This window comes from Bufo bufo, chromosome 1, assembly GCF_905171765.1.
Source record: "Bufo bufo chromosome 1, aBufBuf1.1, whole genome shotgun sequence".
Taxonomy (NCBI): Eukaryota; Metazoa; Chordata; class Amphibia; order Anura; family Bufonidae; genus Bufo; species Bufo bufo.
The window spans coordinates 645872456-646016634 of NC_053389.1; the positions used below are offsets into that span (position 1 = coordinate 645872456).

The following is a 144179-nucleotide window of genomic DNA, read 5'->3' on the forward strand; positions in this document are numbered from 1 at the left end:
AAGATAACTGATTTAAGCTCATTACATAGATATGGTACCAAAACCTAGGTAGCCACATGAATAGGATTACAGTCCCAGGTTTAAAGAGCTCCTGCTACAGTCAAATTATATGACATAACAGCATCAACAGAAGCCATGCACAACATTTTGGGCATAAAGTTTAATGTTGCCTGCCTTTCCCCGTGATTAGATGCAGCATGAGTCAGATGTCTAAGGCTAGTTTCACATTAGTGCTAGGGACCCGGCAGGGTGTTCCGCCGATCCCCATTATAGTTAATTGGGCTGGATGGAGACTTTCAATGACAGAATGCAGAGAGATCCAGCAGGCTGTTTCCTGCCAGAATAGCCTGCCGGATCCCTAGCGCTAATGTGAAACTAGCCTAAGGCCAATACTCCATGGTGATTTTAAGCAAGACCATCATTGCACTTGGTAATAGATTGGATTGCTATGGTGTACATTATTAGCACTCACTAACCAGTTCCCAACTGCCCATAGACTATAAATGTGTGGGGGCGGTCAGGACATCTTTCTGCACTGCCGTTTTAAAACGAAAGTGCAGAGATGGCAGCTGCACGCTAATCATGCTGCTGGAGTGGGGAGTCCGCTGTCAGTGACAGAAGAGCTCCCCATAGAGAAGGCAGGGGCATTTTTTCGCCTTCCCTATTGCTGTATACACAGCGGTGAACGAGCGCTGTGTATGCAGATCAGGATTCACTATGACGCTTCCTGGATCGGGTCATGTAACCTGAGCCAGGAGTCTGCAAGACCCAGATCGGCTCTGCATTGAGGCTGTACAACACCGTATAGAGCTGTACAACCTCTCTGGGGGTTGTATTCCCCATGTAATGGGGAATACTATGTCGGTAAATGCCCCCCAAAAGGTCTTGTATGACCTTATCAGGGGCATAAAGTGTAAATAAAAAAATTAAATATTAGTATTTTATAAAAAAAATATAAAAAATTAGTTTCAAGTGTAAAAAAAAAAATGCCCTGCCCGCATCAAGCTATTTATTATTGTAAAAAAAATATATACAAATTAGGTTTTGTCTGTAACAACCAGCTCTACAAAAATAGCACATTACCTACTTCTTCGGGTGAATGCCATAAAATATGTCTCAAAAATGGCAAAAAAACATGATTTTTTTCTTCAAAAATGCTTGTATTGAGCAAAACTAACAAAAAAAACATATTTGGTATCGCCATGTCCTTAATGACCTGCTTTAAAAAAATATCACATGATCTACCCGATCAAGTGAAAAAATAAAGTTACGCCAGAACAGCCATTTTTTGGATACCTCACGTCCATAAAAAACATACTACCAATAAAAACATTAACTCATCCCACAAAAAAAACGAGCCAGAGTAATAAAAAAAAAATATTGCTCTCAGAAAATGGTGATGTAAAATCTATAAAAAAAATGCTTTTATTGTGTAAAAGTAACAAAACTAGAAAAAAAATATATAAAATTGGTAGTTTTGTAATGGTACTGACTGGCAGAATAAAATTAACGTTATTTTTCTTGCGCAGTGCACGCAGCAATAACAAAATCCAAAAAGTTATGGCAAAATTGCTGCCTTCCCAAAAAGTGATAAAAAAGTTGTATGTACACCAAAATAGAAGAAATTATAACAGCAACAAAAGATAAGCCCTCACACAGCTCCATAAAGAGAAAAATTAAAAACATATGGTTCTCAGACAATGGCTGTACTGGTGCCCCAGAGGCTGATCAAGAGCAACATGGCACCCCCAAAATCCAATCCATCAAAATCTGCGCTGCAAAAGCCAAAAGGTGGTCTTTTCATTCTGAACTTTTCAACATAGCTAAACAGCAGTTTATATTCATATTTATGGCATCAAGTACCATAAGATACAGGGCTCCAAATGCACTCTCGCTACTAGAGCCGCTGCCTACATGCTTCAATAAGACACAGGTCTCCTGAAGCACTCTCGATGCTGGAGCCGCTGCATGCGCTACATTCGAACTTGGGATAGGTGACTCGCTGCCTTGGAAATACAGTATGCGAAACGTCTGATGCACACTCGCTAGCCGATAGATGTTTCCATCCTTGACTGTTAATGCGGGCAACCTACTGCGCTCCCGCCAGACTGATTCCTAGTTCCACTGCCTCAACTGTATGCAGGACACCTTAGAATGTAAGAAATGAAAATCAGGCATCATATAGTATTTTACAATCTCTTTCTAACAAAGCTAGAACCATCCCTGTACCTCACATGGATCCAGAGATCTCTCCATTCATTGCTCTGCTAGATTTCTATCAAGCTGACAGCTCAAGGGGAGTGTCTTTTCTGCTTTACCTAATGAGGCGTGTCTCAGCTCTCCCTATCACAGCTCAGGAGGCAGTTGAAGGATGAAACTGAGCATGTGCGGCCATCTCCGTGAGCAGGACAAAGAAATAAGAAAAAAAAAAAACAGCAGGTGGCGCTATACCGATACAGTTTATTGAATAACTCAGTGGCTATGCAAAATTTTTAATTACATGCAATTACAAAAGTATTCAGATCCAGGTGCTGGTTTGAAAACTGTAGAATATTTTTTGTGGGACAACCCCTTTAATATGACAAGCAGTGGACTCCACCTACGCTGCTTGTGGATCAAGATCAGGTGGGTCTGACATCACGACCATTTGGCTGGTGATTCTGAAGGAAGGCACCATGGGAGGCCTTGTCGAAGGCATCAGAGGAAATCCAGTTTCAACAGAGGGCATAGTCACATGACCATTCTCCCTGTCTCCAGAGCGAGACCGAAAAAGTAGCACAAGTACATAAAATGATGCCAACATAATGAATGTCAATTAATAACTATTTTGTGAGGTAATACTATCTGTCTAAAAACCAGAGAAATTCAAGAAACAGAGAAATTCATCGGAGCCTTGGGCTCCTATGACCAGTTTTAAAGACAGGCAGAGACACAACAAAGTCACTTCAATACAGTTTATTGCTTGTTCCAGCAAACTTACAGTTCAGTTCAGCCGGATCGCAGCCGGGACAAGTAATCAGTTCATGTCATCCACAATAAAGTCATGCAGGCTCGGAGCTCCTTTAGAAGCATCCACAGGCTAGTGTTTGCTTCAAACGCGGCTTGCAGGTAGGGATGAGCGAATCGACTTCGGATGAAACAACCGAAGTCGATTCGCATAAATCTTTGTTCTAATACTATCCGGAGCAGGAGCTCCGTACAGTATTAGAATGTATTGGCTCCAATAAGCCGAAGTTATTGCTTCGCAAAGTCTCGCGAGACTTTGTGCAATAACTTCTTAAATTAATTTGTACTGTAAAAAAAACATTTTCCGAACTCGGGTTCGGTTCCAAGGTACCACTTTTGTCCCCATTGAAAATAAATGTATTTATAAATATGCCTTCTGTTTTAGGCTACTTTCACATTAGCGTTTTGAATTCTGCTATTGAGATCCGTCATAGGATCTCAATAGCGGAAGAAAACGCTTCAGTTTTGTCCCCATTCATTGTCAATGGGGACAAAACTGAATTGAACAAAACGGAATGCACCAAAATGCATTCCGTTCCGTTTGGTTGCGTCCGCATCGCGGACAGAAAAAAACGCTGCAAGAAGCATTTTTCTGTCCGCGATCTGGTGCGGAGAAAGACGGATCCTGACACACAATGTAAGTCAATGGGGACGGATCCGTTTTCTTCTGCCACAATAGAAAACTGATCCGTCCCCCATTGACTTTCAATGGTGTTCAAGACGGATCCATCATGGCTATAGAAGACATAATACAACCGGATCCGTTCATGACGGATGCATGCGGTTATATTATTGTAACAGAAGTGTTTTTGCAGATCCATGACAGATCCGCCAAAAAACGCTAATGTGAAAGTAGCCTTAGTACTTGCTTCATTTGCACAAATGCATTCATTTTAATGGCAAAGAACACAGATGTAATAGCTATTATGGCAGCATCCATCCTCTGTGTACAAAGTGTGGAGGGTGGCACCAGCAGCTCTCTCTACCCGCCTCTGATAGCCACATCCCCATAACAGTGGTTGCTAGTGAAGGGGGTAGCGACATTGTCCTTCCTGTGTACAGAGGGGCACATCTGTCCTCTATCACATTTCTCTTCAGTCACCATTCAACCTTAAGTCCTCATGATCAGTCACAGTGTGTTTTTAGTGCTCTACCCAATTATTGAAGCATCAATAACTTTTCAACAAACTTTGCACTAACCAATAGCACAGTGTGTGTACACAAGGAGTAACACATATCTGGCCATTACATCACTTGTATCTGGCATTTGTAGCCATCTGTTTTCCTCTGTGCATGGTGAATGTCTAGTTTGCAGTTCTCTCAGGCATAGTGGGTGGAGACTAGCTGTCATCCACTGCACACAGAAAGTAGAGAAGAATCTGCTTCCTAACCTTCTCGTATGCACTCAAAAGCAGCACTAGGATCATGAACTACATTACAGAGAGGTAAACTTAGGTAGCACTTAGGAAGTCTCTATCTCAGCCCATGTAGCACCAGCAGCCTGCTCGTCTGTGTGATGCTGCTCACTCCCCCCTCTCCATAGAGTTACATTGACATGTGTAATATGATCCTCCTGTTGAGCTGGTCCATTTTGGACAGGATAAAGGCAATTTTCCAAGTTAAAAGCAATTAACAAAGGGGGGAAGGAGAGGTAAACATCTGATGACTGATAAGACTTATTACACAGTTTATTGTGGTCACTTGTACTATTGATTTATGCAAACTTGAGTGAAAAGTTACTGACCATTTAACCACCTCCCGACCGCCTAACGCAGGGATGCGTCCTGCAGGCGGCCGGGTTATTCCTCCTGGACGCATCGGCGTGTCATCTCGCGAGACGCGAGATTTCCTGTGAACGCGCGCACACAGGAGCGCGCGATCACAGGATCGGAAGGTAAACGAGCTGATCTACAGCCTGCCAGCGGCGATCATTCGCTGGCAGGCTGTAGATGCGATTTTTTTAACCCCTGAAAGGTATATCAGACGCTGTTTTGTTAACAGCATCTGATATACCTGCTACCTGGTCCTCTGGTGGTCCCTTTTGCTTGGATCGACCACCAGAGGACACAGGCAGCTCTGTAAGTAGCACCAAGCACCACACTACACTACACCCCCCCTGTCACTTATTAACCCCTTATTAACCCCTGATCACCCCATATAGACTCCCTGATCACCCCCCTGTCATTGATCACCCCCCTGTAAGGCTCCATTCAGACGTCCGTATGTGTTTTACGGATCCGCAAAACACGGACACCGCGGATCCGCAAAACACGGACACCGGCAATGTGCTTTCTGCATTTTGCGGATCAGCACATTGCCAGAACTATAGAGAAAATGCCTTTTCTTGTCTGCAATTGCGGACAAGAATAGGACATGTTCTATAGGCTCTACAAAAAACGCAGTGTTCGCCCGATCAGGCCTGATCTTGTGCGCACACTTGCTTTCAGTCCGCCCCACCGCAGTGACAGAATATATATTTTTTCTGATCACTGCAAAAACACAGCAAAATCGCTGCGGCGCTATAACGATCACTTTTAAGGGGCACAGCGAGTTCATAGAAGATTTTTTTTTTTTTTGACACAAGTTAGCGGAAATGTTTTTTTTGTTTTTTTGTTTTTTCTTACAAAGTCTCATATTCCACTAACTTGTGACAAAAAATCTCACATGAACTCACCATACCCCTCACGGAATCCAAATGTGTAAAATTTTTTAGACATTTATATTCCAGACTTCTTCTCACGCTTTAGGGCCCCTAAAATGCCAGGGCAGTATAAATACCCCACATGTGACCCCATTTTGGAAAGAAGGCACCCCAAGGTATTTCGTGAGGGGCATGTCGAGTTCATGTAAAATTTTATTTTTGTCACAAGTTAGTGGAATATGAGACTTTGTAAGGGTACTTTCACACTTGCGGCAGGACGGATCCGACAGGCTGTTAACCATGTTGGATCCGTCCTTCCGCTATTTTGCCGTGCCGCCGGACCGCCGCTCCGTCCCCATTGACTATAATGGGGACGGGGCGGATCTCCGGAGCAGCACAGTGGTGCACAGCGAAAGCCGCCGGTCTAAAAAGTCCTGCATGTCCGACTTTTTAGTCCGGCGGATTTCGCCGTGCACCGCCGTGCTGCGTCGGAGCTCCGCCCCGTCCCCATTATAGTCAATGGGGACGGAGCGGCGGTCCGGCGGCACGGCGAAATAGCGGAAGGACGGATCCGACATGGTGAACATCCTGCCGCAAGTGTGAAAGTAGCCTTAGAGGAAAAAAAATAAATAAAAACATCATTTTCCGCTAACTTGTGCCAAAAAAATAAAAATATTCTAGGAACTCGCCATGCCCCTCATGGAATACCTTGGGGAGTCTTCTTTCCAAAATGGGGTCACTTGTGGGGTATTTATACTGCCCTGGTATTTTAGGGGCCCTAAAGCGTGAGAAGTAGTTTGGAATCCAAATGCGTAAAAAAGGCCTGTGAAATCCTAAAAATACTCATTGGAATTTGGGCCCCTTTGCGCACCTCGGCTGCAAAAAAGTGTCACACATGTGGTATCGCCGTACTCAGGAGAAGTAGGGCAATGTGTTTTGGGGTGTATTTTTACATATACCCATACTGTGTGTGAGAAATATCTCTGTAAATGACAACTTTTTAATTTTTTTTATACAAAGTTGTCAATTTACAGAGATATTTCTCTCACCCAGCATGGGTATATGTAAAAATACACCCCAAAACACATTGCCCTACTTCTCCTGAGTACGGCGATACCACATGTGTGACACTTTTTTGCAGCCTAGGTGCGTAAAGAGGCCGAAAGTCCAACGAGTACCTTTAGGCTTTACAGGGTTGCTCACAATTTAGCCCCGCCCAAAATGCTAGAACAGTAAACACACCCCACAAATGACCCCATTTCGGAAAGTAGACACCCCAAGGTATTCGCTGAGGGGCATATTGAGTCCATGAAAGATTGAACTTTTTCTCAGCGGAAGTTAGCGAAAAGGGAGACTTTGTGAGAAAAAAATAAAATAAATCAATTTCCGCTAACTTGTGCCAAAAAAAAAAACTTCTATGAGCTCGCCATGCCCCTCACGGAATACCTTGGGGTGTCTTCTTTCCAAAATGGTGTCACATGTGGGGTATTTATACTGCCCTGGCATTTTAGGGGCCTTAAAGTGTGAGATGAAGTCTGGAATCCAAATGCCTAAAAATGCCCTCCTAAAAGGTACTCATTGGAATTTGGGCCCCTTTGCGCATCTTGGCTGCAAAAAAGTGTCACATGTGGTATCGCCGTACTCAGGAGAAGTAGGGCAATGTGTTTTGGGGTGTATGTTTACATATACCCATGCTGGGTGAGAGAAATATCTCTGTAAAATGACAACTTTGTATAAAAAAAATTGGAAAAGTTGTCTTTTACAGAGATATTTCTCTCACCCAGCATGGGTATATGTAAAAATACACCCCAAAACACATTGCCCTACTTCTCCTGAGTACGTCGATACCACATGTGTGACACTTTTTTGCAGCCTAGGTGCGCAAAGGGGCCCAAATTCCAATGAGTATCTTTACGATTTCACAGGGCATTTTTTACGCATTTGGAGTCCAAACTACTTCTCACGCTTTAGGTCCCCTAAAATGCCAGGGCAGTATAAACATCCCACAAGTGACCCCATTTTGGAAAGAAGACACCCCAAGGTATTTCATGAGGGGCATGGCGAGTTCATGTAAAAAAAAAATATTTTTTGTCACAAGTTAGTGGAATATGAGACTTTGTAAGAAAACAAATAATAATAATAATCATTTTCCGCTAACTTGTGACAAAAAATAAAAACTTCCATGAACTCACTATGCCCATCAGCGAATACCTTAGGGTGTTTATTTTCCGAAATGGGGTCATTTGTGGGGTGTTTCTACTGTCTGGGCATTGTAGAACCTCAGGAAACATGACAGGTGCTCAGAAAGTCAGAGCTGCTTCAAAATGCGGAAATTCACATTTTTGTACCATAGTTTGTAAACGCTATAACTTTTGCGCAAACCAATAAATATACACTTATTGCATTTTTTTTTATCAAAGACATGTAGAACAATAAATTTATAGAAAAATTTATATAGAGATGTAGTTTTATTTGAAAAATTTTGCAACAGAAAGTGAAAAATGTCATTTTTTTGCAAAAATGTCGGTCAATTTTGATTAATATCAAAAAAAGTAAAAATGGCAGCAGCAATGAAATACCACCAAATGAAAGCTTTATTAGTGAGAAGAAAAGGAGGTAAAATTCATTTGGGTGGTAAGTTGTATGACCGAGCAATAAACCGTGAAAGTAGTGTAGTGCAGAATTGTAAAAAGTGGTCTGGTCATTAAGGGGGTTTAAGCTAGGGGAGCTGAGGTGGTTAAGTAAGTGGTTGGGGGAGGAGTCTAGTGCTGCTGGACCCCTTATGACTGTGTACTTGCTAAAAAGTGTGTTTTATAGTCCAAAAAATAGAGCATAGATACATTTCACACACACATACAGTATATAAATACTGTATATATACAGTCTAAATGCATATACACATCACACTCATATATGCATATAAGGCGATGTCTCAACTTGTGTCAGAAGCTCTGTTTGGCCACGAATTCTGCTCTCGATCAGAAAATCCTTATTGTTCTCCTATAAGTTTGTGATCTAAAGCTCAATTGCAACTGGGTTGGGCCTCATCCACATAAACGTATATTCTTTCCGTGTCTGTTCCGTTTTTTTGCGGACCGTATACGGAACCATTCATTTCAATGGGTCCGCAAAAAAAAAGGAAGTTACTCTGTGTGCATTCTGTTTCCGTATGTCCGTATTTCCGTCCGCATTACGGACATCGATAGTACTGTTCTATCAGGGTCCAGCTGCTCCGTTCCGCAAAATACGAATGCTCATGGATGTCATCCGCATTTTTTGCGGATCCGTTTTTTGCGGACCGCAAAATACATACGGTCGTGTGCAAGAGGCCTTATGTAGTAGGACAATGATCCAAAGAGGCTAAGCAACTCCAACTCTGAGTAGCTCCAGCGAAAAAAGTTAAAGGTTTTGAAGTGTCTGAGTCAAAGTCCTCACTTAAATCCCATTGAGATGCACTGGTAAGACCTTAAAGGGGTATTCCCAGACAATGGAGGCATATTGCTAGGATATGTCCCCATTGTCACCTAGGGACCCACACTTTTATCGTACCTACAGTTGCAAGAAAAAGTATGTGAACCCTTTGGAATGATATGGATTTCTGCACAAATTGGTCATAAAATGTGATCTGATCTTCATCTAAGTCACAACAATAGACAATCACAGTCTGATTAAACTACTAACACAAAGAATTTAATGTTACCATGTTTTTATTGAACACACCATGTAAACATTCACAGTGCAGGTGGAAAAAGTATGTGAACCCCTAGACTAATGACATCTCCAAGAGCTAATTGGAGTGAGGTGTCAGCCAACTGGAGTCCAATCAATGAGATGAGATTGGAGGTGTTGGTTACAGCTGCCCTGCCCTATAAAAAACACACACCAGTTCTGGGTTTGCTTTTCACAAGAAGCATTGCCTTATGTGAATAATGCCTCGCACAAAAGAGCTCTCAGAAGACCTACGATTAAGAATTGTTGACTTCCATAAAGCTGGAAAGGGTTATAAAAGTATCTCCAAAAGCCTTGCTGTTCATCAATCCACGGTAAGACAAATTGTCTATAAATGGAGAAAGTTCAGTACTGCTGCTACTCTCCCTAGGAGTGGCCGTCCTGTAAAGATGACTGCAAGAGCACAGCACAGACTGATCAATGAGATGAAGAAGAATCCTAGAGTGTCAGCTAAAGACTTACAAAAGTCTCTGGCATATGCTAACATCCCTGTTAGCAAATCTACGATACGTAAAACACTAAACAAGAATGGATTTCATGGGAGGATACCACAGAGGAAGCCACTGCTGTCCAAAAAAAACCATTGCTGCACTTTTACAGTTTGCACAAGAGCACCTGGATGTTCCACAGCAGTACTGGCAAAATATTCTGTGGACAGATGAAACCAAAGTTGAGTTGTTTGGAAGAAACAAACAACACTATGTGTGGAGAAAAAGAGGCACAGCACACCAACATCAAAACCTCATCCTAACTGTGAAGTATGGTGGTGGAGGCATCATGGTTTGGGGCTGCTTTGCTGCGCCAGGGCCTTGACAGATTGCTATCATCGAAGGAAAAATGAATTCCCAAGTTTATTAAGATATTTTGCAGGAGAACTTAAGGCCATCTGTCCACCAGCTGAAGCTCAACAGAAGATGGGTGTTGCAACAGGACAACGACCCAAAGCATAGAAGTAAATCAACAACAGAATGGCTTAAACAGAAGAAAATATGCCTTCTGGAGTGGCCCAGAGGCCTGACCTCAACCCGATTGAGATGCTGTGGCATGACCTCAAGAAAGCGATTCACACCAGACATCCCAAGAATATTGCTGAACTGAAACAGTTCTGTAAATAGGAATGGTCAAGAATTACTCCTGACCGTTGTGCACGTCTGATCTGCAACTACAGGAAACGTTTGGTTGAAGTTATTGCTGCCAAAGGAGGTTCAACCAGTTATTAAATCCAAGGGTTCACATACTTTTTCCACCTGCACTGTGAATGTTTACATGGTGTGTTCAATAAAAACATGGTAACATTTAATTCTTTGTGTGTTAGTAGTTTAAGCAGACTGTGATTGTCTATTGTTGTGACTTAGATGAAGATCAGATCACATTTTATGACCAATTTGTGCCGAAATCCATATCATTCCAAAGGGTTCACATACTTTTTATTGCAACTGTATATCGAGAGCGGAGCGGGAAAAGTGATGGCTGGAGAACAGCAGGTTTCCCCAGTTCCAGCCACCAGCAGGCACTCTCCCCATAGAAAAGAATGGGAGCGCATTCGGGACCCCAACCGATAAGCTGTTTTGAGGGCTGCTGCCTTCTCCAAGCACAGCGCTGTACATTGTATAGCGGCTGTGCTTGGTATCGCAACTCAGCCCCATTCACTTTAATGGAGTTGAACTGCTCCTAGGCAACGTGACCGATGAACGTGTCGTCACTCAGCCTTGGAAAAGCAGAGAAAAGGCCGCGGCGCTACTGAGAGTGCCAGTGCCTTTTCAAACAGCTGATCGGTGGGGGTCACAGGTGTTGGACCCCCACAGATCAGATACTGATGACCTATCCAAAGGCTAGATCATCAATATAAAAATCTCAGAAAACCCATTTAATTTCTCCACAATGGGGCCATCAATGGAAATAGTACCAACATCATTAGAATATATTGACAACTGCGTATCTGGCATGTACCATATTATTCAGACTATAAGACGCACTCCCCCTTCCCCCTTAAAATTGGGATAAAGTGGCAGTGCGTCTTTGGAAGCGGTATGTGTCCTGACCGCGCACAGTGGCAGGATGTAGTACAGGTAGGCGCGCACTATGACCTGATGCTGTGCAATGTCAGGTCACTGTGCAGTGCGGGTGTCACCGCCAGTTCTGTGAGAAGATCTGGCAGACGTTCTTCTCTACCTCTTGTATGATGTTCTTTGTTTGGTTTCACTTTCTCATCTCCTTTCCTTCTGCCAGGTGTCACTTATTTCGACTAATCGTCTTCCTTTATAATCCCTCCCATACTGCCTCACTTTGCGGTTTATACTACTTCCTGGATGAGGTGTTCACTGCTGGAGGCTGCTTCTGCTGTTTGTTCAGCTGCTGAGTCTAATGGGGGCTGGAGGGTCTGATCTGAAGCTGATGGAGGCTGGGGTCTCTGATGGGAGACTGATCTGAGGCTGATCGAGGTTGGGGGGGTTTGATCTGAGGCTGATGGACGTTGGGGGGGTCAGATGTGAGGCTGATGGAACGTAAGGGTCCGATTTTGGGGTCTGCTCCGAGGTCTGATGGAAAATAATTTTTTCCTTATTTTCCCCCTAAAATCGTAGTCCAGTGCGTCTTATAGTCCAAAAAATACAGTAAGATGGTTTCATAGTGAGCTATGTGGTGACAGATACCATTTTCTTTTCTGACTGCATATTTTTTTTAATTCTGTTTTCTGTGCATGATTATGATGGCTGGTATCTTATATAAGCTGTTAACAACTTAACCATTAGCTATTTTGAATGGAGGATCCTATTTTTTCTATTTTGGGGGGTTAGCTCTTCTCCGGACACAAGTATCTTTGCCAGACACCATCGCTTTATTTGGCAGCTCAGCAAAACAAAACAAACATAAAAGATACAAAATAACATGCGGCTTACCCAGCCCAATGTCCATCAGCCTCCTGGCTGTACAGAGCACCGTTCACAGACGGTCTAAAGTCCAGTGCCTTTATGGGGGAGTGTGGCCCAGTAGTCCTTCCGAATGTAGCCTGGTGACCACTTGCGCCCAAGCGTCACGGTGTCCCCCAACAATCTGGCTAGCACCTAGGCCTGTGCCCCCTCAGCCAGCCCAGCTGAGACCACTCTTCCAGAGCCTCCAGCAGGACTGTGTTTCACAAAAACTCTGTCTCCTTCCCCAGACTGGGAGCCACACCCAAGTCCAGCAACAGGATTAAATACCATCCCTGGACATGGGCAAATTCCCAGACTGGAGCATTGGGAACAGGCACCCACCCAACACATTGCCTGTTCCAATTAAAAGCCTGCCCCGGACTTGCTGGAGCCAGCTAAGCTAAATGTCTTGGTGTCCACCAACTAACTTGGTGGCCACCTATATCTAGGGTCTCTACTCCACCAAGGCCGGGCCCCTTGGTGACACACTCCTTGTGCAAACAACACCCCTTTTTCATGCTTCCCCGGGACTTTACTGCACCATCACAATTCACATTGCCACACTATACACTGGTGATATCTGTCACTGCAATTCTGCCTGTCATAATAAGGAGATGACAGCAGTAAAGTGATCTGTACAGACCAAGAAGTGATGCCTATTATTAGGCTTAGTGGCCAATGCAAAATCTTCAGGATTTGGGGGTCTTTTTAAAATATAGATAGTCACATGGAAAATTAAAAATAACATACCGTATTTTTCGCCCTATAAGATGCACTTTCCCCCCCCCCAAAAGTGTGGGAAAATAGCAGTGCGTCTTATGGGGCGAATGCTGCATTTTTCAGAATTTTCAATGATACGCCGTGCCGCGATGCCGCGCGGCGCATGCATCAGCTGAGAGGGAGGAGGGGCTGGGGGCCGGCATCTGCTTTTATAATGACAGCGGGGCCCGTGCAGTGACTGTATTCTACTACACGGGCCCCGCTCACTGTATATAATCTTATCTATAATTGTAGGCATTGTTAATATATAAAAGTTCAAGGTAATCAGCGCCTGTATACCGTACTTACAAGCGCTCGTAGCAGAGAGGAGGGAGGAGGCAGGCCGGGAGGACGGGCGCTGGCAGCGTGAGTCACTACGTCACGCGCCTGCGCCGCCCACTTTATGAATGAAGCAGGCGGCGTGGGGCGCATGATGTAGTGACTAACGCTGCCAGCGCCCGTCCTCCCGGCCTGCCTCCTCCCTCCTCTCTGCTACGAGCGCTTGTAAGTACGGTATACAGGCGCTGATTACCTTGAACTTTTATATATTAACAATGCCTACAATTATAGATAAGATTATATACAGTGAGCGGGCCCGTGTAGTAGAATACAGTCACGGGCCCCGCTGTCATTATAAAACCAGATGCGACCCCCACCCCCTGTATTGGGGGTCATTCACACCGCAGGGACACTATTATGGGGGGATCTGTGGATGACACATAGCATAAGATGCTATATATGTGTCATCCACAGATTCCCCCCCCCATAACAGTGTCACCCACAGATTCCCCATAACAGTGTCACCCACAGATCCCCCATAACAGTGTCCTCAACAGATCCCCCATAATAGTGTCATCCACAGACCACCATCAGTTCAAAACCCACCAAAAGCACACATTTTGGTTCAAATTTTTTTTTTTCTTATTATTTTCCTCCTCAAAAACCTAGGTGCGTCTTATGGGTCGGTGCGTCTTATAGGGTGAAAAATAAGGTAATCAAAAATTCTTTAAAAAATGTTCAACATAAAAACTTAAAGGGGTTCTACAGTTTGTTTTAACTGATATGATCTATCCTCTGGATAGATCATCGGCATCTGATCGGCGGGGGTTCGACACCCGGGACTCCCGCCGATCAGCAGTTTGAGAAGGCAGCGGCACTCCAGCAGCGCCGCGGCCTTCTCACTGTTTACCGCTGGCCCAGTGACGTCACCACTAGTATCAACTGGCGTGGGCGGGGCTAAGCTCCATTCAAGTGAACAGAGTTTATGTCGGACACCCGCCGATCAGATGCTGATGATCTATCCAGATGATAGATCTTCAGTTAAGGGTCCATTCACACGTCCGCATCCATTCCGCAATTTTGTGGAACGGGTGCAGACCCATTCATTTTCAATGGGGCCGGAATGTGCTGTCCACATCCGTATTTGCGGATCCGCACTTCCACATCCGTGCTTCCGTTTCTGCAAAAAAATAGAACATGTCCTATTCTTGTCCGCAATTGCGGACAAGATTAGGCATTTTCTATTAGGGTCCATTCACACGTCCGCATTTTCGATCCGCACTTCCGGGTCCTCAATTCCGATCCCGAAAAAAATAGAACATGTCCTATTCTTGCCTTCATCGGGCTTTTCTCGGAACTGCCTACTCCCGGTGACCGCATTTGTTTCAGACCGGCTCGCGGCGCAGGCACAGGTAAGGGCTTACCTGTGCATCGCCGGACTTGTGAGTTAAGATGGCAGCCCGCATGTGTTCGCGGGCGAACATGGCGAACTGGCCATCACTGCTGCTGGAGGATGCTCCTAATTTATGACGAGGCCTGCGCCTTGTCATAAATTAGGTATGTCCTCCGGTGGTGCAGGGGATATCAAGACCAATGCAAAAAGCCTTGATAAATCTCCCTCTATGTGTTTACTTGTGTTGGCTTTATAAGACATCAAGTGTGGGGCACATACATTTTCAGCAATCAGAATTGCTAATAAACCATGCAACAGACCATTTCCCCAGTGTTGGTCTTCTGGAAGGGACAAGGATCTGGTGGCAGGAGTGGAGAGAGAGATAGTTGGGGGCTCAAGACCCACCACAAGCCAACTCTTTCACCATCAGATGGGTTCAATCAAGCACCAGGTGTCAATCCCTTAGGCCTCTTTTATACGAACGTGTGATGGCCGTGCCCGTGCTGCGGACCGCAAATTGCGGTCCACAATGCACGGGCACTGACCGTGGGCCAGCCGCATGCGGATCGCGGACCCATTCACTTGAATGGGGTCTGCGATCCCTCCGTTCCACAAAAAGATAGAACAAGTTCTATCTTTTTGTGGAACGGAACCTCACGAAAGCACTCCGTAGTGCTTCCGTTCCGTGGTTCCGTTCTGCACTGCATCACCGGATTTGCGGACCCATTCAAGTGAATGGGTCAGCATCCATGATGCGGAATGCACACGGCCTGTTCCCCTGTGTATTGCGGACCCGCCGTATACGGGCCGCAATACGGCCACAGGGGACACACGGTCATGTGCAAGAGGCCTTAAAGGGAACCTGTCACCGGGATTTTGTGTATAGAGCTGAGGACATGGGTTGCTAGATGGCCGCTAACACATCCGCAATACCCAGTCCCCATAGCTGTGTGTGCTTTTATTGTGTAAAAAAATGATTTGATACAATGCAAATTAACCTGAGATGAGTCCTGTCCCTGACTCATCTAACATACAGGACTCATCTCAGGTTAATTTGCATATGCATCAAATCAGTTTTTTTACAGAATAAAAGCACACAGAGCTATGGGGACTGGGTATTGCAGATGTGCTAGCGGTCATCTAGCAACCCATGTCCTCAGCTCTATACATTAAATCCCGGTGACAGGTTCCCTTTAAAGTTGGGTGTGGAGGAGGCAGAAGGAGTTGTGTCTGAAAACTGAGTGGAGAAGTCTATGAAAAAGGCGGCTTTAGTATACTAATTGAAGAAAAAAATAACGAACCCAGATAGAAATGTCAGATTTCTGCAAAACTTGGCATGCACATATGTCTCAGGCAGATAGGTAAATGATTACAGGTGTGGTCTGATAAAACACTGGTTACAAGAGGGCGTAAAAGTGCTTCTCCTGCTGCCCTATAAAAATGCTCTCAGGGGCTACTTTTGGGTAGTGTACTTGAATGTGACTGAGCTCCACATAGGTCACATGACTGATGAACGTGACATCACTAGCCTAGGAAGAGGCTCACCTGAACACTAGAGCCTCTTCAAACAGCTGACGGGCGGGGATCCTGAGAGTCAGACCCCCATGGATCTGATATCGATCACCTATTCTGACCCCTCGTGACCTCCAAGTATAGCATAATTGACATAACTGAATCTACACAGATTTGGGATCTGTATCCCACGGATGTATAAACATATAGGGATGAATGCAAGTGTCCTAACTCTAGGGCAGGCAGAGGTAGCAGTCACAGGCCCATCACCCCTCTGCCACATGAGGGAACATCTGGTATCAGGGATTCTGTGTGGTATTATTATTATTCCATGGAGCTGTACATCTAAGAAGGGGTATACTAAATGATATAAAATGAGTGTAGATATTTTTGTCATGTAGGTTATTCCATTTCCTTAAGATTTTATAAAATGTAGAAATGTCTAAGCATGTGGCCAGCACACTGCCGGTAATGATGGAGGTTTCATGTCAGTGCTGCATGATGTGTGTAGTAGTTGTTGTCAGGAGCAGTGCGCCTGCGCAGTCCGGGCGCAGCCTCCGCTCCTCTCCAGTGAGCGCCGTGCGGGCTGCTGGCGGCTGCGGTGGGACCAGGTGTTGGATTTAGCCGGAGCGCTGCTGTGAAGGGGCAGTTCTGCCTTCTGTACCTTAATGCCCCCGTCCCCAGCTGCCCTCCTTGCCAGCTCCCATCCTGCTACTAGCACCTAGCCCTATCCCGTCTTCCTGCCTTACCATGCCCCTCACTCCGCTCCACGCCGCTGTACGGCACTAGCTGCCCTCCCTCCACCCCTCCCCGACCGAGCTGCCCCCGTCATGTCCCTCCAGCAAAGGGAGGCGATATACTCGAGGTCGGGGTAAAGGCCTAGTCTGCAGAGCTCCTTCCGTCCTCCTGCTTCACCCCTCCCCACTGCCTCACACACTTACACACACCGAGCCCAGCATCAGCAATCATCATGGCAGAGGAGCAACAACAACAACAAGCGGCGAAGAAGCAGCGGCCCGAGCAGCCTCAGCTGCCCTCCTCTTCTCCATTGCCAACCCTGGTGACAGGACTGCAAGGGACAGAGGCCAATGCACTGCAACAGAAAATCAAGAACTCCATCTGGTGAGAACCATTCATTCATCTACCATTTTACTTCTCTGCTCCTCACATTTCTTCATCTGGTACATGCAACTGACTTGTGCAGCAATGTCATCAACAACATACATGTGTGGTGCAGTGATGTCATCGACAACATACCTGTGTGGTGCAGTGATGTCATCAGCTCCAGGTATATGTCATCAACAACATACCTGTGCGGTGCTCTGATGTCATCAACAACATACCTGTGTGGTGCTCTGATGTCATCAACTCTCATGTCAATGCATGTATAAAATGGTGATACCTGTCATTATATATGGGTGTGCTTGCTCATGTATGGTGCACCCCCCCATGCGTATGTGTATAAAAAGCTACTTAGATGTATATATGCATATGTTTGCTACACACATTTATATATATAATAATTTTCTGTATACATATGATGAAAAACATGATTACTGTAAATATGCCATCCCAAGTAAGCACCCATGCTCTGCACATACTTTATCTCATACATGTATCTAGAGCAGGTGTGCACAACCTGCGGCCCAGGGGCCACATGCGGCCCTTGATACCATTCTGTGCGGCCTCCAACCAGACATGTATGTCTGTCTTGTGGCTACTCACATATATTTTTCATGTATTCTCTCATTAGATGGGAATACTAGAAATGTAATCAATTATAGTATATACTGTATGTACAATATGTACATAAATTACAGTACTTCAGTTGTTAATACCCTTTTAAATTTTATTTTCGGCCCTTGTCGTTGTTTCAGTCTGACAACGTGGCCCCCAAGCAGAAAAATGTTGTGCAACCCTGATCTATAGTTTCTTACACATAGATATTTCATGTCACTTGTACATACATATGACATGTACTAATGTACTCTATACATTGGGTCACAACCACCATTGTCCTCTCATACATGTGAACATTAGGTGGGCCTGCATCAGTTTCCTCATCATACATGTGAACATTAGGTGGGCCTGCATCAGTTTCCTCATCATACATGTGAACATTAGGTGACCTGAACTGGTGTCCTCATTCATGCATGCATTAAGTGACATGCACCAATGTGCTCTCATACAGTATGTAAATATCATGTGACCTGCATTGGCATCCTCTCATACATGCAAAGGACATATGACCTGCATTTATGTCCTCTTATACATGTATAGATTAGTTGACCTACATGGTGTTCTCATACATGTATACATTAGGTGACCTCTACTAGTATCCTCATACATGTACACATTAGGTGACATGCTCCAGTGTCCTCTCATACATGTATATATTAGGTGACATGCTCCAGTGTCCTCTCATACATGTATATATTAGGTGACATGCTCCAGTGTCCTCTCATACATGTACACATTAGGTGACATGCTCCAGTGTCCTCTCATACATGTACACATTAGGTGACATGCTACAGTGTCCTCTCATACATGTATATATTAGGTGACATGCTTCAGTGTCCTCTCATACATGTATATATTAGGTGACATGCTCCAGTGTCCTCTCATACATGTATATATTAGGTGACATGCTCCAGTGTCCTCTCATACATGTATACATTAGGTGACATGCTCCAGTGTCCTCTCATACATGTAAATATCATGTGACTTGCATTGGCACCCTCTCAAACATGCAAAGGCCATGTGATCTGTATTTGTGTCCTCTCATACATGTACACATTAGGTGACATGCTCCAGTGTCCTCTCATACATGCACACATTAGGTGACATGCTCCAGTGTCCTCTCATACATGTACACATTAGGTGACATGCTCCAGTGTCCTCTCATACATGTACACATTAGGTGACATGTTTCAGTGTCCTCTCATACATGTATACATTAGGTGACATGTTTCAGTGTCCTCTCATACATGTATACATTAGGTGACATGTTTCAGTGTCCTCTCATACATGTATACATTAGGTGACATGCTTCAGTGTCCTCTCATACATGTATACATTAGGTGACATGTTTCAGTGTCCTCTCATACATGTATACATTAGGTGACATGCTCCAGTGTCCTCTCATACATGTATATATTAGGTGACATGCTCCAGTGTCCTCTCATACATGTATATATTAGGTGACATGCTCCAGTGTCCTCTCATACATGTATATATTAGGTGACATGCTCCAGTGTCCTCTCATACATGTATACATTAGGTGACATGCTCCAGTGTCCTCTCATACATGTATACATTAGGTGACATGCTCCAATGTCCTCTCATACATGTATACATTAGGTGACATGCTCCAGTGTCCTCTCATACATGTACACATTAGGTGACATGCTCCAGTGTCCTCTCATACATGTATACATTAGGTGACATGCTCCAGTGTCCTCTCATACATGTACACATTAGGTGACATGCTCCAGTGTCCTCTCATACATGTATACATTAGGTGACATGCTCCAGTGTCCTCTCATACATGTACATATTAGGTGACATGCTCCAGTGTCCTCTCATACATGTATACATTAGGTGACATGCTCCAGTGTCCTCTCATACATGTACACATTAGGTGACATGCTCCAGTGTCCTCTCATACATGTACACAATAGGTGACATGTTCCAGTGTCCTCTCATACATGTACACAATAGGTGACATGCTCCAGTGTCCTCTCATACATGTACACATTAGGTGACATGCTCCAGTGTCCTCTCATACATGTATACATTAGTTGACATGCTCCAGTGTCCTCTCATACATGTACACATTAGGTGACATGCTCCAGTGTCCTCTCATACATGTACACATTAGTTGACATGCTCCAGTGTCCTCTCATACATGTACACATTAGGTGACATGCTCTAGTGTCCTCTCATACATGTACACATTAGGTGACCTGCTTCAGTGACCTCTCATACATGTACACATTAGGTGACATGCTCCAGTGTCCTCTCATACATGTACACATTAGGTGACATGCTCCAGTGTCCTCTCATACATGTATACATTAGGTGACATGCTCCAGTGTCCTCTCATACATGTACACATTAGGTGACATGCTTCAGTGACCTCTCATACATGTACACATTAGGTGACATGCTCCAGTGTCCTCTCATACATGTATACATTAGGTGACATGCTCCAGTGTCCTCTCATACATGTACACATTAGGTGACATGCTCCAGTGTCCTCTCATACATGTACACATTAGGTGACATGCTCCAGTGTCCTCTCATACATGTACACATTAGGTGACATGTTTCAGTGTCCTCTCATACATGTACACATTAGGTGACATGCTCCAGTGTCCTCTCATACATGTACACATTAGGTGACATGCTCCAGTGTCCTCTCATACATGTATACATTAAGTGACATGCTCCAGTGTCCTCTCATACATGTACACATTAGGTGACATGCTCCAGTGTCCTCTCATACATGTACACATTAGGTGACATGCTCCAGTGTCCTCTCATACATGTACACATTAGGTGACATGCTCCAGTGTCCTCTCATACATGTACACATTAGGTGACATGCTCCAGTGTCCTCTCATACATGTACACATTAGGTGACATGCTCCAGTGTCCTCTCATACATGTACACATTAGGTGACATGCTCCAGTGTCCTCTCATACATGTATACATTAAGTGACATGCTCCAGTGTCCTCTCATACATGTATACATTAGGTGACATGCTCCAGTGTCCTCTCATACTTGTATACATTAGGTGACATGCTCCAGTGTCCTCTCATACATGTATACATTAGGTGACATGCTCCAGTGTCCTCTCATACATGTACACATTAGGTGACATGCTCCAGTGTCCTCTCATACATGTATACATTAGGTGACATGCTCCAGTGTCCTCTCATACATGTCCACATTAGGTGACATGCTCCAGTGTCCTCTCATACATGTATACATTAGGTGACATGCTCCAGTGTCCTCTCATACATGTACATATTAGGTGACATGCTCCAGTGTCCTCTCATACATGTATACATTAGGTGACATGCTCCAGTGTCCTCTCATACATGTACACATTAGGTGACATGCTCCAGTGTCCTCTCATACATGTACACAATAGGTGACATGTTCCAGTGTCCTCTCATACATGTATACATTAGTTGACATGCTCCAGTGTCCTCTCATACATGTACACATTAGGTGACATGCTCTAGTGTCCTCTCATACATGTACACATTAGGTGACATGCTCCAGTGTCCTCTCATACATGTACACATTAGGTGACATGCTCCAGTGTCCTCTCATACATGTACACATTAGGTGACATGCTCCAGTGTCCTCTCATACATGTACACATTAGGTGACATGCTCCAGTGTCCTCTCATACATGTATACATTAGGTGACATGCTCCAGTGTCCTCTCATACATGTACACATTAGGTGACATGCTCCAGTGTCCTCTCATACATGTACACATTAGGTGACATGCTCCAGTGTCCTCTCATACATGTACACATTAGGTGACATGCTCCAGTGTCCTCTCATACATGTACACATTAGGTGACATGCTCCAGTGTCCTCTCATACATGTATACATTAGGTGACATGCTCCAGTGTCCTCTCATACATGTACACATTAGGTGACATGCTCCAGTGTCCTCTCATACATGTACACATTAGGTGACATGCTCCAGTGTCCTCTCATACATGTACACATTAGGTGACATGCTCCAGTGTCCTCTCATACATGTACACGTTAGGTGACATGCTACAGTGTCCTCTCATACATGTATACATTAAGTGACATGCTCCAGTGTCCTCTCATACATGTACACGTTAGGTGACATGCTCCAGTGTCCTCTCATACATGTACACGTTAGGTGACATGCTCCAGTGTCCTCTCATACATGTACATGTCATGTGACCTGCATTGGCATCCTCTGATACATGTAAGGGTCATGTGACCTTCCTTTGAGCCCTCTCATACATGTACACGTCACGTGATGGCGCTTGCTTGTCCCTGAGCAGACATTGTCGGTGTGCAGCCTGGTGCAGTGTAAAAATAGAGGTTGGTAGTGGCAGCTCTGGATGTTTTATATGAGGAGGGGGGAGGGGCGGGCAGGGGAGATCTTTATTTTGTAGCTAGGAGGCTGCCTGGTCTCCTCCATGCACACAGTGTGTACAATGCCCTCTCCCTGCTAGAATGGATGTGCCCATGCCTCTCCTCGAGGATGAGCTATTTCTACAAGAATAAAAGGTGGTCAGATGTGGTCTCCTCCGCTGAATGGCTGGCTGCTGTTTTTTTCCAGCATCAGGTCACTAGACTGATGCATTGTGGGAGTGTCTGATACTGACGGATAAAAATCCCACCTGTTTAGATGGGATTGGCACGATCTGCACCCGTACCCTGCACATCATGTTTCTTCATGATGAATGGGGCTCATGAAGCCGGAATATGGAGATGTGGTTGTTTTTTCCCCTCCGCTGCACTGGGTTGGGGAGAAATGGTGGACGCTGGCTGCTTACATTCCCCTGCAGCTGGTATCATGTCATATTCCCGACAAAATGGCTACGGAGTGCAGCCCTTGACTTAATACATCCCTGCATCCTAGCAGGTTTTCCAAGCTGTCCGTGTCCGCTGATCCAGGACTATTGTGTGTAATGGAAACATGCTAGATTTCTTGCAGGCACTGACAATTGTGCCAGTAACAGACCTATGCATTGTGTGCGGTGCCAGCCGTGCGGCACGGGGCAGTCACTGCAGATCTGCTCCCACCAGCTTTTCATGATGGAGGTGTTTGTATGCGAAGAATAAATCCGTAGTCTGCATTTTTAGTAGGCTGGAAATAAAGGGGGGGGGGGGGGGGGGCTCTGTTCATGGAAGCGAACGGGTTAAACCCATGTTGACAAGATTAGTGGTGATGGGAGGACTTGATCCCGTGACCTTGTAGATTCAAGTGCAACGGCTCTTAACACCAGATCACACGCCCGCACCCATTTAATAATTAATAACCGTAATCTGGCCGGGCTGCGCAGCTCTGGACGCTCGCCGTGGTGTGATGTGCAGTCTGCAGCCTTCTAACGTAATAAAGGCACATTCACTTGGATGTCACCAAATTGGCGTGACAAATAGCAATTGTTGTACTCTGTGTTTTGGTAGCTAGCCTCCGCACCACTGTGACTGATTCCAGCTATGTCAAGGTCATATAAGGTGCATGCAATGAAGAACACATGTTGTCTTGAGAGGTTCCCACCAAGAGCTGGCTTCTGGAGAGCATGCTGTGTGTGTGCGCACTTTAGGATATTCCACCAAACCTTCTATTTTTAAGCTTGGGGGTTTCAGATTGTTGGGGTTTGTCTTCATTTTTGCAGTCTTTTGGTCTGTTTCCACAGGTAGTCGGCTGAATATTGATGTTGGTGCTATAAGTGCTTATAAGACGGGCATCACACATAATGATTTTGATTACCATACTTTCTATCTGTGTCCGTTCCGTATTATTAGTTTTTTTGCAGCCCGTATGCGGAATCAGTCACTTCAATGGGTCCGCAAAAAAACCCGAAATGTCTCTGTGTGCATTCTGTTTCTGTTGGTCCGCAAGTCTGTTCCACAAAGAAATAGAACATGTCCTATTCTTGTCCGTTTTGTGGACCAGGAAAGGCATTGTTACAATGGATCTGCAAAAAAAAAACGGATGCAGCATGGATGTCACAGGGATGTTATAGGTTTTTTATTTTTTGGATTCGTGTTTTGGGAACCGCAAAATACATACGGTCGTGTGCATGAGCCCTAAGGCTACTTACGGGTCACACAGCGCACATATCCATTGACTGGATATCTGCAGACCATATATATTGATGACCTATCATCAGGACAACAGGCAGTGTAATGAGCAGGAAGCAGCGCTCGCTTGAAGCGCTGCCTCCTCTTAAAACAGCTGATCGGCGGGGCCAAACAGATATTGATGACCAATCCCGACGACAGGTCATCAGCTGATCAGCAGGGTTGTCGGACCCCCGCCAAACAGATATTGATGACCAATCCCGACGACAGGTCATCAGCTGATCAACAGGGTTGTCGGACCCCCGCGAAACAGATATTGATGACCTATCCTGACGACAGGTCATCAGTAGGGATGAGTGAATCAGCTTTGTTTTTTTACAGTAATAATTCACAAAGTTATTACAAAGTTAATCACTTCGGCTCATCGGAGCCAATACATTCTAATACTGTACGGAGCTCCCGCTCCGTACAGTATTACAACGAAGTCATCAGTATTAACAGACTTCACGACCCCTTTTAGGGTCCATTCACACGTCCGCAAGTGTTTTGCAGTCCACAACACGGACACCAGCGGACCGCACATGTCAGGCACTTTAAATAGAAATGCCTTTTTCCCCTCCCCTCCATGACGGCACCTTACTTGGAGATTATCCTCCTCCTCCAGCCAGGCAGGGACAGGAAGGTTCAAAAGGGCCCGCCTCCTCACTTATCTTCAGTGTCTTCTGGACTTGACAGGCCCTAAACTTACACACATAGCAATAGGAGAACGACCCCCGGTAAATATCAAGGCTCATTCTACAAGGGCAGTATCGACTTCATGGGCAGAAGAAGCATCCGCTTCCTTGGATCAGATCTGTAGCTCAGCAACCTGGTCGAGTCCTCATACCTTTGTAAAACACTATAGGCTAGATATTGATTCTAAAAGAGACCTATCCTACGGTAGGAAAGTTTTACAAGCAGTTGTCCCTCCCTAATTCATTAATCTGTTAGCTCTCCAAGTCAGGTGCCGTCATGGAGGGGAAAAGTTGAATTAGTCTTACCGGTAATTCCTTTTTCGCGAATCCTCCATGACGGCACCACTTATATACCCCCCCCCCCCCCCCCCCCAAAAAAAAAGACTAGTTATGAAAATAAATAATTGGTCTAGAGTTATATGTATGCAATTTTATAAGAGTAAAGCTACTTTCACACTTGCGTTAGGAGCTGATCCGTCTGGTGTCTGTACAGACGGATCCGCTCCTATAATGCAAACGCTTGCATCCGTTCAGAACGGATCCGTCTGCATAACCAGATCTGATTTTTCACTTCGTGAAAACTCAGATCCGACAGTATATTCTAACACAGAGGCGTTCCCATGGTGATGGGGACGCTTCAAGTTAGAATATACTAAAAGAACTGTGTACATGACTGCCCCCTGCTTTTTAACTCATTGGTGGCCAGTGCGGCCCCCCCTCCCTCCCCCCCTATATTTAACTCATTGGTGGCCAGTGCGGCCGCCCCCCCCTGTTTTTAACTCATTGGTGGCCAGTGCGGCCGCCCCCCCCCCCCCCCCCTGTTTTTAACTCATTGGTGGCCAGTGCGGCCGGCCCCCCTCCCCCCCTAATTAAAATGTCCGACCCCCCCATCATTGGTGGCAGCGGAGAGTTCCGATCGGAGTCCCAGTTTAATCTCTGGGACTCTGATCGGTGACCATGGCAACCAGGACGCTACTGCATTCCTGGCTGCCATGGTTACTTAGCAATTTTAGAAGCATTATACTTACCTACGATGTCTGTGACCGGCCCGGCGCTTCTCCAACTGGTAAGTGAAAGGTCTGTGCTATAGGCAATGCGCCGCACAGACCTTATGTATACCTTAAGTATAATGCTTCTAAAATTGCTAAGTAACCATGGCAGCCAGGAATGCAGTAGCGCCATGGTTACCGATCGGAGTCCCCGCAATTAAACTGGGACTCCGATCGGAACTCTCCGCTGCCACCAATGATGGGGGAAGGTGATTTTAATTAGGGGGGGAGGGGGGGGGGGGGGGCGGCCGCACTGGCCACCAATGAGTTAAAAACAGGGGAGGGAGGGGGTTTCGGCCGCACTGGCCACCAATGAGTTAAAAACAGGGGAGGGAGGGGGGGCCGCACTGGCCACTAATGACTTAAAAACAGGGGGGGAGGGAGGGGAGGCCGCACTGGCCACCAATGACTTAAAAACGGGGGGGGAGGGAGGGGGGGCCGCACTGGCCACCAATGAGTTAAAAACAGGGGGGGAGGGAGGGGGGCCGCACTGGCCACCAATTAGTTAAAAACGGATGGGGCGGCCGCACTGGCCACCAATGAGTTAAATATAGGGGGGGGGGAGTCTGCCCCCTGCTGCCTGGCAGCACCTGCCAGGCAGCAGGGGGCAGTTATGTACACAGTTCTTTTAGTATATTCTAACTTGAAGCATCCCCATCACCATGGGAACGGCTCTGTGTTAGAATATACTGTCTGATCTGAGTTTTACGATCTAACTCAAATCCGATGGTATATTCTAACATAGAGGCGTTCCCATGGTGATGGGGACGCTTTAAGTTAAAATATACCATTGTATTGGAGAAAACTCCGATCTGATGGTATATTAATAGGGACTCCTGACTTTACATTGAAAGTCAATGGGGGACGGATCCGTTTGCAATTGCACCATATTGTGTCAACGTCAAACGGATCCGTCCCCATTGACTTGCATTGTAAGTCTGGACTGATCCGTTTGGCTCTGCACGGCCAGGCGGACACGAAAACGCTGCAAGCTGCATTCGGGTGTGCGCCTGCTGAGCGGAACGGAGGCCAAACGGTGCCAATCTGATGCATTCTGAGCGGATTCGCATCCACTCAGAATGCATTGGGGCTGTACGGATCCGTTCGGGGCCGCTTGTGAGAGCCTTCAAACGGAGCTCACAAGCGGAACCTCGAAGTGTGAAAGTAGCCTAATTCAACTTTCTTGTCCGTGTCTGCGGACAAGAATAGGACATGTTCTATTTTTTTGCGGAACAGAAGTGCGGATGCGGATAGCACACTGTGTGCTGTCCGCATCTTTTCCGGCCCCATTGAAAATGAATGGGTCCGCACCCTTTCCGCAAAATTCCACGTTCCGCAGACCCATTCATGCGGACCTGTGAGTGGACCCTTAATGAATGCTCACAGATCAGTGGTTTTCCACAGACCTCGGGTCTGTGGTGAGACCACAGAAGTATGCCCTATGTTTGTCTATGATTACAGATCCCTCACGCATATTTTAATTTATGGGTCCATGAAAACCACAGACACAACATGGATGCTAGAATATGCCCTGGAAAGAAATTTTCAGCCTATCATTGTCTGTGGAATATGAACGACATACAGAGCAAAAAAAACGGAGACTCAGATTCTTCACAAACATTTTCATGGATGAACTACTGATCACACGGTCAGTATTTGGTCAGTGTTTTGTAGTCAGTGTCCATTCACTTTAATGGGGCTGCTCTGTGTCTAGGCCATGTGACCGATGAAAGTGACATCACATGGCCTAGGGAAAGCTGAGAGAACTACTACGAGCGCCCCTGGCTTCTCAAACAACTGATCAGTGGGGGTCCCAGGTGTCAGAACCTCACCAATCAGATATTGAGATCCAGAGCATAGGTCATCAGTAGGGATGAGCGAATCGACTTCAGATGAAACAAGTGGATTCGCATAATACTTAGTTTAAGTACTGTATGGAGCGAGCGCTCCATACAGTATTAGAATTTATTGGCTCAGATGAGGCGAAGTCTCGTGAGATCTCCCATAATAACTTCATAAATTAATTTCTACTGTAAAACACCATTTCCCGAACTCTGGTTCAGTTCCTTGGTACCACTTTAAAAAAAAAATTTGCCAGTTTCCCCCAAATGAAACAAAAAATAATAATTATAAAGTTCTAAGTGTCACGTAAAAAATGTTGCAAAAATTATTTTGGTAGTGCAACAAATATAAAGGTGACAACCGTATGAACCACCACTTGCGCTAAATCACAAAAAAGTGTCTGATCATTAAAGGGTTTCTGTCATGGGAAAAATCGTTATGTAGCTGACTGACATTAGCGATGTGCTAATGTCATCACTACATAACAGTGTGCTTTATATCTCCCTGCCTGCCGCCGTTCTCTTAAAAAAGAGACTTTTATAATATGCTAATGAAGCCTCGAGGTGCTATGAGAGCGTTGCTGCAGCACCTAGAGGTTCAGTCTACTCTCCTTTTGGCACGCCCACGTCCACTTGATTGACGTCCTTCTCTGCATCGTCCTCATAATCCCGCGTCTGCACCGTCCCATTTACGCTGCATTCAGACCTGAGCGTACGGGATGGAGCGCTCTGTATGCACGATTTTATGCGCGTTTACAGACGCGGCTCCGGAACAAGCGAACACCCATTGTCGCGCTTTCCCGTCAGTCTATGTACGGGAACGCGCGACAAGACGCCCCAAAGAAGCTCCTGTACTTCTTGGGGCGTCGGGCGTTTTACAGCGCGATCGTACGCGCTGTGAAACGCTCAGGTGAGAACCATTCCCATAGGGAAACATTGGTTCTTGCCTGTTGAGCGTTTTACAGCGCGTAGGAACGCGCTGTAAAACGCTCAGGTCTGAACCCAGCCTAAGTATTCGGCGCAGGCGCAGTGAGTGAAGGATGCTCGGCTGCTGCCAGGCGCAGGCAGGAAGCTGGCAGCAGCCGAGCGTTCCTTCACTCAATGCGCCTGCGCCGAATACTAAACGGAACGGCGCAGGCACGGGATTATGAGGACGATGCAGAGAAGGAGGACGTCAATCAAGTGGGTGTGTCAAAAGGCGAGTAGACCGAGCCTCTAGGTGCTGCAGCAACGCCCTCATAGCACCTTGAGGCTTCATTAGCATATTATAAATGTCTGTTTTTTAAGAGAACGGCGGCAGGCAGGGAGTTATAAAGCACAATGTTATGTACTGCTGACATTAGCACATCGCTAATGTCAGTCAGCTACATAACCATTTTTCCCATGACTGAAACCCTTTAAGGTCTTTTCAGGCCTGGTCAATAAAGTGTTAACCAATGAATGCTTTCCACGCTAGTAAGGTAGAGTGCTTACTGGTTATTGCATGGCGCCTGTAACCGGATTGGCAGGAGGTGGTAATAACCAGTGAGCTCCGTCCTCTGCAGTGAAGGAAAGTGCTGATTTATGAATAGGCGGCAGATTGGAAGGAAATTTTGCAGTTTTTCTGGTAAAAATGATTTTTTAACAAGTTCTTGCAGCATCGCCCCTGAAACAGAAGATTCACACTTACCTGCTCCCCGCCGCTCCGTTCCTCTGCACTGCCCCTGCTGCCTCCATCTTCCGTTTCCTGTGCTGTGTACACCTGGCAGTACATGGACATGGTCACATACACCGCTCCAGCCAATAACTGGCTTTAGCGGTGATGTGGCCACAAGCCGCATGTCACAGATGAAGCCAGTCATTGACTGGAGCGGTGTATGTGACCATGCCCATGTACTGCCAGGTGTAAACAGCACAGGAACCGGAAGATGGAGGCAGCAGGGGCAGTGCAGAGGACCGGAGCGGCGGGGAGCAGGTAAGTATAACTCTTCGACTTCAGGAGCCACCCTGCAGCAAGTTGTTAAAGGGATTTCCTGCTAAAAAATATTTTTTAAGCCCCTATTACACTGTACAATATTAGACCAACTAGTGGAAACAGTAACAGGAATGCTTATTCCTTATATCTGGCCGGTATAAGGGTCCATTCACACGTCCGTATGTGTATTGCGGATCTGCAAAACACGAACACCGACAATGTGCGTTGTGCATTTTGCGGACCGCACATCGCCGGCACTCTCATAGAAAATGCAATTGCGGACAAGAATAGGACATGTTCTATTTTTTTTCGGATCCGAAAGTGTGGATGCGGGAACACATTTCAGCCCCATTGAAAATGAATGGGTCCGCACCTGTTCCGCAAAATTGCGGAACGGATGCGGACCCGTTTTGCGGACGTGTGAATGGAACCCTAACCGTGATGCTGATCAGCTGGTAAACGAGGAATTTCTCGTTTGTCGGCTGATTTGCCTATTTTATCAGGATGATAGATGTACAGTTATCGTCAGCACATCTCCCTGTGTAAAAGTAAGAATGACTGTCATAGCGATCATTCCTTCCCATTCACTTTGCATTGGCTCGTGTAATAGGCTGATGCAAATGAGCACCAATCGACTTTTTTTTTTAAATTTGCGACCCCTTGAAAGGTTGTGCCCCGGTGTAAAAGTAGGCTTATGATATATACACACGGTAGACACACTGTACATGTAGGAGAAATAAAACGTGTGTTTTTGCTGTGGAACCCATGGCAGGTATCTGGGGCTGACCTTTGGATTTATTCTGCGGTTTGCAACAATGTGAAATCATTCAATGGAGCTATCTACTTGTGGTTTCTGCACATAAATCTTAAGAATGGACATGCTTATTTTTTTGCCTGTAACACAGATTTCAAACCAACTAATGGAAAAATCCATGCCGTATGAGCTACAGGGCAGAATTCCAATAAAAACAGTGGGAAACTAACCTTAAAGGGGTTCTCTCACTTCAGTAAGTGGCATTTATCATGTAGAAAAAGTTAATACAAGCAATGTACTAATGTATTGTTATTATCCATATTGCTTCCTTTGATGGCTTGATTCATTTTCCCATCGCATTATACACTGCTCATTTCCATGGTTCTGACCAACCTGCAATCCATCAGTGGTGGTCGTGCTTGCACATTACAGGAAAAAGCACTGGCCTCTCTGGGGCCTGGGACTGTGGGAGCTCGCATAGGCTGGTGCTTTTTCCTATAGTGTGCAAGCACGACCACCGCTGTGGTATTGCAGGGTGGTCGTAACCATGGAAAAGAGCAGTGTATAATGTGATGGAAATAGCAAATGCTATTTGCTAAAGTGAGACAACCCCTTTAAAGGCTCTGAACCCGGACATATGCCCTTCTTCCCCCGCGCAGCCCCTCTGAGATGAACATCAGAGCATTATATGCTCCGATGCTCTCCCTTGCCTTTTGCTGAATCGCACAGGGCAAGGGCTTTTTCATTACATCAGGTGAAGTATCGGCTCTCTGCTAGGTGGAGGCTTCTGTCTAGCAGTGTTCCTGGTGACGTCATCAGCAGTAATGGGCGGGCTTTAACGCTGCCCTAGCCTGTAAAACATCTAGGGAAGCGCTAAAGCCTGCCCATTAGTGCCAGTGACATCACCGGCATCTCTGCTAGGTTGAAGCCTCCGCCTAGTAGTGTAAGTATATAAACAAAAAAGCCTTTGCCCTGCGCGATGTGAAAAAGGGGATTTGTCGGACAACCCCTTTAATCGGCTTTTGATAGTTTAGAGTCTACTATGTGAGCACACTCTAAGACTACCTGCACACATGCGGGTTTCAAAACATAAAATTCCACACAGATTTTCGTGAGGATTTGGTGCGGAAATCCAATGTGAGTGTTACTTGTGGCTTTTGGTAAGGATTTTGCGGATTTTCCGCAGATCTCGCTCTTACATTGGAAAAGTTGAAACCACTGCGGATTTCCAAATCTACACAGCGGATCAACTTCTGTATGGAAAAAAAGCTAAGTGTACATGAGATTTGTCTAAACCCATTTACTTTGCCGATACTGTTTTATGCGCCGGTTTTTCTGCTCGAGAATCCATGTGGAAAAACTGCGTGTAATCTGCAGCGTGTTCAGGTAGTCTAAAAGTACTTTCACACTAGCGTTTTTCTTTTCCGGCACTTAGTTCCGTCAAAAGAGCTCAATGCCGGAAAAGAACTGATCAGGTATATCCTCATGCATTCTGAATGGAGAGTAATCCATTCAGGATGTCTTCTGTTCAGTCATTTTGACTGATCAGGCAAAAGATAAAACCGCAGCATGCTACGGTTTTATCTCCGGCCCAAAAAAATGAAGACTTGTCTGAATGCCGGATCCGGCATTTTTTTCCATAGGAATGTATTAATGCTGGATCCGGCATTCAAAATGCTGGATCCGTCCTTCCGGTCTGCACATGCGCAGACCGAAAAAAAGGCAAAAAAAATAAATGCAGGATCCGTTTTGCCGGATGACACCGGAAAGAAGGATCCGGCAGTTTAATGCATTTTTCTGACTGATCAGGCATTTTTAAGACTGATCAGGATCCTGATCAGTCTTACAAATGCTATCAGTTGGCATACGTTTTGCCGGATCACTCTGCCGCAAGTGTGAAAGCAGCGTGCATTACGCATTTTATGGAATGTCCGGCGCATAATAGAACAGTCCTATCCTATTGTTTGGGGGGATAAGGTGACTAAAAAATGGCGAATCACGCAGGTTTTATTTATTTGTTTTCTGTTCCGGCATTCACCGCATAGAAGATATTTTTTTATATTTTAATAGTTTGGACTTTTTGGACATGGCGATATGTAATATGTTTATTTAAATATTTTATATGTAAAATTGGGAAAGGGGGTGATTTATACTTAATATTTTGGTGGTGTTTTTTTTTGAAAACTTTTTTTATTTACTACTTATTTAATAACTATTTCCCCCCTTGGGGGCTAGAACCTGGGATCTTTTAATCCATTTTTCTATTCACCCTAATAGAAATCTATTAGGGTGAATGGGACTTTACACTGTACCTGCTGCCTTGTGCACACAGCAGCAGGGAGATTACCATGGCTGCCAGGGCTTCAGTAGCGTCCTGGCTGCCATGGTAACTGATCGGAGCCCCAGGATTACACTACTGGGGCTCCGATCACAACTGCCACTGCACCACCAATGAGGAGGAGGGGACCCTGTTTTTAAGCCATTAATACAAATACAGGAGACGGGTGCCAGCTGTAGAAACACAAGGTCGGCACCCGACCTCTATGACAGGGAGCTGCGATCAGCAGCAGTTAACTCCTCAGGTGCCGCACTGCTCAATCTGTTTTGAGTGAAGCATTAAATGCTGACATATCTGCAGGAGGATCTGACTGAGGCAATCATATTTCTGAGGAAGAATTCATAGACCTTTTACAACTATTAGGCCCCTTTCACACGGGCGAGTATTCCGCGCGGATGCGATGCGTGAGGTGAACGCATTGCACCCGCACTGAATACCGACCCATTCATTTCAGATGAGCGGTGATTTTCACGCATCACTTATGCGTTGCGTGAAAATCGCAGCATGCTCTATATTCAGCGTTTTTCACGCAACGCAGGCCCCATAGAAGTGAATGGGGTTGCGTGAAAATCGCAAGCATCCGCAAGCAAGTGCGGATGCGGTGCGATTTTCGCGCATGGTTGCTAGATGACAGTCTATTCACTGTATTATTTTCCCTTATAACATGGTTATAAGGGAAAATAATAGCATTCTGAATACAGAATGCTTAGTAGGTGATCAATTGAGGGTTAAAAAAATAAATAAAATTAACTCACCTTCTCCTCTTGTTCGCATAGTTCCCGGTCTCTTCTTTACTTCTTTAATGATGAACTACCGGCTAGGACCTGTGGTGATGTCAGATCACATGCTCCAATCACATGGTCCATCACCACAGTGATGGACCATGTGATTGGAGCATGTGATCTGACGTCACCAAAGGTCCTTTAGCCCACAGCTCATCATTAAAGAAGTAAAGAAGAGACCGGGAACTACGCGAACAAGAGGAGAGTTAATTGATCACCTACTAAGCATTCTGTATTCAGAATGCTATTATTTTCCCTTATAACCATGTTATAAGGGAAAATAATACAATCTACAGAACACCGATCCCAAGCCCGAACTTCTGTGAAGAAGTTCGGGTTTGGGTACCAAACATGCGTGATTTTTCTCACGCGAGTGCAAAACCCATTACAATGTTTTGCACTCGCGCGGAAAAATCGCGGGTGTTCCACAACGCACCCGGACCTTTTCCCGCAACGCCCATGTGAAAGAGGCCTTAAAGGGTTTTAGGATAGGCCATGAATGTTAGTTTGGAGTCTGACTCCCTGTACCCCCACCTATCAGCTGTATGAAGAGGCCGTGGCCCTCTGATGGGTGCTGTGGCCTCCTCACATCATACCAAACACAGCACTGTACATTGTATAGTAGCCGTATTTGGTATTGCAGCCAAGACCCATTCATTTGAATGGGACTGAGATGCACGTAGGCCATGTGACCGATGAACATGATGTCACTGGCCTAAGAAGTGGCTGATAGGTGGGTGCAGGGTGTCATACCGCCACTGACCAGATATTAATGACCTGTTCTAAGGATATGTCATCACTAGCGTCACCCACGAGATGCTGGGGAGACTTGTTCCCGTCCCGGCCTGCTATCAGCTGATCACCCATCAGCCCCTGATTCCTCCATTACAGAATATAAACAGCAATCTAATGATTTCTTGTTATAGTCACCTAGGGTGACTTAAAAAAAAAGTTTTTAAAGATATATAAAAAAAATAGAAAATACAGTTCAAATCACCCCCTTTCCCCAAAATTAAAATAATATAAAAACATTGTCGCTATCGCCCTGTCCGGAAATGCCTGTATTATAAAAAACATTATCCCATACAGTGAAGGGCGTAACATAAAAAAAATTCTAAATGGCCAATCGACAATTTTTTTTCGTCATTTCACCACCTCAAAAAAATGTAATAAAAAGTGATCAAAGTCATGCATACCCCACAGATCGCCTGCAAAAAATGAGCCCCCCACAGAGCTCTATAGACGTAACTGTAAAAAAGCTATGGGGGTTAGAAAATGGCGATAAAAATATTAAAAAGTATTAAAATACAATGAAAACTATACAAGTGTGGTATCACTGTAATTGTATTGACCCAGAGAATGACGGGCACAGGTCAGTTTGACTTTCCATGGAATGCTTTGAAACCCATAAAACTGCGGCGAAATTGTGTGTACAACTTGTCCTGCAAAAAACAACCTCTCAAATGGCTATGTGAATGGAAAAATAAAAAAGTTATTGCTTCGGGAAGGCCGAAAAAAAAAATGAAAAATCACCCGCTAAGGAAGTGGTTAAACAGCGGGGGCCCCCCACCAATTTAAAATTGCTGACTTATCCTGACATTTCTAAAAGTAACCGGAGAGATGAACGTGCAAACACCATGCAGATGTTGCCCTACTTGGATTTAAACCAAGGCAGTAGTCCTAACCACTTCGCCACCATGCTGCCCCATAATATTATTTTACATGATCGTTAATGTCTACATGCTTTTTGCAGTTACTCAACCTCTTAGTGGCCGCTGCATACAAAATTCAAGTTATTTGAGCCATTAGGATCCCAACACACTTGAATTTGGCTCTGGCATTTTTAGCACTTAAAAAAAACAACTGAAGATCTTCATGCATTTGTAGTTTGGCCACCAGTGTTTTTTCTTGCAATTTTTGTGGCAGTTTTTTTTATCACCCCTTAGGGCTGTATTACACCAACACATTATCTGACAGATTTTCTGCCCAATCATTGGTCAGATGGTCATTTACACACACAGATATTTTGTTATACACCAACTATTGGTTTGATTGCACAGAAATTGGTCAGATAATCTGTTGGTGTAATACAGCACTTACGCTAGTTTTTTGGAATAAAAAAAGCATCCATGCCCCTAAATTTATGCGCACTTAATGTTTACACCTCCTTTGCTAGTGGGTCGGGGCCACAGGCCCCACCAAATTCACTAATATGCCTGTTTCCAGGTGGAAATTACGATTTAAATCTGCTCCAGTCATACATAAATTAGGCTCCATTCAGACGACCGTAGTGCATTGCGGATCCACAATACACACGGCCGGCACCCCCCATAGAAATGCCCATAGAGAATTCTTGTACAGTCACTCAGAATTGAGAAAGCTCGTTGGAAGAACGAGTGAAACGTTTTCAAGAAATCTACAGTATGTCCAGTTGCCTTGATTTATTCTTTACAGATAAAATTACCCTAAGGCCTCATTCATGCGTCCATGTCTGTGGAATGTCCTCAACAGCAACCTCCATGTTTTATCCGTTTGACTGTGTGTGATCCATTAGTCTGTGATTTCCAGTCCGTGTATCATCCATGTTTCACTGACACTGCTAGGCTAAAAATTGGTTTCCAGAGCTTCTTCTAGCAATGATCCATGAAAACCATGGACCTATCACATACCCATGTATTATAATGTGTGTAAATGCTGTGGTATCACCTGAATGGATATGTGAGCCATCCGAGACCACAGACGGCACACATACATGAATCACTGATGTGTGAAGAAGACAGAACAGTATTTTTTGCTACACTAGTAGGGATGAGCAAACTTGCATTTTTCAAGTTCGGGTTTGGCATTTGGGTATTTTTGCAATTCCGTTATCACAGAATATAAAGGAATGCACCTGGAAGCCAATAGGCAGCATAACGGATCCGGACAGTTTCCGTTATGCAGGAGTCAGCAATTCACTTTAATACGCTGTGTCTCTCTGAAGAGAACCAGCTTATTAGAACTGCAATTGTTATATTGGCCAGCAGGTGGCAGGCCAACATAAGAAATCAGCAATTCACATATTACTATGCTCCTGTAAGGAGTGTGGTAATATTGAATAAAAAAATGTTGTAGCCTTCTACACTGGAAGAATAAAAAAAAATATAAACATCGTGGGCATCTCCATGTCCAAAAAAAAGCCCATAGTATTAAAATATAAAAATATTTTTCCAATACGGCGAATGGCGTTAAGGAAAAAAGTATCAAAATGGCTGCTTTTTCATTGCTTCTGTTATGCAAGAAAATTACGGTAAATAAAATGGCATCAAAAGGTTACACACTCAAAAATGGTATTTAGTAAAAACTAAAAGTAAAAACGACTGAGCCCCCCACACAGCTCAGTAGACATAACTATAAAAAAGTTTGGTGATTGTAAAACATATTTTTTTTTACAGTAGACATTTAAAACCTGTACATATGTGGTATTGTTGTAATTGTACTGACCCAGGGAATGAAGGGCACAGGTCAGTTTTGCCGCAAAGGGAACTCCGTAGGGACAAAACCCGTAAAATGGTGGAGAAATTGTTTTGTTTTTTTCAATTGCACTCCATTTGGAATTTTTTTCCTGCTTCCCGCTATATTGTATTAGGCTACTTTCACACTAGCGTTCGGGGCTCCGCTTGTGAGTTCCGTTTGAAGGCTCTCACAAACGGCCCCGAACGGATCCGTCCAGCCCTAATGCATTCTGAGTGGATGCGGATCCGCTCAGAATGCATCAGTCTGGCACCGTTTGTCCTCCGCTCAGCAGGCGGACCCCTGAACGCAGCTTGCAGCGTTCGGGTGTCCGCCTGGCCGTGCGGAGGCAAACGGATCCGTCCAGACTTACAATGTAAGTCAATGGGGACGGATCCGTTTGAAGTTGACACAGTGTGGCTCAATTTTCAAACGGATCCGTTCCCCATTGACTTTCAATGTAAAGTCAAAACGGATCCGTTTGCATTATCATGAACAAAAAAAAAAAAAAAAATTTTTATTTTTATTTTTTTTTTGTTCATGGTAATGCAAACGGATCCGTTCTGAACGGATCTAAGCGTTTGCATTATAGGTGCGGATCCGTCTGTGCAGATACCAGACGGATCCGCACCTAACGCAAGTGTGAAAGTAGCCTTACATATTAAATGATGGCTGTAGAAAGTACAACTTGCCCTGCGAAAAAAAATCAAGCCCTTATATGGATATGTGAACATAAAATTCAAAAAGTTAGTTAAAGGTGGTGTTCCACTAATATAAATGTATCCCTCCCAGCATTCCCCAAATATCACCATTTATCAAAGCTGCTCTTTTTAAAAGTTATTGGCCTACTTTTGCACCCTGTGGCAAATCTGTTTTCATTTGCTGTTGCTTGTCCTAGGGAGCGTCATTGGTAAGAACAAGTGGTGTGGTTAGTGTCACATGATCTGCTGATGTCAGGACCCATGCCCTAAGGCATGATGAGACCGCAGCCTCATGACAACATAGGGGGTAAGAGAAAACTGCAAATGAGATAAATTTGAAAAAAATCCAAGGAGAAATGGGGGCTAGAGTATTTGATGATGATATACTTTAGAGTGAAAAGCAGTTTATAGCACAAACCCTTTAGTGCACTGAAGACTGGCCTGAGCTGCTCCGTGCACCCTAGCTCCTCGCTCTTTCACCAAACTTATAACAATAAGTGCACAAAATAGTACTTGGGGATCCGTTTTCTTTTGTGTCAGAGAAAACTGATCCGTCCCCATTGACTTAGGCCTCTTTCACACGGCCGTTTTTTTTTTTTCCGTTTACTGGCCGTTTTTTGCGGTCCGTATACGGTCCGTATACGGAACCATTGATTTCAATGGGTCCGCAAAAAAAACGGAATGTGTTCCGTATGCATTCCGTTTCCGTTTTTCCGTTTTTCCGTTCCGTTTTAACATAGAACATGTCCTATATTTGGCCGCAAATCACGTTCCGTTGCTCCATTAAAGTCTATGGGTCCGCAAAAAAACGGAATGCATACGGAAGTGCATCCGTATGTCTTCCGTATCCGTTCCGTTTTTTGCGGATCCATCTATTGAAAATGTTATGCCCAGCCCAATTTTTTCTATTAAATTACTGTATACTGTATTTGCCATACGGAAAAACGGAAACGGACAAACGGAACGGAAACGGAACCACAACGGAAACAAAAAACGGAACAACGGATCCGTTTAAAACGGACCGCAAAACACTGGAAAAGACATACTGTCGTGTGAAAGAGGCCTTACATTGTATTGTGTGTCATGATGGATCTGTCTTGTCCACTGCTTGCAGCGTTATTCTGTCCGCGATGAGGACGCAACCAAACGGAACAGAATGCATTTTGGGAGTTCCGTTTCATTCAGTTCAGTTTTGTCCCCATTGACAATGAATGGGGGCAAAACGGAAGCTGAACTGCCGATTGGTAGCATATCCTAGCTTTATGTCACCTCTTTCTGTCCTGTGTCAGCCAGAGCAGTCATTTTCCAGTGCCTGAAAGCTGATACCATCTGGAGGGATACTTCAGGTCTTTGGGCAAGAAGCACCATGGTATTGTGCCTCTGCATATAACTCACAAAGTGTGCCTGATACATTTTTCTGTTAGGTTGACCAGTGTTTTAGCGTTATGTGTCTGTATGTGATGGAATATCCAGTTTGCCTGACAGACATCAAGATTGTTCCCATGTTTTTCAGTAAATTGGGAACTGCATCTAATCTGGGCTTTTTATTGCCAGCTCTGAGCTGTTTATTTGTCTAGTCCAAATATATCTTGCTTGACACTTGGATGCGATCCCCAGCCTTGATAGGAAAAAAATATACAGGAATAACATCAGGCGTCTTTACCCATGGATGAAGTAGCAGTCTAGACTTGGAAGAGCACATCACTGTGCTACTAACACCCTCTTACTGACTTTATTCAGGTGTTTTTATTCCTCTTCTTAATTCCTTAAGACCCTGGAAATATTCCTTTATTTTGTTTTTTTTACTTCCTGCCTTCTAGGAGCCTTTACATTCATATAGACACATGAGGGCGTGTTTTTTTTTTTTGCTGGGCAAGTAATACCGTACTTTCTAATGACACCATTTTATACCTGACCTGTTAGGCCTGTTTCACATTTGTGTTTAAGAGCCTGCTGGATCTCTGCATTCCGGCTTTGCTGGAGGCAAACGCATCGCCATCTGGCCCCATTCACTATAATTGGAAAAATATTATATAAACTTTAAAAAAAAGACTATTTTCTTTACATTGCAATAGTCTGACCCCCATAACTTTTTATAGTTAAATCTATGGAACTGTGTGAGGGCTCATTTTTTGCTGGATGATCTGTAGTTTTTCTTGATACCATTTTGGGATGTGTATGACTTTGATAATTTTGATTCAATTTCATTTTTTAAGGTGAAGCAGGGAAAAAATAGCGAATCGGCTACTTTTTTTTTTTTTTTTTTCTTCCATGTTCTGAAATTCACCATACAAGATAAATACATACCGTACGTATTTTAATAGTTCGGGCGTTTTGGGATGTGACGATGATTAAATTATTTTTTTTAACCCCTAGGCCGAGTTCACACGAACGTGTGTGACCCGTGCCCTTGCTGCGGGCCGCAAGGCACGATCTCCGGCCGTAGGTCAGCCACATCGGATCGCGGACCCATTCACTTTAATGGGTCCGCGATCTGCCCGTTCCGCAAAAAGATAGGACATGTTCTATCTTTTTGCGGAACGGAAGTACGGGACGCAACCCCACGGAAGCACTCCGTAGTGCTTCCGAGGGGTCCCGTTCCGTGCGGCCGTTCCGCTATTCTGGATTTGCGGACCCATTGAAGTGAATAGGTTCGCATCCGTGATGCGGAATGCACACGGAACTGTGGCCGTGTATTGCGGCCCGCAATACGGCCACGGATCACAAACGTTCATGTGAACTAGGCCTTAGGATACCGAAGGTTTTTGTGTTTTAATTTTTCTTCCCTATCTTCCTTGAGCCATAACTTTTTTACTTTTCCGTTCACATAGCTTATTTATAGAGGGCTTATTTTTTGTGGGACAAGTTGTACTTTCCAATGCCACCATTTAATATGGCATACAGTGTAGTGTGAAGTGGGGAAAAAAATTCCAAATGGGGTGGAATTGGAAAAACAAAACACAATTCCTCCACTGTTTTACGAGTTTTGTTCCCACGGCGTTCTGTTTGCGGCAAAATTGACCTGTGCCCTTCATTTTTTGGGTCAGTACGATTACAACGATACAACATATGTATAGGTTTTTATGCCTAAATAGTGTGAAAATAAATGTAAACTTTGAGAAAAAATATTTTTTTTTTGACATTACCATATTCTGACCCCCATAACTTTTTTTTTTTTATAGTTATGTCTACTGAGCTGTATGGGGGATGATTTTTTGTGAGAATCTGTAGTTTCTATTGATACCATTTTGGAGTGTGTGTGACTTTTTGATTGCATTTTATTAAATTTTTATGGGTAAGAGAATCAATGAAAAAAAGGCAAATTGGCCATTTTAACCCATTTTTCCATTCACCGTATTGGAAAAATATTTTTATATTTTAATAGTACCCATGATGTTTTATATTTTTTTGTAATTTATGAGGTATTTTAACTTTTTTTTAAATGATTTTGAAGCTCGTATTTGAGCCTACAAAATCCAATTTTTTTTTAAAAAAAGGAACAATCATGGATTTTTTAGATGCATTAGGCTACTTTCACACTAGCGTTCGGGGCTCTGCTTGTGAGTTCCGTTTGAAGGCTCTCACAAGCGGCCCCGAACGGATCCGTCCAGCTCTAATGCATTCTGAGTGGATGCGGATCCGCTCAGAATGCATCAGTTTGTCACCGTTTGTCCTCCGCTCCGCTCAGCAGACGGACACCTGAACGCAGCTTGCAGCGTTCGGGTGTCCGCCTGGCTGTGCGGAGGCAAACGGATCCGTCCAGACTTACAATGTAAGTCAATGGGGACGGATCCGTTTGAAGTTGACACAGTATGGCTCAATTTTCAAACGGATCCGTCTCCCATTGACTTTCAATGTAAAGTCAAAACGGATCCGTTTGCATTACCATGAACAAAAAAAAAAAATAAAATTATTATTTTTTTTTTGTTCATGGTAATGCAAACGGATCCGTTCTGAACGGATCTAAGCGTTTGCATTATAGGTGCGGATCCGTCTGGGCACATACCAGACGGATCCGACCTAAACGCAGGTGTGAAAGTAGCCTTAATTGTTCAGAATTGCTAATTTCTTATGTTGGCCTGCCACCTGCTGGCCAAAATAAGAATTGCAGCTTAAATGCCCTGGGTCTCTTCAGCGAGACCCAGCACATTAAAATCAATTACCAGCATCCTCATTGGTCTCAGAGGATGCCAGTAAGAAACCCGGAAGCACTAGCTTCCTGGTTTTTTAACCTTTTAGATGCCGTGATCTCACTTGATTACGGCATCTAAAGGCTTTAATGACCGCGATCGGCATTATTGCCGGTCACAGTCATTAGCCACTGGTCTCTGTTGTTGGAAACAGAGGAGACCCGCCGGCAATGACGCTGTGTTTGTACTTCTCTCCAACGCCGTACATGTACGGAGCTGGTAGCGAATAGGTTTTCTGGGATTTTTTTATTTTTTTTTGTCAAATCTTTATTTTATTTCTTGTCATCATTTCAGCAAATGTTAAGACATTAATGAGTGGTAACATTTAACAATAAACTACTCCATAGTCAATGCTGGTCATATAATCATCATTTTCAGTATTACATGCAAGGATAGGCATACGTAGAAAAGTTGTAGAAATAGGCACACATAAGCCAGAAACTTTCCTTTGACTTAGTACATGGCTCAATGATGTAAATCAAACATTCCATATTATACCTGCTATAGAATAAATAACCGTGAATCTTGTCTTTGACAATATCAGCCGAGAATAAACAGGGTGTATATGTTCCTTAAGAAGGTCCACTATATAGGGTACACATGTATCACTCTCTAACTGGATCATTGGATATAGATTTATACCACTCCAACCATTTACCCCTTGGGATTTTAATATTGATGACCTATCCTCAGAATAGGTCATCAATATAAGATCAGTTGGAGTCTAACACCCGGCACCCCCGCGGATCAGCTGTTTGAAGAGAACTCTGCGGATGCAGCCTTCCCTTCATTGTTTACCTGTTCCAGGCAGGAGCGCCGCGGCCTTCTCACTGTTTACCGCAGGCCCAGTGACGTCACGACCAGTATCACTGGCCTGGGCGCGGCTAAGCTCTGTTCACTTGAATGGAGCTTAGCCCCGCCCAGGCCAGTTGATACATGTGTCCGGAAAAAAAAAAAAGGAACTAACATGGAAAGAAAATACGTTTGTGCGCATGAGCCCTTAGACTGGGTTTACACAATGGCCTGCAGTCAATAGCTGTCAGCCAAACGATCATTCAGCACACAGCATATATCTCCCGACTCAACCATACACATACATTTTCTGTTCGGCCAAGCATATATGTGTTGTCAACGGGGGGGGGGGGGGTGGGGGGGATTAGGAGAGAAGAAAGCCCCTGCCAGCAGATTATCTTCTAGGATAAAAGGACAAGGGAAAAATATTCTGTTTGCCCAATCCTTTGGGGGAGAGTTGGGATCTCCCCATTCACATTAGAACTTGCCTTTTTAGTGTGAAGGGGGCTTAATAAGACAATGTAAAGTCTAAAACTACACTAGACTGTCTTGTATAACTTTACACCAACTGTTGGCTTAGTTTAACCAGTTCCTGACGACCCATAGACTATAAACTTCCTGGTTGTCAGGACATATCTCTGAAACGTTCATTCAGAGATTGCAGCTGAGCTGGGGGCCAAAATGTCAGCCCCAGTTATAGGAGAAATCAACAGCTAAAAAAAAGTGATGTTAAATGTGCCTTAAATGACCTTATGCGGGACACAAAGTGTAAAATACAAAAAATAAAAACATTTTCAAATAAAAAAATAATAATAATCCCCCCCTTTCCCTTAATCAAGTAATTTAAAATTTCTAAAAAATATATATATTTTTTAAAATAAATATTTGGTATCGATATCAAATGATCTACCCCATCTGGTAAACACAGTAAAAAAGTTTATCAAAATTACACCAAAAGATCTATTTTTTTAGTCACCTCACCTCCCCCAAAACATTATATTTAAAAATGTTATCAATGTTAGAATATAGAGATGCAAAATATAACAGATTTTTAAGAAAAAGGTAATAAAACGTGAAAAAAACTATATAAAATTGGTATCGACCTAATTGTATTAACTTGTAGAATAAACTTCCATCATATATACCACACGGTGAACCCCATAAAAAAATAAAAATAAGTAACACTGACAGAATTTTTGCCCATCTCACTTCTCCAAAAAAATGAGATAAGAGATCAGAAAGCCAAATGTACCCCAAAATGGTGCCAATAAAAACTATAGCTTGTGTCGCAAAAAAATGAGCCCTCACACAGCTCAGTGAACAAAAAAATAGTTATGACCCTTAAAGTTCATTTTGGCAAATTCCATGTTCCAAAATCTAGATGCCACTCCTTTCCTTCTGAGCCCTGGCGTATCCCCATACAGCAGTTTACCACCACAAATGGGGTGTTTCTGTATTCGGGAGAAAATGGGTAAGAAATTGTGGGGTGATATTCTCCTTTTATCCCTTGTGAAAAAGAAAGCACCATTTTCTTGTAATGTTTCATTTTCACACCTAAGTGTTATTCTATGAAACCCTTGTTGGGTGCTCACTTCATGCATTAAAAATTCTTTGGGTGGTGTAGTTTCCAAAATGGGGTCACTTTTTGGGTGTTTTCACTGTAGGGGTGCCTCATGGTCTCTTCAAATGCAGCATGTCTCCCAAAGACTATTCCAGCAAAATCGGCCCTCCAAAAACCATATGGCGCTCCTTACCTTATGAGCCCGGTTGAGATTCAAATTTAGAAACTAGTGAAATTTTCCAAATTTTCAGTACATTTGGGATTTTTTAATGAATATAAAACATCTCAAATTTCCCACTAAGGCTCCATTCACACGTCCCTAATAATGGGTCCGCATCCGTTCCGCAAATTGCGGAACGGATGCGGACCAATTCATTCTGTATGGGGACGGAATGGATGCGGAGAGCACACAATATGCTCTCCGCATCCGCGTTTCCAGAGCGCGCCGCCGATCTTCCCGTCCACGGCTCCGGAAAAAAATAGAACATGTCCTATTCTTGTCCGCAATTGCGGATCCGCAATGCACTACGGACGTGTGAATGGACCCTAACATGAAGTACAACGTGTCACTAGAAAACCGTCTCGGAATTGCTTGCATAAGTAAAAGCATTCCAAAGTTATAACCACATAAAGTGACACGTTAGATTCACAAAATTAGGCCTGGTCACGAAGGGTTAAAATAGTCTTTGCATTTTATTTCGCATGGTGCCACAGTTAAGTCACACCCCCTTTCCCACGAAGCCACGGCCCTTATGCTAAGTCACACCTTTGTTGAGTGAGTAAAAGTGCGTAAATGTGTTTTAAAGAAATATAGCGCAAAGCATGTACGCCATTTTGTTCCTGACAATATTTGATTAGGTTGTCTCCCCTAATGTCTTTATAGTTGCCATAAAAAACAAAAAACAAAAACACCCATATACATATGTGGTATTGTTGTAATTGTACTGACCCAGATAATAAAGGGCTAAAAAAGTGGTGCAATTGTTTTTTTTTTTTTTTTTTTTCCTATTCCACCCCATTTGGAATTTTTTTCTGCTTTCCCACTACATTGAATGCCATATTAAATGGTGGCATTAGACAATACAACTTGGCCCGCAAAAAACAAGCCCTCATATGGCTAATGTAAAGGGAAAAATAAAAAGTTATGGCTCTGTCAAGACAAGGAAGAAAAATGTAAATGCAAAAATGAAAAAATCTCAGGTATCCAAGGGGTTAATTTTTTTTTAATGATAGTTATTTAAAAAAATGTTATTATGTTATTATTTCCCATGTCAATCTCTATATTTAAACAAAAGCCATAAAATCCTACAGTCTTCACTTTGGCCAGTAAGCTCAATAATAAGCACCACTTCTTGGTCTGTATAGATCATTTTACTGCAGTTATCTGCTTATCATTACAAACAGGATTAGAATGACAGATATGTGTCTATGGTCCATGTGACTACTGTAAGTCAATTCAATAAATGCTGTTATGAACGGCTCGATGGCAGCCCCCATAATCATGTTCAGGAAACCAAATAAGAAAAATCTACAATCAGAAAAAAAAATATTTGAATAAAGGATCGATGTCACTTTCTGGTTTTAACAGGCAACAAAAAATTGGTGACACATTCCTTTTAAAGAGGTATTCTGTTTATAGAAAGTTATCTCCTATCCACAAGATAGGGTTTAACTATCAGATTGGTGGGGGTTCTACCGCTGATACTCCCACCAATCATGAGAACGGGCGCCGTGGAGCCCCCTGAAATGGACGGAGCAGCTGGTTGGAAAAGAGCACCTCCGCTCTATTCATTTCTGTGGGAGCACCAGAGATAGCAAAGTACAGGGCTAAGATCCCCACGGATCTGATAGTTATCCGCGATCTAGGGACAACTTTTTGTAAACGCAACACCTTTTAAGTAAGGCTATATGCCAAAGCATGGGAACTATGTATCCTTTGCTCCCTGTTGGACTCTTCTCATTTTGGATTAATAAAGTGCAATGTTTCTGTCCATTGGCAACAGTGCTGGAATTTTTCCTATTTTTTTAAATAAAATTAGAGTCTGTGGGAGAGGGAAGGTCTAACAATGCGATATACTATTACTGTTGGCCCAACATGGATTCTATACATATGTCATTGTATAAAGCCAGAATGGAAATGGTATACAGTATTGGTGCCGCCACACCTAGCTTGTGGGCTTTTTCTGTGGGATGTTTTAGCCACATGTTATTTTTCAGATTTTTTTTTTCCCCTATAGAGAAGTACATGGTAAAGTGCCGCACCTAGAGCATGGTGTGATTTGAAAAAAATGACAAGGGATTAAAAAAAAAAAAGCTAATGTTTTGGACTATCTTTAAACGCCCCTACAAAAAGCAGCGTTATAGAGGGGTTAATGGGGATCTCTAGACTTCAAAGAATTACTTGCAGTGTTCTGACCCTGTGAAGGAAAAATAATTTCGGAAGTACTTACCCCTCTATTGTGCTCCAGATGCAACTGTACCCAAACCAGCTGCAGGATCTTCCAGTCCCAAACAGATGTGTTCTCTGGTCATCCCGTTCAGCTGCATATAGTGACCAAACGATCTCTCCTCCACAGGGTCACAGCACAAAGCCCTTAGAACCACTTAACCCCTTAAGGACCGGGCTCATTTTCACCTTCAGGACCAGGCCATTTTTTGCAAATCTGACCAGTGTCACTTTATGTGGTGATAACTTTAAAATGCTTTGACTTATCCAGGCCATTCTGAGATGTTTTTTTTTTTTTTTGTCACATATTGTACTTCATGACACTGGTAAAATGGAGTCCAAAAAATTCATTTTTATTCGTAAAAAAATACCAAATTTGCAAATTTACAAGTTTCAATTTCTCTACTTCTATAATACATATTAATACCTACAAAAATAGTTATTACTTTACATTTCCCATATGTCTACTTCATGTTAGGATCATTTTGGGAATGACATTTTATTTTTGGGGGACGTTACAAGGCTTAGAAGTTTAGAAGTAAATCTTGAAATTTCTCTGAAATTTTCAAAAACCAACTTTTTAAGGACCAGTTCAGGTCTGAAGTCACTTTGTGAAGCTTACATAATAGAAACCACCCAAAAATGACCCCATTCTAGAAACTACACCCCTCAAGGTATTCAAAACTGATTTTACAAACGGCGTTAACCCTTTAGGTGTTCCACAAGAATTAATGGAAAATAGAGACAATTTAAAAATTTCACTTTTTTGGCAGATTTTCCATTTTAATATTTTTTTTTACTTTTACAAAGCAAGGGTTAACAGCCAAACAAAACTCAATATTTATGGCCCTGATTCTGTAGTTTACAGAAACACCCCATATGTGGTCGTAAACTGCTGTACGGGCACACGGCAGGGCGCAGAAGGAAAGGAATGCCATACAGTTTTTGAAAGGCAGATTTTGCTGGACTGGTTTTTTGACACCATGTCCCATTTGAAGCCCCCCTGATGCACCCCTAGAGTAGAAACGCCAAAATAGTGACCCCATTTTAGAAACTACGGGATAGGGTGGAAGTTTTGTTGGTACTAGTTTAGGGTACATATGATTTTTGGTTGCTCTATATTACACTTTTTGTGAGGCAAGGTAACAAGAAATAGCTGTTTTGGCACCGTTTTTTTTGTCATGTTTTAGTGTCTCCATAGTCTGAGAGACATAGTTTTTTCAGTTTTTGGGCGATTATCTTAGGTAGGGTCTAATTTTTTGCGGGATAAGATGACGGTTTGATTGGCACTATTTTGGGGTGCATATTACTTTTTGATCGCTTGCTATTACACTTTTTGTCATGTAAGATGACAAAAAATGGCTTTTTTTTTTACACCGTTTTTTTTTTTTTTTTTTTAAATTACGATGTTCACCTGAGGGGTTAGGTCATGTGATATTTTTATAGAGCCGGTCGATACGGATGCGGCGATACCTAATATGTATACTTTTTATTTTTATTTATGTAAGTTTTACACAATGATTTCATTTTTGAAACAAAAAAAAATCATGTTTTAGTGTCTCCATATTCTGAGAGCCATAGTTTTTTCAGTTTTTGGGCAATTATCTTAGGTAGGGTCTCATTTTTTGCGGGATGAGATGACTGTTTGGCACTATTTAGGGGTGCATATGACTTTTTGATCGCTTGCTATTACACTTTTTGTGATGTAAGGTGACAATTTTTTTTTATTTAGCACAGTTTTTATTTTTTATTTTTTACGGTGTTCATCTGAGGGGTTAGGTCATGTGATATGTTTATAGAGCTGGTCAATACGGACGCGACGATACCGAATATGTCTATATGTCTCTTCCCTATTTTTCCCTATTTTTTTTTTTTACAATTTTATTTTACTTTATTTTTGGAAAAGGACGTTTTTTTTTTTTTTTTTTTTTTTAACTTGAAACTTAAACATTACAGGGTCTGATCCCTGTTTCAATGCAGCACGATACATCTGTATTGTGCTGTATTGAACTGTTAGTGGCTTACACTGTAAGACGCTGACAGTTGCCTAGGAGACCCAGCCTGGGGGCTGGGCCTCTTAAAGAGGACCTTTCACCCATTATGACATTGTGAACTAAGTATACAGACATGGAGAGCGGCGCCTGGGGATCTCACTGCACTTACTATTATCCCTGGGCGCCGCTCCGTTCTCCCGCTATGCCCTCCGGTATCTTCGGTCACAAAGTTATGGTAGGCAGAGATTTCAGTCACTAAGTTATGGTAGGCGGAGTCAGCCCTTGTTCTGCTGTAGCGCTGGCCAATCGCAGCGCAGAGCTCACAGCCTGGGAGGTTCTTTTCTCCCAGGCTGTGAGCTCTGCAATGCGATTGGTCAGCGCTACAGCAGAACAAGGGCTGACTCCGCCTACCATAACTTAGTGACTGAAATCTCTGCCTACCATAACTTTGTGACCGTAGATACAGGAGGTCATAGCATGAGAACGGAGCGGCGCCCGGGGATAATAGTAAGTGCAGTGAGATCCCCGGGCGCCGCTCTCCATGTCTGTATACTTAGTTCACAATGTCATAATGGGTGAAAGGTCCTCTTTAAGCCTCCGTACATGCCAGGCCCCAAGCCTTGGAATGGCTTGGGGCTGCCATGGCAACCATCGAGTCCCCTCCACAGCAGTGCGGGGACCGATGGATGAGGTGAGGGAGCACAGACCTCCCATATGCCGCGATCAGCACTGACCACGGCATATGAGGGGTTAATCCACCGACATCTGCATCATCACCGATGCTGGTGGATGCAGCAGGGATCCGGCTGTCAGTAACAGCCGGATCTCTGCCGCTGATCGCTGCACCGCACGTGGGGGGGGGAGGAAGGACCGCAGGACGAGAATGCTCGTCCTCTAGCGTTAAGTGCCGGCGATTTAGGACGAGCCTTCTCGTCCTGGGTCGTTAAACTGTTAAAGGATAACTGTCATATTTTTTTTATTTGCTAGTTTATTAGAGCTAGGCATGTACACCTGAGTTAGTCTGTCAATGATTGTCGAAAGATCTGTAATTACCTTATAATAACAGCTTTCATTAATGTCCTCTGTCCCTTTCCACTACTCCCTTAAAAGACCGTTGCTATGGCTCATCTGTCTCCGGCTAGGAGGACAGAGGGGCGGTCCTTCACACTGCATGCCTGCATTAGACTTCAGAGTGAGGAGGCGTGTCTCTCAGTAATCCAATCTGATTGGCTGGCAGAAAGCTGCTGGCTACAGCATGTCTGTATGTGACCTGAGGGAATGCAGTTTTGGCCTCAGAGAACTGGCAGAGGAGCCATCTTGAGAAGGTCCTCATATTGTAAATGTTTAAACAGCCATAACTAAGGGGAAAACTCAAGGAAAACAGTGGTATGTGAAGAAACTAAAGATTGCTTTATGCATAATGCTGCTGCTGCAGCAGTAACATATGCTAAAATTGTTTTTTTTTTAAATTAAATCATGACAGTTACCCTTTAATTTCCTGTTGGCCAGTAGCATCTGACCATGTTGTTTTTCTTTAACTCCATCCCAAAAAAAAAAAGAAACCCAGAAAACCTGGTGTTTTTGAGAAAAATAAATAAATGTAGTGTGAAACCATCCTAATAAAAAATAGATTACAGATACATAAAGGGGAAGATTTATCAAAGGTAGAACTGGCTTATCTGCCCATAGCAACCAGATTCCACCTTTCATTTTTCAAAGCTCCTTTAGATATTAATAAATAGTACTTGACTGCAACACTATGTCTGTTTTTAGTAAATACTTGTATTCCCCCATCAAATAACAAGTAACGTAGTGGTAAGCTATGTTGATTCAAACCTCAATTATTCCTTCATGTCAAAGGGACGTTGGGGCGTGTCCCTACACATTGACACTGTTAGCACTGATTGGACAATATCTGAGCGTGTGACACAGTAACGCCCAGTTTTCAGTTTATTCGGTTTTTTTTTCCCCGTTTACGTTCCGTATACGAAACCATTTATTTCAAGGTACTCCGTATGCCTTCCATTTCCGTTTTTCCGTTTCATTCAAAGATAGAACATGTCCTATTATTGTCCGCATAACGGACAAGGATAGTACTGTTATATCAGGGGCCAGCTGTTCCGTTCCGCAAAAAAAAGAATGCACATGGACGTCATTCGTATTTTTTGCGGATCTGTTTTTTGCGGACCGCAAAATACTGAAAAAGCCATACGGTCGTGTGCAAGAGGCCTTACTCAGGGTTGTTCTTTCCTGGGGGAATACAAGTATTGACTTAAACAGACCTGTCAGGAGACGCTGCCTGCGGTATAATTTTATATTGAAGACTGACGTCCTGCCACTTGTTGTTTTTCTCAGATGTCAGTGGCTAGTATTGAGTTGCCTCGTTTTGCAGTCATAAGTACAGGGCAGTGCTCTAGATTACCAAATCCTAGCACTTATTTGGTTACAGATGGTACTGAAAAAATGATCCTGTGTTACTGGCTTGTTTATAACTGTACATGGGAATACAGCTCAAAATACCCCCTGCGGGGCTTTAGAATAGAGGGTCAGGTTGTTTTATTACACACCCTGTCCAAGGCGTATTTCAGGAGCTGAGCCCACTCCATAGACTGCACAGCTGCCACCGTCTGCTGCGTTTAATCCCTCTGTTACCGATCGCCCCCCTTCTTACTTCTGCCAGAGTGTTGTTGTTTTTTTATAGTACAAAAAGTTGAAAAAACTTTTCCCGTTTATTATTTTAAAAAAAATTAAGGAAAAAATTTATATAATCTGCATTCCTGGGTCTGAAAATGTCCAGACTATTAAAATATCAAAAAATGGCAACAAAAAAAAACAAACAAATGGCAGAATTCCTTTTTTTTTTTAAATATTTCTTTGCCTGACATAAAATGGAATGAAAACTAAAAGTCTTGCATACCAAAAAAACTATAGAAATTACAATACTGTTGTATCATGGAAAAGCATTTTTTGTTTTATTTGTTTTAAAAAACTTTAATAAAAAGAATTTTACAAGAAATTACAATACTGTTCTGCCTAGTGAAGGCCATGAACATGGTTTATACACTAAAACCTTTTAAATCTGCATCCGCTCCACTGAGTAATCCAGGGCTACTTTTTTTCCTCTGTCGCCTCCACTTGCCAAATTACCAGGGACGGTATTTTCTGGTGCACAATTATGCAGATGTGGCCGTGTATAGCCAAGGGAGCAGCTCCTGGCATTCACTGCTCAAGGGGGAGTAATCGTTACTGCTGTGATGGAGAGCGTCATCAGAGCAGTCAAGATCACTCCCGTTTGAGCACTAAGCGCCATGGACCGACACTACTGGGATAATAATTTAGGAACTGCGAGGAGAGGGGACAACAGAGATAGAAATAGCACTGGATTACTCAGTGGAACGGCGCACATTTAAAGTTTTAGCAGGTAACAGGTTCTGGATTAAAGGGGTTTTCTGGGACTACAATATTGATGACCCATCTTGAATATCTGATTGTTAGTCAGAATCCTGGCACCCCCACAGTCAGCTTCTTGAAGAGTCCGTGGTGCTCCGCTGAGTGCTACAGCCTCTTCCTAGGACATTGACTTCACATTCATCAGTCACATGGCCTATGTGCTACTCAGTCCCATTCAAGTCAATGAGGCTGCAATACCAAGCACAGCCACTATACAATGTGCAGCGCTGTGCTTGAAAGAATGTGAGGAGGCCACAATGTTCTCTGGAGCTCCATGGCCTCTTCAACCAGCTGGTTGGACCCCAACGATCAGATATTAATGACCTGGATGTTATACTCCTGGAAAACCCCTTTAAGCCCTGCCCAGTTTCCCCATCGCTGTTTTAAAATGTGAAAGCTCAAACAAAAGTCTCAAAATTTTCCTCGTTTGTAAGCCGAAACACATTCCCCACTATAAGTACACGATAACATAAAGCAAGAACAAGATTTTTTTTTGTGTGCTAGGAGCAGGCATTTTATTCTATGGATTATGTAGCATCTGATTTCAGGACCCTGTATTTTTTATGTTTAGGAGAAATATTTTTTGCTTTCGGGTCTGGGTATCTTCTCTGTATCTGCTTCTACTTGTCACTGTATAAGGCTAGTTTCACATATGCCGCAGAGCCTCCGGCAGGCTGTTCCGGTAGAGAACGCAGAGGTTGTCGTCTGCCAGAATACACGGCCCCATATGTGTAACTAGCCTAAGATAGTATAGAAGGGTATAATAGTAACCTATCACAGCAAACAATAAGCTCTATATTAAAATGTAACCTTTAATGTATTTATCAAAAATGAGTTCCCCACACAAGTAATGATAATATCAGTGTATAAATCCCAATGAAATCCTGCTCAGTATGCAAAAAAATCAAACTATACTGGCACCAGACATCAGAGGTGCCAGTTGACCCATTCATCTACATGTCTTTGGTCCCCTGAAGAACTGGAATGTTTACTACTGGTAAAATGTGTCAGAAGTGTAGAGCTTGGTGCTTATTGCAGGGATCTTCATGGCTTAGCCACCTAGATATGGAGTCGTCTTCCTTGAGGTGGGTGCTCGGCTTGTAGACAAAGCTAGACCAAAATTTGCCATCTTATTATTCTTATGGCTGAACTGTGGGTAGTGACTGACTGGGTGCTTTTGATGGCTTCCTAGTCCCATCGTGAAAGCCATGCGTACCCCAATCTTGATCCAATTAACTGCCGCATTTATCTGAATTTAGGATTTTTTGCATACTGAGCCAGTGGCGGATTCAGAGACTGTCACTGGCACCGCCTCAGTTGTCCACAACCCGTGAGGTGTGGTCCGGTCCCTGTCCCAACTCCCGCGCGGCGCTCCTCTGTTTTCGGACTTCCAGTTCCCGGAACTTGGTGGACGGGCATAATGATTCTAGCTGGCTGGCAGTAAGATGCACGGGGGTGGTGGAAGGGACGGGGCGGGCCACCAATGTATTAAAGAGGACCTTTCATGGGTCCAAACATTGTAAGATAACTATCTGTATATGTAGCGCGACGCCCAGGGATCTCACTGCACTTACTATTATCGCCTGCTGTGGCCCCGTTACCTTCTCCCGTGCTGTATGGTAATTGCTACTATCGGGACACCAGGGAGGAGTCTGCCCTGTTTCTCCCTGGGCGTTCCTTCTCCCTGGCTGTGACGCACTGTGCTGCGATTGGACAGCGCTACAGCCAGGGAGAAGGAACGCCCAGGGAGAAACAGGGCAGACTCCTCCCTGGTGTCCCGATAGTAGCAATTACCATACAGCACGGGAGAAGGTAACGGGGCCACAGCGGGCGAACCGTGCGGTTCCCACTCTCTCACTATATTGTGAGATCCGTTGGATCGCCAGTGTATTGAGCAGACTTTTATTGGGATTTATATATTTTTTTTTTTTGTGTGAATATATTAAAGGTTGCGTTTTACTATAGAGTTTGTTTGCTGTGATAGGTTCTGTGTATGCTTTTGTATCATGAAATGCAGTGCCTTCAATACCGGTCTGCACATTGTCATGCTATAGTCATGCCGTAGGAGAGCTTCACTCCATCATATGGGGCTTTCTGCTCTTTCTTCTCGCCCTCAATGTTCTTTCGCCTCACTTGACACCAGCTGAAAAGGCAGCAACACAAAGACTTATAGAGAAGACACATTGAGACGCAAGACATTGGCATTGCAAGTCAACCTTAAATCAGTATTAAGCAGGCATCCATTTTGATATTACCATCCCACTGAGAAGAATGCCTTTGTGTCATAAAATACTAGTCATAAGCACTCGCTGACAGCGGTCATAAAGGGCCTTTTGTTTCATACATTGAGGACAAAAGATGGATTAATAACCTTTGGGAGTTATTCCAACTGATGACCCCTAGCTTTCACTCTTCTGACCCCTCTCAGGGGAATGATGGAGTGATATCTTCTGAATGGAAAGTGTGCAAGACCTCTTGACTCCGTATGCATTGAGTTGTGAGACATGAAGGCCTGTTTTAAGTAAACACATTGAAAAATTGCAGATTTGTGAAGTAGAATGGAGAATACTAAAAGTCATACAGTGTGTGTACAAACTCCTTCATAAGTAGCTGCAGCTTACAGAGGACATCAGGGCTAAAATATTACTTAAATAAATGGTCCCCAACCTTTTTTGCACTAGGGACCAGTTTCATGCAAAACATTTTTTCCACAGACCTGGGGGGTGCGGTGGGGGGGTTCGGGGCGAGCGGGGGAAGCTAGCGTTGCGGAGAGGTTAATCACGTACATAATAAAACACAATAAAGTACATATTACAGAATACGTGGCCAACATTGCCAATAATAACACTTTACAAAGGCCAAATAATATCGCTACAACAGGACCCAGTCATTAATAGTCCAGTTTAGACCCCCACTCAATGACTTACAGGTGATATCTCTTCTGGCTGGAGTCATTCTCTTTCCTTTTTCTCATTCCTGCACAGATCACCATGATGACATCTCCTGACCAGTGGGGGGAGGTGGCCACAGCTGGAGCAGTGGGGGGGGAGGTGGCCGCAGCTGGAGCAGTGGGGGGGGAGGTGGCCGCAGCTGGAGCAGTGGGAGGAGGCGGCCGCAGCTGGAGCAGTGGGGGGGAAGGCGGCTGCAGCTGGAGCAGTGGGGGGGAAGCAGGACACAGTTGAATTAAGTGGAGGAGCCTGAGACAGGGGGAGGGGAGACTCAAGGTAGAGAAGTACAAGTGTAACCAGAATAATTAAAATAGTTAAGATGGACAAGATTATGTTGATTAATGGGGCTGTATTTTGATTTCAGTTATTTTTCGATTAATTGCCCAGCGCTAACGAAGGCCATGTGATTGATTGACGTGAAGTCGCATGCTAAGAGAGAGCCTGCAATGCACGACTGAGCGGCACAGCCCCTTCCAGCAGTTGATCGCTGGAGCTGCTGGGAGTCAGACCCACACCAGTCAGATTTTGAAGGCCTATCCTGTGAATAAGGCCTCATGCACATGACTGTGTCTGTTTTGCTGTCTGCAAACAACACGTCCATAAAACACAGATGAGGTCAGTGTGCATGCTGCATTTTGTTGCGGATGCATTGATCTCAATGTGTCTGTGATCCACACTTTACGGACAAGTATAGGACATGTTCTATCTCTTGCGGAACGGACACGTGGGTGCAGAAAGCACACGGATGACTTCTATGCTCAGCATGGATCCCGAGATACCAGCACTCCCGGGTCTTCACTGAGTTTTGTGCTCTGTGGTAGCTACAAGTGCTTATTCCCAGATAGACAGTCAAAAGTAATCCTGCACCAAACATGAATAGCATTGAGAACTACTTGTGAAGCTTGTGGTGTAGACCAGGTACCACAGAAATCCTACAAGTAATACATGGGGGAGTAGTAATTTTCTTTCATACAGATGATTAAAACATCTGTGAAGACATCACCACACCACACACTACCACATACACATAAATCAGGTATAAATGAGATCTGATTCTTGCCAAATTAGCCCAGTTCATAAAAAGCAGATGAGTGGAACTACCAAGGACCTATCAGGATAGGTCATCAATATCAGATCGGTGGGGGTCGGGAGTTGGACGCCTGCCAATCTTCTATTGATGACCTTTCCAGTAGACACTTCATCAATATAAAGAAATGTTTCAACTGTAAAATCCTGCAACTGCATGAAAAAGGCAACAAAATCGCATGCTTTTTTTATGCATTTTTAACAGCCCGTTCACAAAGGAGGTTTTACAGCGTAATTTTGACATGGACAGCCACGCCAAAAACCTGCCTGCGGCCACGCCCTTTCTGCTTATAGCCGTGGCCGAGAAGGGACATGTCCGTTCTGGGCGCAGCTATGACTTTAAAAGGGTTTTCCAGGATTTTTATACTGATGACCTATCGTAGGTCATCAATATCTGATTGGTGGGGGTCTGACATCTGGGACCCCCACTGATCAACCGTTCGAGAAGGCTCCTGTGAGCACCGCAGCCTTCTCCGTGCTCACCAAGCACAGCGCCGTACATTGTATAGCAGCTGTATTTGGTATCGCACTCAGGATACCTCCTAGGCCATGTGTCTGATGAATATGATGTCACTGGCCCAGGAAAAGTTGTGAGAAGGCCGGGGCACTCCCAGGACAACACCAGGGACCCCTACTGATCAGATACTGATGACCTACCCTTCGGAAAACCCTTTTAAGCCACCACTCTGCGATTCTCAGCTCTGCGTCCCATTTAAATAAATGGGAGGCAGAAAAGATGCGGTTGCTGGTGAAATTTTGGCGTGGGTGTCCATGCTAAAATTACGCTGTAAAACCTGCCGTGTGAATGGGCCCTTGGGGTGGTCATACACTGGTGTCACAGTTTTTGATGCAGTTTTTTTTTTGCCAAAGTCTGTATTGTGTCGGAAGAGAAATATAAAGGAAGGACTTCACCTTCCTGCTGGATTCACTGGCTTTGGCGAGCTAGGCAACAGATTTTTCAGTACAGAAAATTCGCAATGGACTCTCCCCATGTAGCTTTTCCTCTAAATGCTTATAGAATTTGAATGATTCGACTAATTTCAGTTGCCTAAAAGTGTAAATTCTAGTAAACTCTCTCCTTAAAGGGAACCTGCCACCTGGATTTTGTGTATAGAGCTGAGGACATGGGTTGCCAGATGGCCGCTAGCACATCCGCAATATCCAGTCCCCATAGCTCTGTGTGCTTTTATTGTGTAAAAAAAATTACGATTTGATACATATGCAAATTAACCTGAGATGAGTCCTGTCCCTGACTCATCTCGCATACAGGACTCATCTCAGGCTAATTTGCATATGTATCAAATCGTAATTTTTTTACACAATAAAAGCACACAGAGCTATGGGGACTGGGTATTGCAGATGTGCTAGCGGCCATCTAGCAACCCATGTCCTCAGCTCTATACCCAAAATCCAGGTGACAGGTTCCCTTTAAAAATCTTCTGTATGGGCCCATGTATATAGGCTATCAGAAATGAATGTTGACGCTAACTGGCGCATGGAAAGGTATCACAGGTCACCTAACAAATGAGCAAACGTAATGTTTGTTGAGTGATCGTCTGTGCTGCACCAATATTGTCATTTGTCAGCAGCACACCACCCTGGGGGACGAGCTATAGTAACAGTAGTTTTTCCCCTTTCACAGAAGAACTGCAATGTAATATATTTTGTACCAGCAAAGTGATTGAGAACAAGATTTCATGTACACTTTGCATATTATTTTATATGTGGAAATTAACCTACCGTGTGAATTTTAAAATCCATGTCAATTGTGCGATTCCGCATATATATATATATATTTTTTTTGTTATAGTGGCTTGCCCCATAGACGTCAATGGGGTTGTTAACATAAGCGCAAAGTACTCAACAAAAACGCTTAAAAAACACACAAAAAAAACACACCACAACCATGATAAATAGTGCGGATTTATGTGCGTCTTTAATGCACTTTTGGTGCTGATTTCATTTGCATTTCCTGCACCATGTACAGGTAGCCAAAGGTGACTCTTAATAAATGTAAGATCTGCCGATTGTTTGAGCAACTGTGCTTGCTTGATAGTCTGACAATTTAAAGTTCTCCAGGACTACAAAAACATGGCTGCTCTCTCCCAAAAACAGCGCCACACCTGTCCATGGGTTGTCCGGCATTGCATCTTAGCTTCCGTGAGGTGAATGGGGCTAACCTGTAATACCACACACAACCTGCGGACAGGTGTGATGCTGTTTTTAAAAGAAAGCAGCTATCTTTTTGTAGTCCTGGAGAACCCCTTTAAAACAATCATGTACATTTTGGTCCCCCACCTCTTTAACATGTGACCACAATATCCGTTTCATTGCAATATCTAGCAATGTACAAATCATTAAAACAAAAGGCCAGTTACAAATTATCGCAAGAGTAAGAAATTGCTGAATTGGAATGCAGTATAAGAAAACATGGGATTCCCAAAGTTGCTGAACTGGTTATGCTGCTCCTCAGATATAGCTGACTGTAGTACTTGTCTGTAACCAGCAGGTGTCATTGCTTCAGCATCTATAGGTTTGGTAGCATTGTGTGGTGCAGCATCGTACTGTTTGTTGTGACTAGCTTTTTATAGGTTTTTTACTGACCGGCTCCTTACATACAAGGTATGGATCCGTGCATACAATATTCCTGGGGAAGCCCATGTAGGGAGTTGAGGGATCATATTGTATTGTAAAGATGTTTATCTATGAATATGACATTTCTGGTTGTCGGATCCCGCGCTCTGCCGTCTGTGCGCTGTTTTTAGCTGCAGCCGTGGGGGCAGATGTGGGAGCAGCAGCTGTTGCAGTAGAAAGAGATGGGGGGGCGGCACTAATATTTATTTGCTCCTGATTTGTACATAGAAATTCTAGTCCCAGCAGTCTAGTCACTTGATATAGTTAATTCAGCAGTGAAAATCTGTTCCCAAGGCAGATGAAATCAAAGCAGATAAGTAGACGTTGCCTTGTGATTGGCTTATGTGGACTTGGCGTTTTTTTGAATTGGCAGCGTCTCGGTCATCCTCAGGCGATTTTTGCAGTAAAAAGGAGGTCAGCAAGTCTGGAGGAAACCAGTTATATACCCGAGGCAAAAAATAATTCGAAGAGCCAGATATCCCTTTGGTTTGTTTGTAGGTGAAGCATAGAGTCTCCAAATGTTGTAAGGTCTGCACATCTAGCCCATGCCTGCACGTATGGTAGCTGGTTGTAATAGAGGTCTCTAAAGGGCACGCCGCGAGCTGTCTTAGTAATATGCTAATGACGTGGGGCGGATGAATTTCCCACCAGATATAGTGGCTCCTTCTGCTCTGCTCTGATGTCTACAATGTCTAAAATGATGTTAACCCCTTTATAACCTGCCTTTTCTATCCACTCGTTGGAGTGATTTTGAAATGTGTGGTGTAGTTTCACGTAAGAACAGATTTCTTGTTGATGTTTGCAGCCATTACTATGAGTGTAACTATTGTTTTTTTCTCTCTCTCTCTTGTAGTAAATCCATACAGTCAAAAGTGGACTGCATTTTGGTAAGATAATTTGTATGTACTGTATGTATTTATTTTACACACAGAAAAAAAAATATTCAGACCTATTTCAAAAGTTTTACATTGTTTTCAAGCTGCAGTTCGTCCCCAAAAAGGTCAACAGAGGAACAGGACTACAATAAAGTTAGGGTAGAACTGCATGGATTTAATCTTGTCCTTAAAGGTGTTGTCTAAGATAATTAAAGAAACACCAAAACTAATTCCCATATAAATATATCCGACCCATATATAGTCAAATTGTCAGTACCAAAAAGAATACATGAATACTTACTAAATCACATGAAATAACATACCAACACAAGATATAATCAAAGCATACAAAATTGTATTATTTTATTATAAGCACTGTATACACATGATTGACAAAACACAGGGTTAAAAACAAAATAAAAAAACACTAGGGTTGGTGGTGCATGATTGGTGGACTGAAAAAATGAATCAAGTGCAAATGCGCGGTCAGCAACCAGAATAAATAAATACTGTAGGTAAATAAATGGATACTGGCACCAACAGCAACCGGCTACAAAGTTGATAGACCAAGAAGAGTTCGTACATCAAACAAAATATCACCACCGCCACAGTATCAGATAGGTGAAGAGCCAATACAGCTTAAAGGGAACCTGTCACCGGGATTTTGTGTATTGAGCTGAGGACATGGGTTTTTTAGATGGCCGCTAGCACATCCGCAATACCCAGTCCCCATAGCTCTGTGTGCTTTTATTGTGTAAAAAAACCAATTTGATACATATGCAAATTAACCTGAGAGGAGTCCTGTACGTGAGATGAGTCAGAGACAGGACTTATCTCAGGTTAATTTGCATATGTATCAAATCGTTTTTTTTACACAATAAAAGCACACAGAGCTATGGGGACTGGGTATTGCGGATGTGTTAGCGGCCATCTAGCAACCCATGTCCTCAGCTCTATACCCAAAATCCCGGTGACAGGTTCCCTTTAATATTAATCACCAAAAGTTAGTGACATCTCCCAAAATAAGGGAGGGGGACAACGTTATAATTTATACTGACCACAATATAGTCCACAGCAAAATACAAGCACCACCAGTCCACTCCCCAACCCTAGTGTTTTTTTTATTTTGTTTTTGACCCTGTGTTTTGTCAATCATGTGTATTACAGTGATTATAATAAAATTTTGTATGGTTTGATTATATCTTGTGTTGGTATAAGATAATTAAAGGTCTTGGACAAGCCTTTGAATAACCTAAAATAAAAATAAAAATCATCTTCTCCAGTGCTTTTCTCTATAGAGTTGGTCTACTTCTCCGACCACTGCTTGTTTATAGAGTACACCAGGAAGTGCCAGTTTATACACATGACAGCTGCAGCCAATCACTGTCTTCAGTAGTCTACCTCTAAGGACTGTGATTGGCTGCAGTGGTGGCATTCTGTACACCTGCACTTTACAATGTTGGTGACGTACAGGGGAACAGCACATGACTTCTGCAGCCAATCACTGTCCTTAGACTGTGGAAAATAGTGATGGGCTGCAGCGATTGTGTGCTGTATACCAGCACTTCCCGATGCGGTTTGTAAACAAGCAATGGTAGGAGGACCGGACCAGCACTGGAGAAGGTGTCGAGCATAAGATGATTTTTGTTTAATGCTATTGCAGGGATTTTTAATTAGCTCAGACAACCCATTTAAAGTGGTAGTCTTGTGAAAACAATCCATTTTCAGTTAGAAGCTGCAGCACCAAACTACAGATCACTGTATCTCAAACCACATGCTGCAATTAAAATGAATGGCTGTCCATATAATACGTGGACGCTCTAGGCCACTACAGTGAGAACTGTATTTTACTGGCTCTCTCAAATCCTATTAGTGTCTATAGTAGTGCAAAGAGTATAGCAAAAAATTTATGTATACATATACCCATTTACCCCTTTCAAAATGACATGGGTAAAGACGCTATGGCCAGCCAGACATTTCCACTGCTGTGACTGAATTGTAATATGAAATGTAATACCACAGATCAGTGGTCCCCCGTGTAATGTAAGGACGGCTCTCCTATCTGGGTTCTGACTGCCCTCTATGACCTCCCTAATAGAGCGTACCCCAGAATTCTGACAAGGTTAAATACTGTCCGTGTTGCATGCTCATTTTTTTGTTGACCCGCAATGCAAATGCCAGTCTGCGTTTTGTGGCCCAGTATAGGACATGTTCGATCTTTTTGTGGAATGGACATACGGATCATCCACGTGCTTTTTGCAACCATATTTCCGTAAATTCTGCAAAGAACATGTCCTATACAGGGTTGCAAAATGCAAACCACAGTCCCATTGAAGTCAATGGGTCTCCCCCAAAAAAGGCGTACAGACAGTATCCGTTTTTTGCGGATCCGCAATTTGTGGACCACAAAATACATATGGTTATGTGCATGGGTCCTTATGATGTAGCTATTGAAGTCTTCTGGGCAGTTCAGTTATAAAGCAATTCTGTTTTTAATTAATAGATCAGAATTTCCAATGTATAATGAAACACAGCTTTCTAGATAGCCATGTTTTGCATTATTCCTGCTCTAATGTAGTGTTTTGCAACCTTTTCATGCTAAGTAGCCCCTAGTGAAAAGACGTTCCAATGGAGTACCCCCAAGAAAGCTAACAGTGATGACTATTTTTGTCAGCGTCTCTGTTCTGAGCCTCCTCAGAGTTCCTTCAGATTTGACAGAAAGCATAGCACAAAAGCACAACACTAATCTTACTGTAATAATGATGGACACCACATTGGGATTCATAATGGATGCTATTACTTTTTAAGTTGCGTTCCATGCTATAAAACTTAAAGGACAATACAGCATTACATAACTATTACATCCAGTGACGTTTCCTCTGAACCATGGACGTTCTCGTTCCTCATCCTCTCCATTCAGCCCAGACTGCCATGGCAGCTTCTTCCAGCCACACGCCTCTGCATAGTTTTCCATACGGACTTCTTAGGTTCTTCACTTTTACATCCTCCTCCCCACCTTTTCAACACAAACTATCCATCATATTGCCCCCACAGTGTCATCTTCCTGCTATTCCCAATACTATGCTGAATGTGCTTCCCAATGCTGCTAAATAATATATTGCAAACAGATAATCCCCCTGAAAATACTGATACCACACAAATAGTGTCCCCTTCAATAATTATTGCCTCACAATGCACTCCAAAATAATTGTTCGTAGCAAATAGTTCCCCTGACAGTAATAGTGCCGCAAACATAGTGTCTCCAAAAAATAGCTCTTATGTTTTGCCAGGGTGCCTCCTCAAAGTAATAGTGCTCCCAAATGTCCCACTGACAGTAATATTTCTCTGGCAGAGTGCTGTCATAGTAATAGTGCTCGCTACGGTACCCCCACTAGTAATAATGCTCCCCCAGAGTGCCTATGTTAGTAGTAGTGCCCTTCATAGTCTGCTTATTAATAATACTCCCATAGTAGTAATGTTCCCCATAGCCCTCCAGTAATAATTCCCCCTCTAGTGACATAGTGATAAAACCCACTATTGTGTCCCCTAGAAGTGATAATTCCCCCTATTGGGCCCCCAGTAGTAGTAAGTTCCACCATAATGTCCCCAGGTAGTAATAGTACCCACTTATAGTGTGACCAGTTGTACAGATGTCCCCTATAATGCCCCCAGATCTTGTAACCTGATGACCTCAGATTCCCCGAAACGCCTTATTTTATGCATATGTGCTCATCTGTGAAAATAAAGAAGATCACTTGATACTTCACGGACCGTCCACGCCAGTGTTTTTGCGCCAAAGCAGAATCTTACTTTCCCTATAATGCCCCCAGCACTAATAAAACACCCCTGTAGTGATGTATTAGTACTAAAGCTGCCATAGTACCCCGTCCCAGTAGTAATAATGGCCCAATAGTATTCTGCACTAAAATAGCAAAGCAAAATCAAATAGCTCATCGCCATTCCATGCCACTGCCTGCGATGTTAGGCAGGACAAATACCTCTTCCTATCTGCATCCGGAGCTGGCTTTCTGTCATAATGATGTCATCACAACACCTGCGCTGTCCTTTCACAAACTTCAGGTCAATTGGCTTGTGGACTTTGACAGTGGACGGTGAGTCAAGGAGCCATCGTCTCTCATGCTACATAACCGTATTCAACTGCCAAAACGGCGGCTCGGATGCGGACCAAAACAACGGCTGTGTGCATGAGGCCTTACGCCGTTGATTGAAGTTACAGGCTCTTTTATAATACTTTTGATTCAACATGTCAAACCCTTGAAATGTCATATAATTGGCCATTCACCTAGATCTTATCATGAAAAGTATTTTTATATATTATATATTTTTTAATAGTGTATGTAAATAATTTTTTAGCTGTGCTGGTGCTACACCCAACCCAAACCACATGGGCTGTCAATGAGGTCTTAACAGGCATTGACCGTACAAGACCCTAGAAACGTATCTAACCCCAACACTGGTGCAAGACTATCCATGTATCCTAATGGATAGAATCACACCTTTTTGTGCGTTATTGGACAAATTCTGAATATTATTACTTAGGGCTCATTCAGATGGCCGTATGCTGTCCGCAAAAATACTGAATGCTATCCGTTTTTTTGCGGATCCGCAAAAAAAATGAAACATGTCCTATACTTGTCCGTGAAAATCAGGACATGGCCCCATTGAAGTCTATGGGTCCGCAAAAATACTGAATGCTATCCGTTTTTTTGCAGATCCGTTTTTTTGCGGATCCGCAAAAAAACGGATAGCATTCAGTATTTTTGCGGACAGCATACGGCCGTCTGAATGAGCCCTAACAGACATATTTTTTACACTGCCTATTGTCTACTTTGTAATTTCTCTAGCACTGGCATTAACCATCATAATCTCAGTCTAGACAGCGATTAAGCTATCCTACATGTATGCCGGATTATCCAGTTACGTTATAAACCCTCTATTCTATAGCATTTAAGTGCCTGTAAATCGTCATATGCTGAGCAGTCTAATTGTAGATTCTTAGCAGATGAGATCTAATTGGATGGAATAAAGTACCTACAGGAATCACTTTATATAGATGTTTAAAACAAGACAGCCTGTAAGGCCTCATTGATACAGTCAGTGATTGTGAGCCAACTATCAGGGCAACGATTGCAATGGAGCGTTCCTTGGAATGACTGACAGCTGTCTCTGTATACACAGCCATAGAGGGAAGGCTGTCATCACTGATAGGACCGTCTCCTGGACTTCACAGCCCAGAATGAGCAGGAATTTAAATGAATAAAATACAAGTTTTAATGAATCTTTTCCCAAAAAACGGTACATCAATCTTCTCGGCTCCACCTGCTCTATAACATGCGGCCTGCAGATTACCAGATTACACTACACTTCCCTTTAAAACACAGAACAGGAACACATCTTTGCGTTATATCTTATTTCTTTGTAGTCTCCACACTTGATTTGGGTCACAATCACTGTTTGAAATCACTGAATAAGGCCTAAGGCTTTGTTCACACAGTAGCTTTCAATGGAGGTGGTGATGCCCTCTGAAAATTGTGCGTCAACAGTTCCAACAGCCTTTTGTTGTTTTCATGTGGTTTTTGCTAGTTAACCCCTCGACTCTACTGACATGTCTTTTTTTTTATTACATACTTGTATTTTTCATAAAATAGCAATTCTCGGGGGCTCACATTTACCAAGTGATAGGGCTGTGTACCTGCAGAGTCTGACACAGTCAGCACCGACTGGACCAGGCAAAGTACGTAGGGTCGCCCCCTCAGCTGGTAAACGACACTGATTGGTCAGAGTGCAGGAAGAGGGGTAGATGGCTGGTCTTGAGCTGGTTAAAGGGGTTGTTGGGAATTAGATTTAGGTTTTCTCCTTTTCCTGTGCCACTCTGGTTCATGGGCTGTGTCTGGCATGGCAGCTTATCTTTATTCAAGTCAATGGGGCAGCGATGCAAAACCAATAGATAAGAATAAGGCAGACTCTTGAGAAATAGAGATTTTTTTTATTTATTCTGCTATCTGCAGTTTACAAGTTTATACCCTCCTTGAAAGCATATACCCTCATTACAAACATATTTTACTTACAGTATGCCCCTCAGAATTTTTTTTATTTTTAAAAGACTTGGTGTATTTAGAGCCGCGTTTAATTTTGGAGAGCGTAATCAGATTAAGAGAGAGTCAATGACTTGTTTTCAGCGGTTTGGGGAAATACAGCCTGTGCTGGAGGCTGGACCTGATGCTTTGTCATACTAGAGTAACACATTCATTGGATTTGGACCACATTTGATGTCTTCCTGCCAAATACAAAATATAATAAATCTGTTACCAGATAGTTTACGAAAGCTGAGAACACACTGGAGAAGAGAAATACTACAGAATGGAAACATGACATAGAACTAGTGATACCAGAGATTTAGCTGATGCTTCTTCTTCTTATGTTACAAATATTCCTGCACATTAGGTAAAGAATGTATACTAGGGCTCGGTGTCTGACATAGTTCGAGGAATTTATCATGAAGGGTCTTTTTTTAAATCAGTTTTTCCGGGGTCTGCTTTGCCATAGTTTGCACCACATTTATCAAATGTTGCATGTTTTTTATGTTGCCTCTTTAGGGTACATGCACACGTTTAGGATTCATGTGCGGAGAATCCACACTGAAATCTGCAGGTCAATCCACATCAATTGGTGCAGATTTGTTGGAATGGAGAAAATCCGGTCATGAAAAATAAAATAAATTGACATGCTGCGGATTTTAAAATCCGCACCGCAGGTCAAAATCCACATCGTGTGCAATGAAAATTTCAAATTCTCATAGAATACAATGTACATGACCTAAGGTGCGGATTTTCCGCACTCAAATGCGCACACAATCCTGATCGTGTGCATTTAGCCAAATTTATCTAGAATTGTTACTTCATTTTTTTATGCCACCCCCTACTAGAGTGAGATGACACTTTTCTAAATGATGGTGTTTTAAGGGTGGCTGCAAACGATGCGGATTAAGCATGGTTTTTCTCAGCGGATTTCGTGTAGAAAAACCATGGCATAATACAGTACTAGCAAAGTGAATTTGACAAATCTCATGTACACGTTACGTTTTTCCTTAAAGAGGTTCTCGGGGCTTTTTCATAATAGTGACCTATCCTCAGGATAGGTTATCAATATCAGATCGTCAAGGGTCTGACACCCAGCACCCCGCCATTCAGCTGTTTGAGGAGACGGCGCGCAGTGTGTGCGTGCCATCTCTCTTCCTGCTCTCTGCTGTATGTCTATGTGACAGCGACGCTGAACAGGAAGAGAAAAGGGAGACTGCATGTGCGCACTGCGCGCGCTGTCTCCTCATACAGCTGATTGGCGGGGGTGTCGGACCCCCGCCGATCTGATATTCATGACCTATCCTGAGGATAGGTCATCAATATTAAAAGCCCGGAGAACCCCTTTAAGAGTGGAAACTGACCTGTTGTGCAGATTTTAAAAGCTGCATCATGTCAATTGTCAATGAATGTTTTTCCCCATAGAATTCCATGGGGTTGTTAACATAGACAGTAAAACCACACAAAAAAAGTACACCAAAACCGCAATAAATAGTGCAGTTTTATGTGCAGATTTTTTATTTATTTTTTTACAGTTTTTGTGCACATTTCACTCAGATTTTCTGCATATAAATCTGCACCATTTGCAGGAACCCTAAGGTCTTTCACACGAGCGATACGGATTGTGTCAGGACGCGTTCAGTGAAACTCGCACCATTTCGCAAGCAAAGTTCAGTCAGTTTTGTCTACAATTACGTTCAGTGTTTCAGTTTTTTTCTGCACGGGTGCAATCAGTTTTGATGTTTGTTTTTCACGCGCATGGAAAAAAAATCCGGAAGCTTTACAAACAACATCTCTTAGCAACCATCAGTGAAAAACACTTTGCATCCGGATACAATACATTTTTCACTGAAGCCCCATTCACTTCTGTGGGGCCAGGGCTGCGTGAAAAACGCAGTGAAAAACGCAGAATATAGAACACGCTGAGATTCTCGCACAACGCAGAAATGATGCGTGAAAAACAACGCTCATATGCACAGACCCATTGAAATAAATGGGTCAGGATTCAGTGCGGGTGCTATGTGTTCGCTTCATGCATTGCACGCCTGTCGAAAACTTGCTCGTGTGAAAGGTGCCTAAAGGTGGCATGGTACCATAAAATGACAAAAAGTTGCAAATTTGTCCGCACATTTTTCACCAGAATTTGGCCTTTTTCAGAATTCTGATGCAAATGGAATGTTAATTTCCCCTCAGTGCTATAATCTCTGCATCCATTTCCTTACAAATCTTGATGGATCTATAAATCTATTATGATATTTACTCCTTTTTTTTAAAGATTCGATCCTATTTCCATATCTAACCTGCACAAAAAAATTATAAATTGAGTGGTCAGCCATCCTCAGGTGGTCGTACACTAGAGATTTGGTCAAAAAGGCTGATTTAGACCATTTTCTGCCATCTCTGTCTTCCCGTGACACAAATGATTGTAGCTATTGTTGACCGATGGGACATATCTATCGGAAGGTTGCTCTGCAGCCCATGAATGGAAGCCAAGACTAGGCAGAGATAGGTCAGACTACAACTGTCACAGACCAAGCATGAGCCCCACACAGCAGCTCTTGAAATATCGACACAAAATTGTGGCGCTTATAAACATCAAAAATTATATTTTAGTATCTATGTTTATTTGGTTAAAAATCATCAAGAGTATGTTTACCTGTGCTAACATTTTACATACAGCTACAATGTTTCTAAAAAGAAAATGAATTAAATATAAAGCTCTCCTAAACATTAGACTCCTTTTAAAGGGAACGTGTCATCAACTTTATGCTGACCGCACTGAGGGCAGTATAAAGTACAGTGATACCTCGGTTCACGAACTTAATTCGTGAACTGACTCTGGTCGCGAACCGAATTGGTCGCGAACCGAGGCACATTTTCCCATAGGGTTCAATGTAAATCCGGTTAATCCGTGCTGACCTTTTTTTGGGGGTTTTTGAAGCACAAAAATATGAAACAAATTACAATACACATTAGTACAGTATAGTAATGTATAAAGAGAGGACACTAACCTTGCTTGAGATGACTTCTGGCATGGAGGAAGGCAGGTGGGAGGCAGTTATTGTTTGGAGGGAGAGTCCCCCTCCATAAGGACATCAGGGGGATCTCCTTCAGGGGTTTCCTCTCTCCTTTGTCTCCTAGCTGCAGGCTCAGTTTTTCTGAAAAATCTGTCCAATGTCACTTGTCTCTTCCTGCGCTGCATAACCCTCCGGAAATGAGAGACCACATTATCATTTCTCTCCACGGTCTTCCTACAGGAAGTCACGACCATGTGACAGCCTGGAAATAGCATTAAAATGGCCGCGGCTCCTGTTCGTGAACCGAGGCGGAGTTCGTGAACCGGAGCATATTTTTATGAACTTTTCTGTTCGTGAACAGAAGCGTTCGTGAACCGAGGTATCACTGTAGTTGTAAAAGTAGAGGGGCACTCAAATATCAAGGAGCCTATGGTAGCAGGTGAGCAGACAGTACTATTTATTGTACACTAATAAAACATCAAATATAATAAAAAATGACATAAAATTGGCCTATAAAAAGAGACGTCTAAACTGTGGCTGACATAAATCGATATACATATATATATGACACATTTAAAATGCTGACTTAAATACCAAAGGATATCAAAACGTCACCTGTATAGGAGACAATGATCTGATTAACATGCACTGTAATCAAATGTCCCATGTGGGTGAGCAGGGGCGTCCCGCTGCAGTGATAAGTAAGGCTACTTTCACACTTGCGGCAGAGAGATCCGGCAAGCAGTTCCGTCGCCGGAACTGCCAGCCGGATCAGGCAAAATGTATGCTAACTGATGGCATTAGTAAGACTGATCAGGATCCTGATCAGTCTTAAAAATACCTGATCAGTCGAAAAAATGCATTGAAATGCCGGATCCGTCTTTCCGGTGTCATCCGGCAAAAACGGATCCGGCATTTATTTTTTCACCTTTTTTTCAGTCTGCGCATGCGCATACCGGAAGGACGGATCCGGCATTCCGGTATTCTGAATGCCGAATCCGGCACTAATACATTCCTATGGGAAAAAATGCCGGTTCCGGCATTCAGGCAAGTCTTCAGTTTTTTTTAGCCGGAGATAAAACCGTAGCATGCTACGATTTTCTCTTTTGCCTGATCAGTCAAAACGACTGAACTGAAGACATCCTGATGCAAACTGAACGGATTACTCTCCATTCAGAATGCATGGGGATAAAACTGATCAGTTCTTTTCCGGTATAGAGCCCCTGTGACGGAACTCTATGCCGGAAAAGAACAACACAAGTGTGAAAGTAGCCTAAGATGGATGAGTATCGGTCCGTATCTATTAGGCCAAATGGGTGACCATATATTACATCGCCAGACAGTCGATTGGCACTTCCCTTAGAACACCGTAATTGAAAGATCTTACCACCGGATGGTGTATCGGATGTCTCCTGTCTTACGTGTACCTGCGTCCCGTGTAGTCTCGCAGTACCAACGTGGTGTCCCACGTGACTTGCGGCGATGCCTTGTAATAGACAGTCCATGTGATCAGGAAGTTGTAGGTGGTATGATGTGCACCTATCAGTCCAGCGTCTTCCGGTGGATATTTCTATGCGGTGTATATTAGATACCGCTGATGGCCTCAACCATAATCATTGGTTTTCTCCAGTATAAAGTAGTGACAGAAATGCTGATTTCAGCGGTGTGTCACACATGAGCTAAAAGTAAGTGATTGCTGAGAATCAGCATCATAATCATTGCAGCCTGGGCCTGGAAAAGAGTCAAATCTACCTGAGAAGAGTCCTGGTTATTCCTAATCTCCTGCTCTCACCCATCTGCTGATGATTGGCAGTTCTCTCCTAGAGAGAAAGGGAGAAAACTAGGTAGAAGCCTGTCAGTCATCAGCAGGTGGGCAGGACTTCATGGATAACCAGGACTCTTCTCAGGTGGCCGGGACTTTTCCAGGCCTGATCTGCAATGATTATGATGTTGGTTCTTGGCAATCACTTACTTTTAACTGATGTGTGACACACCGCTGAAATCAGCATTTCTGTCAGTACTTTATACTGCCCTCAGTACGGTCAGCATAAAGTTGATGACAGGTTCCCTTTAACATTTGGATTAAAAGTTCTTTTTTTGCTCTATGATACTAGCAGAAAAGCACCATTGGTGCCACAACAGACCCTATTCACTTATAATGGGTGTCCATTGTATCAGATGGAAGTATGAACAGAGCCTAACCCATGGTGCTATGTGTTTCCATGGTTACAGTTGGCAAACAAATCCGGCAGACATCTGCTGTCACTGCAAACAAGGACTTACTGTGGTTATGTTGTATTTCAACATACCCAGCTCTTTATTCCCTTTCAGAAATTATCTGCTACAAGGAGTCCTAGGGTAAGTTCACATGTAGTGGATACGCTGCACATTTTCCGTTGCGGAATTGCATGCAGAAAATCCCCCTACCATACCAGCAAAGTTAATGCGGAAAAAATCTGCAGATTTTAACGCTGCAGCCTGTTAATTTCTGTTGTGGATTTTTGTTACAGATATCACCCTTTGCAATGCAGAGAGTGAAATCTGCATTGAATCAGACCATTTCTGCAAAGAAATCTATGCCAAAATGCACCGTTTGGTTTGTTTTCTCCTGCAGATAATCTGCAGCGTTTCAACAGTGTGTGATTGTACTCTCAGGGCTCCTTTGCAGGGGCCCATGCGTGAGCAGCGATAGAAAACGATCTGTTCATTCCTGATCGTTACCTGATCTCTGATTTACGTGCAGCAATCATCTCTTTATAGGTACAAGCGATTGTTCATCCCTAAACCAAGTTGCTTCTTTGTCAGATTTGTCCACAACTTGTTTTCACAAACTTCAGAAGACCGTTTAGTGTTTGCCCTCTCATTTGGTTTGTCAGTTTAGTGTTTTAGCCTTTGCAATTTGAATTTTCATAGTTAATGTACATACATTTTAATGTTTATATATTTGTAATGTTTGGGTTTTAAACTTTTGCTTTTCACATTTTTTATTTGCGTAGCAAGAAGTTGAGAAGTTTACAGATCTTGAGAAACTCTACCTCTACCTCCAACTGCCTTCTGGTCCTAGCAATGTGGAGAAAAGGTATGTGTTCATTTAAAGGGATTCTGTCAGCCCGATTTTCGATACTGAGATTTTGGTATCCTCATATTAGTCTCCATTATCTCATTAAAAATATACTAGTTTTACCCCCACCGGTCGTTTCAGTTTTGATAAAAAAATAGTTTTTTTTTGTATATGGTAATTACCGTCTTAACCTGCCCAAGGGGCTGTCCCTCCAGCCGTTTGTGCCCAGCCACACCCCTGATCTCTGAGCCCGGTGCCGCCCGCTGTTATTTATTCACTCCTCTCCGGCCTTATTTTTTTTTTCCTCAGTGCGGCGTAATCCCGCGCATACACTGATCACACTTGATGAGGCTGCTGCCAAGACATTGCACGGGCCCGGACATATGTGACATCAGCGCATGTATGGGATTACGGCGCACTGAGAAGAAAACAAAAGGGCCGGAGAGGAGGGAATAAATTAACAGCGGGGTGGCCCTGGGTTTAGAGATCAGGGGCGCGGCTGGGCACAAACAGCCGGAGGGACAGCCCCTTGGGCAGGTTAAGAAGGTAATTACCATATACATAAAACCTATTTTTATCAAAAATCAAACGACAGGTAAGGGTAAAACTAGTTTTAATACTATATTTTTAATGAGATAATGGAGACTAATATGAGGATACCAAAATCTCAGTATCGAAAATCGGGCTGACAGAATCCCTTTAAGTATGTATTTTGTCACAACATGACAAAAATGTTCACCTAGGTAGGCAATGGTGAGAAATCATCATGAATAGAGCACTGGATGACAGCATTGGTTGTGTGAGTTTAAAGCTTTGTTCCCAGAATGACCGCTTATCACCTATCCACAGAATAGGTAATAAGCCTGTGATAGGTAGTGAGTAGTCTGACTACTGGGACCCCAGTCAAGAGAACAGGGGTCTTGTGCCCTCCATCTGGATGGTGCAGCCATTAAACATGTTCACTGCTACACCATTCAGAGTCTTGGACACAGGGCTGCTGTTCTTGTGATTGGTATGGGTCCAGTGGATAGATCTTAAGTGGTCTTTGTGGGAATACTCCTTTAGGCCTAATGCAAACGACTGTAACTGTTTTGTTGTTCTCAAATTGCGGATTCGGTAAATTGACTTCAGTGGACCCGTGGTCTGCATTTTGTGGACTTATGGATACAGAAAACACACAGACTATCAGTGTGCTTTCTTTATCTGTATGTCCACTCCACAAATAGATTATGTCCTATAATTGCCTGAAAAATGCAGACCACAGACCCAGTGGGTTGGCAAAAAAAGCGACATGTACAGTATCCATATTTTGCAGATCCACAATTTGTGGACCCCAAAATACATATGGCAGTGATGGCGAACCTATGGCACGGGTGCCAGAGGCGGCACTCCAAGCCCTCTCTGTGGGCACCCGCACTCTGGAAAAAGTCTATGGTGTACCAATATGCCTTAGACCTTTCCTGCCATTCATGAGCACAGGGCGCGCTATGAACGGCACAGGCCGCGCACTGAATGTAGGCAGCTATTATAGCTAAATAATAAAGTACATAGAGGATATACTGTATTGGACTATAGTATTCAGGTTAAATTGCTTTGTTGGCACTTTGCAATAAATAAGTGGGTTTTGGGTTGCAGTTTGGGCACTCTGCCTTTAAAAGGTTCACCATGACTGACATATGGTGTCGTGCATGAGGCATTAACATAAGGGTTCATGCACATGACCATATGTATTTTGCAGTACGCAAAAAACGGATCCGCAAAAAATACGTATGAAGTCCATGTGCAATTCCGTATTTTGCGAACAGCAGGCCCATAATAGAGCAGTCCTATCCTTGTCCGTAATGCGGACAATAATAGGACATGTTCTACTCTTTTGCAGAACGGACATACGGAAACTGAATGCACATCGAGTAACTTCCGTTTTTTTGCGGACCCATTGAAATGAATGGTTCCACATACAGCCCGAAAAACGTTTGTGTGCATGAGCCCTAATTCTCAGAATACTGCTGTATAATGTAGCTGGCAGGTTCCCATAAAGTATTTAACATGCAGTTTTACTTTATTATTAAACCTCCTCGTAAAAAGACCGTAATAAAACTGGTGCATGGTCTCTGCATAACCAGGGATGAGAGAAAGTGGGTTATTGGTGGCTCACCTGATCAATACAATGTGTAGGTGCTCTGGTTCTGAACTGATTCACCCAATCAGAAAAGCGGTTTATGACAATAAAGGTATATAGTGGAAAACCGGCACTCTACATCTGTCAGTAATACTAAGGAAGCAATATACACAGATGATAGTAAAAAATATGTATTTATTTTTATGAGAATACGTATAAGAATGGAGAGTAAAGGGTAGAAGTTCTAAAAATGTAGAAGTTCTAAAAAATGAGGTTCTCAAAAGTAAAAATGATGATTTGCAATATGCGGCAGTGGAGGTGCACAGTGACAAAAATGTGCAAGGTGGGAATGTGACAATGCGGTGATTGTCTAGTGGTAATTTTCCACCTTCAGTAGGTACAGTAAATGGCTGTGTCCATTTGTGTGCAGTCCATAAAAATTGTCTTTATGTATCACCATAAAAAATTGTCTTTATATATCACCAGTGTTGGTCACATAGAAAAATGTATATAGTATATGGATAGAACGGTAAAAAGATAAAAAAGATAAAAAAATATATATAAGTGGTATATCAGTCGGGTGCTGTACTTAGTGTGGCGTCCCACACATTTTGAAAAGACTGCACCCTGACTGTTTACCTTCTTTGTGGGGTGTGGATGTCCTGGCTGTTGGAGCGACCTTGCTGCGCTCAGCGGTGTCTGTTTCCCGGTCTTTCTCGGCGTGCCGCGTGGGTATGACGTCACTTCTCTGGCGTCTCACGTGTCTTTGCCGGACTTGGTTTTAAGATTTTTGCTGGTGGTCTTTTTCGATCCAGAGGACTCGGGTGAAGTCAGTTATGTGGAAGCGCTTCCAGGATAAGGTTCTTAGCAGGTTTTTAGTGGGAGGTCACCAGACGCGTTTCGAAGGACTTAGCTGCCTTCTTCATCAGTGGTAGCCCTCTGACTGCCGTTGTACTGCCTTTTATGCTGCTGGTGGATCTTTCAAAGACCTGGACTGGATCTCATTTTATATGGTCCAGACTTTTGGGTGTGATGCGTTGCAACAATACCGCAGGGTAACAAAAACCACACAAGGTCTCTTAGATACCAAATATCCCCAAAAAATAAAAACACAACACGGACAAAATACCGCAGGAAAGACAAAAAGCACAGAATCCAGAGCATATTAGAGACTAGTAACCAATAAAGAAGAAACCACAGAAAAAAACACAGCGGTAGCAAAAGAAAAACCACAGAACCCATACTAGGGTCTCCAAACAGGCCCCAATACAAAAATACATAACTAGCAGATAACGCAGCGGTACCGCAGTAAACATAGACACTGCAAAAACCGTAGAATCAAAGTAGAAACCATAACAAAGAAACAAAGTAATAACCAGCATACACATTACACTGCCAATAGCAGCAAACATATATACATAAAAAAGCAAATAAAAGAAGACACCTAACCAGCACTTATCCAGATTTTCGATGGAACCATCACACCCAAAAGTCTGGACCATATAAAATGAGATCCAGTCCAGGTCTTTGAAAGATCCACCAGCAGCATAAAAGGCAGTACAACGGCAGTCAGAGGGCTACCACTGATGAAGAAGGCAGCTAAGTCCTTTGAAACGCGTCTGGTGACCTCCCTCTAAAAACCTGCTAAGAACCTTATCCTGGAAGCGCTTCCACATAACTGACTTCACCCGAGTCCTCTGGATCGAAAAAGACCACCAGCGAAAATCTTAAAAACAAGTCCGGCAAAGACACGTGAGACGCCAGAGAAGTGACGTCATACCCACGCGGCACGCCGAGAAAGACCGGGAAACAGACACCGCTGAGCGCAGCAAGGTCGCTCCAACAGCCAGGACATCCACACCCCACAAAGAAGGTAAACAGTCAGGGTGCAGTCTTTTCAAAATGTGTGGGACGCCACACTAAGTACAGCACCCGACTGATATACCACTTATATATTTTTTTATCTTTTTTATCTTTTTACCGTTCTATCCATATACTATATACATTTTTCTATGTGACCAACACTGGTGATATATAAAGACAATTTTTTATGGTGATACATAAAGACAATTTTTATGGACTGCACACAAATGGACACAGCCATTTACTGTACCTACTGAAGGTGGAAAATTACCACTAGACAATCACCGCATTGTCACATTCCCACCTTGCACATTTTTGTCACTGTGCACCTCCACTGCCGCATATTGCAAATCATCATTTTTACTTTTGAGAACCTCATTTTTTAGAACTTCTACATTTTTAGAACTTCTACCCTTTACTCTCCATTCCTAAACGTATTCTCATAAAAATAAATACATATTTTTTACTATCATCTGTGTATATTGCTTCCTTAGTATTACTGACAGATGTAGAGTGCCGGTTTTCCACTATATACCTTTATTGTCATAACCAGGGATGACACAGGCCTCAGTTATCTGCAGATAGCTAACCAAAGAGTTATTTATCAGAGAGCCTGAAGGACTCCTAATGATTAATGACGCCAACTTCCTTTGGATTTACGAAGGCTGGCTGCATAAAACTGGATGCTATAAAGTTGCACATGTCTGCCATTGATTCAGATAAAAGGTATACTGCACATAAAAGGTATACTGCACATAAAAGGTATACTGCACAACATATGGGAGATTTGTGTCTTCTCTTTTCGATGCCCTTGTATTGGAAAGTATACAGCTGAATAGAAAAAAAAGGCATTAGGCGCGCAAATAGGGAGACGCTTCTGACACGCCAGACGTGTTGTGAATTGAGCCTAATACTGGGTTCATGACTGCCTTGAAGGTTTCATTAGGAGCCTCCATTGTAGTTTCTGTTAAAAAGCTGGACACAGTAGTGCAGCATGCGGCGTTATTTTGTCCTGTAAAATGACAGAAACTAGACAGACACGGTATAGGTTTGTCTGGTGGCGTTGGCGACCTTTATGCTGCCCTTACCTTTTTCTTTGCCCTAGATTAAAAATCATAGATTTCAGAAAAAAATGTGGTGCAGTACCGTCCTAAAGATGAAGAGGTTTAATTATGTTGGTAATTCTCCCCTCATATGTTTCATGCTAGAAAATAGAAAATTATGGCGTGTAAGCTGTGCAGAGATCTTCTAGGTGCTGACATCCTAAACTAGAATCTACATTTTACACTGTTGCCGACAGACCACAAAGTTTCACTTTATGATCTGAACCAATAGGCTTCCCATCTTACCCCTTTACTAATGTGGTTTTAATGTTTCATGTTCCCATAAAGCAGACGGGTGTGTTCTTAAACTTTTTAAATATCCGGCCAGTCAACTTGGTTAAACTTAATGCTTGCATGCCAAAAATGGGTTTATTTTTGAAAATAATAATGTTATTGGTGGATGTGAAACAGCCTTCCAGATCACCTGCATTACATGTAAGAAGCACATCTAAGAGTCTTTATTATTTTACAGTCACTGGCAGACTTACTGAGAATGATATCTTGGCAGCAGTCAACTACAATCTAACTACCCGCGTTTTAATAAGCAAGTCCTAGGACCAGCGGGACTGGTGGGGGTTACATTATTTGTCATACTGATTATTAGTTTTGCTCAGATAGTTTTACCTGTTTACATTAAATAATATTGGGCTACCTGTGGTAGTCTGTTCCAGCAGAGGAGCAGAATACTGGAATTGTCGTATACAGCATAGCCGGACACCGCTGGGGCCCTCCGGATCCCTATTCACTATAATGGGATCAGTCATGTGTCCAGCAAGAATGCCTGCTTTCTGGATGCAGCATTTTTTCCCAGCAGAAAGTCTGCATTCTTGATGGACCCCCGACGGATCCTACAACAATGAATAGGGATCCGGTGGTCCTGACGTGTGTCTGGCTATGCCGGATACAGCAATTCCGGTATTCTGCTTCTCTGCCAGGACAGAGCACCGGAACACTAAAAACACAGATGTGGACGTAGCCTTAGCTGGCCGTAATGGGTATATCGCTCACTGGAATGCACACATTTTTTTCTATGTTTACAAATATCTCATGATCACATCTTTGATTTTTTTTTTCTAAGGAGAAAAAAAAAAGGTAATTTTTTTTTTCCTTTTTGTTTCTTCTCAGTGATCAGAGCTCATTGTCGTCTAGCCGAGCTCAGCAAACTCATGCATTCTCCTGGATTCGGAATACCTTAGAGGAGCACCCAGAGACTTCTCTGCCAAAGCAGGAGGTTTACGATGAGTATAAGTAAGTACAGTGTGCACATCTTACTCTTCTGTGGCTCTGACTTTATTTTACCATAGGTATGTCATTTGGCACAACTGAGCATCATGACACAATGGGTTACCTGCGTTCTATTCCTACTGTGGACTGCGGTTTTCTAATCCTAATACAGAAACTGTTAAATTACACAGTGAATACATTTATTCACATTTGTCTGTGAGCCATGAAGTTCATAACCATTTAAAGTAAAGCCATTTGACTTAAAGCAGTTCTCTCACTTCAACCAATGACATTTACCATGTTGAGAAAGTTACTACAAGCCACTTACTATTGTGATTGTCCATATTGCCTCCTTTGCTGGCTGGATCCATTTTTCCATTACATTTTACACTGCTCGTTTACAGGGGTTGTGGCCTCCGATGCAGCTCAGATATGAGGTGGGTGGGATGGGAACTGCTGTGCATGCGTGCCTATGTGCGCTCCCACCAGAGTGTGCGGTGATTTTTCCTATAGTATGCAGGCACGGTCGTCACTGCTGGATTGTAGGTTTGTAACCCCTGGAAATGAGCAGCGTATAATGTGATGGAAAAATGAATCCAGCCAGCAAAGGAGGCAATATGGACACTCACAATACATTAGTAAGTGCCGTGTGTTAACGTTGACTACAGGATAAGTGCTACCTCCTGAACTGAGACAACTCCTTTAATGGGGATGTATGGCCTAATTGGTTTTTACAAATTAAAACCACATAGTGACAAATATTTTTTTCTTCTAATCTACAAGTAACTGAATAAAACGGAGTGCTTTCTGACATGTATGTTACATAATATACATGTGTCAGGAAAAGACCACACATGTAAGCATAAGGATAGCACATACATTATATATAATAAAATTAAACTTTAAAAAAAATACAGCTGGTCAAGGGCTAAAAATATTTTCATAAGCAACCGTCAAAGGGACTGATCCTGAAAAGATTCAAATCCCCACAGGGGAGCTTCGCTATAAAGCCAACATGCAATTCATCCCAAAATAATCCCCAATAAACATATGCACAACAGAATTATCCCCAAAAGGCAATATAGGTGAATATAGACAGTATTGGGAGAAAACCCAATTTTGCCAGAACCCCTGGCCAAAAAAAAAAAATTCTTAAAAAAAATCACACGTAAAAAAATATGTGAAACATTGCAAAAATAATGCATTATCAAATATACAAAACAAATAAAGAACATGCAAAAGGATATTGATAAGACCAAGTGCAAATTACCCAGGCAGACACCGGGGAGAGTGCATGCAGATTCCCGTGTGAGTGAGGAGGACCTGCGTATCACCGCATAATCATCCCTAAGTGTGCAGTAGAACAAAAAGCTTGTCAAACCCCCGCTTGTTTTTCAGGTCTAGTTTTTTGCTGTTGTATTTCTCAGTGGCCCTCCTTTTAGATGCGTATAACTTATTGATTATCTGTTGTTAATTTTTTTAGGTCGGAAGGCAAAAACAGCAGTGCCACAATTTTTGGATTTCATTTTTAGGATACAGCCACATGGGTTGGTCCGCAGTGGTTTTTCCATATTGGAAAATCCATATTGGAAAAGCACCTATAATGCGCTGGTTTTTGCAAAGGCATTGCAACCAGGTGGGCATCAGGTCTTCTGCTTTCAACCTTGCATTGCAACGGTTGAAAGCCGTGGGTAAAACCTGCAGCATAAATTGACTTGCTGCTTATTGGAAACACACAACGTAAGCCAGTTTACACTCCGGTTTTTCCTGTAGCGTGTGGATGAGATTTCTAAATCACATCTACTCTATGATCGTCAGGGGAGGGGCTTAAAGCTGGGGGGTTAAACTACCAGGATTGTAGTGGTCTCCAATAACAGCAGTTGCACCAGGAGCAGGGCCGTGTAATATGTACAACCCATGGCATACATTTACATCATTGGTCAAAAAGAGGGTAAACATACTTTTTACGTTTTTTGTTTGTTTGTTTAATTTTTGATGTCACTATTTAAAACAGGTCCTGAAATCTTGCTGTTTTCACCCTGGCCACTGAACCTCATAATAGATTGACGCTTCCAGTTCTGTAGAGATCACGTTTCAGCAGTCATCCTATTGTCTGTCCTGCATTAAAAAGAAAGATAACACCTACATATAGATTACTCTGGAAACACCACTGACAGTAGATGATGGTCACAGCTCACCTCCTGCCCCTCCCTGCACAATTATCTCTGCACAGATCATAGAGCATGCCTAAAACCTCTCCCATAGTTAGTGAGTAATCTCCAGTGTACAGGTTTGTAAGGTCCATGTGGCTGCTGTAAAGCTTATTTCTGAATATTGTCAACAGCAGCGTAGATAAGTTGGCCATCTCCATGATCATGTACAGAAAATAGAATTTAAAAAAAATCGACATTCAGAAAATAAAAACAGATCAGAATAAAAAGAAATTATAAAAGAAGAATATCAGTATGTGGTTTTCATAATTTAAAAAAATCTTCCTAAAGGGGTATTTCCATCTGGGACATTTATGGCATATTGAGTAGGGTATGTCCTAAATGTGTGATAGGTGCATGTCACACCTCTGGGACCTGCTCCTGTCTCTAGAATGGGTCCTAATGAATCTCACTGTGGAGGTAGTTCATTTTCCTATTTTGAGATCACTAGCAGTCGCTAAAGGAAAATTTTCATGATGGAAGACCCTTTTGGAGGCTCCTAAATACTTCATGTATGCTACGTTGTGATTGTGGCCATACTTACAGATGCACCAAATTAAAGTCATATCAACAGATACCCTTTAATTCAAACCTCTATCAGAAGATTACCGTAACTTCACAGCAAAATTTGCTCACTTGGTAGGTTGATTGTAGTATGCATTGATACTTTAAAGATGAAACTTATGTTGACTGGAGATTATTTCTTCCTTGCACAATACCTTAGTATACAGTATAGCTATATCCAGCATTAATTCTCTAATCTCGAGTTTCTTAGTTGTTTAATAGCCTTGTCAAGTTCATTTGTATTTATTAAAAAAAAGGGGGGGGGGTAAGTAAGGTGAAAATGTATACTCACTGTTGTGAACCCCCTCCATTTCAGCCCTGCATTTGATATCCTCCCTGCTGCTGTATCCAGGACGTCTTATTGTTTTGCTGCATCATTGAAATGCCTGTATACTGCACGTAACCGCTGCAGCCAATCGCTGATCTCAGCGTTATATAGAACAGGAACCTTGAGGCCAGTGATTTGGCTGCAGAGATCATCTGCTGTGTACAGCCATGTCACTGCTGCAGTCAGGAAAATAAAGCCCAGTGGGGAGGACACTGGTGGCACTGTAATGGAGGGATTCAGGACAGTAAGTATAACTATTATACTAATAGTGTCCATGCCTTTAAGCTGAAGTGTCTACCTGCTTCTGATTCTTATATCAATATCTTCCTTCTGTCTTTCAGGAGCTATTGTGACAATCTTGGCTATCACCCACTAAGTGCTGCTGACTTTGGAAAGATTATGAAAAATGTATTTCCAAACATGAAGGCACGACGCCTGGGCACAAGAGGGAAATCAAAATATCCTTTACTTCAAGTGTGTCCAAATCTGCGCACGCTCCTTCACAAAATATCTGCTGTAAATTAGCTTGCCACTAAAAATGAGAGCATTTTATCTGCAGGTGGAAGATAGTTTACCGTATAGTGCACTTCAACAATAAGTAGTATACAAAAAAAAAAAGCCTTTCTGGGGGCTGTATTTCCCCCTGGAACTACTTTGTCAGCCCCAGTTACTGGAAGAATCAGCAATACATTTTAAAAAATGTCATGTTAAATGTCCCTCAAAGATTTTGTACCACCTTATGTAAAAATAAAAATAAAGACGTAAATTTTTTCATTACCGTATTTTTCGCGCTATAAGACGCACTGGCTCATAGGTTTTAGAGGGTGAAACTAGGGAAAAATATATTTTGAACAAACGGTGTGTTAATAATGGGCAACATGGGGTTAAAGCATGAGGTACAAACAGTCACTTGCTATTAATGTTATCGGCACAGTCTTATGAATTTTGACTTCCATCATTCCATGTGCCTCACATTAATAATAAGTGGCCTGTATTCTGTAACTCACATTAACCCCACATTGCCTATTATTTGAGAAGGTACGTTGACTTACTATTAATGTGAGGCACATGGGACCCACTCCAAAAGCATGTGCCCAGCCTGACATTAAAAATAAGTGACCCCCCATTCATGTTTAAATCATGACAGTGGCAAGATTGGGGTTAATGAGTCACATTAACCCCAATCTTGCTGGCTGCCTGGTACATACCATATGTTTTTGACTGCCTTTTTTTTCAGGCATGCTAATCACTTTTGTACTGGGGGGATACCTGCTATGCTGCTGAGTGCAAACAATATAGAATATAAGAGCCCTGCATCACAGAAAGAGAATCGTGTTTGTGCTATCGCAAAACTTCAGATCCAACACTACATTCTAGCAAAACCTCAAATCTGACGCTACATTCTAACAATAGGGCTTTCCCATAGAGATGGGTGCAGTCTGGTGTGCATGTACACAGTTCCGGGAGGCTGGGACAGGTCCTAGGAGGATCGTAGTTGTTGATGTCCCGCCATAGAAGTGCCAGGCTCTTCCCTCTTCCTCAGTAGGTACTGTACATGCCAGGATCAATGTCCAGTACATCACAGGCTGATGTCCTTTTGCAGTACAGCCTGTGATGTATTGGCAACATGCAAAGCACCCCCCAATCCCTGTATTCGTCCTATAAGACGCATTATAATTTTCACCCCACTTTAGGGGGAAAAATGTGTCTTATAGGGCGAAAAATACGGTAATAACTAATTTATACGAAGCCACCACAACTTGTAGCACCACCCCTGGCAACCACAACCTATATATCAATATGACCTTTATGGAAATTAGACATAATTTAAAAAATACTTTAGTTCCACGCTGTGCTATTGACAGATATAAGTTTAACAGGTTGTCCGGTTTTCCCATATTGATGACATGCTGCTTTCTCTTCACTGTTTACATGCACGTTGTCAACACCACCACTGCAATTTCTATGGCGTGCAGTGAAGAGAACACAGCGCTCGCACAAGCAGGATAATCTCTTCAAAGAGCTAGTTGGTGGGGATGCTGGGAGTCTTGAGGATAGGTCATCAATATGGTAAAACCGGACAACCCCTTTAAAAAAGAATGTGAAAAACAGACCCCCCCCCCCTTATTTTTTTTGTTTTACATTTTCCTGGTTGTAAAAAATGAAAACAAAGTACTAAAACAAAAGTGACATGAAAAATAAAGCCTCATGTATGACTGGAAAAAGTGCAAAAATTATTGACATAACTGAATAGTAAAAAAAAAAATTTTTTACGTACGGCTTTTAGAGAGGCATGTACTAAAAAAAATAATCACTGAGTACAAGGATATTACAGTAGACAATTGCTATTTCAAATCATATATCACTGAGGGCAACTTCTAAAACTTAACCTTTATAATATATATATATATATATATATATATATATATATATATATATTTATTTATTTATATTTATTAAAAATACTTGGTCCAAACAGGACCCTGATAACCATAGTACAAAAAGCTGTCAAAACAATGGACGGTTAGCAAAAATACAGACAATATTATGTGAGTAAGGACAGAAGATTAGGGTATACCTATCCCTGTTTTTGCCCTTAAAGCTTAAAGAGACTGCTCAGCCCAGAGATGCACCTTGAGGGTAGGTGCACTCCGTCCATGTTCCTGGGCTAGCCTGTCCTTATATAGCCCTATCACTTTCTGACACGACATACAATGTCCAAAAAAATCATCAATACAGTGGGGGGGTTAGCAGAAATACGGACAATATTACGCGAATAAGGACAGAGAATTAGAATATATCTGTCCCTATTCTTGCCCTTAAAGAGACTGCTCAGCCCAGAGATGCACCTTAAAAGGTAGATACACTCTGTCCACGTTCCTGGGCTAACCTGTCCTTGTATAGCCCTATCACTTTCTGACACGACATACAATGTCCCAACGTGTTTCCCCTTACAGATAATCAAAGGTTCATCAGGGGACCAAAAGCATCAGTATGGTAATAGGTTCTTACAATATACAGAGTAAACATAAATAGCCGATAAATCAAAACATTACTGGAGCACCACAGACCAGAAAAACATTGTGACAAGGTAAGAGGCAATAAGCCCCTAAAATAGAGTACTTATTCACAGTGTGTGGACATTTAAATACACTTGATATCAGTACACCACATATTAGATAGTATTGAGAACACTTTTTGACAATGCAAAGCAACTTAGCTGATACAGAAAAATAGCGTGTTGGTCCAGTCCTCTCACAGAGGCAGGATACATGGCTGGGGGGCTCCAGGGGGCAAAAAAACAGCTCAATTTTGCCAAGGGAATGGACTCTCATTTAAATGATGGGATCCCGGGCGGGCTTAAACCAGATTCGTCAGCTTCACACATGGATCTCCCCCTTTTGTCACATGATCGCAAATTGCCACTCTCATTGGGTGGCAGTCTAAAACTGACCTCCCCTATTCTCCCTAACCTATTATCCAGAGGCGCTATGCATCCCAGGCCTCACCTGTAAGAGCGTCTCCCCGCCCCAACTGTCTTCCACGCCTCTCTCTGAGCCGCCAAGGATGAAATCAAGATGGTGGTGCGTTCCACCTATATCCACCGTGGAACGCATAGTCATGTGGGGCAAACCAAGATGGCAGCGCGTTCCATGTACAGCGATCATGGAAAGCATAGGTCCGAGGCCAGCTGGAAACAAGGCGTGCTAGACAATACAATCTAGGCGCGCTGCTCGCATGTCTGAAGGCATGAATAGCAGATTCACCCCCTAACACTGTATACAGGGGGGAAATAGTAAAGATAAAGGGGACACGATAATCAAATCTATTTATAACCAGATAAAACTTGAGCACACTAATTACATAGATGACAATATATATACCAGTATAAATGCTAATTATATACTACATTACTGAATACAGCCAAGTGTGCAGCTATAAAAGAGGGCGGGGGAATAGTATCAGTTTTATTACCATTTATTACAGTTGGCATAAATCAGGACATAATATATGGGGTTAGAAATAGCAAACAATATGCTGATGGTCCAATAGAGACATATGATAGAACTCTCCCTTGGCAAAACCCTTCACTACACAATTACAATAAATATGATACTTCATTAACCGTCAGATAGAAGTCAGTTTTTATATAATGAAAAAATGATGCTTCCTGCGTCGATGTCCATTTCTGTCAGAAAAGAGAGGTGAATCTATTAAATACAGAAAAGAAGAAATCCATCAGATATAACAAGAGAAGGTAAGTCTCTCATTCAAACCCCCAGGTGACCGAGACCGGAGCCTATAAATCCACTCTGTTTCTTTTTGGAGGATTCTAATTAATGACATCAAGAAAAAGAATAACACTCCCGTGGCAAATCACATGTGGGAATGTCATAATCGAGACCTTGGGTCGTTATCTTTCTCGGCATTGGAACTGATAAGACCCTCCCCCAGGAAAGGTGATTGGACCGTAGAATCCTCCAAAAAGAAACAGAGTGGATTTATAGGTTTCGGTTTCGGTCACCTGGGGGTTTGAATGAGAGACTTACCTTCTCTTGTTATATCTGATGGATTGCTCCTTTTCTGTTTTTAATAGATTCATGTTTTTCTGGTCTGGGGTGCTCCAGTAATGTTTTGATTTATCGGCTATTTATGTTTACTCTGTATATTGTAAGAACCTATTACCATACTGATGCTTTTGGTCCCCTGATGAGCCTTTGATTATCTATAAGGGGAAACGCGTTGGAACATTTTATGTCGTGTCAGAAAGTGATAGGGCTATACAAGGACAGGTTAGCCCAGGAACGTGGACAGAGTGCACCTACCTTTTAAGGTGCATCTCTGGGCTGAGCAGTCTCTTTAAGGGCAAGAATAGGGACACATATATTCTAATTCTCTGTCCTTATCCGCGTAATATTGTCCGTATTTCTTCTAACCGCCCACTGTATTGATGATTTTTTGGACATTGTATTTCGTGTCAGAAAGTGATAGGGCTATATAAGGACAGGCTAGCCCAGGAACGTGGACAGAGTGCACCTACCCTCAAGGTGCATCTATGGGCTGAGCAGTCTCTTTAAGGGCAAGAACAGGGATAGGGATTGATATACCCTATTCTTCTGTCCTTACTCGCATAATGTCTGTATTTTTGCTAATTTTGACAGATATGGTTATCAGGGTCCTGTTTGGACCAAGTATTTTTAATATATATATATATATATATATATATATATATATATATATATATATAAAGGTTACGTTTTAGAAGTTGCCCTCAGTGATATATGTACAAAGAAAATCCCCAAAAACTATACTGAGGATAGCCCCTAATAGTACATGGTGCTTCATGAATAGAATGATCGATCAGTAGCGTGCTGATGGGCTGGTTTAACTATAGGCTGTATTACACTGGCTGATGGTCGGGCAGATCATCGTTAATGAACGTTCGCAGAAACTCTCATTATCAATGATCTGGCTGTGTAATAGTGCCACTAGTTACCTGATGAATGAGCAAACGCTCGTTCATTGGGCAATCAAGAGTCACTAAAGCACTTGTCCTGGTTCATAGTGTTGGGACTCCTCCCCTGCATAACAGAAACGTGACGGATCCGTTTTGCAGCCCATGGACTTCTATTATGACGGAATGAATAACGGAATGCCTCTAAAGGCATTCCATTGTGCATTCCGTCATAGAATTGCTTTATGGTCCGTGGTAATGGAATCCATAACACAATTCACCTTTTTACCAACAAACGAAGTGTGAACGAATTTCATAAGCGGAAATTCGCTCATCTCTAATGGTGACCGGTTCCCTTTAAGCCAAACTCTTTAAAGGATTGTCCAGGTTCTAGCTATTGACCTAACCTAAGGATATGTCATCAATATCCGATCATGGCGGCCTAACACCTGTCACCGCCAACAGTCATCTGTTCTCGAATGTATAGGAGCCTAGCTGCAGTAACCTAGAGTGACCACTACACAGTGGATGGTGCTGTCTGCTTCTGGCTCGCTCCACTGTGTTATTTCCAGTGCCAGCAGCTGCTGAGGACAGTTGACCAGTGGGGCTGTCAGACTGCCACCAATCTCATGATAATGACCTTTGCTGGGCATAGGTCATCATTAAGTTTGGGTGCACATATTACATTGTGGTGCAGCACTATACTGAAAGCTGCATTACTACTGCATATGATAAACCATGGCAAAAAACCTTTTCTATTCAGATATAGTGCTTTATGTGATTTTTCCGTGTTTTTAAAAAAAATAAAAAATTTAAACAGGAGAAAGTTAATACAAGGCACTTACTGCACCTGGGCAGTAAGGAAGTCCTTTGCCGGCAACCATATCGATCAGGATGAGGAGGGAGAACGGAGCTTCTAGGTGTAGGGGCAACACCCCCATTGCTCCTAGAGGTTCATTTGCATAAAATGAAGTTCCTAAAAGTTAAATTTTCTCCAAAACAGAGGCACCTATAAAAAAAGCTAACACTGTTAGATTTAGCTGACATTAGCTCATGTCTAATGTCAACCAGTTTACTAAGCTTGTTCCTGATGACAGAAACCCTTTAAGTATGTATTATTGGGACATAGCATGAGCTCCATGAAAGACGCCTTAATGTTTTTGTTTTCTATTTTGCAGCTGTCCATTGGGGCATCAAAATGAGGCCTGTCACCAGTCACTGGCAGAGCTGATCTAGCTTTACTATGCCAGGGGCATCCAGCGATCCCCTGATATCTAGGTCCAATAGAGGCAGCATTGGGCGCTATGTCTGCTGACAAATAGAAGGCATATACTGCCTCTGTCTTCTCCTTGGTGTCCCCAGCTGTCTCTAACAGCCATGTATCCAAACGGCTCCTGCTAGATTGCGGGAGCTTTAAACCTTCAGTAGCACAGGTTTAAAGCCCAGGACCATGTGCCGTACATGTGCAGTTCTTGCAAATCTTTGTGGACAATTCCAGCAATGTTTTAGAGTAATGTACTCTTTTCAACTGATGTTAAACCTTGTGAATTTTTGATTGTTCTGCTGCTTTTGGAAGTTAACTTTAACTAAACTTACATATTGCTACAGTGGATTGAGGAAGAAAGCTTTCGTGCACATGCCATCACTGCCTAATCTGGATTTTAACAAGACAGGAGATGGGGTAATTGTCAGATTCTTTATTTTATATTCTTGTAGCAATATGGTGATAATTAGTGTTGAGCAAACTTCTGTTTTAAGTTCGGCGTCTAAAGTTCGGCTTCCGGTTAGCGGAGAATCCCGATATGGATTCCGAATTCCATCTGAAAGCAGCCTAAGATGGGAATACCCCTGTCAGTCTTTGGCCTTAAAGGGTTTTTCCAGGATTTGATCCTTTTTAATTAGCCCCCAATGTGTGGTATCTAATGAAAGAACAATACATGCTCCCGACATCTTGGCTACAGTCAGTGATCTTGAGGTCCCTGGCTTGTTTCACTTTCAGCTGGTCAGGTGCGCCGGTGCAGCCAGTGACTGACCTTAGCGGTGACGTGTCCCCAAGCGGCATGTGACCCAGACACCTCACTGCTGAGGCCGGTCTTTGACTGAAGTAGAACATGTAACCTGGGCCGGAAGTAAAAAAAACAGGTAACGGAAGATTGTCAAACGGATACAGGGCACCGGACTGGAGCAGTGAGGAGCCGGTGAGTATGATTCTTTCCTTAAGTACCTCACACTTGTGGGAGCTAAGTTATACGGAACCCAACCCTTTAAGCTAACTGTAGACCCCAGAGATTTTTTAGCTAAAATGAATGATATAAAACACTTTTATGTGCCTAAAATGGTAAAACATCAACCTCTGCCACATCATGCCGTATGTTGATTTGTATTCTGTGAAGTGTAGTCAGTGGACAGTGATCTGATAGCTGTTCTATAGTATAGTAGGTCAGCTAAGGCTAGGTTTACATCGCCATTTTAAATTCCAGTATAGAAACAGAAAAAGGCTGGGTTCACATCTGCGTTGTGAACTCCGGCAGTCTGTTCAGCCTAGCCGGATACCACCGTGCATCGCCAGATCCCCATTCACTGTGATGGGATCTAGCGGTAATCCGGCCGTTTTCTGGCATATATGCCTACTTTTGGCCAGAAAAAAAATACATGTAGCATATTTTGTCCGGCTGAATGCCGGCATGTGCGCCGGATACAGTGACTGGTTGTTAAAACGCAGATGTGAACCCGGCCTAACAGAGTTTCCATATCCTGTAACCCGACAGATCCAGTTCACTATAATGGGGTCTGCCAGGTTTCTGGCTTGAGTATCAGAACAGAATACTGGAATTTAAAACAGCAATGTGAACCTTGTCTAAGCTGTTAGGGTTGTATCTGCCGATAAGGCTACATTGACACTACCGTATGTGTTTTGCGGTCCCTATGGCATTTTTTTTTCCGCGGATCCATTATAACAATGCCTATACTTGCCTGCAAAACGGACAAGAATAGGACATGTTATATATTTTTTGCGGGGCTACAGAACGGACATACAGATACAGATAACACACGGTGTGCTGTCCGCATTTTTTGCGGACCCATTGAAATGAATAGGTCCACATCCTATCAGCAAAAAAAAAAATGGAACGGACACAGAAACAAAATACGTTTGTGTGAATGCAGCCTAAGGCCTCTTTACACTGGCGTGTGCGGCTCGTTGCCGTATTACGGCCCACAAAATGCCAGCCACAATACACGGACACAGTCCGTGGGGCAGCCGCAGCGGATCGCAGACCCATTCATTTGAATGGGTCCGCGATCCGGCCGTTCCGCAAAAGGATAGGACATGTTCTATCTTTTTGCGGAACGGAAGTACGGGACGAAACACCACGGAAGCACTCCATAGTGCTTCCGTAAGGGTTCCGTTCCGCACCATTCCGCATCTCCGGACCCATTCAAGTGAATTTTTTTTTTAACCAAAAGGTGTGCTTTTGGTGGGTTTGAACTAATGGCGGTCTGTGCATGACACTATAATGGGGGATCTGTGGATGATGCACTGTTATGGGGTGGGGGATTGTGGATGGCACTGTTATGGGGGGAGCTGTGGATGGCATTATGATGGGGCGGTCTGTGGATGGCATTATGACGGTGGGGGGGATCTGTGGATGGCATTATGATGGGGGGGGATCTGTGGATGACACTGCTATATGTGTCATCCACAGAACTTCCCCCATAACAGTCCCACACTACAGGAGCGTGACGTGTGTACCGGTAAGTACGGTACGCAGGGGGAGCGCATGATTATTGGGTTTAGTTCTGATGATTAACACTACATATAATACAGTACATACTGAGCTGCGGGGCCAGAGTACAGTGCCTGCACGGCCCCGCCGCTCTCCCCGCCTACTACAGTCCCTCCTCACTAATACATCGCAGTCTGCGATGCTGCAGCATTGCCACTGCGATGTAAATTGCCAGCATTCGCCCCATAAGACACAGGGGCTAAAAATACGGTATATCGTAGCAAGATAAGCAATGCAATATGTACATAGTTAGTAAAATATATGTATGTAAAATAGGGGTGGGCGATATAGACGATATAGGCGATATGCGATATAAATTTGTGCCACGATATGGATTTTGAGCATATCGCCTATATCGGACCGCGATATGATCGCGCTCTCTGCGCGCACCATCTTCTCCTGAGCCGGCACACTGGGTACAGTGGAGAAGGAGAGAGTCCCTCCCTCCCCACTGTGCGCGGCTGCCGCTGACCACCAATGACAAGAGGAGGAGGGGAGGGACTGACAGTAAATCATTGAGTTTTCACGATCTCAGTGAGCGCGTGAAAACTCAATTCCGATGGTATATTCTAACCCCCAGGCGTTCCCATGGTGACAGGGACGCTTGCCTGGGGTTAGAATATACAGGGCCACGCCGCTGAAAGTAGAACATTTAAAAACTAATCAGTAACTGTAACTTTATTCATTGGTGATCTCTTTACTGTATACCTTACTAGGTCTTAGCTCCGGTAACAGCAGGCAGTGCGGGCGGGCGGCGCTCACTCACTGACGTCACGCGCCTGCTCCTCCCACTAGGCGGCGCAGGCGCGTGACGTCAGTGAGAGAGCGCCGCCCCCCGCACTGCCTGCTGTTATCGGAGCTAAGACCTAGTAAGGTATACAGTAAAGAGATCACCAATGAATAAAGTTAAAGTTACTGATTAGTTTTTAAATGTATTTCTGTGAGCGGGGGGGGGGGGGGGGGGAGATCTGTGGATGGCATCGTTTAGGGGAGGGGGGGGGAATCTGTGGATGGCACCGTTTAGGGGGGGGGGGGGAATCTGTGGATGGCACCGTTTAGGGGAGGGGGGGGGGATCTGTGGATGGCACCGTTTAGGGGAGGGGGGATCTGTGGATGGCACCGTTTAGGGGAGGGGGGATCTGTGGATGGCACCGTTTAGGGGAAGGGGGGGGGAATCTGTGGATGGCACCATTTAGGGGAGGGGGGGATCTGTGGATGGCACCGTTTAGGGGAGGGGGGGGGATCTGTGGATGGCACCGTTTAGGGGAGGGGGGGGATCTGTGGATGGCACCGTTTAGGGGAGGGGGGGATCTTTGGATGGCACCGTTTAGGGAAGGGGGGGATCTGTGGATGGCACCGTTTAGGGGAGGGGGGGATCTGTGGATGGCACCGTTTAGGGGAGGGGGGGTTCTGTGGATGGCACCGTTTAGGGGAGGGGGGGATCTGGGGATGGCACCGTTTAGGGGAGGGGGGGGGGGTTCTGTGGATGGCACCGTTTAGGGGAGGGGGGGATCTGGGGATGGCACCGTTTAGGGGAGGGGGGGATCTGGGGATGGCACCGTTTAGGGGAGGGGGGGATCTGTGGATGGCACCATTTAGGGGAGGGGGATCAGCTCCCTGCTGCTGTGTGCACAGGGCAGCAGGGAGAGTGTAAAGTCCTATTCACCCTAATAGAGCTCTATTAGGGTGAATATGACAAGGGTTCTACGTTCTAGCCCTTAAGGAGACTAATAGTTATCAAATAAAAATTTTAAAAAAAGTTTAAACACCCCCCCCAAATATAGAAAACAATATATCGCAATATATATCGCATATCGCACATGCTTAAAATTATATCGCAATATAGATTTTAGGCCATATCGCCCACCCCTAATGTAAAAGTATAATTTTTTTTTTTTTTACAGGTGGACATGCCCTTTAAAGTGCCACTATGTATAGCTTTCTTCTAAACTGCTACTGTTCTCATGCATTTTTCTTGATTTTCAGCTGGATGGAATGGAAGTATCGGCTCAGCTGCAGAATGCAGATGAGGAGGTTGTGTCCGCAGCCTGTCGCCTTGTTTGTGAGTGGGCTCAGAAGGTCCTAAGTCAGCCATTTGATTCTGTTTTGGACTTAGCTCGTTTTCTGGTGAAAAGCCATTACATTGGTACTAAATCTATGGCAGCATTAACTGTAATGGCGGGAGATTCTGCAGGTAGTCCCATTACTCTTACACTCTTTCAAATTATTCCAAGAATTACCTTTATATAATTAAGTGGTTCTCTGTTGTTCCCCACCATTACTATGAATTGTTTTGTCTATCTGCCTCTTTTTGCTATTTTACTTTTTTTTTGTTTTTCCCCCTCATTTATTGAATGGGGTTTAAAACGGTTGTGTATGTCTGTATCAAGTCGAAAAATCTTTGTATTGGTCCTTACAGGGTGTTCACTGTATCACAATTTCTTCCCTCTATGGTAATGTCTGGAGTCCCTTTGGAAATCTTTGCATGAGATTTTGATATTGCAATAAGTCCAATATCACATGCCTGCCAGGTATTGTCCCCAATTTTTGACCCAAGACTGCACTGTAGGCAGTTTTATTCCATCAAAGCAGGCAACGTATGTGATGGAGTTAATATTTGCTTACATGCTGCTGTGGGGTTACAGTGGATATATAGGCATGCAAAATTGAATTCCTCTTTTCTCGCCCATATTCATTGGGGGACACAGAGACCATGGGTATAGCTATGTCCTCTAGGAGGCGTTGACACTAGATAAAGCAGTTTGCTCCTCCCCTGGCAGCTATACCCCCTCCAGCCTGGAGAGAGAGCTTAAGTTTTTTATAGTGTCAATAGGAGGCAAGACCTCCCTGCTCTGCAGGGATCTCCTGAAGATTTTTTATTTTAGTTAATTTTTTTCCTTCTTTTTCAGATGGGACAACAGTGGACGCCTCGCCTCCCTGTTCTCCCGGGGTCGAGTTGCGCCAGTGCCGGTCACCTGCACTGCTACCTCCCCCACAGAAGACAAGGTAGACCAGGGCAGCCTCGCTCCCCTGCATCCCACCAGCCAAGGGGTCACCCATCCAAGCCCCCTTTTCCAGCGTCCTGTCACTACGGTGCCAGTAGCTGAAGGGGTGACCCTGCTGGACCAGAGGAGGGGTGAAATGGCGGCAGGAAAGAGAAGAGAGGTGAGTACACGGGACTAGGTGAGTATTTAACCCTCTGGGTTGGTCCCCCCTCCCTCATGGTGCCAATAGTCTGCGACCAGACAGGGCTTCAGCATAGCCCAGCACCCCTGAAGCAGTCCCCTCTGGCACAGGCCGTTTGGTTGATTGAGTGGAGGACATAGGGGGTTAATAGGTGCGGTATGCATTACTGGCGCCAATTAGGTGGACTATGTAACTCCCTAGTGCTAATTCCGTATTAACATGCAGGGAGCGGAGCACAGCTCCCGCTCACCGACAAGGCGGCATTTACCCTTCTCCACCCCTTCGGGAGCGGACGCCGGGCGCGTCACTCCTGAGGGGGTTAACCACCCTGCGTTCGGCCGGCACCGCTTCGTTGCTCTGGTTGCGATTTTTGCCACCCTGCTCAAAAAATATGGTGGCCAGCAGTGCAGACGTTCACACATGCGGAGGAGACTCCGCTCCCCGACACCTCCCACATTTACACCCCTTGGAGTGGATGCCGTCGTGCCGCTCCGGAAGGGGTTATCTGCAGAGCGATCGGCCGTGCACCACATCGGTTCTCCGGCCCGCGCCTTCTCTGCCCGACCCCCGCTATCAACGGCCTGGCCGGCGGGGTGACGCCCCCATTCAGTCCGGCCGGTCTGTGACACGGCCGGTGCAGTATTCAGTGGGGGGAAAGGCAATCTCTGAAAAGCCGCGCTGCGGCTTGCTGGGTTGCAGCATTTGTCCCGGGGGGCGCACTCTGGCGCAAATTCTTCCCACCCTTCTCCCCCTCCTCCAGTCGCCTGCTGAGCCACTGCCTTCATGGCCACCCACCATTCTTAGGCCAGCACCTGATTATCTGGGGCCCTTCCCCTAAGTACACTGTACATGAGTGGAGGATTTAACCCCTTCCTGCTTCTTGTCATTGAGGCCGGATTCTTAGTTAAAAAAAAAATAATAAAAAAAATAAAATAATAATAATAATAAAGGACATGTCCGTCCATACGGTTCCCACTCCTCAGCCACACTCGCATAGTTCCCAATAACGCCTCCGGCCCGTTTGGTTGATGATTCTCCACATGCGCAATCCAGTGACGGACCCCTGCAGGATTCAATCAGTCCTCCGGGGCCGTTTGGTTGATGATTTTCCACCTGGGCAATCCAGTGACGGACCGCTGCAGGATCCCAATCCGTCCTCCTGGGCCGTTTGGTTGATGATTCTCCACCTACGCAATCCAGTGAAGGACCACTGCAGGATCCCAATTTCGTCTTCCGGGCCGTTTTGGTTGATGATTCTCTACCTGCACTATCCAATGAGGGACCACTGCAGGATCCTAATCCGTCCTCCGGGGCCGTTTGGTTGATGATTCTCCACCTGCGCAGTCCAGTGACGGACCGCTGCAGGATCCCAATCCGTCCTCCTTAGCCGTTTGGTTGACGATTCTCCACCTGCGCAATCCAGTGAAGGACCACTGCAGGATCCCAATTCCGTCTTCCGGGCCGTTTTGGTTGATGATTCTCCACCTGCACTATCCAATGAGAGACCACTGCAGGATCCCAATCCATCCTCCGGGGCCGTTTGGTTGATGATTTTCCACCTGGGCAATCCAGTGACGGACCGCTGCAGGATTCCCAATCCGTCCTCCTGGGCCGTTTGGTTGATGATTCTCCACCTGCGCAATCCAGTGACGGACCGCTGCATGATCCCAATCCGTCCTCCTGGGCCGTTTGGTTGATGATTCTCCACCTGCGCAATCCAGTGAAGGACAACTGCAGGATCCCAATCCGTCCTCCGGGGCCGTTTGGTTGATGATTCTCCACCTGCGCAATCCAGTGAAGGACCACTGCAGGATCCCAATTCCGTCTTCCGGGCCGTTTTGGTTGATGATTCTCCACCTGCACTATCCAATAAGGGACCACTGCAGGATCCCAATCCGTCCTCCGGGGCCGTTTGGTTGATGATTCTCCACCTGCGAAATCCAGTGACGGACCACCGCAGGATCCCAATCCGTCCTCCGGGGCCGTTTGGTTGATTATTCTCCACCTGCGCAACTCAGTGAAGGATCTCTGCAGGATCCCAATATGTCCTACGGGGCCGTTTGGTTGATTATTCTCCACCTGCGCAACTCAGTGAAGGATCTCTGCAGGATCCCAAACTGTCCTACGGGGCGGTTTGGTTGATAAATTCTCCACCTGCGCCATACAGCGGAGGACCTCTGGGATTCCCAATCCACCCCCCTTGTTGGTTAATAATTCTCCACCTGCGCAATCCAGTGGGGTCCGCTGGAATCTCCCATCCACCCTCCGGGGTTCTTTGGTTGATAATTCACCGCCTTCGCAATCCGGTGGAGAGACCTCTGGGAGTTTCCGTTCCACCCTCGGGTGGTTTGGTTGATAAGTCACCTCCTGCGCAATCCACAACTGCCAGGGGCGAGATTCTGAAGGGTAGCTCTACGCGCAAGCGAACTGCAGCAGGACAATTTTCTCCTCGAATATTTCCGCTCCCCTACTCTTCCTCCCTAAATCATGCTCAGACACACCCTCCCTCACTGGGGCGGGTCCGTCCAGGAAGAGGGGAGAATCTCTGATTCGGACCCTGACATGAGTCCGAAGCCATCTTCCAGAGATTGCGTCTAGGTGGCCAGCAGAACTGTCGTATGCATTACCCACTTCCTTCAGTGGTGCAACTGCACTACTTCAGGATACAGTGCCTGCCTTATACATTGTCCCCTGCCATAGGTGGACTAAGTACAGGGTGGGCCATTTATATGGATACACCTTAATAAAATGGGAATGGTTGGTGATATTAACTTCCTGTTTGTGGCACATTAGTATATGTGAGGGGGGAAACTTTTCAAGATGGGTGGTGACCATGGCGGCCATTTTGAAGTTGGCCATTTTGAATCCAACTTTTGTTTTTTCAATAGGAAGAGGGTCATGTGACACATCAAACTTATTGGGAATTTCACAAGAAAAACAATGGGGTGCTTGGTTTTAACGTAACTTTATTCTTTCATGAGTTATTTACAAGTTTCTCTTTGTTTACAGCCATTGACATGTCGCCGAGGTTAACACGTGAGGAGCGGATAGAAATTGTGTTGATGTCTGGTGAACGCAGTAACCGGGTGATTGCAGCAGATTTCAATGCAAGACACCCATCTCCCATGCTACAGTTAGCAAACTGCTTGCTAAGTTTCGTTAAACTGGTTCAGTGTTGGATTTTCCAAAATGTGGACGCATGAAATCTGTCTCTAATGAAGAAACATCAGTGGCTGTCCTAGCTTCATTCAGCAAGAGCCCACAGCGTAGCAAGAGCCGCATGTCACTGGAGAGTGGCATTAGTCAAACATCCCTTCGGCGGATATTAGCTACTCACAAATGGCACCCTTACAAACTCCAGCTACTGCAGCATCTCAACGAGGATGACCCAGATCGGTGCACTTTATTTGCAGAATGGGCAAAACAAAAATTGGAACAGGACCCTCAGTTTACGCAGAAGATTTTGTTCAGTGATGAGGCAAACTTTTATGTGAATGGTGAAGTCAACAAACAAAACCACCGCTATTGGTCTGACACTAACCCACATTGGATAGATCCCTCCAAGACTGTTGGAACAAAAAAATTGATGGTATGGTGTGGTATATGGAGTACAAAGATAGTGGGGCCATTCTTCATCAATGGAAACCTCAAGGCCACTGGATATGCGAAATTGCTACATGATGATGTGTTTCCCTCTTTATGCACTGAAGCTGGCACGTTCCCTGAGTTTTTACAGCAAGATGGTGCACCACCACATTATGGGTGTCAGGTCCGAGCATTCCTAGATGAACAGTTTCCTGGAAAGTGGATTGGTCGTCGTGGGCCAGTTGAATGGCCCCCAAGGTCTCCCGATTTGACCCCCTTAGACTTTTATCTTTGGGGTCATCGGAAGGCAATTGTCTATGCTGTGAAGATACGAGATGTGCAGCACCTGAAACTACGGATACTGGAAGCCTGTGCTAGCATTTCTCCTGCGGTGTTGCTATTAGTGTGTGAAGAGTGGGAGAAGAGGGTTGCATTGACAATCCAACACAATGGGCAGCACATTGAACACATTTTATAAGTGGTCAGAAACTTGTAAATAACTCATGAAAGAATAAAGTTACGTTAAAACCAAGCACACCATTGTTTTTCTTGTGAAATTCCCAATAAGTTTGATGTGTCACATGACCCTCTTCCTATTGAAAAAACTAAAGTTGGATTCAAAATGGCCGCCATGGTCACCACCCATCTTGAAAAGTTCCCCCCCTCACATATACTAATGTGCCACAAACAGGAAGTTAATATCACCAACCATTCCCATTTTATTAAGGTGTATACATATAAATGGCCCACCCTGTACAATGACTTGGGGTTCGGGACCTGCCATATGCAGATCCATCGGTGGCGCGATGACATTGTCACTAGTTACATTATGTGCTGTATGCATTACCCCCTTAGGTGCACTATTGCACTCCACGGGGTACAGGACTCGCCATATGCGCTAGATCTCGCTGTGGGCATTCGCCCCCCTTCTTAGGTGGGGTATTCTCCCTACCACTGACCAGTACTTGCTGTATGCTAACACCTTCCTTAGGTAGCTAATTACTCTTCCATTGAATACGGTTCCGACTGTCCGCTATCCTTCCATAGGCGGAGTGTTGCACATCACCGTGCTTCTGTCGCATTTCCACCTTCCGCTAGTGTTTCACTAGCGGGGAGTAACTAAACATCTTCTGCGGCACTACGGCTCTAGGTGCCTTCGCTTATCTCCAAGAGGGCGTGGCTACAGTTGGTTCTCGCAGGCGCCCGACACTCTTACCCTAGTGTTATATGGGTGCCACCAGTGGATACGGTGGCTATTCATCGTTGCATCCTTCTTTTGGTGCTGATAATAACATCCTCTGTCTTCCAGGGGGTTCCTAGCATCACTTGTGGGTCTTCGTTGGGACCTCCCCCATCTCCATGGGCCTTCGTTGCTCCAGTCGGTCCTGATATTGTCCGCATCAATACGTAATACATACTCCGTTGCACTTACCTAGTGAGTACGTTCCAGCGGGTCGACTCTTTTCACTGACTCCTTATTCTCTATCAACCACTCCCCATTCTCTGGGGAAGTGGTTATGCTGGCGACTCTGATTTAGCTCCTACAGCTTGTTTTCCTCCACAGGTGCAGCTTTTCGCTAATGTTAGAGTTCATGGTCGCTGCAGTGGGACATCACCCTCTGGTAGGGGTCCTACCCTGGAGCTAGCTTGGCAGTTGCGCCTGTTCAGCGCCCTTCCAGGTAGAATTTTTAAAGTTAGCTCCACGTAACTGGGGCAGTGTGGCACGTGGTTTCTACGGATAGTATCGGGCCTCTCCCTCAGTTTTTGCGTTGCCGGGGCAAGAGCTGGCTACCACTGTGGTAGCGGTATTATTTTCCCTACATGCTTGGGTTCTTACTGCACAGCCCTTCGCTAGGCGGTGGACTCTTTAGCACCGGATCGGTGGCTTCTACGGGTGTTCCCTCCTCTGCTGGGATATGGGGCTAGCATTGCATTGTGACTTCCCTTGCCTGGCTTCCTTCTCGGGCGGAATTATTATAAATTTTTTTGGCACGGCCACTTGATTTTTGGCTACTTCTGTATAGCGTCGGTCTCTTACAGGGTATGGGCTTAGATCTAGCCTATTGCTTCTCCTGTCTTTCCCCCTCTGGCTCATGGTTCATTGTCACCCCGTATGCCTTGGTAGTTCCTACGTTGCTATCTTCCCTCACCTGCGTTGCATGGGGGATTCGTTTGGTGTCTTTCCATTCCAGACACGATCTGGTCCCAACTGGTGGGCTGTGACGCCCTCCACATTCTTCCTCCTACAGGGACTCTTCCATTGGTCCGGGTGTGCTAACGGTATCTGCACAAAGGCTCCCCGCCTTCTTTCCAGAGCCAGAGTTCTGGAAGCATCCGCCATGGAGGTCCTGATTCTCCTTGGCGGGAGTTTCTTCCCCTCCTTCTCGGGGTTCTACGGGAGATCCGGATAGAGGACATTCAGACATATCCTAGTCGCTCCGAAACTGACTCGTCGTGCGTGGTACGCCGACCTCGTTCTCCTGGAGACGTCCCTTGGTCACTGCCACTCAGAGACATCCTTCTTTCAAGGGGGTTCAGTCTTACATGACCTTTTCAATGACTGCATGGCTATGGAGACCGCCGTTCTAACGTGGAGAGGGTTTTTCGGCGGATATCTTCCGCACTATGATTCAGGACAGGAAGTCTGCATCGCCAGGATCTATTATGGGACCAGGAGGTCCTTCTGAGGCTTCTCTGAAGCCAAGACGTCCCCCTCACTTTGGGGTTTTCTCTCTCCTTTCTACTTTAAGGGTTGGACCTTTGTTTAGCCTTTGTTTCCTTGATGGGTCAGGTGTTGGCGCTTCCGTCTTGGGCAGCTTTCCAGGTTCCCTGGTGCCCGTGGGAATCTTCCTTCAAGGAGCGGCACATACGGTTCCTCTGTACCGTCCTTACAGCCTTGGGATCTGAATATGGTTTTCTCAGCATTCCTTCTTCTCCCGAAGGTGGTCTCTGACTTCCATATCACGGTCCTTTCCTTCGCACCCTACGGAAGGGAGTTACATTATGGACGTTGTCAGTGCTCTACTCATTATTAGAAGCCTCCAGTCCCTCTCGGCGTACGGATCCCCTTTTTCTCTCAGGAGGGTCCTCGCTGGGGATTGGCGGCCTCCAAAGGGCGATTGCACATTGGATTCGGTCTGCAAGTGCTGCAGCTTACCGCGCTCGGACGGGGTTCCACCCTTAGGTGTCATGGCTCACTCCCCCAAAGCGGTGGGTGCTTCTTGGGCTAGGAGGAATGGTTAGAACCTGGTTCGGTTCTTGCCATTGTTGCTGTTCCACATTGTTTCGTTGGTTTACTTGCTTCTCCTATTGCTTCTCACAAAGCATGAAGCTCTCTCTCCAGGCTGGAGGGGGTATAGCTGCCAGGGGAGAAGCTAACAGATTTATCTAGTGTCAACGCCTCCTAGAGGACATAGCTATACCCATGGTCTCTGTGTCCCCCAATGAAGAGCGAGAAAGAGATTTTACTGTAAGTTTTACAAAATCTCATTTTTAGTTTTTATTAGGTATCCATAAGGAGCTCCACACACTTTTTGTAAAACGTAGTTGAATTTGCTAACATTACTGATTTGAAATTAGCTTTAGAGTATGTTCAGACAAAGGATTTTTTCCATGACAAAATACTCTGCAGATCCTACAGCAGAAACCGCTGCGCTGTGCTGTGGTTTTTGACATGGGTTTTAGCTCTATTGAATAGAGGTAAACTGTGAGCAGGCTCCAGCTGTGGCTGTGTGTCCATGCGCCAAAAATCCTCGACTGCATGAACTGCGGCATGGCCTCCCAATGAAAACAATGGGAGGTGGGTTCATCTGAGATGCAGCCAGGTTTTTAGCACCCAATCTGCACTGAAACCTGCACCCAAAATCCTTCCTCTAAACTTACCCTAAGTTATATGATACTCCTTTGTAAAATATTTATTCAACTGTTATGTAAGCTGGCTGTATACAGTCTCTAAATCTGGACAAAATGGCAATCAGAAGACCTCGGCAGATTGTCCACTGTGCTGTAAGCTACTTGCATTTTTTATAGAGTCCCAACTGTGTACACATGCGGTAAAACTTTCTGTGACTGTCCCATTCATCTGAATCCTTGCAGAAATCCATGCACATGCCGCCGAAACAACCCCATTCAGGCGCATGAAATGGAGTTTTCATAAATTTCTACATCAAATCTGACATGTCTGAACATGCCCTAAATGGTGTCCACATGGTGGAGTTTTGTTACCTGTGGATCCAAAAAGGGAGAAGTGTCAGTGTCCAAGTGGTTAAATAAAAGCAAAATCACAAGCTGCAATAATCTATATAGTGTAAACATGTACTAATAAAATGTGATGGCACATACCTTTTCTTCTAAGGGTACTTTCACACTAGCGTTTTTCTTTTCCGGTGTTGAGTTCTGTCCTAGGGGCTCAATACCGGAAAAAAACTCATCAGTTTTATCCTAATGCATTCTGAATTGAGAGCAATCCGTTCAGGATGCATCAGTTCAGTCCCTCTTACGTTTTTTCAGCAAAAAAGGTCCCAGCAGACGTTCTAGTTTTCAATCAGTTGTATTCTTTTATTGTGACTACAAAGTAATAACAGGAAGCGTTTCGGCCAGTCCAGCCTTTCTGAACTGAAACGCGTACTGTTGTAGTCACAATAAAAGAATACAACTGATTGAAAACTAGAATGTCTGCTGGGACCTTTTTTGCTGGATTTGATTTGGGGATTGCCCCTTCCCATGCAGCGTGAGAAAGGATCGTGAGCTGTTACTTCTGCTTTACATCTTTTACGTTTTTTGGCCGGAGAAAATACTGCAGCATGCTGCAGTTTTCTCTCCGGCCAAAAATCCTGAACACTTGCCGGAATGCCGGATTCGGCATTTATTTCCATTGAAATGTATTAGTGCTGCATTCAGCAACATGCGCAAACCTTAAAAAAAAAAAAAAAAAACGGATCTATTTTTCTGGATGACACCGGAGAGACGAATCCGGTTTTTTAATGCATTTGTCAGACAGATCCGGATCCGTCTGACAAATGCCATCCGTTTGCGTCAGGACTGCCGGAGCCGCCATCCTCTGCCGCAAGTGTGAGAGTACCCTAATAGGCCACCTGAATTTTATTGCTTATGCTGCAAAAAACTTTTCTGTTAACACCCAATTAGAGCGGTTATTCAAGAGATACAAAAGCACATCCCTCTCACCGATCCTCCACCTGACTCTTCTCCGGTCCCCCCGGTCTGCCTGCTCAGCCATTCACTGGCTGAGGTTAGTCAGCCCTGTGTGTGCATGTCTAAAGGCACCAGAAGTAGAGACGAGTGGGTGAACATGAATGCATCAGAACAGAATCGGAGGTGGATTGGTGTGTTTTTTTATTTTTATTACACACTATTACCAAATTTTGCATTGCCCAGACAACACCTGTAACATGCTTAGTGCGGGCAGCATTATCTAGATGCTGAAGACATAAGGGTGTTTCTAGTGTAGTAACAGTGTCCATATTTTCTTGCAGGATTGAAAGGAATAACACAGACATCTGCTTTTGTGCCTATGTCTGAAAGTAATGCTTTCCACCCTCAAGTGAAGACCCTTGCTTCTCCTGTAGATGCCAAGCAACAATTGCAGAGGAAAATCCAGAAAAAGCAGCAAGAACAAAAGCTCCAGTCACCTTTACCAGGAGAACTGCAGATGAAGAAACAAGATGGGCCTGCACCCAATGGAATAACGAGTATTTGTAATGGAAGCCCTGCAATCCTTTCTCCTCAGCCTATTGGAATTGTTGTGGCTGCTGTTCCCAGTCCAATTCCGGTAATTTCCATGAAAGGCTAATATTTTATAACCAGTTTTATTGCCTAGTGTTTTGCAGATGTAAAGTGTATGGATTGTGAAGTATAGCATGTCTTACAGTCAATCTTACATCAATATTCAATCTTAGTTCTCCACCGACCATGTTAAATTACATTCAGGGAATTGTCGATTTTATACCAGGACCTGTGCAATGGTGTGACTTTCTCCCAAAACGCAGTGCTGCCCGGAACTTTATAAGAGCTTGGCTAGGCTGTAAGGGGTGTGGTTGTCACCAGATATTTTCAGTAGCCTCCAACAGTTGTGTTGCTCTCACGTTAGTGTTTTTGCATATAGAGGGTTCACTATCCACTGAACTACCCACTGCCAGTGTATAATAGTAGTAAATATGTCAGGTATATGATAGGCACTCCTCTCTCTGGATTGTATGTCAATCAACAGATATTTATTAAAACACAATATGTCAGCACGCAATAAAAAACAACAATGGTACAATCCATAGATAACCAATAAATCATGATTAGTTGCTGTGTATGTCAATATAACTTAATAAAAATAATGAATGTACAGTACAGACCAAAAGTTTGGACACAACTTCTCATTCAAAGAGTTTTTTATTTTCATGACTATAAAGGCATCAAAACTATGAATTAACACATGTGGAATTATATACATAAAAAACAAGTGTGAAACAACTGAAAATATGTCATATTCTAGGTTCTTCAAAGTAGCCACCTATTGCTTTGGCATTCTCTTGATGAGCTTCAAGAGGTAGTCCCCTGAAATGGTCTTCCAACAGTCTTGAAGGAGTTCCCAGAGATGCTTAGCACTTGTTGGCCCTTTTGCCTTCACTCTGCGGTCCAGCTCACCCCAAACCATCTCGATTGGGTTCAGGTCCGGTGACTGTGGAGGCCAGGTCATCTGGCGCAGCACCCCATCACTCTACTTCATGGTCAAATAGCCCTTACTTTCAAAGTTTTCCCAATTTTTCGGCTGACTGACTGACCTTCATTTCTTAAAGTAATGATGGCCACTCGTTTTTCTTTACTTAGCTGCTTTTTTCTTGCCATAATACCAATTCTAACAGTCTATTCAGTCAGCTGTGTAACCACCTGACTTCTCCTCAACGCAACTGATGGTCCCAACCCCATTTATAAGGCAAGAAATCCCACTTATTAAACCTGACAGGGCACACCTGTGAAGTGAAAACCATTTCAGGGGACTACCTCTTGAAGCTCATCAAGAGAATGCCAAGAGTGTGCAAAGCAGTAATCAAAGCAAAAGGTGGCTACTTTGAAGAACCTAGAATATGACATATTTTCAGTTGTTTCACACTTGTTTGTTATGTATATAATTCCACATGTGTTAATTCATAGTTTTGATGCCTTCAGTGTGAATCTACAATTTTCATAGTCATGAAAATAAAGAAAACTCTTTGAATGAGAAGGTGTGTCCAAACTTTTGGTCTGTACTTTATGTAAATCAATATTGCCTAATAAAATGATATAATTTATGTCATTGATGTCACACCTATTTCATAATCCTGGGGCCCCCAAAAATGTCACAATGTTTCGGTGTGCCGCCATATCCAGTGATGGTATTTCAGCAGCCTATCAAAACATTATATCCAATTATATAGATGAGTAATCGTAATTGATGTACATACATCACATATCTAAAAGTCCTATATAAAAAATGCCGCTTTCTTATATTATTTTGGTGACATACAATGCAATTTTCCAAAGTTCTTTCTTATAGTATGGTAGCATAAACAGCAAGCATATAAATGATTGTCCAAGGTTATGTCATCAATAATAATACTAAAAATAGATGCAAGTAGTGAGTAAGGCTACTTTCACACTAGCGTTTTTGCTTTCCGTTTGTGAGATTCGTCATGGGCTCTCACAAGCGGTCCAAAAACGGATCAGTTTTGCCCTAATGCATTCTGAATGGAAAAGAATTTGCTCAGAATACATCAGTTTGCCTCCGTTCAGTCTCCATTCTGCTCTGAGGCGGACACCAACATGCTGCCTGCAGCGTTTTGCTGTCCGTCTGATGAAACTGAACCAAACATAAGTCAATGGGGACGGATCCATTTTCACTGACACAATCTGGCACAATAGAAAACTGATCCGTCCCCCATTGACTTTCAGTGGTGTTCAAGACGGATCTGTCATGGCTATAGAAGACATAATACAACCGGATCCGTTCATGACGGATGCATGCGGTTGCATTATTGTAACAGAAGTGTTTTTGCAGATCCATGACTGATCTGCTAAAACGCTAGTATGAAAGGAGCCTAATTTGTACTCGGTAGTATCGTATTTAGTAATATCGAGAAGTTTGTAATAAATATCTGTTGGTTTACATACCTGAAATATTTTACGTAGTTATGCAGGCCATATACATTGGATAAATGTCAGCCAAACCTGACTATTTTGTTGGGACCAGCCAAACATCTACACCTCCAGACTTTCCCCTGATGGTAAATGTTGGGTGAGGTAAGGATTGGTTTGTTGGATTTCAGATCCTTTTCATCTTGGGGAGATAAGCAGTTGCCAGAAGCCTCTTTTTACTTCCCCAAATTTTTTTTTCAGTCACTTTATTTTAACTCCTTCCCAACTGGCGCCCTATATGTATAGCACAGCAAGAAGTAACTTGCTGCCCTGTGCCATACATATACAGCTGCTTATTGGGCAGGCACAGAAGTTGTGCTCGCTTGATCAGGGGCCCAGTTGTTAGACAGCCAGGCCCCTGCTGTATCTGTCTCTGAAAGCTCCGATGTTGACAGATTAACCCCTTAGATGCTGCAGTCAATGCTGACCACCGCATCTAAGAGGTTTACAAAATTAAGGGGCTTCCTTTCTCACTCCATCAGCAACCTGCTATGCGATTGCTGGGTGCCGATGGCTGCTTAAGCAGCCCGAGGTCCTACACAGGCCTTGCAGCCTGATCATTAACTTTTTATTTTTTTTAATTTTTATATATATATATATATATATATATATATATATATATATATAAAACACTCTTTTAATGTAAAAAAAAGGCCATTTACCACTAAAAAAAAAATGAACCAAAAGAATAGACATATTATGTATCGCCGCGTCCATAATGACTGGCTCTATAAAATTATCACATGATCTAGTCTGTGAGGTGATGCGATAGAAAAAAAAACAGTTTCTAAAATGGGATAATTTCTCGGATATTCCATTTTTTACCCCAGAGCCTCTAAATTTTGTCAGCACAAGATGTGTAAATCACTACGTTTGGGCCTCAAAATCTCAGCCCTCTCATATGTACAGGCAAAAGAATAGGGCAAGATGTAGGGTGCTTCTAAAACCAGGAAACAGTATAATAATAAGAGGGCTTACGTTACACACTGGCACACAATGTCACAACATATTGGGCACTTAAATGGCATATCTGTAGAAAATTTGGAATTTTCACTGTGCTCTGCTGTGCATTCATTTTTTCAAAACCCCTGTGGGGTCAAAATACTCACTCCACCCTTTAATAAGTAACTTGAGGGGTGTAGTTGCAAAAATGGAGTCACTTCTTGGAAGTTCCATTTATCATTTCATCCCAGAACCGTTGTTAGCACAAGTTGCGTAAATCACCACATTGGGCATGACATTTGCATGGTGTGCTTTTACTCCTGAGCCCTTGTGTATGCCCGTGCAATAGATTAGGACCACATGTAGGGTGTTTAGAAAACCAGTAAGTAAAGAATAATAATAAAAGGGCTGGCTTTTCACACTGGCATACGCTGGTCACAACATATTGGGCACTGAAATGGCATATCTGTGTAAAAACTGGAATTTTCACTTTGCACCAAATACTGTAAAATAATTTTTGAATACATTTGTGGGGTCAAAATGCTATACCCCTTGTTCAATTCTGTGAGGAGTGTGTTTTCTAAAATGGGGTCACTTCTTGGGAGTTCATTTTTTTTTACTTCACCTCAGAGCCTCTACAGTTGTTAGCCAGTGCTGTATAAATCGCCAAACTAGGCCTTAAAGAGGACCTTTCACCAGAAGAAAGCCTCTAAACTGACTATACAGAAGTGTAGAGCGGCGCCCAGGGATCCCCCTGCACTTACTGTTATCCCCGGGCGCCGCTCCGTTCTCCGGTTATAGCCTCCGGTATGTAAGTAGTTAGGCTCCACCCACTTGATCCTGCCGGCGTCTTCTTCTCCTATGCTGTAGCGCTGGCCAGTCGCAGCGCTCAGCTCATAGCCAGGCTGCTATGGCCTTGTCAAAGCTGTGAGAAGGCCGCTGCTCTACTGCGAGCGCTGGTGCCTTTTCACGCAGCTGATCAGCGGGGTGCTGGGAGTTGGACCCCATCAATCAGATACTAATGACTTATCCAGAGGATATATGAAAATTTGAAATCTGGTGCAAAAGCAACATTTTATTGGTAAAAATGTAAATGTTCATTTTCACAGCCAAGTGTTTCTAAATTCTATGAAACGTCTACGGGGTTAAAGCACTCAGTACACCCCTCTATAAATTCCTTGAGTGGTGTAGCTTCCACTCGAGGGGTTCCTCAGGGTCTCTTCAAATGTGACATGGCACCCAAAAACCATTTCAGCAAAATCTGCCAACCAAAAACCATATTGTACTCTTTCCCTTTAGAACTCTGCTGTGTGCCCATACACCAGTTTACAACCACATAAAATGGGGTCATTTATAGGTAGTTTCTATTAGGGGTGGGCGATATAGGCGATATGCGATATAAATTTGTGCCACGATATGGATTTTGAGCATATCGCCTATATCGCCGGACCGCGATATGATCCTGAGCCGGCACAGTGGAGAAGGAGAGAGTCCCTCCCTCCCCACTGTGCGCGGCTGCCGCTGACCACCAATGACAAAAGAGGAGGAGGGGAGGGACTGACTGTAAATCATTGAGTTTTCACGATCTCAGTGAGCGCGTCAAAACTCAAATCCGATGGTATATTCTAACCCCCAGGCGTTCCCATGGTGACAGGGACGCTTGCCTGGGGGTTAGAACATACAGGGCCACGCCGCTGACAGTAGAACATTTAAAAACTAATCAGTAACTTAGTCTTTAACTTTATTCATTGGTGATCTCTTTACTGTATATACCTTACTAGGTCTTAGCTCCGGTAACAGCAGGCAGTGCGGGGGGCGGCGCTCACTCACTGACGTCACGCGCCTGCTCCTCCCACTAGGCGGCGCAGGCGCGTGACGTCAGTGAGTGAGCGCCGCCCCCCGCACTGCCTGCTGTTACCGGAGCTAAGACCTAGTAAGGTATATACAGTAAAGAGATCACCAATGAATAAAGTTAAAGTTACTGATTAGTTTTTAAATGTATTCCTGTGAGCGTCGGGGGGGAGGGGGGAGAATCTGTGGATGGAACCGTTTAGGGGAGGGAGGGTGTCTGTGGATGGAACCGTTTAGGGGAGGGAGGGTGTCTGTGGATGGCACCGTTTAGGGGAGGGGGGGATCTGGGGATGGCACCGTTTAGGGGAGGGGGGGATCTGGGGATGGCACCGTTTAGGGGAGGGGGGGGATCTGGGGATGGCACCGTTTAGGGGAGGGGGGGATCTGTGGATGGCACCGTTTAGGGGAGGGGGGGATCTGTGGATGGCACCGTTTAGGGGAGGAAGGGGGATCTGGGGATGGCACCGTTTAGGGGAGGAAGGGGGATCTGGGGATGGCACCGTTTAGGGAGGGGGGATCTGTGGATGGTACCGTTTAGGGGAGGAAGGGGGATCTGGGGATGGCACCGTTTAGGGGAGGGGGGGGATCTGGGGATGGCACCATTTAGGGGAGGGGGGGATCTGTGGATGGCACCGTTTAGGGGAGGGGGGGATCTGGGGATGGCACCGTTTAGGGGAGGGGGGGATCTGGGGATGGCACCGTTTAGGGGAGGGGGGGGGATCTGTGGATGGCACCATTTAGGGGAGGGGGATCAGCTCCCTGCTGTTGTGTGCACAAAGCACAGGGCAGCAGGGAGAGTGTAAAGTCCTATTCACCCTAATAGAGCTCTAAGGAGACTAATAGTTATTAAATAAAAAGTAAAAAAAAGTTTAAACACGCCCCCCAAATATAGAAAACAATATATCGCGATATATATCGCATATCGCACATGCTTAAAATTATATCGCAATATAGATTTTAGGCCATATCGCCCACCCCTAGTTTCTATTATGTAAGACCATCAAAGTAACTTCAAAACTGATTTGAACCTTAAAGTTTGTTTTAGAGATTTTCTGTAAAGATTTTCTGTAAATCTTACCTTATCTTTAAATAAGAAAAATCTGCTCAGATATACCACTAACATAAAGTACGATGTGTACTGAAATGGCATATCTGTGTAAAAATTGAAATTTTTCACTTTGCACCAAATACTGTGAATTAATTAGTTAAACATTTAATTAATTAATTAAACATAAAATGTGTCAGGAGAACACATTCTCAGAATCATTCGGATAACTAAAAGCATTCCATTGTTAAAGGGGTTTTGCACTTTGTTTTAAAGAGATTCTGTCACCAGGTTTCACCCCCTCCAGATAAAAATATGGTTATGTTCAGGGAGCTTTAACCATTCCTAATGTGGTCTTATAAATGTAATCTGTAGGCTCATTTTGCTAAAAATACGCTATTACTGACCTGTCAATCAACAGAATAAGGTGCCCAAGGGGATGTAAATGGCTCCAAGCTGCCGCCCGCACCCGCCGCCGTTCATGCCCAGCGCCGCCTCATAATCTTCTGTGACGCCTCCTGCTCTCCCTCCCTCCCCCCTCCTCCTACTGTGACGTCTCCTGCTCTCCCTCCCCCCTCCTCCTGCTGTAACATCGGGAGGAGGGAGAGCAGGAGACGTCACAGTAGGGGGGAGGGAGGGAGAGCAGGAGATGTCACAGTAGGAGGAGGAGGGGGGAGGGAGGGAGAGCAGGAGACGTCACAGTAGGAGGAGGGGGGAGGGAGAGAGAGAGAGAGCAGAAGGCGTCACAGAAGATTATGAGGCGGAGCTGGGCACGAACGGCAGCAGGTGCGGGCGGCAGCTTGGAGCCATTTACATCCCCTTGGGCACCTTATTCTGTTGATTGACAGGTCAGTAATAGCGTATTTTTAGCAAAATGAGCCTACAGATTACATTTATAAGACCACATTAGGAATGGTTAAAGCTCCCTGAACATAACCATATTTTTATCTGGAGGGGGTGAAACCTGGTGACAGAATCCCTTTAACTGATGATCTATCCTCTGGATAGATCATCAGCATCTGATCGGCAGGGGTCCGACCCCCGGGACCCCCGCCGATCAGCTGTTTGAGAAGGCAGCGGCGCTCCAGGAGCGCCGCTGCCTTCTCACTGTTTACCGCTGGCCCAGTGACGTCACGACTAGTATCAACTAGCGTGGGCGGGGCTAAGCTCTGTTCACTTGAATGGAGCTTAGCCCCGCCCACGCTAGTTGATGCTAGTCGTGACGTCACTGGGCCGGCGGTAAACGGTGAGAAGGCTGGAGCGTTGCTGCCTTCTCAAACAGCTGATCGGCGGGGGTCCTGTGTGTCAGACCCCTGCCGATCAGAAGCTGATGATCTATCCAGAGGATAGATCATCAGTTAAAACAAAGCGCAGAACCCCTTTAATACCACATAGTGACACATGTCAGATTTGCAAAAATAGACTCGGTCTTGAAAGGGTTATAGGGATTTTCCCATGACAAGTCCTCCCATACTTCCACCCCTTCCTTTGTTTTTGTTTTTTCTTCTGACACGGGCCATAAAAGTATTATGGGTGGGGATCCACTGGGTGATCCAACCTCTTTTTCCTTGCTGGAGAGTTACACCCATGTGTGCAGGCACATTCAACAGAAGTTAATGAATAATATTATTCTAATATAATTATTATTAATATAAATTAGTATATTATAAATTAGTATTCCGAAACAGAAAAATAAGAGCAATATGAGCTATATGTTTATTATAGCTTCTTTATACTAAACTATTACATTTCTTTGTAACAGGTACAAAGAACACGGCCACTTGTGACCTCGCCTAGTCCCATCGGATCCTCTGAGGGGAAGGTCCTACCGCTAAATGTTCAAGTAGTCACTCAGCACATGCAGTCTGTAAAGCAGTCACCAAAGACTCCCCAAAATGTTCCAGCAAGTCCAGTTGGTGATCGATCTGCTAGACATCGCTACGCTCAGATTTTGCCTAAGCCAGCCAGTTCTAATCCTTTGACGATCCGTTCACCCACCACTGTGGTTATCACTAGTAGCCCAATTAAAAATGTGGTGCCAGCATCACATGTCAGTGCTCTGAATGTTGTGAAAATGATCTCTCTCGCTCCCAGTACTGCTAGTACTTCTGTAAAACAAACAACACCTGTCAGCAGCATTGGATGTTCAGTAGATGACAGCAGGACTGTGCCACAAATCAAGAATGGCTCTGTCATTTCTTTGCAATCTCCTGTACCTCGGATGGGTACTCCTGTTACATCTTCAGTGGAGGTAAAAACTGAGCCCGAAATACTGACAGAAGAGAATCAAGTACAGTGCCAAGAGAACACAGATGGTCCTAAATCTAGAAAACCTACTCCTGTTATGTTATTTACACCCAAAGTCATTCAGGATAGATTTTCTAAAGATATCAGTGTTGCTCGTGACACTCAAACTTTTAAGGCCCTTGATCAAAGGGTCGAGGGAACAAGGACTAAATGTAAAAGTCGCTTAGTGGAAGGGATTTCGGTTTCTTCAGCCAGCAGCAGTCCAGGTACTGTAACTTTATGTTTTACATCCCAGAGTTTATTCCGAAGCGGTCCCAGTCCAAACGCTAATAATGACCCAGCTGGAAAGGACATCAGATTATCTAATAAGAGTCCGAGAAAACGCTTGACTGCTGCAGTGCAGGACTCGCAGATACCACCTGCGAAAAAATCACTTATTGGTCAGCTCTCTTCAGCCTCTTCAGAATATCAGAAACCAGGAGCAGTTAGTGGTGTTAAGAAAGTTCAGAAAGCACTGACATCGAAAAATGATAATGCAGTAAATGTTGCTTTATTACCTAGCAATGGCATACAGCAAGGAAATAGTACAGAGATGGTAACTAATTATTCCTTGAGCTGTGTTGAAAAGACCACTGATCCTCCCCAAGAGCTCATAGCTACACCTCAAGATGTTAAAGTGAAGCTAGAAGGTAATGTGTTTAAATTTGTGAGCGATTCAAAGACTGAGATCCCTTTTGATCAAAACACTTGGCAGGAGATTGCTGAAAGTGCAAATTTCACATCTGGTAATTGTGAGCAGGCTCAAACTATTGGTGTCCTGGATATGCCAGGAACTTCTGGTGCTGATAACCTGCAAAAAACTGTGTGGGAACCTGTAGACTTTGAAGGACTACCACAAGACGCTTACAGCCAGCAACTTGAGGATTCTTCTTTGAATCGGCTTCAAGCACATTCTTCTAACCAGTTACCTCAGCGCACTGATCTCACAGACCCTCCTACCACTGACAGTTTCTTTTCATTTGATGACGATCTCACGCAAGACAGCATTGTTGAGGAGTTAGTACTTATGGAAGAGCAAATGTCAATGAACAGTAACTCTCAGAACTATGGTAGTTTAGGAATGGTGCTCCAAAACCAAGCATCAGCTGCCCATGGTACACCAGTACCCACACATTCAAATAGTGCCCACTTTTTCCATTCAGTACACAACAGTGGAACTCCAGTTCACACACCTACTCCAACACCCACTCCAACATTGACTCCAACTCCTACTTCAGAGATGATTTCTGGCACTCAGAGTTTGTCGAGAGAGAGCCCATGCTCTCGGCTAGCTCAGACAACACCTGTAGATAGTGCTTTGGGAAGTAGCAGGCACACACCAGTTGGGACCCCACATTCTAACTGCAGCAGTAGTGTTCCTCCGAGTCCAGTTGAATGCAGGAATCCTTTTGCTTTTACCCCTATAAACTCAAGCATCTCTTACCATGATGCTAGCATTGTTTCTAGTAGCCCTGTTAAACCAATGCAGAGGCCCATGGCTACTCATCCAGACAAGACGAAGCTGGAATGGATGAATAATGGATATAGCTCTGTAGGTAATTCTTCCGTTTCCTCCCATGGTATTCTTCCAAGTTATAAGGAGCTGGTAGAAGACAGTTTCAGAAAGCCACATGCTTTTGCTGTGCCTGGTCAGTCATATCAGTCTCTGTCGAGACATCATGACAATCACTTTGGACGTTTGACTCCTGTATCTCCAGTTCAGCATCAGATGCCTTCGATAAGCAGTACCAGCAAACAGGAGGGATTTGCAGTTCCTGCTCCTCTCGACAACAAAGTAACAGGTACAAGTGGAAATAGCAATTTCAGATGTCGTAGTGTAAGCCCAGCCGTTCACCGCCAACGTAATTTAAGTGGGAATACAAATTGCCCCATTTCAAATGCCTCTCGTTCTAACACAACTGCTTTTGGATCCATAGTAACTCCAGAAGTTCAAAACATACTTGCAAATGTCCAAACAGACACCAGTGCCAACAGCATAGCGCAAAGAAGTCAGTCAGTCCCTTTAACCGTCATGATGCAGACAGCTTTCCCTTCCCTACAGAAACCGAACAACGCCCAAAATATCACTCATGTTCTGTTAAACAAACTGGATTCGGACCGCGATGATGCAGTGCGAGGCTTGGGAATAAACAATATGCCTTCTAACTATACTGCAAGAATGAATCTTACTCAGATTTTGGAAACATCTCCCATGTTTTCTGGTGCCAATCAACAAAATATGATGAATTCCAGCACTTCATCTTATGAATTCCAAACGCCAGTTTACCTCACAAAGAATAGCAGTACTGATCCAATTAGTTTTACTACTGGAGACAGCCAAGCACAATCTGAAATTGGAGAGCAGCAACTTGATTTCAACAGCACTGTTAAAGACCTGTTAGATGGGGAAAGCCTCCAAACCAACCAGCAACTTGTCGTTCAAGTGGCTTCGGATTTGAACAATGCCTCTGATTTCTCCAGCGACATCCGGTTGTCTTCTGAACTCTCAGGCAGCATCAATGATCTGAACACTTTAGATCCAAACTTGTTGTTTGATCCAGGACGGCAGCATGTACAGGATGATGAAGCGACACTGGAGGAGCTGAACAATGATCCTTTGTTCCAGCAGATCTGTAATGAATCTATTAACTCTATGACCTCCACTGGATTTGAATGGATAGAAAGTAAAGATCATCCTACAGTTGAAATGTTGGGTTAAACTTGTACTATAATGTAGCACACTGTATCAAACAAAAGGCAGACGTTGTATTTGTCTTAATGGAAGTGCCTCCCGCAGCAGAAACATTTATAATTATGAGGTTTTCAAAAAGTTTGCTGCACAGGTTCTCTATATTTCATGTGTTGATAACATGCTTGTCATCTAGTCTGCAGTGCATTTGGGCAGTCAATGAGCCAGTATTAAAGGGGTTTTTCTATCTCCGATATTGATGACATATCGCCAGGATATGCCATCAAAGTCAGATAGGTACAGTAACCACCACTGGGACCTAGTATAGTGAAGACGAACACAGCGTGCTTGGCTATTTTTGGTGATGGAGAATGCTCCACACATGCATGGCCACCTCTCCATTCGCCCCTATGGGACTACCAGAAGTAGCTGAGCCAACTCAGAACTCCCATAGCGGTGAACGGAGAGTGGCCGCTCTCCATTCCCTTCGGGGGCCCATTATTGAGATAGGTACAGTTCCAACCTCCAGGACCTGCTCTTATCTGAAATTGAGCATATCCTAGCGATGTGCTATCAATGTCTGAGATGGGAATACCCCTTTTAGTCTATCTTATGCCTTTTTTTTTTTTTTTACTACACTAATTACATTTTAGATAAATCTTAAACATGCTACTGCTTACATGTCCTGTACAAATTTTGGTTAAAGGCAATGAACAACTGCCCATTTTGTAGAAGTATGGTGACTTGAGTACCTATGAAAATACAATATCATTTGTGGCATATGTATTTAAAAGAGGAAAAAAGTTATTTATTTCATTGAGGACAACTCATTTTGTAAATTAAGAAAATGCACTAAGATGTACATTTTACATTTTTATTATTTTTACACATGACCTCACATTACCTTTTATTATTTTTATATTCGATATGTCCACAGAAGCAAAAAGTAGTTCTCCAGTGAAGGTACAAGTGATGTGGAGTACAACCTATGTAGGAAGTATCCAGTCTCATTTGAGTAGGTACTTCTTTGGACCCACCTTTCTCAACTGGAACCAATGTTAAGCTTTGAGATTTCTAATATTGTACACATTAGAAACTGTGTCTTTGTTGCATGTGTTAAATTTCCCCGGAAAATTACTAATGGACTACAAATAAGTATAACATTTCATTTCGTACCTGGTTTTACTTAAAATGCTTGCATACCAAGCAGTGGCTAACTTTTTTTTTAATTGGAAAATAAAGAAGCTATTCCTAAACACCAGATACAACACATAGGCAAATTTATTTCCTATGGTGATATATATTTTTTAATTTTGCATTGGTCACTTTCTTATTTCAACTATCCAAGATTGCTGTACATTTGAGCGTCTTTCTTCTATGAATTTTATAACCAAACATGCCATTTGAAAGTAAGCTTTTTTTTTTTTTTTTTTTTTTTTTTTTTTGTGCATGTTTAGGAATTTTAGCTCTGTTTACAAGCTTAGAGATGCTCACACTTCCGAAACTTCAGTTTTATCTTTGGCAGCACTTCATAAATATACTTTTGCAAAGAAAAAGCTTGCAGAACTCCTACTGACTACAGTGTTGGCCCAATTCCTAGTCTAATGGAAGTTGTAGTTGTATAGAATATTAAATATTGATTGTGTTTTATATTCGCCAGCTTTTGTTGTAAAAAAAAAATGAAATGGAAAGGAGAAAAAAAATGCAAAATAGACAATTAACGTTGTATATAATTTTACCAAAAGGTGCTACGGCCAACTAAGAGCTCTGTAAACCTGATTGTGATAGTGAGTTTACTTGGCTGTTCTATATGTGTTTGCTGGTATTTCAAAAAAAAAATTTTTTTTTTTTTCAATACCTGCTTTTAGTACTTTTCACTATTGTACATTGAGATGGAGCACTATTGCGTACCAAAGTATTAAAAGACAAAAAAAAAGTAGAAGAAAAAAAAAAAAACCCAAAGGGTAATTTGAATTATTTTGGTCTAAGCAGCCATTTTTAAGGCAACTTGTGAATTGAAAATTGTCAAGGGCATTTGGACCATAGTTAGTAATTTACTGTTTATTCTATAGTAGTTAAAAAGAATATATGCTTTCTGATCTACTTACCGCTCGACCATTTTGCACTGTTCGCCGAATGTGTAAGGTAGGCTGTTGTTGCGGTTAAAAGCTCAGTTTGCTAACCTTGAGATAAAAATTGGCAGTGCGTTATATGTACAGTATTGCAGCGAACACTTTACATTTTGCTGGAAGGCATTTTATCGGAGCAGTGCCTGTTCTTATCGCCTGTAAACTACTTAAAAAGAGGTTTCATGCATCCTGTCCCCATAGGAGCAGTTCTTGGAAAGAAGAGGATTCATTACAAAGAAGTTCTCAGGTTCACTTCTTGCACTAAACTTCTTTTGAACCTGTGGCACGGCACCTCTTTTTGGATAAATGCAACTATTTTGCCCCAGAGTTAAACTAGAAAAATAAAAAATAGAAAAAAAATAAAGTGCTGAGTTTCATTATATTAAGAAAACAATGCGGAATGTCATAAAAATGACAGACAATTGTCTTATGTAGCAATGTGCATTAATCTCAGTGAGATATTTATATTTCTTATTCTCTTACGTGAGAATATTACAGCAGGAAGAAATTAAGTTTATTTGCTTCACCGTGTTAATACATGATCACAAAATGTGCATGTGTGTATTACCTTGTACAGTCTCAGTATATTCCTGTAACCACTTTTGCTGTACTAAATACTTGTTCTGTGTTGACCAGACAAGCATTGTTATTCAGTTGGTTTTTTATTTTAGTTGTTTTTTTTTTTAACTAATTCAGCTTAGTTGTTAAATATGTTTTTGTTTCTCTGTGTTTTACTTTTTAAATTACTATTTTAGTGTTTTAAAATAAAATGACCTTTGGATCATGATATTGTATCAGAAGATCATTTTGCAAACTGTTGCAATACTCAAGACCTATAGACTATGAAAGGAAGATTATCATATGCTTTGCATCCGAGTCTGAGACACTGTGCAGACCAAACGTAATGTGCTTAATATTCAGCACATGACTGATAAAACTCCCTTTCATCCTTTCATATTCAATTCAAAAAAACGCGAAAAAATGACCCCTTGTTTTGTTGTCTGTTGTACTGCTGAAACTACAGTAGTTTAAAATTGCAGTAGAATTTCAGTTTGTTTGTTTTTTTGTTTTTTTATGGAAAGTGCTCAAAATTTGTTTTTTTTTTAAATGTTTTCAGAAACAATAAAATATTTTATATGAAAATGTTTGGTTTTCTTTTTTGTTTATCTATATTGGCTACAAACCTTGTTAGATCGGAAAAGAGGTATATAATAATATAGTAACTGTGTCACGGAAGGGAGGGAAGAGTGCAGCCCTGAATTCCACCCACACCTCTGTCCCTACCTACTTGCACGACCCGTCCTAACTGACGGCGTACAACTTGGCAGCGGTCCCTAGCTTATATACGTGCAGGGGCCTAAAGTACAGTAGATAAGAGGAACACCGTGAGTCAGGAAGTGAAAGGTCAAAGCCAGGAGGTCATGCAGGTACACAGGGAAAAACACGACAACGAGGTCAATACAATCCAAAGTCAGAAGCCAAGAGGTCATGTCAAATCCAGGAAGGGCACAAGGTCGAAATCAAAAATAGAGCCGAGGTCAAATCACACAGAGTACACAATATGACGTAATGCTGGTGAGGGTAGCAAGACCAATCACAAACAACCTGTGGCCAGCAGGCTGCCTGATTAAATAGCCTCTACAGGTGAGTCACGTGACGTGGCCAGCACCACGTGACTCATTGCACACCACAGAGCTGAGCGCAGATTAATTCCCATCGGCGCTCAGATCCCCTGTTGCTCGTTGTCTAGGGGATGGAGAACGCCAGCCACGCAGCGAAGGGAGAGCGCGCCGCCGGCTCCCCATGACAGTACCCCCTTACACGAAGGGCCACCGGACCCATGATCACTGGAGTGGGTTTCTCCGGGTGAGCTAAATGGAAATTTTTTACCAACCTCTTAGCATGCATCTTGCTAGCTGGTACCCAAGACCTCTCCTCAAGATCATAACCCCTCCAGTGCACCAAATATTGCAATGAATTCCGGATCTTTCTCACATCAAGGATTCTAGAAATTTCTAATTCTAGTTGGCCGGCAACCTCCATTGGCGGAGAAAATTCCTGAGTAGGGGATACAGGCGATACATACTTTTTGAGTAATGCTTTATGGAAAACATCATTATGGATACGAAAGGAGTCAGGTAACCTTAACTTAAAAGACACAGGATTAATAATTTCTATTATTTCATAAGGACCAATAAAGCGCAGTGCAAATTTACTTGAAGGTACCGTCGGAGACAAATTCCTGGTAGACAACCAAACTTTATCTCCCAACCCAAAATCCACTCCTCGTAAGCACCTCCTTTCAGCCTTAACTTTTTGAATCTCCTGAGACTTTTTAGGTTCGACTGAACCTGGGCCCAGACTGTGCACAGTTCTTTAACTACTCCATCAGCTTCAGGAACCTGCGAGGAGGACGGCGAAACTGAACTAAATCGCGGATGGAAACCAAGATTACAAAAGAACGGAGACATACCAGTAGATGAATTCACCTGATTGTTAATGGCGAATTCCGCCACAGACAAATATTCCACCCACCGATGTTGGTTGTCAGAGACATAGCACCCCAAATATTGTTCTAGAGATTGATTTAAACGTTTAGTTTGACCGTTGGTTTCAGAATGAAAGGTCGAAGAAAAAGACAGAGATATTAAACTTCTGACAAAAAGCCCTCCAAAACCTTGAGACTAATTTGAACACCTCTATCCGAAACCACATTCTCTGGAATCCTGTGTAAGCTTATCACATGATCAACAAACATAGAGGCCAAGGTCTTAGCATTGGGAAGCTTTGATAGAGGAATAAAAGGCACCATCTTACTAAATCTGTCAACAACCACCCATACCACCGACTTACCCTCAGAAACCGGCATGTCGGTGATACAATCCATGGAGATATGGGACCAAGGTCTACTAGGGATGGGCAGTGGTCACCGGACGGGACCTAGGAGTCTTGGACCTGGCACATACCTCGCATGAGGACACATATGAGTGGACATCTCTAGACAAAGTGGGCCACCAGTAAAACCTAGAGACGAGTTCCTTGGTGGCATTAATACCTGGATGTCCACTAAACACAGAATTATGGCACTCACCCATCAGTCGGAGATGTAAATGACCGGGGACAAATAATTTATCAGCAGGGGATTGTACCGGAGCCAGTTATTTTGGTCGTCAGATCGGAGGAGACCGAAGCCACAATGACACCTGCTGGTAATATCGGTTCTGGTGGAGTATCAGGAGGTTGAAAAGCATAAAAACTCTGGGATAGGGCATCTGCCTTGACATTTTTACTTCCTGGCCTGAAAGTAATACAAAAGTTAAAACGTGTAAAGAATAATGCCCACCTAGCCTGTCTGGGATTCAAACGTTGAGCAGATTCCAAAAACAATACATTCTTATGATCCGTAAGAACCGTAATACGATGTTGGGCCCCCTCCAAAAAATGACACCATTCTTCAAAGGCCCAGTTGATAGCAAGTAACTCTCGGTTTCCAATATTATAATTTCTCTCAGTGGAAGAGAACTTACGAGAAAAGAACACACAGGGCCTCAGATTAGTGAGAGTTGATGACCCATGAGAGAGTACTGCTCCTACCCCATACTCGGAGGCATCGACCTCAACTACAAAAGGCCTCTCTTGGTCTGGGTGCACCAATAAAGGGGCATTAACAAAACACCTCTTGAGTGTTTTGAAAGCTTTTATGGCTTCTGGTGACCAATTCACTAGATCCACTCCTTTCCTGGTTAGGTCGGTGAGAGGTTTGGCAATCAGAATTTTTTTAAATTAATTTTCGATAATTAGAAAAACCCAAAAAGCGTTGTAAAGCTTTAAGGGAGGAGGGTCTTACCCATTCCAGAAAAACCCGCACCTTCTCTGGATCGATCTTAAAGGATTGGGGTGTAAGAATATATCCCAAAAATAAAATTTCCTGTACTCCAAAGACACACTTTTCACCTTTAGCAAATAGTTGGTTTTCACGAAGAACCTCCAGTACCTGTCTAATGTGGCTAATGTGAGAATCCCAGTCAGGTGAATAAATCAAAATATCATCCAAATATACAATCATGAATATACCAATAAATTGTCTAAATATATAATTGACAAAATTTTGGATACCCGTCGTGGCACTACTCAAACCAAATGGCATAACTAAATATTCAAAATGACCCTCAGGGGTAGTAAAGGCCGTTTTCCAATCATCACCCTCCTTAATACGAATGAAATTGTAGGCCCCCCTGAGATCGAGTTTGTTGAACCAGTGAGCTCCAAGAACTTGATTGAACAAAGAAAAATCCTGCCCCCATAGGCGACACTAAGGGTCTAATATGACCTTTTTGCAGAGATTCCTTCAAATAATCCCTCATCAATTTACGTTCAGGACTAAACAAATTATAAATACGACCATTAGGATATTTAGATTCCAGAATGAGATCTATGGCACAATTGTATGGTCTTTGAGGGGGAAGGAAATCAGTATCGGACATAGAAAAAACATCAGCAAAGTCACTGATGTATGGGGGAAGGGTTTTTCGACTCAGTAGGGATTCCAGTCTGAATAACTGGTAGACAGCATGACTTACATTTTAGTCCCCATTTCTCTAATTCACCAGTGGACCAGTTAATGACTGGGTTATGAATCTGGAGCCAAGGCATGCCCAAAACTATCTCCACGGGTAAAAAAAAAATTGTATCAAAAAAATAACAAATTTAAGTATGAATGGCCCCCACAGTCAAGGTTACTTCAGGAGTACAAAATTCCACAGTTCCGCCCACCAAAGGAGTAGAGTCAATGGCAATAATATGACTTTCAATTCTCTTTCTATAGTATCTGACGAAGGCATTGTTATGCCGAAACGTTATACGTATTGTCGCATGTGAAACTTAAACTAACATCAATAAATGTACCTAAGCATCAGTACCTAAGGCTGCTGTTTACTTTTATTGGATTTACTGGGGTGGAACCCTACAGTCAGTCTCCATACAGAGTGCACTGAATACAGATTCAAGAATAATATGGATAGGGTTAGGAAAAGACAACATGGATACCCCAAAGGAAATTGCAAAATTATAGTCAATAAAATTAGACACTGACCCTGAGTCAATAAACGCCTTACCAGAACCCTTACAAGAACCCAAAGAAATAACCACTGGTACTAATACCTTCTCTTTAACCAACTCTGGGAGTACCTTATCCTTCAAGACATCTGGCCGTGAGGATCTCCGGGAGAGGGCAGTATTAGGGCATTGTCGTACCCAGTAGTCGGATTCTCCGCAATAAAAGCAGGTACCTCTTAGACGTCTCTGATCCCTTCTGGTCATTCCGAGCTGCATTGGTTCTTCGGGATAATTCTCTACCTTGACTCCCATGGGTAAGGAGTCTGGTTTGGCCACCACTTGTGGAAAGGTCAGATGTTCTCGTTGCCTTTCCCTAATACGTCGGTCCAGTCTAACAGCCAGAGTCATAACCTGCTCTAAGGTGTCAGGGCAGGGATAACTGACCAACATATCCTTAAGGTATTCAGAGAGTCCTGATCTAAACTGGCACTTAAGCGCTGGCTTATTTCAGCCAGAAGGAACACACCACTTCTGGAACTGAGTGCAGTATTCCTCCCCCGGTCTTTCCCCCTGAGTGAGAGACTTCAACTGAGACCGTGAACAGAGTCAGGAAGCAAAAGGTCAAAGCCAGGAGGTCACACGGGTACACAGGGAAAAACACGAAAACAATTCAATACAATACAAAGTCAGAAGCCAAGAGGTCATGTCAAATCCAGGGAGGTCACAAGGTCGAGGTCAAATCACACAGAGTACACAATATGACAAAATGCTGGTGAGAATAGCAAGACCAATAACGGGCAACCTGTGGCCAGCAGGTTGCCTGTTTAAATAGCCTCTACAGGTGAGTCACGTGACGTGGCCAGCGCCACGTGACTCTCATTGCTCACCACACAGCTGAGCACCGATTCATTCCCATCGGCGCTCGGATCCCCTGTTGCTCGTTGTCTAGGGGATGGAGAACGCGGGCCACTCTGAGGAGGCGTGCGCGACCGGGTCCTCCCCGCCCCTTGGTCACCACTGAGTCGAGGACGCGAAAGGGAGAGCACGCCAACGGCTCCCCGTGACAAATTGGCCCTTAGGGTACTTTCACACTTGTGGCAGAGGAGTCCAGCAGGCAGTTCCATCGCCGGAACTGCCTGCCGAATCCGTCAAAACGCATGCAAACTGATGGCATTTCTCAGACGGATCAGGATCCTGATCCGTACGACAAATGCATTGATATGCCAGATCCGTCTCTCCGGTGTCATCCGGAAAAACGGATCCGGCATTTATTTTTGTTCAAATTTTTTGCGGTGTGAGCAATGTCTGATCCGTTTTGCCGGAACACTCGCACCGTCATGAATGGTGGCCACGTAGGTTTGGTTCTTTCAAATTAACTTCTGTAGGAGCTCCTGAAAATAGCCACGTGCACTTACTCAGCTCCCATAGAAGTGAATAAAGTGAGCTGCTCATTCATAGCCAGCTCGCTGTTCACAGCGCTGCAAGATGGGGCCCATTCTTGAGATCCTGTGGATGCTCTATGAATGTCCAGATAAGAATACTCCTTTAACCCGTTTGCTACCTTGCGTGCAGTGGCTGTCATGGCCTAGAATTGCAGGAGCGCACTGAATTGTGCTTGACCTTTCTTCTACAGGATCATATTGACAGCTTTATGTTTATGTGATTCTGTAGAAGTAAGATGTAAGGTCAAGCAGATGCACACAGGGGAACCGCTAGACATAAGCTTTCTTTACTCGCCTTACCACGACCCAAAAGTTGTGTTTGTGATGGGGTGTTATTGCCGGACTTTTATCTCTATCACAGAATGTGATTCCTGCAATGGGCTTGCTCGTTTGAAACAGCCCTTAGGGAGTGATATCATTTTAATGAGGTTGAGTCTACCCACTACTGAGAGAGGAAGCGTTGTCCACGTTTTAAACTTGTCAATAATGTATGTTTGAAGGGGAGAAATATTTTTGGAGCGAGATAAATGGGGATGCTTAGTGATTACTATGCCAAGGTATTTACAATGATCTACTATGGGGAGATTATAACAAACCATTGGCCAGGAGGTCTCCCACAAAGGCATTAAGGCTGATTTAGCCCAATTTATGTGTAGACCCAAAATACCCTAAGGGCAAGGGGGGGGGGGGCTGTATGGCAACTGCAAACAAGAGCAGTGAAAGTGGGCAGTGCTGAATAGGATTCACTAACTAATATACTAGATTTTGGGACATTTATATAAAACTAGCAGAAGGACCAGGCTTCGCACGGGTATATATCATCGATTTTGCCCACCCCTTTAACAGTGACCGCATCTTTAACAGTGACCTACACAGTGCCTGCCCCTTTAACAGTGTCTGCCCATTTAACAGTGACCTCCATAGTGTCCACCCCTTTATCAGTGACCTCCACAGTGCCCGCCCCTTTAATAGTGACCTTTACAGTGACTTCCACAGTGCCCGCCCCTTTAACATTGACCACCCCTTTAACAGTGACCTTCATAGTGCCCGTCCCTTTAAGTGACCTCTGCAGTGCCTGCCCCTTTAACAGTGACCATCACAGTGCCCGCCTCTTAAACAGTGACCTTCACAGTGTCTGCCCCTTTAACAGTGACCTCAGGATCGTTAGGTCCTAGAGAGCTGAGACCCGGTCTAAAACCTTCCCGGACACCTGATCTACCCGTGTGCCAAATTTGGTGAAGATCGATCCAGTCGTTTGGTCGCGCATAAAGAACGTCTAGACAGACAGACAGAAACTCATATATATATATATATATATATATATATATATATATATATATATATATATATATATATATATATGGAAATCCATGCAGAAATAATGAGGCCAAATCCAAAATATTTCAATATCTCTAAGAGATAAGGCCATTCCACGCACGCCTTGGCGGTATCTAAAGAAGCTGATGCCTGTTGTTTATTACTAAAGATGAGTGAAGTTTTCAAATATATATAAGCCAGCTCTCACCTTGGTTGCTTTCACGGAAGCACGGGCCCAGTCCGGACTTGACTGTATACAAACGATAATCCAAAGAAAAAACTTGTGGTCCAGCTTCCCATAAAAACTTGCAACTTTATTAATAACAATAAAAAACTGTTATCCAAACACTAATCTCGTACAAGATCCACGATGTCTACGCATTTCGGACTCCACAATCTCAGTCCTTACTCATGACATACAGAAAAGTGAATGTTCACCTCTCTTTAAACATGTGGTGCATCAGGTAATCAAGACTTTAGCATCACATGCTCAAAAAGGGAGGAGAACTAATCAGACACCAAAAACCAACACCCAATGCATCAGAAAGAGAAGACAACATATAGTGCTAAAAAACTATAAAGATAGTTTTTTTAAAAGATATTGTAAGATCAGATCATGTTTTCTGTTCAGACCTGTGAGAAAGCAACTTCCCAATTCAAACATCCAATATGCCTCATGGCTGAGGAGTTTTCGTTTGTGATCTCCTCCTCTGATGGGCAGAGTAACCCTTTCCACATCCTATAAAGAAAACACTCTTGTATCTCCTTTATGCACAGTGGCAAAGTGAAAACTGTCTGCAGATACATTGCGAGTTTCATAATATGGTATACAGTGAGGAACAGAAGTATTTGAACACCTTGTGATTTTGCAAGTTCATCCACTTAGAAATCATGGAGGGGTCTGAAATTCACACTGTAGGTGCATTCCCACTCTGAGAGACAGTATAAAAAATTTTAAAGAATTTATTTGTCTGGCACTGCTGAACATAGGTATTTGAACACCTGTAGAAACAGCAAGAATTCTGGCTCTCAAAGACCTGTTACTGTGCCTTTTATAAAGTCCACCTCTACTGCACTCATTAATCTAACTTAGTAGCACCTGTCTGAGCTCTTTAAAGACACCTGTCCACCCCACAGTCGGTTAGACGCCAACTACTACCATGGGCAAGAGCTGTCAAAAGACACCAGAGATAAAATTGTGGACCTCCACAAGGCTGGAAAGGGCTACGGGGCAATTGCCAAGCAGCTTGGTGAAAATAGATCAACTGTTGGTGCAATTGTTAGAAAATGGAAGAGGCTAAAGACGACTGTCAGTCTCCCTCAGACTGGGGCTCCATGCAAGATCTCACCTTGTGGGGTATCACTGATGATAAGAAAGGTGAGGAATCAGCCCAGAACTACAAGGGAGGAGCTGGTCAATGACCTGAAGAGAGCTGGGACCACAGTTTCAAAGGTCACTGTCGGTAGAACACTACGCCGTCATCATGGTTTGAAATCATGCATTGCATGGAAGATTCCCCTGCTCAAGTCATCACATGTCCAGGCCTGTCTGAAGTTTGCCAATGACCATCTGGATGATCCAGAGGAGGCATGGCACAAAGTCATGTGGTCAGATGAGACCAAAGTAGAACTTTTTGGTTTAAACTTCACTCGTCGTGTTTGGAAGAAAAAGAAGGATGAGTTGCATCCCAACAACACCATCCCTACTATGAAGCATGGGGGTGGTAACATCATGCTTTGGGGGTGCTTTTCTGTGAAGGGGACAGGACGACTGCACTGTATTAAGGAGAGGATGAATGGGGCCATTTATTGTGAGATTTTGAGCAACAACCTCCTTTCCTCAGTCAGCGCATTGAAGATGGGTCGTGTCTGGGTCTTCCAACATGACGACCCGAAGCACACAGCCAGGATAACCAAGGAGTGGCTCTGTAAGAAGCATATCAAGTTTCTGGAGTGGCCCAGCCAGTCTCCAGACCTAAATCCAATAGAACATCTTTGGAGGAAGCTGAAACTCTGTGTTGCTCAGCGACAGCCCCAAAACCTGACAGATCTAGAGGAGATCTGTGTGGAGGAGTGGGCCAAAATCCCTGTTGCAGTGTGTGCAAACCTGGTCAAGAACTACAGGAAACGTTTGACCTCTGTAATTGCAAACAAAGGGTTCTGTACCAAATATTAACCCCTTCACGACCGCAATCCGTCTATATACGTGATAGCTGCAGTCTGCACATACCCGGTGCAGCTACCACGTGTATAGACGTCATGGCAGTTCTTTAATCCAAGCGCTGCAAAGCGCTTGGATTAAAGCTTCTGCCCCTGCCCTGGTGCTGTCACGGACAGCATACAGTCTAGTAATGCCGGCAAGGGACCAATCAGAGTGGTCCCTTGCCGGCAATCGATCCAATTGGTTAGTCTGTGCAGACTAACCAATCGTTTCGCGGCAGTGTTAAAATGCCGGTTTCAGGCTCTGATCTGCAGATCCAATCTGTGCCCTCTTCCTGTGCGCCTCCAACCCACCACCACCACCGTGAGCTCTGCCTCTGCCATCGGTCCTGCCATCGGTCCCCGCCCCCCCATCCATGTAGAATGCCCCTGATGCGGTCCACCCCCTCCCCGCCCAATACATTCATCCTGCCCCAATCTGTTCTCTCTGAATGCTGGCCGTATCCCCCCCCCCCTTTTCCAGTGCTGCCCCCTGCCCCGATGCGGTCCCCCTGCTGTGTGTGATGGCAGAGGCTCCATTCCTGAGCCGCCGCCATCAGCAGCGAGTGTCAGCTCTATGCTGTAACCCCATAGATGCAATGCAAGAGCATTGCAAAGTATAGTACAACCATCAGCCCCACTGGATCTTCAAGATCCAAGAGGGAACTGATAAAAAAAAAGTGAAAATTAAAAATAAATAAAAAAGTAAATTTAAAAAATAAATTGCCTTTTCCTATAAAAAAAAAAAAAAAAAAAAAAAAAAAAAAAACACACATATTAGGTATCACCTCGTCCGTAACGACCATCTCTATAAATATATCACATGATCAACCCCGTCCAATAAACACCATAAAAAACTGTGTAAAAAAAAAAGCAATTTTTGTCACCTTACATCACAAAAAGTGCAACACCAAGCGATCAAAAAGGCATATACACCCCAAAATAGTACCAATCAAACCGTTACCTCATCCAGCAAAAAATGAGCCCCTATTTAAGACAATCGCCCAAAAAATAAAAAAGCTATGGCTCTCAGACTATGGAGACATTAAAACATAATTTTTTTGGTTTCAGAAATGCTATTATTGTGTAAAACTTAAATAAATAAGAAAAAGTACACATATTGGGTATTGCCACGTCCATAACGATCTGCTCTATAAAACTGTCACATGACCTAACCCCTCAGATGAACACTGTAAAAAAAAAACTTCCAAAACAGCCAATTTTTTGGTCACCTTGCCCCATAAAGTGTAATAATGAATGATCAAAAAATCATATGTACCCAAAAATGGTACCAATAAAAACCTCAACTCTTTCTGCAAAAAATGAGCCCCTGCACAAGACGATCGGTAGAAAAATAAAAAAACATGGCGTTCAGAAAATAGACACTTAAAAACATAATTTCTTTTTCAAAAATGCCTTATTATGTAAAACTGAAACAAACAAACAAAAAAAGTAGACATATTTGATATCACTGCGTCCGTAACAACCTGCTCTATAAAAATAGCACATGATCTACCCTGTCGGATGAATCTTGTAAAAAATTAAAGATGACAAAACAGTGGCAAACAGCAATTTTACCTTGCCTCACAAAAAAGTAATATAGAGCAATTAAAAATCATATGTACCCCAAAATAGTACCAATAAAACTGTCACCTTATCCCCTAGTTTCCAAAATAGGGTCACTTTTTGGGAGTTTCTACTGTAGGGCTGCATCAGGGGGGCTTTAAATGGGACATGGCATCTAAAACCAGTCCAGCAAAATCTGCCTTCCAAAAACCATGTGGAGTTCTTTTCCTATTGCACCCTGCCGTGTGCCCTTACATCAGTTTACGACCACATGTGGGGTGTTCCTGTAAACCGCAGAATCAGGGTAATAAATATTGAGTTTTGTTTGGCTGTTAACACTCAATGTGTTAAAGAAAAAAAATGGAATAAAATGGAAAATCTGCCAAAAAAGTGAAATTTATAAATTTCATCTCCATTTTCCTTTAATTCTTGTGGAACACCTAAAGGGTTAACAAAGTTTGTAAAATCAGTTTTGAGTAACTTGAGGGGTGTAGTTTCTACAATGGGGTCATTTATGGGGGGTATCCCCTATGTAAGCCCCACAAAGTGACTTCAGACCTGAACTGGTCCTTAAAAAGTGGGTTTTGGAAATTTTCTTAAAAATTTGAAGAATTGCTTCTAAACTTCTAAGCCTTCTAACGTCCTAAAAAAATAAAATGACATTTCCAAAATGATGCCAACATAAAGTATACATATGGGGAATGTTAAGTAATCAATATTTTATGAGGTATCACTTTCTGTTTTAGAATCAGAGAAATAGAAATTTTGAAAATTTCGAATTTTTCCAACTTTTTGGTAAATTTGGGATTTTTTCATAAATAAAGGTGAAATATATTGACTCAAATTTATGACTGTCATGAAGTACAATGTGTCACGAGAAAACAATCTCAGAATGGCTTGGATAAGTAAAAGCGTTCCAAAGCTATTACCACATAAAGTGACGCATGTCAGATTTGTAAATTTTGACCTGGACACTGGGGCATCAATGACCTTTGGTCATGAAAGGGTTAACACAGATTTTCTCAGGGTGTTCAAATACTTATGTTAAGCAGGACAAGACAAATAAATTCTTTAAAAATTATACAATGTTATTTCCTATTATTTTTTATTTTATTCTGTCTCTCACCTACAATGTGAATTTCAGACCCCTCCATGATTTCTAAGTGGGAGAACTTGCAAAATCGCAGGGTGTTCAAATACTTCTGTTCCTCACTGTATCTGATAAAAGTTTGCGTATTCTGCTTTTTATTTGTTTTGTAGTGCAACCTGCATATTGTAGAAGACTATCTCTGCAAGTAATTAAATAAATTGCATAATCTCTGTTGCAGTTCAAATATTGTTTTATGGTGTAATTCTTGCTATTCACAGTAGATGTCACATTTTGATACACTGACATGTATTTACAAGAGATAAATCTGTTACTACCACATTTGTAGCTCCCTTTATAGGTGAGCCACATAGGTGGAGTTGCTGATCGTTCCTGAAAAAGGGTGGGGCTGATTTTTTGGTCCCATGGTTGTGGCTCTGCGGGCCACACATTTAACCCCCTCATTGACTATCCCTTTCCACTGCTGGTCAAAGTTTAATACAGGGAAATGTCGCTGTATGATATTACAAATCTCTGTGTATTCCTGACTGTAACCTGTCACAAAAGTTGTTGGCTTCCCTGTTTTTTAATCTTATTTTGTTATTTTTCTATCTGAAACTGCCTTCTGGGGAAATATTAATTTCTTTCTGTCTAAAAAGAGAGCCCAAAATTTTTTGGCCTCCTCTATAGACCGTGTAGCATAATTTCTCGCAAGCAATCTGCTACCGATATTATCTTCTTCACTCATAAATGCAGTACTAGTCAAACAGTTGCATCTTGCGCGCAACATTTCGCCCCTTGGTATGTTCCTTGTCACATGAGGTGGGTGACATGAAGTCGCTAAAAGGGTAGTATTGCCAGCTGTCTCTTTTCTATGGGTTGATGTTGAAATTACTGAATTGGTCGACATCACCATATAAATGCAGGTCCAGAAATACTATTGATTTCGGATCATGATGGATGCTAAATTTGATTGTATCTATCCCCTCATTGAAGTATTCACCTAAAGCTGCATTGTGTTCATCCATGGATATGTTGAAACCATTCTTATGTGGAATTGTGCACCCCACCCTTTTACTTTCTCAGAAATATCTTTTCATGTAACACAGAAATCTTTTTCCACTAGATCCTGGAAATGATCCAGAGCAGGAGATCTTGATTGTAATGGATAAAAATCACTATTTGATGTTTTTTTTTAATGTATTTTGTTTGTGAGTCTCATTCTGCTATTGGCGCATTTCCTGTAGAGAAGCTATTTGTACTAATTCCCTGAAATCTAAGGAAGAAATAGATGTATATTGAAATATACTGTGTACTGACATCTATAACATTATCAAAAGAATCATTCATGGTCTGGAAATGTTCGGATGCAAGATGCAACTGTTCGGATAGTACTGTATTTATGAGGGAAGCAGATAATATCAGTAGCAGATTGCTTGCGAGAAATTATGCTACATGGTCTATAGAGGAGGCCAAAAAATGGGCTCTCTCTTTAGACAGAAAGAAATTATTTCCCCAAAAGGCAGTTTTGGATAGAAAAATACCAAAAAAGATTAAAAAAAAAGGGAAGCCAGCAACTTTTGTGACAGGTTACAGTCAGGAATACACAGAGTTGTAATATCATACAGCGACATCTCCCTGTATTAAATTTTGACCAGGAGTGGAAAGGGATAGTCAATGAGGGGGTTAAATGTGTGGCCCGCAGAGCCACAACCATAGGACAAATAATCAGCCCCAGCCTTTTCCAGGAACGATCAACAACTCCACCTATGTGGCTCACCTATAATGGGAGCTACAAATGTGGTAGTAACAGATTTATCTCTTGTAAATACATGTCAGTGTGTCAAAATGTGACATCTACTGTGAATAGCAAGAATTACACCATAAAACAATATTTGAACTGCAACACAGATTATGCAATTTATTTAATCACTTGCAGAGATAGTCTTCTACAATATGTAGGTTGCACTACAAAACAAATAAAAAGCAGAATACGCAAACATTTATCAGATATACATATTATGAAACTCGCAATGTATTTGCAGCCAGTTTCAACTTTGCCACTGTGCATAAAGGAGATACAAGAGCGTTTTCTGTTCAGGGAGTGGAAAGGGTTACTTTTTCCATTAGAGGAGGAGATCATAAACAAAATCTCCTCAGCCATGAGGCATATTGGATGTTTGAATTGGGAAGTTGCTTTCCCACAGGTCTCAACAGAAAACACGATCTGATTTTCCAATATTGTTAAAAGAACTATCTTTATAGTTTTTCAGCACTGTATATATGTTGTTTTTTCTTTCTGATGTATTGGGTGTTGGTTTTTGGTGTCTGATTAGTTCTCCTCCCTTTTTGAGCATGTGATGCCAAAGTCTTGATTACCTGGTGCACCACATGTTTAAAGAGAGGTGAACATTGTAGAGTCCGAAACGCGTAGACATTGTGGATCTTGTATGTGATTAGTGTTTGGATAACAGTTTTTTATTGTTATTAATAAAGCTGCAAGTTTTTACGCGAAGCTGGACCACAAGTTTTTTCTTTGGATTATGAGTGAAGTTTTGAAAAATTTGATTCAGCAACTTTGATGAAGTTAGCCAAGAAATTTGATTTGTTGCAAATTCATTTGTCATGAATTGCCATAAATCAGGTATACCTGGGCCACTCTGCCTTAGGGTACGGCCACACGCTGCGGGTTTCGGCCGCAGCTGCATTTAATTTAAGGCTACTTTCACACTCGCGTTCAGATAATACAATCGTCTGCATCCGTTCAGAACGGATCCGTTTGCATTATCTTTTACATAGCCAGGACGGATCCATTTTCTATTGAGCCAGATTGTGTCAGTGAAAACGAATCTATCCCCATTGACTTACATTGTGTGCCAGGACGGATCAGTTTGGCTCAGTTTCATTAGACGGACACCAAAACGATACAAGCAGCGTTTTGACGTCCGTCCCCAAAGCGGAATGGAGACTGAACTGATGCAAACGGATGCATTCTGAGCGGATCCTTTTCCATTCAGAATGCAAACTGATCCGTTTTGGACCGGTTGTGAGAGCCCTGAATGGATCTCACAAACTGAAAGCCAAAACGCGAGTGTGAAAGTAGACTAACAATGAAGACCGCATTGCATAGCTTGCCTTCATTGCTAATGGCTGCACAGCACCTTTAAACAGGGGCTGTTGCTGGTATGGGGTTTGGCTGCTTAGGTGGGGGAACAATATGGTTGCATAACCACTTCTCCAACCCCAGTGCTCTACTGCCCTACAGGTAGGAGCCCTTCTTCTGTCATCTGCTTTTCCTCCTTTTACACATCATCTAATATCGAAGAGAATATGTCATCAGTAACATACAGCTCCTCCTCTCTCTGCATCTTGCTGACTTTTCTATGACAAGGAGACTCTGAAGGATGATTTGGAAGTGAAGCCAGTAAAAAAATTAGGATGGTCATCATTAAAGGGGTCGTCTCTCCTTAGTAACGGCGAGATGAAACAGTTCTGACTACCTCCCGGCTGGGAAACAGCAGAGCACTCCGGTATGGCAATGAGAGCTACTGAAACAATGAAGTGCCGTAGCGCTCTGTCAAACGTCCCAGGGAGCCAGTAGTGGGATGAGGAACCCACTGGCAGTAAGCAGCTAACAGCCCAGAAATGCGATACAAGTTTAGGGATAATCCAAGAGGGGTAGTCAATGTCCAATCCGGGTCGAGGCAGGCAGCAAAGTTTCAAAGGCGGAAGACAGTCCAAGGGTCAGTAACCGGGAAGGATACAAAGGAACAACAGGCAAATAGGAGGATCCGCAGGGAGGCTAGGTGTTCACCATAAGGTGGACACCTAGCCTCCCTGCGGATCCTCCTATTTGGCTGTTGTTCCTTTGTATCCTTCCCATTACTGACCCTTGGACTGTCTTCCGCCTTTGAACCTTCGCTGCCTGCCTCGACCCGGATTGGACATTGACTCCCCCTCTTGGATTATCCCTAAACTTGTACCGCGTTTCTGGGCTGTCAGCTGCTTACTGCCAGTGGGTTCCTCATCCCACTACTGTCTCCCTGGGACGTTTGACAAAATAACTCAGCCATTAACCACAGCTCAGGCCAGGTCTTTATAGCCAGGGAAGGTAGGACCACCCCCTGGTCCCCAAGGCAACCAGGAGGCCTCCCTCCCCGGGAACCAATGGCAGGCGAGGAAGATGAAAGGTGTGTACTGGGAACCTCCCCCAGCAAGGCTCACACCTGACAGCCGGATAATGCAGTAATGCTATGCTCCCGGGGATGCGTACGCAGCCTGCGTACTGCGCACACGCCACGCGACTCGCACCTCGGGCACCAGGTGTTCTACCGAGCTGAAGGGGAATCCGTGCTGTGCCCGCGGTCCCCGAGTAGAGGTAACACCCCCTGCTTCCTGACAGAGCCCCCCACCAAGGAGCGGCCTCCGGACGCGACCCTGGGAAGGCCTCTCGGGGTGCGCCCGATGGAATGCCCGCACCTTGGCGGCCGCATGGACATTCACCGAGGGCTCCCAGGAACGCTCCTCGGGACCGTACCCCTTCCAGTGGACGAGATACTCCAGAACCCCACGCCGGCGGCGGGAGTCCAGGATCTCCTGGACTTTGTACTCGTCATCGTTATTCACCTGGATGGGAGATGGTGGAGCAGGCGCCCGGCCCGGGAACGGGTTGGCACGGTGTGGTTTCAACAAGGACACGTGGAATACCGGGTGGATTCCCAGGGAAGTAGGCAACCGGAGCTTGGCTGCAACGTTGTTGACCATACTCACGATCTCGAAGGGACCAAGGTAACGGGGTCCCAGTTTTCGGGAGGGACAGGACAGCTTGAGGTGCTGTGTGGAAAGCCACACCTTGTCCCCGTCTTTGTATCTGGGGAACTCTGTGCGTCTACGGTCTGCCTGCGTCTTGTGCCGCTGCTGAGTGGCCTGGAGTTGTTGCGTTAGGGTCCGCCTCAGTTCTCGTAGGAGCCGGAGCCGTTAAGCCACTTCAGGCATCGGGACATCAAGGGGAAGATCCGGGAGAGTTGAGGGATGATAGCCGTAGTTGGCATAGAATGGTGAGAGCCCGGTGGAGGAATGAAGCTGATTGTTGAAGATACTGCTCGAGGGTTTGGTTGGTCCTTTCGGTCTGCCCATTGGACTGGGGGTGATAGGCAGAAGACAGGCTGCGAGTGATATGAAGGCTACGGCAAAACTGTGTCCAAAAGCGGGAGTTGAATTGCGAGCCCCGGTCTGAGACGATGGAATCAGGGAGCCCGTGCAACCGGAACACGTGTTGGAGGAACAACTTAGAGGTTTGTTGGGCCGTCGGGAGACCGGAGGTCGGAATGAAGTGGGACATCTTGGTACATCTGTCCACCACCACCATGATGGCGGTACAGGCTTGTGAAGGCGGTAAGTCCACAATGAAATCCATGGCTATGTTGCGCCGTGGAAGGGTTGGCACTGACAGAGGCTGTAATAACCCAACGGGTTTTGAGGTGGGACGTTTGTAGAGCGCACACACGGAACAAGACTCGATGAAGGAGCGTACGTCGGCTGCCAAAGAGGGCCACCAAAACCGACGTAGGATGCAGTCCGTGGTGTTGCGTCTACCTCGGTGGCCTGCTGTGGGGTGGTCATGGTGATGCTGTAGTACAGGCAGAACAGGACATGGCATAAACAAGATACAGAATACAACAATGTAAACATAGGCGGAACCATACAAACGGGCAGATGGTAAGACCCCCTTGGATCAGCAGCAAGGAGCTACACCTAGAATGGAACAGGACAAACTGACCCTCGAGCAGTTCCTTCGCTGTTACACATCCCATCTGCAAGACGACTGGGTGAGCCATCTCCCCTTCGCGGAATTTACCTTCAACAATCAGCTTCATTCCTCCACCGGGCTCTCACCATTCTATGCCAACTACGGCTATCATCCCTCAACTCTCCCGGATCTCCCCCTTGATGTCCCGGTGCCTGAAGTGGCTCAACGGCTCCGGCTCCTACGAGAACTGAGGCGGACCCTAATGCAACAACTCCAGGCCACTCAGCAGCGGCACAAGACGCAGGCAGACCGTAGACGCACAGAGTTCCCCAGATACAAAGACGGGGACAAGGTGTGGCTTTCCACACAGCACCTCAAGCTGTCCTGTCCCTCCTGAAAACTGGGACCCCGTTACCTTGGTCCCTTCGAGATCGTGAGTATGGTCAACAACGTTGCAGCCAAGCTCCGGTTGCCTACTTCCCTGGGAATCCACCCGGTATTCCACGTGTCCTTGTTGAAACCACACCGTGACAACCCGTTCCCGGGCCGGGCGCCTGCTCCACCACCTCCCATCCATGTGAATAACGATGACGAGTACGAAGTCCAGGAGATCCTGGACTCCCGCCGCCGGCGAGGGGTTCTGCAGTATCTCGTCCACTGGAAGGGTTACGGTCCTGAGGAGCGTTCCTGGGAGCCCTCGGGGAATGTCCATGTGGGCGTTCCATCGGGCGCACCCCGAGAGGCCTTCCCAGGGTCGCGTCCGGAGGCCGCTCCTTGGTGGGGGGCTCTGTCAGGAAGCAGGGGGTGTTACCTCTACTCGGGGACCGCGGGCACGGGTTCGCCTTCAGCTCGGTAGAACACCTGGTGCCCGAGGTGCGGGTGCGCGAGTCCCCGAGTAGAGGTAACACCCCCTGCTTCCTGACACGCTCTGCTGCTTCCCAGGCGGAAGGTGATCGATACTGTGTCTCATTTTGGCTTAGTGACAGCGAGATGAGACAACCCCTTTAAGACCTGGCCCTCCTAAGGGGTGCAGACTGGATGGTATTTGTTGGCACACTGACACCAGAATAATAAAGGCTTCCATTTTATTGGTATTGGATGACATATCTTAGTTTACGGCTCATGTAGGAATAAATAAATAAAACTGACACGGCATAAGTCACCCTGCACTCTCCCTCTCCAATATTCTTCTATTAATCGTTTTCGGTAACACTGTTCCTAGTGCTTGCCGCATCTCTCCCTATGCACAGCTCACAGGAAAATGGTGGAGACCGCATGGGATGAAGGTTTTATAAGGCTGTAACATCACAGGGGATTGGCTGTACGGCATTATGGGTGATTTTGCATTCCTGGACTTGTCTCCTGTACACTTGGTTTTGCTCTGTAGTACATGCAACAGCCATTCAGGAAAACCTGATTCGTTAAATCGAAGAACAAGGAAATTCGGATTTCTTGCGTATCGAAGTTTTCCTAAACTTCGGACCGAATTCCGCTTCAAATGCTTCACTTCGCTCAACACTATTTATTACCACCAACTCCCACCTGAGCTATGGCTTGCGCCCTTCTGATATTAATAGATCTAGTGCACCTGGGATGAAGCCTGTTTGATCTTCATGAATACCTTATAATCAATATTCCACACTACAGGGGGTCCTTATCAGGCTTCAAGAGCACTATAATCAAGGCATCATATAACGACTCAGGGAGGCTGCTCATCTTCTGTGCTGCTGTATACATACAAAATAACAGTGGACCCACTGGTTTAACTATAGGGGTCTGTGTGGTACCAGTATTTTTTAGGGGGACTGTTTCTGCAGGAAAGTATTGAGGAGTACAGTGGGCACAGTATTAGGGGTGGCAGGATGATGGAAAAGTAGGAAAGTAAGAGGTCTAGAAAGAGAGAATTGTGATGGCACACTCGCACTTGGTTTAAATTGAAAGGTATTTATTATTGTTGGTTAAAATATTTAATTAAAATAAATATTATTAATAAAATTGTAAGAGGAAAATGACATCAAACCCCACACCAAAATCACCATCAGAGGGAAAATCCGTCACAACAGACATGGATTCCATCAAAAACACACACGTATCAGCGAAGAGAAAGATACGAAGAGGAAGACGTAGAACAATACCCAAACAGACATCACAACCGACAGAACAAGAGAATATAATTGTTAATCTGAGTCAAACAAATTTAACATTAGACCAAATAAACTTACTTAATAAGGGACTCAACTTTGCACCAACAACCAATATGAATAAATTTGCAACTTATATAGGCATAGAGAAATATATCAGAAAACTGTGCCTAAAGAAATACCATTTAAAAAATACACTCTCCTTACAGGAACCAAATAGTAGTGAATTTTTACATACATCCCTAAAGAACAAATCAAAACACTTTCCCAGGCAAGAAATAAGTCAAGAAATTGCAACATTCCGCAAAAGTGTAGAACAAGACATTAGGAAGCTAAGAACATATCCCACCTTCAATAATTTAACAAGAAAAGAAAGGGAATCAATGAAACAGCTTCAAGCAATGGAATCAATCACTATCCGACCAGCAGACAAAGGAGGGGCGATAGTCATACTGGACTCTGCTAACTACAATCAAGAGTGTATCCACCAACTCACAGATGGTCTAACATATCGAAAATTGAAACACGACCCGACAGAAGAGTACCAAAATAAACTAGTAGAATATTGCAGCATGGGCCTAAACAAAGATATACTTTTAGAACGAGAACATAAATTCATTATATCCACCCAAAAACGATTACCAGCATTCTACTGCATACCCAAACTACACAAAAATCCGATTGCACCCCCTGGGAGACCCATTATATCAGGTATAGGGTCAATAACATCAAATTTATCAGAATACATTCATAAAATGCTGCAACCATATGTAAAAATTATCCCCTCCTACATAAAAGACACCACAACCATCATTACCACATTGGAAACAACAGAGTATAATGAAAACTGGACACTCGGAACACTCGACGTCAATTCCCTATATACGATAATTGACCATACACAAGGTATATCAGCTCTCAAAAAACACCTGACAGACTTCTCACCACTCAAAGCGGACCAAATAGATTTCATTACATCCGGCGTTCACTTCATACTGACACATAACTATTTTTTTTTTAATTCTGAATACTATCAACAACAAGTAGGCACGGCCATGGGCACCAGATTCGCCCCGAGCTACGCCAACATCTTCATGGCCCAATGGGAACGGGAGGTGGTGGGTCCGCGGCTCGGGAAAAGTCTGGTGCTATGGAGAAGATACATAGATGCCGTGATCTTCATTTGGCAAGACACAGACAGCTCCCTACAGACTTTCCTGAACAAAATCAATGTTAACAACTTAAATCTAAAATTCACATCCAATACAACCAAGACCCAGATAGAATTCCTAGATTTATGCATTCAAGTGGAAAATAATAAACTAATACGAAGTGGCTAACCAACATCCCAACCAATCAATTCAGAAGATTACAAAGAATTTGTACCATCAATACCAAATTTGAAGAAGAAGCCACTCAAATGAAGGAGAAATTTGTAAGTAAAAAATACCCAGATAAACTCTTAAACAACGCACTAGATAAAGTTAAAAAAAATGGACAGACAAGAATTCTTCAGAGAAAAAGAGGATACAAATAAACAACAAAATGAGGAAGCTAGATTAATCCTCCCTTATAACGCCCAACACAAATCCATCGCCAAAATCATTAACAAACATTGGCACCACCTGCTCAAGGACAAAATCATAGGCACATCACTTAACATCACACCACCGATAGGATTAAAAATAGCTCCCACAGTAAAACAAAAAACAAAAAATACACATAATAATTGGCTTTCCCTGAAGGGCTTCTTCCGGTGCGGGCGATGCAGCAATTGTAGACAGACCAATTTCCCCAAAAAAACAACACAAGTCTGTTCAACACATAATTCGTTCAAATTACAAATAGAAGAATGCATAACGTGTAACGCAACCGATGTCATATATTTACTGGAATGCCCATGCCGCAAACAATACATTGGAAGAACAAAAAGACAATTGAAAAAAAGAATATCGGAACACATATCCAATATCAAAAAAGGATATGAACAACATACACTATCTAAACACTACAAAACCCACCACAACAGTGACCCTTCATCTTTGAAATACATAGCTTTAGAAAAAATCTATAAATCCTGGAGAGGAGGAAATCATATAAACAACATGTCACGAAATGAATCCAAGAGAATCTACGAATTCGACACCTTATTACCCGTAGGCTTAAACGCTGAATTAGAAATATTCGGATTCTTATAAACGGGGTGGTGCCTTTCTGGGAAAGTGAAATAGAGGTCTGGCTGTCTATCAGCACCTATATCTCCTCTCCTACTAAGGTCCCTCTCCCTCTCACATACAATCATCATTCCCATCCCATCCATCAGCAAATAAGAAAATTATAAACAAAATCTGAAGTGAACACCAATAGAATAAGAAATTTTAACTCTGAAACAACCTTGTCTTCAAAAACATTCCCCAAAAAATGCTATATTAGAAAACAGTTCACATTTATAAAAAACGCCTTGAAATCGCACTATGAACGCACTGACCATTGAAACACCAACAAGGTAATACGTGTGATGTACACATACACACACATACCCTTTTAAAAAAATGGGATCCAACCAATCAATAAGATATAAAATAAAAACATAAAAAAACAAAATAATACATCACACACTAGGCTTATGAAAATTAGAAACTAAAATATGAAGTAAACACTAACTACCAATAGAATGACAAACACCCAATTCTAAAATAAGAAAGAAAATGACTCCTCAAGTCCCAGAAAGGACCTATACGTTTTTTTTTTTTTTTTTTTTAAACGCATAAAAAAACGAATAAAAAAACGCATGAGAACCGCACAGCAAACGCAAGAACTGTCAAAGTAACAATAATGGAACACATACTGTATATAGATGTTATTTCCTAAAATAACGCATGAGAACCACATAACCGCATGAGAACCGCACGAACAGATTGAACATCAACAATGGAGAGTGCAAAGAATATATAGATATAAACATACACCCAAACAACGGGATTCACCCAATGAACAAAAATAAAACACAAAAATAAAAGTCACTTACCAGTATCAGACTGGTAAGAATTTTAAACTCCAAAAAAACACATAGAAATCCTATAATAACATCGCAACCATAAAATAAATACTCTGAAGTACCTATTGACAAATACCAGCAACACAGAAGTATATCTATAACTGCAAGATAAAACAGCCAACTCCAAATTAATGGGGGGAAAAAAACGCATTACAACCGCACAACATAACGCAAGCATCAAACAATGCACTCAGCACAATAGAAACAGCCTGTACAAATCAGCCTGGAATTTCATAATACAGGAACATATCTTATTTATATTTGTAGCATAAAATAATTTCAAGGCATTATGTTTCCAATTATAACCCAAAATAAACAATGTCAATAAATGACAATTCAGCTGCCAATGAAATCCAGTCCAGGATTCCGAATCAACCCAATACAACTAGGGTAACACCCCTTAAAGAAATCCGCACATAAATCCTCACTCGCTCCGGACACACCAGTAATTGACCACTGAGGAAGAGACCAGAAAGTGTCTCGAAACGCGTCTGGTCTGAGGAAACAGTGAGGACTTCAAAGGATCCAACTTTAAAGTAAAGATTGTTTGATGAAAATATTCGCTACCGCGACAGATTTTCAAATCTTCCCATAGTTGAACAGGATTGGCCAATCAACAACCAGGACCCGTGTGACACCAAGCCGCATCATCATCACGTGCAGCATCACGTGCAGCATCACATGGTAAGGCAAGCGATCACGTGGGACGCCACGCAGGTCCTTGCAGAACAGAAGACACTGCAATAAGCCGAAGAGGGGTAAAGTACAAGGCACCCTTATTTGCTCATGTAACGGACCGTTCAGCACACAACTCCGTTCAGACGATATTCCCCTTTCCAATGCACAGGCAGCTACTGCAAGCACCAGTCTGCCGAACTGCAAACTACACGAACACTGGAAACCGCGGAACAGGAAAAGCATACAATCGGCTTACACTCCTGGCAATCAGCATACAATCCAATTCCCCCAAGAACGAGACAACACTTCGCTTGAGGGTTAAGCAGAACTGACTGTACTGGCACCTACAGCCTCTTTTATTCACAATCCACAAACATAGTACTGCCCACAGGGTTTTGAAATACAACCAATCAATATATTACAACACATACAATGTAAGTACAGCAGCAAATCGGGCACAATGGGACAATGGCACAATGGGACAATAGAAACACACCCAGCATATTCCTCCCCTCTGTCTAGGAGATAATTGAGTCAATTTCTGTATCTACACAACTATCTCCTAAGCTGAAAAGTTACACTTCTTATAAATTGTTACAACTTTGTGAGTTTACATTGTACATACATATAACTTATATCAATTTGACCAGTATAACTTGGGGACAAACCTATCCAAAATTCACTTGAATAGGTTCAGGGGTTTAAAAGTTAGTAAAAGTATCTTAAAGGGCCGTAATCCTGGGGCAGGAGGCGGGCAAACAGCCCCCTCCAAAACACCGTGGCGAAGTGGCTTTCGCCACAGTCTAAAAGACACTGGGTTAATAACCTCAATAATATTGTATGGTCCAATGAAACGCGTAGAGAATTTCCTAGAACACTGTTTCAAAGCAAGATTCTTAGTCGACAACCACACCTTATCGCCGAGTACAAAATTGACCCCCTTGGAATGTCTCTTATTGGCATGTTTACACTGGGTTTCCTGGGCCTTTTCCAGGTTCTGTGCACAGTCTAGAGGTAAAAGAATCTGCCTGCGGGTTGAGTGAGGATACAGAGGGATTAGAACTAAAGCGAGGATGCAAACCAATATTACAAAAAAAAGGAGACACCCCTGTGGAAGAATTAACCCGATTGTTGATGGCGAATTCTGCCAACGGGAGGTATCTCACCCATAAGAGTTGATTATGCGATACATAGCACCTTAGAAAAAGCTCCACTGCCTGATTTAACCGTTCCGTCTGCCCATTGGTCTGTGGATGGAAAGCAGACGAAAAGGACAAAGAGATGTCACATCTTCGACAAAAAGCCCTCCAGAAACCAGAAACAAACTGAACGCCTCTATCAGAGACAATATTCTCAGGGACACCATGCAGACGTGCCACATGTTTAATGAACAAGGATGCTAAGGTCTTCGCATCAGGAAACTTACTTAAAAGAACAAAGTGCACCATCTTGCTAAAACGGTCAACCACTACCCACACCACTGACTTCCCCTCAGAGGGGGGCAGATCAGAAATAAAATCCATGGAAATGTGAGACCATGGCTTGCAGGGAATGGGTAGTGGTTGTAGTTCACCAGCGGGATGTGTTCTCGGGGTCTTAGACCTGGCACAAACATTGCAAGCCAAAACATAAGACCGTACATCTTTAGACAAAGTGGGCCACCAGAAAGACCTCAGCAGCAATTCCTTAGTGGCAGCGATACCTGGATGACCACACAGCACGGAGTCATGACATTCACCCAATAATTGAAAACGAAAGCACTCAGGAACAAACAACTTATCTGCCGGTGTTTGTGGAGGAGAAAGATCCCTAGAAACTGCTGCCACAAAGATGCTTGCCAGCAAGATGGGTTCCGGGGGGATGTCAGGAGGTTGGACAGCATTAAAACTCCGGGACAAGGCATCTGCCTTAATATTTTCACTTCCTGGTCTGAAAGTAACAGAAAAGTTAAAACGAGTAAAAAACAGGGCCCATCTGGCTTGTCTAGGATTAAGGCGTTTGGCCGCCTCAAGAAACACTAAGTTCTTATGATCGGTGAAGACAGTAATACGATATCTAGCCCCTTCAAAAAAATGCCTCCATTCCTCAAATGCCCATTTTATGGCCAGTAATTCGCGGTTTCCAGTATCGTAATTTCTCTCCGAAGGAGAGAACTTGCGAGAGAAGGCACATGGCCTTAAATTAGTGAGGTTAGAAGACCCCTGAGAAAGGATGGCCCCCACACCATCCTCTGAGGTATCAACCTCCACCACAAAAGGTTCCTCGGTATCGGGCTGAACCAAGACTGGAGCCATTTGAAAACAATCTTTTAGGGCATCAAAGGCCCGACAGGCCTCCAACGACCAGTTAACCAGATCAGAACCTTTTTTAGTTAAATCCGTAAGGGGCTTGGCAATAACAGAGAAACTTTTTATGAATTTACGGTAAAAATTGGTGAATCCTAAAAAGCGTTGCAGTGCCTTTAAGGAGGATGGTCTTACCCACTCTTGGATAGCCTGAACCTTACTGGGATCCATTTTAAATGAATGAGGAGTAAGAATATAGCCGAGATAGGGAATCTCTTGAACTCCAAACACACATTTCTCTAATATAACAGACATACAGTCCTGATCAAAAGTTTAAGACCACTTGAAAAATGGCAAAAAATCATATTTAGCATGGCTGGATCTTAACAAGGTTTCAAGTATAGCTTCAACATGCAACAAGAAGAAATGGGAGTGAGACAAAACATTTTTTGAGCATTCAATTTAATGAAAACAACGAATAAACTGAAACAGGCTGTTTTTCAGCTGATCACATGCCTTTAAAAGGCCAAATCTGTGCAAAGATGTGGATTCATTGTCATTTTCTGTCAGGTAGTCACACGTTGTGATGGCAAAGGCAAAAAAACTCTCCCTTTTTGAACGTGGTCGGGTTGTTGAACTGCATAAGCAGGGTCTCTCACAGCGCACCATCGCTGCTGAGGTGGGACGCAGTAAGACAGTCATTTGGAATTTCTTAAATGATCCTAATGGTTATGGAACAAAAAAGTCAAGTGGAAGACCCCAAAAAATTTCATCAGCACTGAGCCGGAGGATCCAATTGGCTGTCCATCAAGACACTGGACAATCCTCAACCCAAATTAAGGCCCTTACCGGTGCTGACTGCAGCCCCATAACCATCAGACGGCATCTGAGACTGAAGGGCTTCAAAAACAAAAAACGTCTTCAAAGACCTCGTCTCCTTGAACGCCACAGAACTGCTCGTTTGGACTTTGCAAGAGAGTACCAAACATGGGACATTCAAAGGTGGAAGAAAGTTTTATTCTCTGATGAGAAAAAATGTAACCTTGATGGTCCTGATGGTTTCCAACGTTACTGGCATGACAAGCAGATCCCACCTGAGATGTTTTCTACGCGCCACAGTGGAGGGGGCGCCATAATGGTCTGGGGTGCTTTTTCCTTCAGTGGAACAATGGAGCTTCAGGAAGTGCAGGGGCGTCAAACGGCCGCTGGCT

At 43.6% G+C, this 144179-nt stretch overlaps 1 protein-coding gene across 1 annotated transcript; it reads left to right on the top strand.

Annotated features, from left to right (window-relative positions):
* Positions 1–17198: 17198 nt before the first annotated feature.
* Positions 17199–116793, top strand: RFX7 (regulatory factor X7). Its single transcript, XM_040413912.1, has 9 exons — positions 17199–17350; positions 59649–59682; positions 71782–71864; positions 78057–78179; positions 81599–81715; positions 88309–88393; positions 92484–92691; positions 102761–103056; positions 111050–116793. The coding sequence occupies exons 1-9, from the start codon at positions 17199–17201 to the stop codon at positions 114290–114292; spliced, it is 4341 nt and encodes a 1446-aa protein (XP_040269846.1). The 3' UTR covers positions 114293–116793.
* Positions 116794–144179: the final 27386 nt, after the last annotated feature.

Coding starts and splice junctions, on each gene's coding strand:
- RFX7 (XM_040413912.1), top strand. CDS start 17,199: ATGGCAGAGGAGCAACAACAACAACAAGCGGCGAAGAAGCAGCGGCCC. Junction 59,683..71,781: donor CAAAAGTGGACTGCATTTTG/GTAAGATAATTT, acceptor TTATTTGCGTAG/CAAGAAGTTGAGAAGTTTAC. Junction 103,057..111,049: donor CTGTTCCCAGTCCAATTCCG/GTAATTTCCATG, acceptor TCTTTGTAACAG/GTACAAAGAACACGGCCACT.